This window comes from Rana temporaria, chromosome 1 (genome assembly GCF_905171775.1).
Source record: "Rana temporaria chromosome 1, aRanTem1.1, whole genome shotgun sequence".
In the NCBI taxonomy this organism is placed as follows: Eukaryota; Metazoa; Chordata; class Amphibia; order Anura; family Ranidae; genus Rana; species Rana temporaria.
In genome coordinates, this window is record NC_053489.1 from 58,805,908 (window position 1) to 58,950,086 (window position 144,179).

Here is a 144,179-nt window from a genome sequence, read left to right on the forward strand (position 1 = left end):
TCCTGCTATACGAATTGAATGTGGGGAAACACGCATTGAATTCGCATAGGTGTGAACCCGGCCTCAGAGACACAAGCAGTTGTCTTCTGCTTCATGATAAAACACAGGTGGAGGGGAATAATGCAATGTTCAATCAGGTAAAGCTAAAGGCCAAATCGTTTATGCTTATTAGATGAATCTAGGATTTTATTTTATAAAACGTTTTGTTTTTCTGTATAACTTTCGGGGTCCTGTTCTCTTCAGTGCCATCGCCCAGAATTCAGATCTGGTAAGACTGAACCTTGGTGGTTGTTTCGGCTTCTCGTCAGAATCGCTATCGCACATGCTGAACAGCTGCTCTAGGTAAGACTTTCTTCTTCTCTCGGGCAATGTGTAAAATTAAGATCTTGTCAGAGAAATGTAGAAACCAGAAGGAGTTTTGGACAACCAATTGAAAGTCCTTTTACCAAAGACAATACAAAAAGATCAATATATTTATTCAACTAAGAACTGAAATGGAATTGGTTAATTATTTCTATTTGTTTTTTTAAAATACATTTAAAATAGATTTTTTTCAGACTTGAAGCGTATGATGCCTAAATACATGAGCGTAGACTATTTTCAATAAAATTGTCACTGTTGTAGATTTAGATAGAGGGATGCAAATGTATATTTAAATATTGACTTATTGTAAATGTCAGCCTAGCCCTAGACCTTGGTGTTCCGACTCCCAATTGTTTCCATTGGTGATAGACTTGTGACCAGTAGGCTGGTAGCAAGGGTTGGGGTTAAAGCAATATTAAAGTATTTTTTATTTAAAAAAAATAAAATAAACTTGTTATACTTACCTAAAATGTCCCATGTAGTACAGCACCACAAAATTCCTTAAATCTTGTGCTAAAAATGCATCCTTATTAGTGCATAAATTATCTAAGAATATCAAAGTCCATAAAAAAAGGATTTTTGTACTCACCGTAAAATCCATTTCTCTGAGTTCATAGACGGACACAGCATCCTTTGACCTTAGGGTTATGCTTCTTCCTACCAGGAGATTTAGGCAGAATTCTACAGCACTTAAGGTGTTAAAAACTTTCCTTCATGCCGCTCCTCCCAGGGGGCGTGGCTCCCCCAGGCATAACCCCCACTCTGCTTTAGCAGCCTCAGTTCGTAACAAGCAGTACAAACAAAGGAGGGGTGGGTGCTGTGTCCGTCTATGAACTCAGAGAAATGGATTTTACGGTGAGTACAAAAATCCTTTTTTCTCTTTCGTTCATAGACGGACACAGCATCCTTTGACCTTAGGGACGTCCCCAAGCAGTGTCAAAAAAATTCGAGGGGTGGGAAAATAACACAGCAAAAACAGGTTACACCCCAAACAAAATCGGAGTTACTCAACGGAGGAACTCCAACCTTAAACTGCCGCCTGTAACACCCTGCGGCCGAAGGAGGCATCAGAAGATGCACTCACATCCACCTTACAAAACTTTGAAAAAGTGTGGAACGACGACCAGGTCGCTGCCTTACACACCTGTAACACAGAGGCTTGGTGTCGGAAGCCCAGGAGGCCCCGATCGCCCTGGTCGAATGCGCCATGACCCGAAAGGGAGGTGCCCGCCCCTTCAGGGCGTAGGCCTGAAGCACAACCTGTCGGATCCACCTGGAAATGGTGGCCGACGAGACTGCCAGGCCCTTACTGGGACCGGACACAGACACGAACAGCGAGTCCGACTTCCGGAACGGAGCTGTCGCCGACAAGTAAACTCGAAGGGCCCGAACCACATCCAGAGAATGTAAAGAGGCCTCCTTCGGGTTCTTCGGCTGAGGACATAATGATGGAACAACAATGTCCTCGTTAATGTGAAAGGCCGAAACGACCTTCGGAAGAAAAGAGGGCTGCGGGCGCAGCACCGCCTTATCCTGATGGATGACCAAGTAGGGGGCCTTGCAATACAAGGCCGCCAGTTCAGACACTCGTCTGATAGAGGTAATAGCTACCAGAAAGACCACCTTCTGCGACAAAGTCAGCAAGGGGATCTCCCGAATGTCCTCAAAGGGGGCACGCTGAAGCGCCGAGAGGACCAAGTTCAAGTCCCAAGAAGGTAGCGGAGGGCGCACCGGGGGGGCCACATGCCGGACCCCCTGCACAAACGTGCGAACCAAAGAATTCGCTGCCAAGGGACGCTGAAAATAAACAGCCTGAGCAGAAATCTGACTCTTGATCGTGCTCAAGGCAAGAGCCTGGTCCACTCCCCGCTGTAGGAACAGCAGGATCCGGGACACCACGTAAGTACGGGGGTGCCACTTCATCTCCTCACACATAGAGATGTATGCTTTCCATGTACGATGGTAAATTTTTCGAGAAGTGGACTTCCGTGCACGCAGCATGGTAGAGATTACCGGGCCCGACAGGCCCCGGTCCTTCAGTACCTGGTTTTCAACAGCCACGCCGTTAAAGCCAGTGACCGTAAAGCAGGATGGAAGATCGGGCCCTGAGACAGGAGATCTTCCCTCAGAGGCAGACGCCAGGGGGCGTCTGTCACCAGACGTACCAGGTCCGCGTACCAAGAGCGACGCGGCCAATCCGGGGCGATCAGGATCGTTGGAATACCTTCGGCTTCCACCCTGCGCAGCAGGCGGGGTAGGAGCCTTAGAGGAGGGAAGGCGTAAATCAGGTGATATTGACCCAGGGAGCCACTAACGCGTCTGACGCGTCTGCCCACGGGTCCCTTGACCTAGCCACAAACCGTGGTACCTTCCGATTGAGACGGGACGCCAGAAGGTCCACGTCTGGAGTGCCCCATTTTTGGCACAGGATCTGAAACACCTCCGGGTGGAGAGACCACTCCCCTTGATCCAGAGTCATGCGACTTAGGGAGTCGGCTTGCCAATTCAGAACTCCCGGAATGTATACCGCCGACAGGGCCGGAACGGACCTTTCGGCCCACCGAAGTATGTGAGCGACCTCCGTCGCCGCGGCCGAGCTCCTTGTGCCGCCCTGATGATTGATGTACGCCACGGCCGTGGCGTTGTCGGACTGGATCCTGACAGGACGGCCCTGTAGCTCCAGCGACCACCTGACAAGGCACAGCTTGATTGCTCGGAGCTCCAGGATATTGATCGGCAGGCGGGACTCCTCCCGAGTCCAGCGCCCCTGGGCTGACTGGGTGCCCCAGACGCCCCCCCCAGCCGAAGAGGCTGGCATCCGTCGTGACCACTGTCCAGCGGCACGGAAGAAAAGACTTCCCGGACCGAAGCACCGGAGACGTCAGCCACCATGCCAGGGAAGACTTGGCCAGATGGCTCAACCGAATCTGGTGATCCAGAGAAGATGGGACCCTGTCCCATCGTGACAGAATCTCCTTCTGTAGTACCCTGGTGTGGATTGGGCATACAGAACTGCCTCGAAGGAGGCCACCATCAGACCCAGAACCCGCATGCAGAAGCGAAGAGATGACCACTTCTGGGTCAACAACTGTCTCACTGCAGATTGCAGGGTCAGCAGGTTTTGCGATGGGAGGAACACTTTTGTCTCCCCCGAATCCAAAACCAGCCCCAGGGGTTCCAGCCTCTGGGACGGAACCAACACTGATTTTCTGAGATTCAGAAACCAGCCGAACTCCTGCAGAGTCCGACACGTGATGGACACGTCCTCCTCTAACTCTGAGCCTGAAGAAGCTCTCAGGAGAAGGTCGTCCAGGTATCCCACGATAGGGATCCCTCGCTGCCGTAGCAAGGCCAGGATCGGGGCGAGCACCTTGGTGAACACCCGTGGTGCCGACGCCAGCCCGAACGGGAGGGCCACGAATTGATAGTGGTCCTCCCCGATCGCAAAGCGCAGATACCTTTGGTGGCTTGTGCAAACGGGAACATGCAGGTATGCGTCCATGATGTCTAAGGACGCCATGAAGTCCCCCTGGTGGAGGGACGCCATGATAGAACGGACCGACTCCATCCTGAATCGCTGCACCTTGACAAAGGAGTTGAGGGCCTTTAGGTCCAGGATAGGGCGAACCCCTCCCTTCTTGGGGACCACGAACAGATTGGAGTAGAACCCCCGAAACCGTTCCAGCGAGGGGACCGGCACAACCACCCCCCTGTCCAGAAGATCCTGGACAGCCCCGGACAGGGCTAGCCGACGATCCGGAGGAAGCTGGAGGTTGGATGGAAAAAAATCTGTTTGGGGGACAAGAAAGGAACTCTATCTTGTACCCCGAGGCGACCACCTCGCAAACCCAACGGTCGGATAGAAGAGAATTCCACCGATCCACGAAGTCGTGAAGCCGTCCCCCCACCCGAGACCCGGGCGGGGGCAGACCTTCATGCGGAAGCAGGCTTGTCCGCAGGCTTGTTCGGTTTTTTGAACCAGGGGCGCTTACGCCCGGCAGCAAGGGCTTTTGCACCTTGCGGACCTTTTCCAGCCGCGCTGGCGCACGAAAAAAACCGTTTAGGGGGTAGTAAAAGTAGGACCTTGCTTGCGGCGAGGTTCCCTACCCTTCCCCGACTGAGGGAGCAAGGTGCTCTTACCTCCAGTGGCATCCTTAATGATGTCATCCAGGGATGCCCCCAAAAGCCGTCCGCCCTTAAAGGGCAAATCTACCAAGGCCTTTTTTGAGTACTGGTCAGCCGACCAGCACTTCAGCCATATAAGGCGGCGCAGAACCACTGCGTAGACAGAAGCCCTGGAAAGCAAAGGAATCTAATCCATATCCGCCTCGCAGAGAAACTTCTGACCCTGAATCAACTGTTCAGCCAGGTCCCTAGAGGACTCGGAAGCCCCCTGGACCTCCAGGTCCTGCAGCAGGAGCTTCGCCCTTTCAGTCAGCGTCTGAGCTACCAGGGCTCCGGCCAGAGCCGGCCTTACCACCGAACCCACCACCGAGAACAGGGAGCAGGCCACGGCCTCCACTCTCCTATTAGCGGGGTCCTTGAAAGCAGGAGCCCCCTCCACAGGCAACGTAGTAGCCTTACTCAGTCTGGACACAGGAGGGTCCACCGACGGAGGAGTGACCCACTTTTTTAAAAAAAAAGTCCTCCTCCAGGGGGTAACGGTAGCAAAGCTTTTAGGAACCGTAAAAGCCTTTTGCGGTGTATCCCATTCCTTATACAACATATTGTCTAAATAAGGAACACAGGGGAATACCTTAGCGGTACGCGGTGGTTTGCGGAATCCAAAAGGACTGACACCGCTGGTGTCTCCGCCAAATCCTCTAAATGAAGAGCCTCACGCACCGCAGTAATAAGAGCTCCAACAAATTCCTTATCAGCAGACTCCGCAGCAGAGTCATCCTCGCTGTCCATGTGGGTTAAGCCCGCATCCTCTGACATGACAGAACCAGAAGCATCAGATTCTGCGTCAGAGATATCCCCAGAAACAGCCTCCGGGGGGGGGCGCTTTTTTACCCCCCAACCGAGCACTGGCTGCTTCAAACCTGGTGAGAAAAGACTCCAGGACAGCCGACACCGATTCAACAGATGTGGCAGGGGGAGGGGCGCTTAAGGGTTAATTCCGGCATTGTAAGAAATGAGGGGCCTGATTCAGGCTCCATATTGCCGTTGCCATTTCACCCCTACTGCCAAGGGCAGGAAAAAAGTCCCCCACAGGTCACCTCCCGGCCGCTAGAGCACAGTATGGGGCCCCCTGAGACTCACCACCCCCTGGTACAGCGCGGTCTGTGAAGGCAAGTGTGTGCTGAGGAGAAGCTGCAGCGCTGCGTCTGTCCCCTCAGATGATTCGCGGTCTTTTTTCCCCGCCGAAACGGCCACTAGAGGCCGAACTAGTGCTGAAAATGGCGCCGGCCACAAGAAAATGGCCGCCGAATAATACAAGCGCGGCTCCGGCAAAATGGCCGCCGTTGCGCAGTTTTAAAAAGACAGTGTACCCAAAAATGACAGTACACCAAAACAGCACACAGCACACACAAAAATGCCCAGAATGTCCACCACAGTCCCCTGCAGTGACACAGAACAGCCCCAGCCATACCCGAGTGAAAAAAATATGAGCCCCAGGGAAAAAACCCCCTGCACAGCCGTCACCCAAAGGGGGAAGGAGGGAGAGGAATAAGGGAGAGAGGAAAGCAGGGGAAAACCCTCAGTCGACCTCCCAAGGGAAAACATTCCAGCCAGACCACTTACCTGAGTAAGGGGCCACTACTTACCTGTCCTGCGACTACCCGGCTGGAGGTATCCCAGACAGAACCAACGTCCGCGAACGGCATGGTTGTCAGCCAGACACACTGTGACAAGGCCATAGAGACCGGTCATATGTGTGCCCTAGAACCGAAGTTCCCCGGCCGCCCCTGGAGCAATGGGGCCTGTCGTGGACGTCCCAAAGCGGAGCTGAGGGCCGGCACACGCTCGAAGGCCGAACCTGGGGGGACTACAAGGGTCGAGGACCCAGCCTGTCACCCAGTCGGCTGTTGATAGAAGAATCGCAGGATTCAAAAATAAAATAAAAAAGCGAGGAAAAAACTCGCAAAATGCAAAAAAAAATTTGCAAGAAAAAACTCCAGAGTCCAGGACTCCAGAGAGAGCCTGACTCTCCTGACGGTTAGGCAGAAACAAACTGAGGCTGCTAAAGCAGAGTGGGGGTTATGCCTGGGGGAGCCACGCCCCCTGGGAGGAGCGGCATGAAGGAAAGTTTTTAACACCTTAAGTGCTGTAGAATTCTGCCTAAATCTCCTGGTAGGAAGAAGCATAACCCTAAGGTCAAAGGATGCTGTGTCCGTCTATGAACGAAAGAGAAATATGTGGATTCCACCGCTGTGCTCTTCAATCCCCAAACAGGTTAATGACACCAAATCGTTCACCACACCACCACCAGATGAAAAACCTGCTCACCTTAAAGATGAGTTCAATGGGCACTGTGTATAATCACTCCTGTTGTGCTATATCTAACTGCGATTTCTCTCCTCCCTTCCTGGGAATCGACTCTGTACACGTCTCTCAATTCGGCAGTCCACATGCAATCAAAAAGCAGACTCCATAGTTCTCTCCATTTAAACAAATTTATTAAAATGCCCCCTTATTAAAAACACAGGATAACAATTAAAATGCACTAATAAGGATGTATTTTTAGCACAAGATTTAAGGGCGCTGCACTATATGGGACATTTTATGTATTTTTGGTGTTGTGAAATCACTAAGTGTACAGCAGCCACTGTGAATATTCATACACTATTTGCACAGTATCTAAAATTTATATTTTCACGTTATTGATTGTTGCACAAGATTTTGTTATATTTGAATGTATTAGTATATTTTTGGGTAGCGCTGATTGTTTTATACACCATTAATTTGTTATACTTACCTGCTTTGTGTAGTGGTTTTGCACAGAGCAGCCCAGATCCTCCTCTTCTTGGGTCCCACACCGGCGCTCCTGGCTCCTCACAGCAAGCAGCTTGCTATTGGGCCCCCAGGCTGAGCCGCTGCTCTGTGTGTCCATTCACACACTGAGCCTCAACTGGGCCCACCCCATCTGTCTCCTGACTGGCTCACTGGCTGTGATTGACAGCTACTGCCAAAAGCCAATCTGGTGTGCGAGTCCCTGGAGTCGCAAAGCTCTCTGGGACATTACTGGATCGAGGGGGGGCTGCTGCACACACAAGTTATTTATTTTTTATACCTTCATGCATGAAGGTAAACAACCTTGTGTCTTTACAACCACTTTAAGTTTTGTATTTCTAGTTCTTTAAAGGGGTTGTAAAGTCTCAATTTTTTTTTTTACCCTAATGCATTGAAGGTGAAAAAACCTCTGTGCTGCAGCAGCCCCCCAGAACCCTCTTTTTTTTTTTTTTTTTTGCCTGAACCCGATCGTTCCAGCGTCGAGGACGAGCCCAGCAGCTCCTGCCGCTGTCTCTGGTCTTCATTGGATAGATTGATAGCACCAGGAGCCATTGGCTCTCGCTGCTGTTGATCAAATCCAGTGACACAGGGGGCTAGGCTGAGTCCTACTGTCTGTGTCAATGGATGCAGCAGCAGGACTCGAGAGGGTGCCCCCATTGAAAACAGGTCTCCGAAGGGGCACCCAAAGAAGAGGAGCCAGGAGCGCCGCCACGGGACCCCAGAAAAGGAGGATCCTGGCCGCTTTTGCACAGAGGAGGCAAGTATGACATGTTTGTTATTTAAAAAAAAAAATACTTTTACAATCACTTTAGGCTGTCTATCTTCTCAGGGTTCTACTGAATGTTTTAACTCACGGAAATCTCTGCATTTGCATAGTTTAAATGCAAACTTTAGTCGACCAAAGGTGGAAGATGGTACCTGCCAAAACTAGGTACCGCCTCCCCCACACACACAAAATAAAGTGGCAAAATTAGAAGGGGGCGGTCATTAAATGAAATTTCCCCCTTTAGGGTAAAGTTCTGCTTTAAGCAAAATTTAACTACATTATTGGGGGGCACGATGGTACATAACGTTTTTTATTTGAATGATAATTCCCCTATAACTGTATTTAATGCAGGCTGGATGAATTGAACCTCTCCTGGTGTGACTTTACAACGAGCCATGTGAAGAGCGCGGTGGTTAACTTTCCTAGAGGCTTAACACAGCTGAATTTAAGTGGATATCGGCAGAACCTGGATTTAGCTGGTATATTAATTGAAACTAATTCCAGTTGTATAATTTTATTTTGTTGTCTGTTGCTGATGCGTATGAATCAGACTAATTTCAGCTAAATCCTATTTTTCTTGTAGATCTAGAGGCTTTAGTGCAAAGATGTCCTGAACTTACCAATTTAGATTTAAGGTAAGTAAAGATGATCATTGTACCCCTTACCCATATAACACACAGGAAACCGTCTTTGTGGGCTCGGTCAAAGTTTTTTCTATCAATTTAGCAGGTGGCATCACTGTGACTGTTGGGGCACTTTTACCCTGAGCAGCGCCGGGTGTCGGCAGTAAAGCACCACCAAAGTCTCCTATAGAGACTTGTTCCAATCAAATCATTGGTCCACCCTTACAATACATTTACAAAGGGTGTTGAAATAAGGATTGTGAACATATTGTGCTGATAGCATGCGCTATTGGCATAGAATAGACCTGCTTTGCCATTCCAAAAGTCTGTAAATGAACAGTTAAAAGCAGTTTGGAAACTGAAACCAAGGAAGCCTTGATGATCTTTAGGCTGCATTCACACCTATGCATTTTTAGTACTTTTTGCAGATTTGCACTACAGAACATGTTCCATAGGAAACCATGTTAAATGGACTGTAGTGCAAATCTGCAAAAAGCACCAAAAATGCATTGGTGTGAATCCAGCCTAAACCATCGGGACACCGGATACTGAAAAGACACAGAAAAAGAGCGCACTGAGTCCTAGTTCAGTAATCTTTATTAAAAGTAAAAAAACAAGAGTAAAGCTGCACTCACAATTGTAGGTATGTGTCGGGCATGTCATCAAATGCAGGTTGTTGGTCTTCCCATCTGTGGAGTGCTGGGTACGGTGTTGGCTAGGTGCACTCTCCTGCCCTTTAGAGGGCCTGTGATGCAACGACCTTTGTGCACGCAGGTCCAGGGTGCAGTCGGCTGAGCCATCCATCCTTTGGCTGACAAGAGGACAGAGATGTCCACAGCATGATGACATGCCTGACCTATACCTACAATTGTGAGTGCAATTTTACTTGTGTTTTTTTACTCTTTTTAATAAAGGTTAATGCACTAGGAGCCGGTGGGCCTGTTTTTCTTTGTGTCTGTAGAAATAAGGATAGCTATGTTAATAAGAAATGTACACTAGTTGGCTTTTATGTTTTATTTACTATGTGTGTGTGTGTTTTTTTTTTTTTGTAAATTTCATATAGTACAGTGTATTGAAATAAAAAAACTATACAGTAAATCGAAGTCTTTAACCACAAAGGGCCGAAAGATTTTCCCCCTTAATAACCAGGCCATTTTTTGCGATACGGCACTGCGTCGCTTTAACTGACAATTGCACGGTCGCGCGACGTTGTACCCAACCACAATTGAATCCCCCCCCACAAATAGAACTGGCTTTTTGTGGTATTTGATCACCTCTACTGTTTTTATTTTTTGTGCTATAAACAAAAGAATGTGACAATTTTGAAAAAAAAAAAAAATTACTTTCTGCTATAATATCCAAGAACAACTGAACAATTTTCTTCACCGGTTTAGGCCAATATGTATTCTTCTACATATTTTTGGTAAAAAAAAGTCGCAAAAGTGTATATTTGTTTGCGTATACAAAATAGGGGATAGATTTATGGCATTTTTTTTTTTTTATAAATTTTGCTTTTTTACTAGTAATGGCGGTGATCAGCAATTTTGAGCAGGATAGACCGGACATCTTTGACACTTTTTTTTTTTTTTTTGGGACCAGTGACATTTATACAGCGATCAAAGCTAAAAATAGCCACTGATTACTGTATAAATGTCACTGGCAGGGAAGGGGTTTACGCTAGGGGGCGATCAAGGGGTTAATTGTACCCTAGGGAGGTGTTTATAACTGTGTGGGGGCAGTGTAGTGACTGGGAGTAGAGGGAGATCACTGTTCCTGATCACTAGGAACAGCAGATCTCTCTCTACTTCCCTTTTTAGAACTGGGATCTGTCTGTTTACATACACAGATCCTGTTTTGGCTCTCTAAGGAGCGATTGCGGGTGGCTGGCGGACATTGCGGCCGCCGGCAATGCGCATCGGCTCCAGGGTTGCGCAGCAGGCAAGTGCCCCCTATACCCCCTTAAAGCGGCACCGTACGGCTACGGGAGCCAACCTGCCGGTGGCTGGTCAGCGAGTATTTATATACATTATGATGGACGGTAGTTTCCCCGCACATGCTATGACAGATTCTTTTGATATTGTTACAAAATTGGATGGTACCTTTTAATGGAATCATGTATAGATCGATTTAGATTCCACTTCACTTTAAAGGGTTAGTTCACCTTTTACCAAAAAATTCCCATGCAGGTAAGAGGCACCTGTAGACGAAAACAAATGGTGCCGTTTTGCAGTTGGATAATGCCCTTGCTCTAGGTAAAAGCCACGTACATGAAAGACTCCCAGACATGGCACCACTAAATCATTATATTCAAAAGAAGGGCTCATCTGTGGGGTGGCTTCTGTTGGTAAGATTGTGTTCAATGCTTCTCTAGTTAAACTAGATGTTGATAGTAGCAATAGAAGAAATGGTTCCATGTGTCATGGGCGCTGTGTAATGATATCTTTTTTTTTTTTGTGCAGTGACAGTGTATTGCTGACCCCAGAATGCTTTCCAGTGCTCCACCAACTGCTTCACCTCCAGCATCTCGGCCTCAGCCGCTGCTATCAGATCTGTCCTGCATCCTTGCTGTAAGTATTTACCTTACCAGCACAGTAATTGGACGGAGAGTTCTTTGTCTAGACAAAAGATGTATTTTCTAAAAAGTAAGTCATATAAACACAAAGTACTGGTCATTACTTTCAGCTTTAGCTGCAGTATGAATCTCATTCACAATACAGTACATTACATTCAGCTTTAGCTGCAGTATGAATCTCATTTACAATAAAGTGGGACCGTGGATTGCAAGTAACGCGGTTTACGAGCGTTTCGCAATACGAGCTCCTTTATTAAAAAAAGAAATCCTGACTCGCTTTGCGAGCGTTGTCTCGCAAGACGAGCAGGATTCAAGCCGCTGGGGTGTGCCGTACCGCATTTAGCCGGGGGTGCTGGTGACGCTTGGAGACACTTGACACTCCGTTCCCGAGTGTCTCCGGCGCCCCCACACCTCTGGCCACATGCGGTACTGCATAGACCAGCAGTGGCTGTTGAACGGATTATCTGTGTTTCCATTATTTCCTATGGGGGACGTCACTTTGATATACGAGTGCTTTGGATTACCAGCATGCTTCAGGAACAAATTTTGCTCGTAATCCAAGGTATTACTGTAATCGATTGTTAAGGGCTTAATTTTTTAAAGCAGCAGTATGGCCCTCCCCATTCATTTGAGACCTTAGGCAAGCAGAGCATTACTGAAATTATTGAATGAAAAAAAAAAAAACCTGGGAGACCCGTTTTATGTAACCCGTCATGAACATTAAGCAGCCTGAATTTTATGAATGGGCCATAAAAATCTGTATTTATACAACATTGTAATGTTAGGCAGATAGTGAAAGCCTCTCTACCTTATTACATTATATTATGCCAACAATGTGGCCTGAGAACCTTCAGAGTAATGACAGCTTGTCCACAGATGAGGCCTCACATGTGATCTGTTATGGGTTTTTTAAGGGAGGAATTGAGCTTTTTTTCTGTCATGTCAATGATCTTTTTAAAAGTACATGGGAAGTACTCTAGTCCAGTAGTCATCAACCCTGTCCTGCAGGGCCCACTAACAGGCCAGGTTTGCAAGATAACTGAAATACATCACAGCTGATATCATTTGCTCCTCAGTGATTGCAGTATTCTAGACTGCATCTCCCCAAGGTAATACATAAAACCTGGCCTGTTAGTGGGCCCTGCAGGACAGGGTTGATGACCACTGCTCTAGTCTACCCAACCCATTTGTCTTTTATGATCATTATTTTTTTATTCCCAACAGTGTATCTCAACTCCAGTTCTAAGGAACCCCCAGCAGATCTAGTTTTTAGCCCACGTTCACACCGAATGCCGGGTTTGAAATTGTGCGACTTCAGCTGAACTCTTACGATTTTAAACTCGCATTCAGTCCGACTTCGGGGGCGATTTGAAAGACATCTGTGCGGGTTCATGCACAGATGTCTATTGAAATCACCCCCGAAGTTGCCAAAAGTATCGGAGGAACTACTTTTGAAAATCGGGACTGCGCCGCAAAGTTGGCGTTGCACCAATTGGGACAGTGCCGTTGCCGGGATTTGGCTGTGATTTGGCATGTCAAATTGTACCAATGTAAATGGGGGCTTAAGGCAGTTTAATCTGTTGCATGATCTGACATTTTTGCAGCGGTTTCTTCTGAGGAAACACATTGCACTGTATACATATTCTTGTAATCTGATGCAGAATTAAAAAGCCAATCAGTCCATTCTAGAAGGAGCTGTGGAGCACATGCTGTACTTCTATTACAGTGATACTGTGATTGGTTTTAGTTGGTTTATTGAACTCTCCCCCCCCCCCCTTAGTTTTCTGTCTGAAAACTGATGTAAATAACCATTTAACAAAGTGTTTTTATTTCACTCTGTCTGCAGAGGGTATTGGGTTTGCTAATAAGATGGCCCAGTAACATACCGTATATACTCAAGTATAAGCCGAGGTGCCTAATTTTACCACAAAAACTGGGAAAACTTATTGGCTCTAGTAATAAGCCTAGGGTGGGAAATGCAGCAGCTACTGGTACATTTCAAAAATAAAAATAGATACCAATAAAATTACAATAATTGAGGCATCAGTAGGTTAAATGTTTTCGAATATTTATTTCAAAGAAAAACCATAAACTAGCTCTGTAACTGGAAAAGAGGATCAACAATGCCCATCTACAGCCTCACTGTGCCCATCTGCAGTCTCATGTACCTTTGATTACAAACAGCGGGTGTCTCCCGCTGTGTCATGCAACTGCAGTCTTAACTGTTCGGCGGCCATCCACTGTAACAAAGCCCCGCCTCCTTCTCGTCCGTGATAGAAAAACCCTAATGAACACTGCTTGTAGAAATATCCTTAGTATTCTTTTTGTTTTTTAGAATGACGTCACTGGAGCATGCCCAGTTCTCCCCTGATTTACGGCACACACTCTGTTTGCTTGTCTGTCTGTTATCAGGACTTTCTACGGCACAACAGTGAAATCCCACGAGACAGCATAAAAGGACCTTGCCCCTTTTTGCGATTCAGCACTGCGTCGTTTTAACTGACAATTGCGCCGTGGCTCCCAAACAAAATTAGCGTCCTTTTTTTCCCACAAGTAGAGCTTTCTTTTGGTGGTATTTGATCATCTCTGCAGTTTTTATTTGTTGCGCTATAAACAAAAATAGAGTAACAATTTTAAAAAAAATCAATTTTTTGCGATAATAAATATCCCCCAAAAATATATGAAAAAAATGTTTTCATCAGTTTTAGGCCGATACGTATTCTTCTACATTTTTTTTCGTAAAAAAAATCGCAATAAGCGTTTGGTTTGCGCATAAGTTATAGCGTTTACAAAATAGGGGATAGTTTTATTGCATTTTTATTATTATTTTTTTTTTTTTTTTTTACTAGTAATGGCAGCGATCAGCAGAGTTTTTTTTTTTTGTGTGTGACTGCGACATTATGACGGACACATTGGACCCTTTTGACACTGTTTTGGGACCATTGTCATTTTCACAGCGAAAAGTGCTATAAAAAAGCACTGATTACTGTGAAAATGTCACTGGCAGTGAACGGGTTAAGTGTTTTCCGATGGAGTGTTCTTACTGGTGGGGGGGGGGGCGTGGCTGTGCATGTGACGTCACTGATCATCGTTTCCTAACACAGGGAACAGACGATCACTGACAGCCACACTAGGAAGAACGGGAAAGGTTTGTTTACACTCACCTCTCCCCGTTCTTCCTCTGTGACCCGATCGCGGGACACCGGTGGCAATCGGGTCCCGTAGATGCGGTCGTGGAGAACAGGACCAGGTCGCGAGCGTGCCACCGGTGGAGCGCTCGCTACCCATGGCTGGGCTCTTAAAGGCGACGTACAGGTACGTGCCTGTTCCCAGCCGACGTATATCGATGTGAAGGGGTCCTTAAGTGGTTAAAGTTTCTTTAAACAGTAAGTAATATGCAATTTGTGATGGATTACAGTGGCTATAGATTGATAATTAATTAATATAATGGACTAAATGAGAAGAAGCATCAGAGTGGGAGAGTTTACTTCCTCTTTAACCACTTAAGGACCGCCGCCCGTAGATATACGTCCACAGACTGGCACGGCTGGGCAGATGGACGTACCGGCACGTCCTGTACATCTACCCAGCCGTGGGTCCGAAGCTCCGGGACCCACGGACCCGATCGCCGCTGGTCCCACGATCGGTCCCCCGAACTGAAGAACGGGGAGAGCCGCGTGTAAACACGGCTTCCCCGTGCTTCACTGTGGCGGCTGCATCGATCGTGTGATCCCCTTTATAGGGAGACACAATCGATGATGTCAGACCTACAGCCACACCCCCTTACAGTTGTAAATACATACTAGGTGAAACATAACTCCTTCAGCGCCCCCTGTGGTTAACTCCCAAACTGCATCTGTCATTTCCACAGTAAAGAATGTATTTTAAATGCATTTTTTGCTGTGAAAATGACAATGGTCCCAAAAATGTGTCAAAATTGTGCAAAGTGTCCGCCATAATGTCGAAGTCACCAAAAAATGAGTAGTAAAAAAATAATTAATAAAAATGCAATAAAACTATCCCCAATTTTGTAAACGCTATACATTTTGCACAAACCAACTGATAAAACGCTTATTGCGATTTTTTTTTTTTTTTTTTTTTTTTTTTTTAACCAAAAATATGTAGAAGAATACATATCGGCCTAAACTGAGGGAAATTTTTTTTTTCTTTCTATATTTTTGGGGGATATTTATTATAGCAAAAAGTAAAAAATATTGAATTTTTTTAAAAAATTTCGCTCTATTTTTGTTTATAGCACAAAAACGAAAAACCGCAGAGGTGATCAAATACCACCAAAAGAAAGCTCTATTTGTGGGGGAAAAAAGGACGCTAATTTTGTTTGGGAGCCACGTCGCACGACCGCGCAATTGTCAGTTAAAGCGACGCAGTGCCGAATCGCAAAAAGGGGCCTGGTCCTTTACCTGCATTTTTGGTACGGGACTTAAGTGGTTAAGACTGCATGACACAGTGGGAGACCCTCACTCGAGTATAAGCCGGGGGGGGGGGGGGGGATTCAGCATAAAAAATGTGCTGAAAGAGTCAGCGTATATTACAGTACTTTCTGTGCTAGAGTGACAATGCTTCCTGTACTGTATATGCCAGAGCAGCGCTGTCACCCTAGGCTTCTCATTCCAGATTTGGTTTACAAGCTATCATCATGCATATTGTCCATAACATACTGCCATGTTGATAAGAAGGATTTGTATTACTGATGCACATATATATATATATTTTTACCTCCCACAGTGATCTGGGGAAGCACATACCCCTGAAGACGCTCAGTGTATACGGCATAGGGACTGATAGTTCCTTGGAGTTACTGAAAGAATCTCTGTCTCACATTAAGATAAACTTTTCTTTCTTCAGTACCATTGCCAGGCCCACCACAGGCCACAAGAGGAACCGGGACATATGGGGCATAAAATGCAAGTTGTCATTAAACCGCACAGACTGTTGACAGGAAAGGAATCTCTGTCCCAGATATCCAGAAACTTGAATTGACAGAATTGAACAAGACTTTCTACTTTTTACCCTATGAAGTACTGTGCGTAGCATTTCTAAACCAATCCTAACCGTATTTATGGACAGGGATCTACTGAACATTCCCGGGATGGTGCTGATGTGTCACGTCACACACTGCCAGATTAATTTTTACAATATCGGTCTAGTCTATTGCCCAGAGCAGCTAACCAAACATCTACTGCCATTATCACATTGCAACCTGGTTGCTGTGGGCAGCACTCGATACATAGAGACTGGCTGTTTCTGAATTTGCTGCCGACACAACACAGCACATATCCTATTTTTTTTATATTTTTACCCTTAATGATTTTATAGAAGAGAGCATTGAAGGACTTCATGGAAGCTGGTTTTAAGCAATGCAATACAAATTGAGATCTCTGATGTTTTGTAGGGCTGAAAACATGGAAACTAAACATCGTTCTTAAATTGCCTCTAATACATGATTCCTGCCCTAATCCAGTGCTGGAAAAATGTATAGCAAAGACAACGCCGAATTTCAGGAAAACCACTAAATACACAAACACACATAAAGGGAGCTATTTTAACACCAAAGGATTTGTTTCTGTCCATTCAGGTGTGAGATTTATACAGCTCGGCCACATAGCACAGCCCCGTCTGGTGGAACAAGAGACCCGATTTCTCTCTGCTGCAGTTAAGTAACTCGGGTCTTTTCCTTTCCCCCACCTTGTGACTGGACAGTGAAAAGAGAAGCAGCAGACTGATGACTCTGTGTCTCTGCTCTCATTCCATCTGTATGTCTGTTGTTGGCACATGAGCACTGAAGCACACCTGACTGGCTTCCTTTGATGCTTTCCCCCCTCCAAGTCTGATCTCTGTGTACAAAGCTGATTCAAAGTAAAATTAAGGAACTTTCACTATTTGCATTGCAAATACATTTAATGATGTGTTACTGATTAGGCCCCATTTACACAGACATACAACGTGTGAGGGCAGTATTTGCCTGCATGAGGATGAGGCGTTCAGTCTCACTTGTGTCAGTTGAGATGTAGTGGCTGCACAGACACAGCCGCTGCTCCCAATTTGACAGCCGCGTGGGTGCACGACTCTTGAATAGGGATGGGCTCAGGCGTGTTCGGCTCCTAGTCCCAACCCACCTGAGCAATCCCGCCAGGTCACTGCACACCACCAATCGCGAGCAGCCTAGTCAGAGCATCTGTATGTGCGCCCCCACTGCCTGTGATTGGCGTTGCGTAGTGACGGCTTCCTGTCGGGATTGCTCAGGTGGGTCGGGACTAGGAAACCCGAACATGCCTGAGCCCATTCCTACTCCTGAATGCAGAGAGTGCGCATTCAGAGCCATGCATAGGCACAATTATCAAATTGGGACCAGCCGCTGAAATTAATGGGACTGCCTGCATGTGGAAGCACAGAACACCTAAGCATCTCCAATGCAAGGAAACGCAGTCCTCACATGGGTGTATGCTGTAGTACACTCGTGTGAACCAGACCTTTCAGACCTGCATTATTATGTATCTTTGAGATCTGCCTGAAGTTCAGCATTAAAATACTGTGCGTTTTTTAGTTTGCGTCCGTGAAACCAAAATCCGTCTCTTACTGCCTTTCTCCCCGATCACACAAGCATTATAGGGGCTTCAGTTCAATCTGCTGTGCTTTTGGGGAGAGCAATTCACATACAAAGTTGTTCCAGGTTGACGTCCTCTTCATATGCTCAGTGCAGAAAAACACGAGGAAGTTTTTAATGAGACTTCTCCTTACCTGGATTATTTTTAACATTCGTTTTAACCCAATCTACATAGACGTCACATCTGAGTCGGCCTACTTTTTAGTTGTTTATGTAGAAATTAGGCTTTGATCTTTTTATAATGTGCAAGGAAATCTTTCTTGTGAGAAGCATGGAGCCTGCCATTGCTGTCTTCTCATTCTACAAAGGACAGATAATTGGCTGTTTATGCTCCAGATGCAGGCGAGGAGTTCTGGCTTTGCTGATGATCAGAATACTTGTTGCAGGTCAGTGACTTAAAGTGTATGTAAACCCAAACAGCAATCTTCTCTTGGTCTGTTTTAAATATATTATTGAAAGAATATTTATATAATAAGTGCAAAATAATAAGGATGTACCGGTAACAAGCATTTTCAGGAGTATGCGCATTTGTGAAAATGCTCCGGACCCCGTTACTTTTCAGTGCGATTTGCATCAATACAAAATGAATGGGCACAAATCGCACTGCAATCAATCACATACGGTTTGAACAGGAATGCTGTGCGATTCATGTCTGAATCACATGCTATTTTCCCCACAGCTCATGTGTGTAGAAAGGGAAAACTGCCATCTAGTGGGCAGTTTATTAAACGTTTTAGAACTCGCAGTACATATCTGGCAAAATGCAAAGTTTTCATAGGTGTCCTTGTCCCGCCGATATTAGAAAATCACAGGGCTGGAGGAGATGTATTGATGGTCTGCCAACAAGCTTACATCCCTTCCTCCCTATACCCACGGGGTCCTGGAACTTCTCCAGCCCTGTGAGCACCTCCAGTGCCAGTCATTTTCTATCATATGTGGGACTGGGACACTGCAGATTTTGCCTTTGATCAGATATGTACTTATAATGTCCGTTCTAACATTTTTAATAAACTGTCCACTAGATGGTGCTTTTCCCTTTCGCATGCAATTCAGACAGGAATCGCACAGCATACCTGTTGAAATTGCTTGCAATTCTTTGCAGTGTGATTTGCGCCCATTTATTTTATATTGATGCAAATCCTCCGCAAAGTATGAGTACTCGACTGAAAGTATCGGTATTTGTGCTTGACGATAAAAAAAGGTAATCGGGCAACCCTACAAACAAATAACCTTCTCCTGTCAGAAAACGCATGCAGTCACCACATTTAAAGACTGGTAAGCTATATATTGCATTTTTAGATTTGGCTTATAATTGTGTGCGGATACTAGCACTACTCCATAAGTAGGAGGTTGGCAATGACAGTCCCCATGTTTCTCTTTAATACGAAGAGATGAGACTTGGGAAATATTTACTTCCTCCTAGTGTCAGTAAAGAGAACCCAACAGCCAGATGTAAAAATAATCACCACTTGTATAGAGGGGGGGGGGGGTACCTTTAGTTAGGAAAGCAGCATCTTGTGCTGTTTATCTTTTTTTTTTTTTTATTATATATTATTAGTTTTATACAAGAGACATCGAAAACAAAACGGCAGCCGGCCAGTATTTACTGAGCTGAACAAGGGCCAACATGGCCCATTACACAGGTACAAACAATGACCTCTATCTAACAGACAGAGCCTGACTAACAATTTAACAAAACAAGAACCCCCCCCCCCCCCCGCTCAGCACTCCCTCCCCAGCAATATTCGGAACCTTATGCACCCCACAACCCCTCCTGCTCGGATTCCGCAGTAGGACCTCTATGTGTCCAACTCATCTACACAACATAACGCAGTACATACAATCACCCCACAGTCAGCTTGTGCTGTTTATCTTGAAGTTTTATTGAAGTACAGAAGCAGTGAGCGCAGTTTCTATAAACCTCACCTGTCGTGCCTTATTTAATGACAAAAACACATTTCTAATTGCTCACTCCTCTAGGGAGGAACTTGGGTGGGGGGGTTTTAATATTTACTACTCCGGGGGAATCGAACGTTACTGTGACGTCCCTTCTTCTGGAGAATGTGACATTCCTGTGTCCTAGAGCAAGAATATACTATTGTTTCACAAACTTGATGTAAGGTGGGCCCTTTTAGATCCACTTTTTTTGTATTAATGAGCACGCTTTTTTTTTTTAATATATATAATTTGTGTTACCACCTGATATTCACTAACACTGCACATTTTTCTCCCCCCCCCCCCCCCGTCACTTGGAGCGTATACTGTAGTCCTCATTTAGAGCATTTGATGCCATGGGCTTGATTTATTAAAAGTAGGGTGCACAAAATCATCTGGTTCAGCTGTGCATGGTAGCCAATCAGCTTGTTCAATTAAGCTTTGACAATAAAACCTGGAAGCTGATTGGCTACCATGCAGAGCTGAACCAGATTATGCACTCTCCGGTTTTAGTAAACCAACCCTTATGTGTCAGACATGGTGCTAAGACCTCTTTCTGACCTTTACCAAAATTCACCTTTTCCAGCCCCTTTTACTGGATCTCAGGTACTGCTGTTTGGCTGAACAATGCCTTTAAAGGGGTGGTTCCCCCTAAAACAAATTTCTAACAATACATTCGGAAGACTGCTTACACTGCGGGTAGGCTGGCTTTTTTTTTTTCGTACATACCTCGATCATATCGCATATCGCCGTTTCATCCCTCGGCTTCCAGGTATGAGTCTTGCTGGACCTAGTTTATTGACGTTCCTCCGTACTGCGCATCACGACTTTCCGACAGAAGCCGAACGTCATTGCGCAGGCGCCGTATAGAGTCGGCTCTATACGGCGCCTGCGCAGCGACGTTCGGCTTCTGTCGGAAAGTCGTGACGTCAAGTATGCGTCGGTCGGAGGAACGTCAATCAACTAGGAACGCCCACCGCCACAAGACTCATACCCGGAAGTCGAGGGATGAAACGGCGATATCGAGGTATGTACAAAAAAAAAAAAAAAGCCAGCCTACCCGCAGTGTAAGCAGTCTTCCGAATGTATTGTTAGAAATTTGTTTTAAGGGGGAACCACCCCTTTAAGCCCCATACACGCTATTAGATTTTCGTCTTCATATTTATCATAACCATGTAATATGAGGTCAAACCTTAAGCGTTTCAATTTGTATGCAGTTGGGCAGGCCCTTACACTTTATGGTTTTGGTAAATCTGAAGACACAAATCTGCAGAAAATCTAATGGTGTGTATGGGGTCTTACACTTAATATGTACACAGGGCTGACAATCGCTGCCGCTGAATAACGTTCTTCAATTCTTGGCTCTAAAATATGTCTGAAGTTATAATTTTATCCTAACTAGCTAATGAGAACTCAATGGCTCACTCCTAGTGATTCCATGTAAAAAATACATTTTATGTATTGGAAGGTGACCTGTTTTACTTGTCAGTGCTGGTGATTGGACCAGTGATGTCACATGGGGGAGGGACAGTATTCTCAGCCAGCCTAAGCTTCCTTATCAACTTACACAGGGTGTTCTCTCTGCTTCTGGCAGCTAATGACTGGAAAGACTGGATCAAAGAGAAACATGGCCACCAATCGGCTTCTATTTTTTTTTTTTTTTTCAAAGCTTAAGGGCACTTTCACATTGGCAGCGCCCAGGCGTCGGCGGTAAAGCGCTGCTTTTTATAGTGGCGCTTTTACCCCCCCACGTGCTAGTACCCGAAAAAGCGTTAAATACGACAGTTTGGCGGCGCTGCACATTGATTTCAATGGGCAAGGGCGCTTTAGGAGCGGTGTATTCTCCACTCCTAAAGCACCGCAAAGAAGTTGCTTTCAGGACTTTTTTAGACGTCCTGCCAGCGCAGCGCCCCTGTGTGAAAGCCAGAAGGCTTTCACACTGGCACTGCAGGGGAAGGTGTTTTTTTAGGCATTTTACTGGACCATGTTACGCCAATATTTAGGGTGTATGATGGTGCAAATGGGACCCTCCTAAAGTTCTTTCCCTGTGACCACAGTGTCATTCAGAGAGCTATGAAGGAAGGACATGTCCTGTCAAAGCAGCCCATAGATTATGCAACTTTTTGTTTCCCCTAGTAATGCAGTCAGTGTTGATGGGGGGGAATCCCTCCTGCAGCGCAGGCAGAACACAATGATCGCTGCTGGCGGCAAAAGCTGCTGGCAGTGATTGCATGAAAGAAAATCCAACAGGCTGGTAGTCCTGAAGTCGATTGATAGAGCGACTTCAGGACAACCAGCCTTGCCCATAGATAGAATAAATCTTGGCCTGTTCAGCAGGGACAGATTTGAACAATCTATGGCCAGTTTTAGTATTTAATTTTTGTGTATCCTTTAGAAACCAAAACCTGAAAACCTAGGGGAAAATTGACCAAAACTGGAGAATATGTGCAAAGTAACCAATCGACTTCTAACCTCGGCTTGTTAAGCTTTGAAAATGAAAGCTAGAAGTTGATTGGCTGCTGTGCACAGCTTTTCAGGTCTTAGTAAATTCCTCCCATAGTACATGGGAAGGGTTAGAAACCACAACTTTGATAGCTGCTGGAAGTAGAAAAAGCGGCATGTTTGCCCTGCTCTTTCTCACAGTAAAATTTTACGTCTCCTACGAAAAATTGCGGATATTTCACTTTGACAGAATGATGAAATCAGGCTTGCAGGTGGGCGTGCCTGTATTCTGCAAGTCAATGGGAGGGGGAGGTATGTCTATAGAGTGGAGGAATATTACCAGTATGGGGAAGGCCATTTAAAATGAGCAGACTGTCACTCTCATAGTTTGCAGCCATATACACTATATAGACAACTGACTATCACACCTATATGAGCTTGTTGGGTATCTCATTCCAAGGCCACTAATATAGACACCCAATTTGTGCCCCCGCATGAGGCCTGTGGGAATTTGTACCCATACAGCCAACTAATAGAGGTTTTGTGAGGCCCATGTCCTGGTGTTGGATGAGGACCTGGCTGACATTCTAATTCATCTCAAAGGGTGGAGGTCAAGGCTCTGTAGGCCACTTGTGTCCCCTCCTTACATACTCCTCAAACCCTATATTTATGGACCTGGCTTTGTATACCGGAATGCTATCATTTTGGAGGGGTGTCCGCACACTTTTATCTATATAGTGTAGTATGAAACGGCCAGGATGGTGGACTGAAAGAACTACTGTATGTGCTTTGCTTTCAAAATATGGCATATTAAGTCAATTATGTACGTCTTTCTCAGCTTTGTATATAAGCGATCTACCCAGGTGAGCTTATTTAAAATGTTAAAGTCTGTGTATAGCAAGCTCTAATCTGTCTACAGGTTGTTTTTGTCTTTTTATTTTTCATTATTTTTTTTATAAATCCTTGATTGTTGTCTTTTGCAAGCCTGGAACAAATGTAAAACAGTTGACATTGTGAGCTCATATTTGAAACGTATAAAATAATTTTTTTCAACACGACCTTTTATTTTCATGATGAAACATTCAGTAGAATTAATTTGTTGAGAAAAAGAACTGTATACACAGCAAGGATTGCAGCCAATTTTATTAAAAATATGAAAGAATGTGGTGTGCTGTTGTTTTTAACCAGTTATAAAAATATTAATAAAATTGCATACAGGTTCAAGTGGGAATATATATATATATATATAAATTTAACATAGTATCTCACAAAAGTAAGTAACCCCCTCACATTTTTGTAAATATTTTATATCTTTTCATGTGACAACACTGAAGAAATGACACTTTGCTACAATTTTATGTAGTGAGTGTACGGCTTGTATAACAGTGTACATTTGCTGTCCCCTCAAAATAACTCAACACACAGCCATTAATGTCTAAACCGCTGGCAACAAAAGTGAGTACACCCCCTAAGCGAAAATGTTTCAAATTGGGCCCGATTAGCCATTTCCCCTCCCTGGTGACATGTGACTCGTTGGTGTTACAAGATATCAGGAGTGAATGGGGAGCAGGTGTGTTAAATTTGGTGTTATCGCTCTCACTCTCTCATACTGGTCACTGGAAGTTCAATATGGCACCTCATGGCAAAGAACTCTCTGAGGATCTGAAAAAAAAGAATTGTTGCTCTACATAAAGATGGCATAGGCCAGTGGTCATCAACCCTGTCCTGCAGGGCCCACTAACAGGCCAGGTATTACCTTGGGGAGATGCAGTCTAGAATACTGCAATCACTGAGGAGCAAATGATATCAGCTGTGATGTATTTCAGTTATCTTGCAAACCTGGCCTATTAGTGGGCCCTGCAGGACAAGGTTGATGACCACTGGCCTAGGCCATATGAAGATTGCCAAGACCCTAAAACTGAGCTGCAGCACGGTAACAGACCATACAGCGGTTTAACAGGACAGGTTCCACTCAGAACAGGTCTCACCATGGCCGACCAAAGAAGTTGAGTGCACGTGCTCAATGTCATATCCAGAGGTTGTCTTTGGAAAAATGGACATATGAGTGCTGCCAGCATTGCTGCAGAGGTTGTGGGGGGGGCAGCCTGTCAGTGCTCAGACCATACGCTGCACACTGCATCAAATTGTTCTGCATGGCTGTCGTTCCAGAAGGAAGCCTCTTCTAAAGATGATGCACAAGAAAGCCTGCAAACAGTTTGCTGAAGACAAGCAGACTAAGGATATGGATTACTGGAACCATGTCCTGTGGTCTGATGAGACCAAGATAAACTTATTTGGTTCAGATTGTGTCGTGTGTGTGTGTGTGTGGCGGCAAAAAGGTGAGCAGTATAAAGACAAGTTTGTCTTGCCTACAGTTAAGCATGGTGGTGGGAGTGTCATGGTCTGGGGCTGCATGAGTGCTGCCATCACTGGGGAGCTACAGTTCATTGAGGGAACCACGAATGCTGTAAAATCGTGGTAAAAACACATGACTTTCTGCCTAAAAATTCTATACTCAGGTGTGAATGCAGCCTAAGACCTCCTGGGGAGGTGTGAATTAAAATGACTGATTTCCTGCCTCACAGCAACATTAAAGGCCAGCTTTTATACTGTAAATGAACCTGTGTCAAGGCAGGTGTTCACCGGCTAATGCTGCCCCCTTGTGGAAGAGAATAATAAACTTCCTGGAAAATGTTTGGGGGAATAACATACTTCCTGGTGATTAGGAAGAATGGCCCCTTATAGCTTCTCATTGAGCAGAGGACTATATGGGCGGGCAGAGAGTGTGTGTGTGTGTGTATGTGTGTGTTTTTTTTTTTAAAAGGGTAATGTTCAGCGAGGGTTCTTCTCTTTGTTCTGGAGCCCAGCCACCATACAGAACACGAAAGGAAGGACTTGCGGTATCGTATCACCCCTGCTCTTTCTTTGATCTGCTCTGTATTATTCTTTTAGTGTTTATTAGCATTTCTACTTTCCTTAGATAAATGAGACCTTTTGCTTAATTGAGCATTGTGTTTATTTCTTTAGCCAACATTGTTATATCCTCACCATTAACAGCTTTGATAAAATAGCTAACTATAGAAATTAGGGGTGCAACGGATCAAAAAACTCACGGATCGGATCGATCCTCGGATCAGGAGTCACGGATCGGATCATTTTCGGATCAGCAAAAAAAAAAAAAAAAGAAGAAAAATCTTGTTACACCCACCAGAGTTTTAGATTTCACAGTGCTTCTCAACACAAAACGGAGCTTATGTGCTTAAATACAGTGTTTGGAAATCCGACGGACTGTTTATTGCTAATGTGACAGAACACCTCTGATTTTCACATTTAAACAGTCCGTCAGATTTACAAATACTGTATTTAAGCGTATAAGCTCTGTTTTGTGTTGAAATAACTGCATCTCGCAATACTTATATGTGCAGCCAAGTGGAAGTTGAAGCCCCATGTACGAAAGTGGTGTCACCAGTTCCCTACTGTGACCTGAACTATCCCAATCATCAGATCCCTTTAGTGTCATTGATCGGCGGGCTGAGTGTCTAGTGAAAATCCCCCCTAAGTGCTCATTCCATACAGATCGCCTCCTCTCTCTTCTCTGGCAAGCAGCAGGACGCCCGGTGCGGCAGCGGCTCCCCGTGTGGATTCCTCAAGGTGCAGCATGGAGCTCATCGCTGGGCTGTTAGGAGTCAATGACATATTGAGCTCAAGTGCCCACAAACTTCAGAGGAGCAGCCTGCATCCCCCGCGCCGGGTGGACCTCGATGGCCGCCGCTTCGATAGCTAGGCCGAAGCCGCGGCCTTTCCTATGGACCGGGAGGCCCGTGGATCGCCGTGTGTCCCGACCCGAAGGTGCTGATCCGTACGAATCAGTTGCACAATACTTGATGTGTTCCCACTGTCATATGGCATTCTTGTGCCACAGTGCCTGCACACCGTCACGGTTTTATCCACTAACCGCTTTCCTTCATCATTATATTTGACAGGGAAGCCAAAATGCTCCCATACAGGGGATTTAAATGACGCGGGGCATTCAAGCTCCTCCGTTTTTTTTGTTTGTTTTTAGAAAACAATCCTCGGATCACGTGTGTGCGGTTCGGATCAATCTTTTTCGGTTCGGATCACGGATCAATGACGATCCGTTGCACCCCTAATAGAAATAGACAAGATAATACATATTTGTGATATAGGGGAATCCAAAACCGACCCAGATTTATTTATTTGCACCGAATAGGTAAAAATCAGCTAAGGGAGTTTACCCCCACTTTATGAGGGCTAAATCTTTGTAAATTCTGGCTATTTTTAGGGTGTTTGTAAAAAAAAAAGAATGCTGGGCACTGCAATGTGGGACACGTACTAATAATCAATAAATAAAAAAAACACTATGATTTTTCAAATATACAGGGTGGGCCATTTATATGGATACACCTTAATAAAATGGGAATGGTTGGTGATATTAACTTCCTATTTGTGGCACATTAGTATATGTAAGGGAGGAAACTTTTCAAGATGGGTGGTGGCCATTTTGAAGTCGACCATTTTGAATCCAACTTTTGTTGTATTCATATAAATGGCCCACCCTGTAGTATGAATTGATTGATTTTAATATTTCTTTACAGCGCCACATACACCCTGCAGGGTGTGTCTAAGCGCTGGAAGGAGGTCCGCTGGTCTATTCTGGACCAAAAAGAAAGGAAAAAAGACTTCATAGACGAACTGATAGCTCGTGTACATAAAAGAAAAGAGAAACCATGTAAAATATCAACAATAAAAACCAACGGTAGCAAGGGGGTTTGGAGTGAGGGGGACATAGGACAAGGGGAGGCGGGGCCAGGTCAGTTTAATTAGGCGTGATCATAATCAACTTGCCCCAAAGAGGAACGTTTTCAGAGCCTTTCTGAAGGTAATAAGAACAGTAGACTTCCTCAAAGGCAACGGGAGAAGGTTCCAAAGCGAGGCGGCTCTGGCTCTGAAGGATCGGCCACCGAACTAAATCAACCTTACCATATTTGACTGTGAAATAATTGATTTTACTCTCTTTAAAACAGCTTGGCTAACATAGAGCAGCAGCACCACCTAATCTGATTTCAGTTTGGGGAAAAAAATAATGTTTTTAGCTTTAGCAGCGATGCATGCTTTTTCATTAATCTATAATAGGCCCCCTCAACCCAACAGACAGAAATTAGATAGCTTGTGGCTGTCCATATTTTTGTTGATGCATAACTGTCCTGCCACTGACCAATTTCTATCAAGTTCTCATTAAGAAAAAGACTGTAGAAGGCTAGCAGCAGGACAGTTTCAGGGATAATAGGCCTAACTGGTGTATGCCTAACTTTTCATTTCCTTTCTCATCTGTTGCAGGACACAGGAAATTGGGATATTGGCAAACAAATGTACCTGGACCCCACTTGACTAGATGTTGCGGGGTTAACCTGGAAGTTGCCTTCATGCAATGGGTTCTGCATTAGGTGCTTGAATGTTTTTAAGGGTGTTGGCCAGGGCCGGCGCTAGCGCAAGGTAACATGGACACTTGCCTTACGGCGCCGGCCCTGGGTGGGCGCCAAAAAAAAAAAGCTCCCTGCTCGTGAAAAATTAAAACCCGTCCTACGGCCGCCTCCCACACTATAGCCCCGGCTACACGGCACTTCACTAGGGCTCCTGTTTTTTTCCGCCTGGTGGTCTGTCTCCCGGCCTCTCTACTTGGCGCCGCCGTGCTGTAAACACAGCATCATTTCCCATACGGCCAATCACCACAGAGGCACAGCGCCTTCCACTCCGCCGCCCGCCAATCGCGCACAAACGAGCCTAGGAAAAAAATAACGATTCCCCACCCACCCGGCGAGGAAACTTTTTTTTCTAGGCTTGATGCAGCACCAAATTTGGTTCTCTACATCTGAAGCATCCAGCAGGGTAAGCAGGGGAGAGGGAGACAGTATCGCAGGGGAGAGGGAGACAGTGAGCAGTGCTGAGTAGAGAGCTGCTGAAGCTAACGTAAGAAAACCAGCAGGTGATTGCCCGCTGTTCACTGTCTCTCCATCTGCATGATTAATCTAGGAAGGGACAGAGCTGGGGGAGTGTCTGTGTAAATCTAAAGGGGTCTAGGGGTGCAAAGTGTTGCTGTGTAATGTAAAAGTGATCTAGAGGTGCAGTGCTGTGTAATATAAAGGGGCCCAGAGGTGCGGTGCTGTGTATTGTAAAGGGGCCCAGAGGTGCAGTGCTGTATAATGCAAAAGGGGTCCAGAAGTGCGGTGCTGTATAATGCAAAAGGGGTCCAGAGGTGCGGTGCTGTGTAATGTAAAAGGGGTCCAGAGGTGCGGTGCTGTGTAATGTAAAGGGGCCCAGAGGTGCAGGGTGCTGTATAATGCAAAAGGGGTCCAGAGGTGCGGTGCTGTGTAATATAAAATGAGGTGAAGTTTCTGTGGAGGACAAGACAGAGAGGAGACTTGCAATTAGGGGAACCCCAAAGCCAGGCAGCGCAGCAGCACACTGGGGCATTGCGCCGTCGGCAGTAAAGCACCGCTGACGTTTTTGCGGCAAAATGCACCTTCGTCTGAGTTGGCAAAAATCCTTGCACCGGCCCTGGTGTTGGCTCTGGGGTTTTCATGGCATCCTCATTGTGGGACACTCAGAGACCTCCTGTTGAGAACACAATTCTGGATGAACCCTACTGCACACTGCTATACACTCATTTCCAGCAAACTATGCAATGAAAAACAGGGATTTTTAGTTCACACATATTGCAATACATGTGTAAGCTACCCAACTGCGTCAAAGTAATCCCTCTTATGGCAAGTTCTACTCTGCTGCTTGATTATATAAATGTACAAGCTTTGGGATTTGAGTACAGGTATGTCTTGTCTCCTGTAGAGAACAGTTGCAGTGGGTCCTGTTGGGACTGTCTGTGTGTTCCTCTTCTCAGAATACCTCAGCCCTTTCTTCTGCTGCTATGGATCTAGTTTTTGAGCAGACTAACTCATCTGTCCCTGAGGCTCAGGTGGTTCCGATCCCAGTGTTAATCTTCCAGTTCTAGGGCTGACAGGGCCTTTCTTCCCCACCTTCACGTAGGTCCCGTCGCTGAAGAACATTTATCTCCTGAGCTACATTCTAGAGTTTCAGAAGAGGTGGTTCCTTCTACATTATAGGACCATTCCCTAGTCATGTCTCCTTATTTGGATACCGTTGGGAAAACCTTCAGGTACTGGCAAAAAAAGGTAGTTTTGATGCCGACTTGGATAAAACTTTGTGTTCTAGGCCTGTCTGCTTTGCCCCTTTTAAGTGCGATCCTGTGGAGGATTGTCTTTCTGCTACCTATTGCTTCTGGAAATGAGGGAGTAGGCAAATAACCAAGATACATTTCTTATTGTGATTTGCAATTCTAAGATACCTGTTGCTCCACAGACTCTCATGCATGGTTACATTTAGGAAGCCAAGAGCATCTCTTTCTGTGACTGCGAAGCTTCAGAAGAGGAATGTTATTTTCAGTCAAGTTCTTGCTTAGGGTAGGCCCCAGAGACACCATATTATTCTTCCACAGAATGCAAAACTGTAGTCCTCCTTTGCAAATCCTTCTACCCCCTGCCTAATCTGTGTATAGGAAGCTCCCTAGTCATCTTGATGCTGCAGGATGACGGCTTTTTTTTTGTCAAGGGGGTTCAGGGACCATTGTCTCTCTTTCCTTGGAGACACTTTTGAACAAAGTCATCCTCATCCCATTATCAAATACACTAAACAGCAGCTGCAGATCAAGAAACAATTCCCAGCATGTCCCTCCAACAGAAGTCAAGTGGGGACTGCTGCATACTGATCGAAATTCAGCTTGTACCTGCTGAACCAGACACATTTAGATCAATGTATGGCCAGCTTTAGAGCCTTCTCTAGTCCAGGATGGGTCTAGTCACTCCTTGTTGGAAAATTGTTTGTTCTTTACTCCTGTTGGGTGCATTCTTAAATAGCTGAAGTCTGGGCTATGTCTTTGTTATGAGTAAGCACTCGTGTTAAACGCATTAACCTTTCCCTGTGTTGGTGTCTGGCAAGGTGACAATAAAGGACTTCTAAAAAGTTGACTTTGTTTGTGGTGTGCCACCAGCTTCTTTTCTCTATCTGCATTTGCGCTGGTGAGCCGGGGAGAGCACCTGCAGTTGTCAATCTACTGATTGCCTGAGCAGTGTATACTATGTAGTTGGATTGTCATTCTTTAGAGTTGGATCAGGTTGACCAATTTATATGGTATGGTCTATGATTGAGGGTCTCCCCAACGTGTTGTGGCTTCTTCACGATTACGAGTATTCTCACTAATCTGGCTTCAGGCTAAGTTTCTGCACCAAGTTAACACCTGATCTTGCCCTTTTCCAACCAGGTGGGGGGTAAAGTGAGTTATATCTAGTGCCATCTTCAGGCATTGGTCCTTCAGGTGGCTCTTGGTTGGTATCATGTTGGGACCTCAGTGGTTGTTGTCCACCACTCAATTGGGCATTTTTAATATACAATTTCCTGAGTCACTCAATGGACAAGAAATAATTTCCCCCCCCCCTCACCTTCCAGGGCAGCTACTTGAGAGATGATCGGCTCAGCCCTACAGGAAACACAAATCAGATACAATTTAACCACTTAACACCCGCCCGCCATCAAATGACGGTGGGCGGAATGCTATATTCTTCTGACAGGACGTCATTTAATGCTTCTAGGGCGCGCGCCACGCACCAGTCGTGTCACTGGGAACACAGTGGGCGTGCCCGGCGGCCGCCGAGCACCCGCGATTGCCCAGTAACTGAGCAGGGACGTGGAGCTCTGGGTGTAAACACAGAGCTCCACGTCCTGTCAGGGAGAGAGGAGACCGATCTGTGTCCCTTGTACATAGGGACACAGATCGGTCACCTCCCCCAGTCACCCCCCTCCCCCTACAGTTAGAACACACCCAGGATACACATTTAACCCCTTCCCTGCCAGTCACATTTATACAGTAATCAATGCATATTTATAGCACCGTTCACTGTATAAATGTGAATGGTCCCAAAAATGTGTCAAGTGTCCGATGTGTCCGCTATGTCGCAGTCCCGAAAAAAAAAAAAAACGCAAATCGCTGCCATTCCTAGTAAAAAATAAATCATTATGTCCCCTATTTTGTAGGCAATATAACTTTTGCGCAAACCAGGTTATAGCGATTTTTTTTTTTTTACAAAAATATGTAGAATAATACGTATCGGCCTAAACTGAGAAAAACATAAAAAAAAAAATGGGATATTTATTATAGCAAAAAGTAAAAAAGTGTTTTTTTTTCAAAATCAACGCTCTTTTTTTGTTTATAGCCCAAAAAATAAAAACCACACAGGCGAGCAAATACCACCAAAAGAAAGCTCTATTTGTGGGGGGAAAAAAGGAACGTCAATTTTGTTTGGGAGCCACGTCGCACGACCGCGCAATTGTCAGTTAAAGCGACGCAGTGCCGGAAGCTAAAATCTCGTCTGGGCAGGAAGGGGGTGTATGTGCACAGTGGGCAAGTGGTTAAAAGGCACCTCCCTTTTCTCTGACCCTCAGTTGTTTTGCTTTTCCAGACCCTCCAGGAGCACTGACACGTTTTTTGTTTTTCTTGGGTCTGGTAACTGTGGTTGGTGGACCCCCCTTTCTCTGGCATCATCCAGTACTGGTTGTGAGCAAGTCCTGGGTGTTTAGTCCCTGTACTTTCTGTCCAGAAGGGATCCCTATTAGGAGGTACTTGGTGGTGAAAGTGGTGGCAACTTCAGTTTTTTTTCCCCCCCCAGCTCTGCCTGTGTGGAACCTTGTCCTCCTCGTGTTTATAAGGAACACGGCGTGATACACTGAAGACATGCTGCCTGGGGGGGGGGGGGGGAACAGTCTGCTGAAATGCCGGACAGGCGCATTTTAGCAGGACGACAGCAGCCGATCTCTCCGGCGGATTTCCAATCGCCTTATGGAGCTTGAGGACAGGTCTGAGGATGGAGCACCCACTCGGATTGAACCAGCGGCAGCCTCCGGGTCCCATACTGCCCCCAAGGTAAGCCCTGGTCTGTAGTTCTACAGCAGGGGACCTTTTTGTATGGATCTTCTTTGTTTATGGTTCTTTTTTCTGCTTTTTTGTCCTAGGCCAAACCGGTGAAGAAGAAATGTGTGAACTGTAGATCCATTATTGGTGTTAAATGCTCTAAGAAAAAGAAAATAAGGTAACAGAGGGGTTGGTTGCCCAAAGAGCTAGGAACTGACCCTAATCTCTCCCCATGCGGCTTGCAACAGCATCCAATCCACTGACAATATGGCTGCTTTTTGCTGCCAACCCCTCGGTTTAGTGAGGGTGCCAACTCCAAATCCCCCTTCCAAGCCTGTTGGCCATAGTTCAAAGTCTATGCAGTTCCTTATGGTATAAAAGAAAACAAGGACCCAAGAAAATCTGCACAAACATTCGCTGGGACCCCGAATCTCCAGCCTTTAAGCAACCCTCAACCCATGGCAATGGGCAAAACAGAACCTTGTCCTTATTTATTTCACACCGATGGCCCATCCACTAATGACTTCATTTGTGAAGTTAACCACAAATTGCTCCTTTAGTGCATTACAGTAAGTACTCAAGACTACAAAAAGTTCAAACAATGTATATATTTTATATATAGGAACAATTTTTATCAAAAGGCTGTAATTAGGAGGCAGCAGAATTCAGTTGGTACGTGGCCCCAGTGTCCAATGATTGTTTCTACTAGAAAAACAAAACAAAAAACAGCTAAAAATAGCTTGACGCAAAAGGCAGACAAGCCATCAAAATTGCATTAGAAGTGGCAAAAGTATATATCTCTTTTTACAAATCTACAACAGTTCAAACGACAGCTCGGCATCAGTGTGGGTGGATAGTATGTGGTGCAGCTGAGGGTATATCTAGATTCACAGCTTGAACAGCATTGTAGACGTCCACACAAGTAATCAGATCTGCAGAGGCGTTCAGTCTGCAGGGTGTGATTAACTTGCAGAGCTGAACTATTAAGCGATTCCGGTCAGTAATGCTGAACTGATAACCAAGTTGAATTTTAGTGTCCTGAGATGAGGGTTATCACCAGTGACAGGGATACATGGCAGAATTGAGTGCTCTCCTGCTGCTGAAGCTCTAGATGTCCTCTATGTGCTGGTTAGTCGTCCAGCAGTACTGTGCACAGTGCGTCATCCTTGTCCATGGTTATGGATACTATAGCGCCATCGTTGAACTCAAAAGATGTTCCTCCGTCGACCACCATGCATGCATCCCAGCATCGTGATCGCACACACACCCTATGGGATATAAATATAGAAGGTTAGGTTCCACAGCATACAATAATACATTTTCTAACAATACATTTCTTGTATTTACTGCCTTTGGGTTTCTTAAAATGGACCATTGAAAAGCATAATAATATCATCTGATAAATGCAAAAAAATAAATTAAAAAAAAACAGAAAAAAAAACAGCCTACCAGAAACCTAGATCTGTCCTGGGCATTGTTATTTCAAAGAACACATATCATTCAATAAGAGGGAAAGGGGGGCAACAGGAATTTACTTTGTATGGTATCAACTAAAATCCCATTGTCCCCATTTCCCCTCCTTCTTGTTTAAATCTTATTATGTTTTAGGATGCAGGTACCTTACTATACCCTTGTACATTGAGCACCTGCCTTTGCAACACACTGATAAAAAATACTTCCTGGTAACAGTTATAGGTGCTTGTGCTCTCATCTGAACGGTCAAGTCAAGTGCTGCACTATGGCAACTGCGGATCAGAGGCCAAGATGGCAGCTTCCTTGAATGTAAAACAATAGGAAGGTTTAGTTCTGCTTTAAGCTGGCTGGCTTGCCATCATGCTGCTTCTCCATCTCGAAGCACAAATTTTCATTTTTAAATTCAGAGGCTACAATTGCCAACCTCTCCTGTAGATGCCAATTTCCTGGCTGTCAACTATTCTAATGGCTTCAGTATTGGTAAGGAACAAGTGAGCAGGTCAAGAGTTCAGACATGACCAATTTAATTTTCTGCATGCTACCCCCCCAGTAAGAGCAATTTTTATAAGGTGTTTAGCAATGGTAGTGTAAAACATGCACAGGGTTTCTTTAAAACTTTTAACCCCTGAAGCCATTATGTCAGCTGGACAATGGCAAAGTGCCAACAGGGATAATGGTAGAAAATCGCAGGGACAATGGACATTGTCTCATACACCTGGTGTACCTTACTACAGCCGTAAACAAAAGTCTTGAGAATGACAAATATTACATTTTCACAGTCTGCTGCTTCAGTGTTTTCAGATTTTTGTCAGATGTTACTATGGTATAATCACAAGCATTTCATAAGTGTCAAAGGCTTTTATTGACAATGACATTAAGTCCATATAAAATTTTGACATTTGAAATAACATTTTGGCATAAAGTCAATATTTGCAGTGTCGACCCTTCTTTTTGAAGACCTCTGCAATTCTCCCCGTCATGCTGTCATCAACTTCTGGGCCACATCCTGACTGATGGCAGCCATTCTTGCACAATCAATGTTGGAGTTTGTCAGAATTTGTGGGGTTTTATTTTGTTCACCTGCCTCTTGAGAAATGACTACAAATTCTCAATGGGATTAAGGTCTGGGGAGTTTCTTCGCCATGGACCCAAAATGTTGATGCGTTATTCCCCAAGCCACCTACTTATCACTCTAGCCTTATGGCAAAATGCTCCATCATGCTGGAAAAGGCATTTTTCAGCAAAGTGTTCTTGGATGGTTGAAAGAAGTTGCTCTCAGAGGATGTCTTTGTACCATTCTTTATTCATGGCTGTTTTCTTAGGCAGAATTGTGAGTGAGCCCAATCCCTTGGCTGAGAAGCAACCCCACACATGAATGGTCCCAGGATGCTTTACTGTTGGCATGACACAGGACTAATGGCAATGCTCACCTTTTCTTCTCTGGACAAGGTTTTTGCCGGATGCCCCAAACAATTAGAAAGGGGGTTCCACCTGAGAAAATTACTTTACCCCAGTCCTTCAGCAGTTTAATTCCTGTACCCTTTGCAGAATAGCAGTCAGTCCCCGATGTTTTTCCTGGGAGAGAAGTGGCTTCTTTGCTGGCATACTTGATACCAGGCGATCCTCCAAAAGTCTTCTCACACCTGCCTGCTGCCATTCCTGAGCAAGCTCTGCACTGATGGTGCCCCAATCACGCAGCTGAATCAACTGTAGTAGATGGTCCTGGCGCTTGCTGGACTTTCTTGGGTGCCCTAAAGCCTTTTTTCACAGCAATTGAACCTCTCTCCTTGAAGATCTTGATGATCCGATAAATGGTTGATTTAGGTGCAATCTTAGTAGCAGCAGCAGCAATATCCTTGTCCGTGAATTCCTTTTTGTGCAAAGCAATAATGACTGCATGTGTTTCCTTGCAAGTAACCATGGTTAACAGAGGAAGAACAATGATTTCAAGCACCACCCTCCTTGGAATAACAGACTAGAAGCTTTCAAACTCAATCAGCATTACAGAGTGATTTCCAGCCTTGTCCACACTGACACCTCTGTTAATGAGAGAACCACTGAAAATGTCAGCTGGTCCTTTTGAGGCAAGGCTAAAATGCAGTGGAAATGATTTTCATGGCAAAAGGGGACTTTGCAATTAATTGTAATTCATCCGATCACTCTTCATAACATTCTACAGTATATGCAAATTGCCATCATAACAACTGAGGCAGCAGACTTTGTGAAAATTAATTTTGTGCATTTCTCAAAACTTTTGGCCATGGCTGTAATAATCCTACTTGGTATTGGGAAATGTTAGTCTTATCTGAACCAGAAGCCACCTCCCCGAATACCCAAAATATAAATAATGCAGATCAGTCAGTATTTTAGTCCGTACAGTAGTGTCTAAAAAGGGACACTAAAAGAGCAACACTTACTTGGAGGTAAATCCACACTGCTGGCCACTAGAGAAAACTCTGTTGGCAATCGGCTCCCGAACACTGAAAAACATCTTCTGCTCCTCTGGGTTGAATATCAAAGAGTCGTTATATTCATTGGTAACTGGAGAAAAAAAAAAAAATTAAAAAGTCAAAACCAACATTATAGTAGAACACAAATTATCACACCCTTTGTTTTTAGACAACGTACACACGGTTGCAATTAGGCATAAAACATGCTAATTTCCTGTGCGCTGGGGAAACAAGTATGGCTATTTATTTCTATTTAATGCTCAATTATATTAGCGTAATTGAAGCCTTGTTGCATCAATATATTTTAATGGATTCTCTTTGGAAAGGTCTTTCTCCAAGTGGAAATGCTTTTTTGCTCTCCCAGTCTAATGCTTAATGCGGGGGGGGGGGGGGGGGGGAATGCGTCTGACCAGATCAGTTAAAGTGGTAGTAAACTCAGCTTTTTAACTTGCACCCACAGGTTAGTCCAACATAAGGCTTACCTGTAAGTAGAGTGAATATCCCCTAAATGTGCACCGTATTAGGAGAAAGTCACATTTGTAGCTGCCAGTAAAGTCACCGGCATATGCGCACTGCGCTCTGAATTGGGCACGCTGGAGTACGCAACCATTTCAGAGCGCTGTGTCACAATCGTGATGTCATCCCGGCTTGGCCCTTCAAACAGCTGGAATGAGCAAACTAAACTGAAAGGAAGACCAGGTGAAGATGGAAGCCTTGTCAGCGGTGACAGCGTGTTGCTGGAGGGATCTGCTTTACAGGTATCATAATGTGATAGTATGCAGTATAATATTAACTTAGCATTTTTTTTTTTTGTAACAAGATTTTACTACCATTTTAACACTCCAACTGGTGCTTCCCGAAATTTTCTTTTTATTCGTTATCAATTTTCAATATACAAAGGACAAAATGAAATAAAATAAACAAGCTTGGTTAAAAACTTCAGGTACAAAAAGAAACCTTAAGTGGTGCAGCTGTACAAAGTAAATCCAATTCAAACTACATGGCCTTCCGAAAATAGGTTTAGGTTGATGTGACATAAATTTGCGAATGGGTGGGTGCCATGCAACTAAACGATGTGAACCTTGAAGATACTTACAGGGAGATTCAAAAACAAAGGGGTATGCTCTAAATTTGGGAATTTTGAGCAGCCTGCATCTCTGGCTTTATATATATATATATATATATATATATATATATATATATATATATATATATATATATATATATATATATATATATATATATAAAAAGGGGGAAAAAAACAAAAAAAACAAAACATAACTGTCCCCTCTGTAAAAACTTACCTCTCTCTATGAAGTCGCTGTCCAATGTCAGATTCAAATTCTTGTGGCTTTTAACTGATGAACAATAAAATAACTGATCAGCTATACAAAAGTGTTAGCAGTGATACAAACGCGACATAAAACAAAGTCGAAGATTTGCTCATTCTCCCCCATGTGTACTTCAGGGTCCTCTGGGTGGCTCTGATCTTACAGGAAATTAGCAGACTTTAGCACTAAACTGGTTCCATATTAATATAACAGAGGTTGTTATGGTAATCACATTGACACGTTGACATTAGTTGAGTATTGCTAAATGAGATTTTGTTTCTTGATGGCGAGTGCCTTATCTGCTAAAATAAAGGAACACTTTTTAATCAGAACTTCTGGGATATTGATCAGTTTCAGCTGCTTTGCTGTTAATTGAAATTAACAACAGGTGCACTAGACGGGCAACAATGAGACGACCTCCGAAACAGGAATGGTTTTTCAGGTTGAGGTGTGACATTTTTTTCCCTACTCATCTTTTCTGACTGTTTTTCACTAGTTTTGCATTTGGCTAGGGTCAGTGTCACTACTGGTAGCACAAGGCGATACTTGGACCCTATGAAGGTTGCATAGGCAGTCCAACTCCTCCAGGATGGCACATCAATACGTGTCATTGCCAGAAGGTTTGCCGTGTCTCCCAGCACAGTATCAAGAGCATGGAGGAGATTCCAGGAGACAGGCAGTTACTCTAGAAATGCTGGACAGAGCCATAGAAGGTCCTTACCCCATCAGCAGGTATTATATAAAGGCATAAACCTTGCTATATTGTAAGAAATTACCCATTATCTAGAATATCAGTATTCTAAAAAGTACAAACTGGCTTGGCTATATTGTAACACAATTGTTTTATAATAATTGTTAAATTAATTTACCAATCTGAAGTATTTCTTCCACAGTCTGTGGCGCCATCTTGTTTATATTGTAAGACCTGAAAACATAAAGAAGCTGTAATCAGACGACAAACAGTGATCAGTAAGTTCTCAGAGCCAAGGATGCATGTTGAGTGATTCCGATTTGTTGCTCAATTACAAAGAGTGTAGGATCATTTCATTGTCCAGATATAATCAGCATTAATTTCCAGTCTTTAGCTGTACAGAAGGGAAACATACCAAGGAGCACTATTAGGTTTGGTGGATAAAATAGAGGTCAGGTATCAGGAATCTTCAGGATATCCCTAAAAGTAGACAGACACTGCGTTTCAACTTTAACTGGTCAAATCATTTTTATGCACCTGTATCGTTATATTACAGAACTTTGGAGGCTGTGCCAAAAAAAAAAGGCAAGCCGAGGATAAAGGGCTAGTTATCGGTATTGCTTGTGGCCTCCCTAAAGCTGATCTTTCCCCATAAGGACTTGTTTACGCAGGGCGTGCTACAGCGTATGCCCGTCTGAGGGCTGCATTAACCCGCACAGGGGTTTCATGCATTCCTGTGCAGGCAGTTAACCCATTGATGTAAATTGGGATGCAGCTTCTGCTCCCAGTGTGACACCTGTGCAGATGCATGGCCCCAAATGTAGACAGTGCAAAATTGGAGACACGCACCCACGTGGCTGTCATCAATAGGCCATGGCATCCCCATTCAGGTAAACGTGGCTTTGCATGGGCATATGTGCCATGCCACGGGTCAGCACTATAGCAGGCCCCATGTGAACAAGACCTTGCTTACTCACCATGTCTTGTTCTGTGTAGAGGCTGCCATCTTGGTAGAGGTAGTGTACATCACCATATCTCCGACTAGTAGTCAGAGACAGCAATGCCTTGGATCTCACACTGCAGATATACACCTATGTGGCTGTAGGCACAGGTGTACCTAGGTACCCTTACAAGAAGATACGTTTTTGTTTTGTTTTGTTTTTTCCCCCGGGCACTGCTTAGCATAATTAACATTTCCAAAATGTTCTTAGTCACTCGGGCAAGAAATTGTGGAGAAAATAAAAATAAAAATCACTACACAAAATTTAATGCAGCCACCCAATTAAAAGGGTTGTAAAGGGAAAAATGTTTTCCCTAAATGGCTCCCTTTACCTTAGTGTAGTCCTCCTTCACTTACCTTATCCTTCCATTTTGCTTTTAAATGTTCTTATTTCTTCTCCACACAGTAATGCAAGGCTTTCTCCCTGGTGTAGAGAAAGCCTCTTGAGGGGGGAGGGGGCGAGCAGGAGTGTCAGGACGCCCACTAACACAGCTCCTTTCTCTATCTGCAAAGTAGAGTGTCGGCTGCCGAGCCTTTAGCCAAAGATCCCCCCCCCCCCCCCTGCGAATGTGCGGGGAATATCTCCTAAACCGTACAGGTTTAGGAGATATTCTTTATACTTACAGGTAAGCCTTATTATAGGCTTACCTGTAAGTGAAAGTGGTAGTAAAGAGTTTACCACCACTTTAAGTGTCTTTAACCCCAAAAGTGTAAAATATTGCAGCTTACTAGTTCTTTAAAGGGGTTGTTAAAGGTAAAAAAAAAATCCCTAAATATCTTCCTTTACCTTAGTGCAGTCCTCCTTCACTTTCGCTTTTAAATGTCCTTATTTCTTCTGAGAAATCCTCACTTCCTGTTCTTCTGTCTAACTTCACACAGTAATGCGAGGCTTTCTCCCTGGTGTGGAGAAAGCCTCTTGAGGGGGGAGGTGGCGAGCAGGAGTGTCAGGACACTCTACTTTGCAGATAGAGAAAGGAGCTGTGTTAGTGGGCGTCCTGACACTCCTGCTCGCCACCTCCCCCCTCAAGAGGCTTTCTCCACACCAGGGAGAAAGCCTCGCATTACTGTGTGAAGTTAGACAGAAGAACAGGTAGTGAGGATTTCTCAGAAGAAATAAGGACATTTAAAAGCACAGGACTTTAAGCCCAGGTTCACACTGGGCTGCGGGAATGAAGCCCTGCGAGTTCCGCTAAACTCGCACAATTTCACTCCCGCATGTCAGTCCCGATTTTGGCCACAATTACAGGTTTCTGCACAGATGTCAATGTAAATCGCGGCCCGAAATAGCAAAAAGTAGTACATAAACTACCGTATTTATTGGCGTACACAGCGCACTTTTTTCCCCTTAAAATAAGGGGAAAATCGTTGGTGCGCGATATACGCCGATACCCGCGCCTAGTTTGAATGCCTGCGCCAACATATACTGAGCGCAGTACACTCGGGTACATTCGGCCAGCCTCGGCTTCGCCCGTGCTCACGCATAAACGTCACAGAGCGTGAGCACGAGCGATGCCGAGCCTGGCCGAATATAGCCGAGTGTACTGCGCTCAGTATATGTCGGCGCAGGCATTCAAACTGAGCGCGGGAAGTAGCGATTCGACGGGGAGACAGCGCGGGAGAAGCCGGGAGGACACCACCGAAGCCGCAGACGGACCCGACAAGACCGCCGATGGACGCCGCGCAAGACACCAAAACTATAAGTACTAAAATGTTTTTTTTTTACAGGAATTGCGGATCCACATTAGGGGTGCGCGCTATACTCCGGAGCACGCAATACCCCGATAAATAAGGTACTTTTTGAAATTGGTGCAGTGCCGCAGATGTGGCGTTGCACCGATTAGGATCGTGCAAATGGTCAAAGCTATTCCTCATGACTGCAATTCTATTTTGTGTCCCCACTCTAATAATTTGGGTAGATAAAAAAAGAAACATATCAATCTTGAACCACAAGTCTCAGATAAAGTTGCCATATTTTTAGTATAAAAAAAAAAAAAAAAAAAAAACAAATTCTGAAAAAAATACCAGTCATATGATCTCCTTTCTTATAAACAAGCCTTATTTTTAGCAACCGTAGTTTTAGAGGAATTCAACTTTTTTGAAATATAAATGTAAACATTTAAAGGGGTAGCCTTCAAAATAAACCCCCCCCCCCCCCCCCCCCAGGATTTAGATGTCATGTCAATTGCAATTACTGCTATATATCATAACTGAAAATAAGGTGCAAGTGCACCATAGGCTCCTGACAGCTGAGTGCTTGTTTTTAATTACAGCAATTTGTGAAGGGATTAATAACCGTTTTGCAATTAGTGGTTCCCCATGAATTAATCCATCTCTTGTCTACAATATCCTAAATTATAACTAAAGGCAAAACTTTTTAGTTTTGGATAGGGTGGAGAGGTATTAGAACACCCATTAGGTTTTTATTGCCGTCTGTGCCCCTGTTAGGGAGGTTCACCCTCTCTATTTGTCCCGTTTACCATTATTAATTGAAAGTAAAAGAAAATCCCAAATTTTTTGGTAGTCCCCAGAAAAGCAAAAGAGGAGAAATCTTCCAATGGGAATACTGGTTCTGGTGACCTGAGGGGCTCCAAGGGATTCCCCTAACTTCCTGTTTGGCTATGGGACAGGCAGTGAAGGGAAATCTCCCTAATGGGACACAGATGGCAAAAAAAATATATGAATGTCTGGGTGACATGCCCATTACTTTCATATTCATATAACATTACCAGGCTTTGGATCCAGTCCCTGTGCACACATTCAGTCCGGAGCTCTTTTGCTTCTCCCAGGGGCCGTCATCCACAGAGATCTCATAGTAGGAGGCCCTATGAAGCGAGAAGGTAAAACGTGGTTTGCAGAATTTATAGTTCCCCCTGAATGGGACAGAACATAAAAGTGTGCATCAGGTGTGCCAACCTTACAGCAGTGTATACGGATATCAGACTACACCCACAATTGCAGCCAAAGCCTTAAGAGTATATATACAGTGAGGAAAAAAATGATTTGATCCCCTGCTGATTTTGTACATTTGCCCACTGACAAAGAAATGATCAGTCTATTATTTTAATGGTAGGTTTATTATAACAGGGAGACAAAATAACAAAACAAATATCCAGAAAAAATGCATTTAATTTTTATTTTTTTTATATAAAAATAGATTTGCATTTTAATGAGTGAAATAAGTATTTGATCCCCCATCAAGATTTTTGGCTCTGGTGTGTGTTATATGCAGGTAACATGCTGAGATTAGGAACACTCCCTTTAAGAGGGTGCTCCCAATCTCAGCATGTTACCTGTATATATATATAAAAAAAAAAAAAAAAAAAAAAAAAACACAAACAAACAAACAAACAAACAAACAAACAAACAAACAAACACACACACACACACAAATCGATCACTCAGATTCCAATCTTTCCACTATGGCCAAGACCAAAGAGCTCTCCAAGGATGTCAGGGACAAGATTGTGGACCTACACAAGGCTGGAATGGGCTACAAAGACCATTGCCAAGCATCTTGGTGAGAGGGTGACAACAGTTGGTGCGATTATTTGCAAATGGAAGAAACACAAAACAACTCAATCTCTCTCGGTCTGGAGCTCCATGCAAGAAATCACCTCATGGAGTTTCAATGATCATGAGAACGGTGAGGAATCAGCCCAGAACTACACGGGAGATTCTTGTCAATGATCTCAAGGCAGCTGGGACCATCGTCACCAAGAAAACAATTGGTAACACTACACTGTGAAGGACTGAAATCCTGCAGCTCCCCCAAGGTCCCCCTGCTGAAGAAAGCACATGTAGAGGCCCATCTGAAGTTTGCTAATGAACATCTGAATGATTCAGAGGAGAACTGGGTGAAAGTATTGTGGTCAAATGAGACCAAACACGGCGAGTTGAGTTGATGTCAAAAGAACTCGATTTTGGAGGAGAAATGCTGCCTAAGACCCCAAGAACACCATCCCCACCGTCAAACATGGAGGTGGAAACATTATCCGTCGGACCAGTTTCCGCGGACATGTCCGACCGTGTGTAGGGCCTACCGGACAGTTTTCCGGCCTAGCGGACAGGTTTCCAGCGGACAAAAGTTTCTTAGCATGCTAAGAAACTTGTCCGCTGGAAGCCTGTCCGTCGGACATGTCCGATGGTTAGTACAACTCATCGGACATGTCCGCTGGCCCGAAATCCCGCGCATGCGTCGAATTGATTCGATGCATGCGTGAAAGCATTGACCTTCCGTGTCAGAGAACGTCTGTGTCGTCTACGTCACCGCGTTCTCTGTCCGCGGGGATTTTGGTCTGATGGTGTGTACACACAGACCAAAACCTCCCAGCAGACATGTCCAATGAAAACGGTCCGCGGACCGTTTTCATCGGACATGTTCGCTTGTCTGTACAAGGCCTAAGGGGCAAGGAAAACTTTACTGCATGAAAGGGACGATGGACGGGGCCCATGTACCATCAAATCATGGGTGAGAAACGCCTTCCCTCAGCCAGGGCCATCATGGATGGGTATTCCAGCATGACAATGAACCAAAACACACGGCCAAGGAAACAAAGGGGTGGTGCAAGAAGCACATTAAGGTCCTGGAGTGGCCCAGCCAGTCTCCAGACCCTAATCCTATAGAAAATATGTGGAGGGAGCAGAGGGTTTGAGCTACCAAGCATTACCCTCGAAACCTTAATGACTTGAAGAGGATCTGCAAACAGGAGTGGGACAAAATCCCTCCTGAGATGTGTGCAAACCTGGTGGCCAACTACAAGAAAGAGTTTTGCCACCGAGAACTAAGTAATGTTTTACGAAGGGATCAAATACTTATTCCACTCATTGAAATGCAAATCAATTTAGAACTTTTTTTGAAATTCCTTTTTCTGGATATTTTTGTTATTCTATTTCTCACTTAAAATAAACCCAACATTAAAATTAGACGGATTATTTCTTGGTCAGCGGGCAAACGTACAAAATCAGCAGGGGATCAAATACCTTTTCCCCTCACTGTACTGTGCAGCCTTATAACAAGGGATTACGTAGCGGACTTTTTAATTACATGTTGACTGCACTGCCAGTTGCTTCATCTTGATATTTCTGCATTCCAGGAAAAGCACATGGCTCAACTCAGCCTGATCTACAGAATTTTCACATTTATATCCCCAGTATCTTAAAGAGGTACTGGGGCAGATCCACAAAGAGAGTACGCCGGCGTACTTTCAAATTTCCCGCGTCGTATCTTTGGTTTGAATCCTCAAACCAAGATACGACGGCATCTGGGTTAGATCCGACAGGCGTATGGCTTCGTACGCCTTCGGATTGTAGATGCACTACTTCGGCGTCCGCTGGGTGGAGTTCGCGTCGTTTTCCGCGTCGAGGATGCAAATTAGCTTTTTCCGACAATCCACGAACGTACGCGCGGCCGTCGCATTCTCTTACGTCGTCTCTAGTCGGCTTTTTCCAACGTATAGTTAAAGCTGCTGTTTTGCGGTGTATAGTTAGACTTGCCATGTTAAGTATGGCCGTCGTTCCCGCGTTTATTTAGAATTTTTTTTTTGTGCAAGTCGTCTGAATCGGGATGGACATAATTCACGTCCATGTTAAAAAATATGACGTCCTTGCTACGTCATTTAGCGCAATGCACGGCGGGAAATTTAGGGACGGCGCATGCGCAGTTCATTCGGCGCAGGGACGCGCTTCATTTAAATGAAACACGCCCCCTACTCGCCGATTTGAATTAGGCGCCCTTACGCAGCCAGAGATAGACTACGCCGCCGTAACTTACGGCGCAAAATCGTTGAGGATTCAAACTAAAGCCAGGTAAGGTACGGCGGCGTAGCGTATCTCTGATACGCTGCGCGGGTGCAGATCTATGTGGATCTGCCCCACTCTATCTGCTTAAAGTGACCCTGTCTCTAGGTGAACAAACCTAAACCAGCAGCCCACCATAATAGAAAAGCAATACTTGCCTATCAGGCAGGCGTTTAAGAGGACAGTCTGTCCATGTTCACCCGATCCGAAGACTGATGGAAAAATAGGGTTTTCCTCCATCTGCAGAATCAGAGGATTGCACCGGGAGAGATCGGGTGTCAGCAGATGTTAATCCACCAACACCCGCGATCTCATAGGGACCAATGTATGTCCTTCTTTCATCCGTACACGGATGGATGAAAAAGCAGACATACGGTCCGCCCGTGTGAAAGAGCCCTAACTGGCATCTGTTTACCTCTATGATTGGACACAGCTGATCATGTGGTAAAGAGCTGCCGATTGGAGGACACAGTGATCACAGAGCGTACCGCCTGCAGCATCCCAGGATCGCACGCCCGCACTGTAGCGGTCAGAGATAGAATATAGATAGAGATAGATCGTACATTCATATCAGTCTCTGCCCTCCAGCAGCTTACAATCGAAGGTTGTTTTAGGCCCACCTAGGAGTTTCCATCCCTCCCTAATAGCCTCTAGAGCAGGGGTCTCAAACTGGTGGCCCTTCGGCTGTTGCGAAACTACAAGTCCCATGAGGCATTGCAGGTTTGACAGTTACAAGCATGACTTCCTCAGGCAGAGGCATGATGGGACTTGTAGTTCCACAACAGCTGGAGGGCCACCAGCTTGAGACCCCTGCTCTAGAGCAGTTGATATACAAACCTAACCCCAGCTTTCATTGGTATGTAGCAATGTCATAATTTCCATAAATTACAGCAACTGAAATATTTTACTGCAATCCAAAGAATGCAAATGAACAAAAAGATATTTCATATCATAGAGTTCAGTCCAAATTCTGGCTGTATTGAGCCACGCCCCCCTCTGTACACAGGAATGCTGAGAGATCAAGACACTGGGGCCAGGTGGTAATGAAGAGTGGCAATTGATAAGGTCTTACATGACCTATTCTATGTAGATATGTAGTGATGTGAAAAGCAGACTACCACCTGAAGCTACAAGGCAGAGAAAAAGTACAATTCAGCAATCAAGAGTAGTTCAGTTCCAAACTGACCTCTAAGAAGATGAATACTATAAAACAGAAAACTTTAAAAGAAAACTTTTAGATGGCATGGAAAGAACTTTGTGTCTCTATAATATATTTTATGTATACAACCAGAAGATTATAGAGGCTGAAAAGAGCATTCCTAGCACAAGCCAAGCGTCACGTTAGTAAGCAGACCGCATACACTAAAGAATTAAACAGGAATCATAAGGCCCATTGTTAAAATAAAAAATAAATGAAAAAAAAACACAACATACACCACAATTTTATTCCGAATCAGTGTCTAACTTGCAAAGAAAAAATTCAGATATTATATATTTCATACATCAGGGGGTCTCCAAACTTTCTAAAGAAAAGGGACAGTTTACTGTCCTTAAGACTTTAGGGGGGGGGGGGGTCGGACTGTGCCCAGTGGGGGTATACAATGCCCAATATTTAATATTAGGGGGAGAAATAGTTGGTGTCAGTGGGAGGAATAGTACCCCCATCATTGGTGTCAGTGGTAGGAATTATGCGCCATTGTCGGGGTCAGTGGGAGGAATAGTGCCCCATCGTTGGTGTCAGCAGCAGAAATTATGCCCCATTGTCAGTGGGAGGAATAGTACCCCATCATCGGTGTCAGTGGCACAAATTATGCACCAATGTCAGTGGGAGGAATAGTACCCCATCATTGGTGTCAGCGCCAGGAATTATGCACCATTGTCAGTGGGAGGAATAGTACCCCATCATTGGTGTCCGTGGCAGAAATTATGCCCTATTGTCAGTGGGAGGAATAGTACCCCATCATTGGTGTCAGCGGCACAAATTATGCACCAATGTCGGGATCATTGGGAGGAATAATGCCTCAAGGGCCACAACGGACCCCAAAGACGCAGTTTGGAGACCACTGGTATAGAGCAAAACAAAAAACGGAGCTTCCCTCTCTAGCAGGGACCAGACGAATTTCGATCAGTGTGTGGCAGTTTGACAGAAATCGATCACTAGATCGACTTGTCGAAAGTGAACACTGGAAAACTGTTACCGATCAGTGTTTACGGGCAATCCTGTGTGAATGAAGGAATATGTTTAATTTCTCATGTACAGCCTCACATGGCTTAAAGCGGAGTTCCACCCAGAAATTGAACTTTCACTGAAATGATTTCCCCCCCTCCGGTGCCACATTTTAGGGGGGGGGGGGGGGGATACCTGTCAAATCCAGGTATCCGCTGCCACTTCTGGGCATAAATCCATGCACTGTGTGGCGAACTACGAAATGTCTGGCCCCTCCTCCACCCTCGCTTTCTGGGAGACACATCGGTCCCATTCAGAAAGTGCAGCGTGTCTCGCACATGCGCAGTAGGCTTCACTTCCCCTTAGCAAGGATGGGTCGGCTTTGGGTGAGGACATTGCTGGCTTCCTGGACAAGCAAGTGCCTCCATATTGAATTTGCAGCTGCTGACTTTATCCCCCCCCAGGCGAAAATCGGCTTTAAAATCTTAAAAAAAAAATAATTTTAAATTAAATAAATTCTACTTTATAAAAAAAATGTATTCTAAAAATAATAATAATAATAATATTATATGCATGGTTTATAACTGGGCATTTGAAGTAACATTAAAATTACCTGGAGGACAGAGACTCTCCAATAAATACCTCGTTCAGCGCTCTTACAGGTAACAAGTGAGGTCCAGAAACGTCTGGGGATGCTGCGTGATAGGAATAAAACAAGATTAAGATGATCTTCTCAAGCGCAATGTCAACTCATCATAAAAGTACATAATATAAGATCTTGTCACAAATCTCAATGAGTGTTAAATTTAAGGTGGTGTTAAACCCAAAAGCAATTATGCAGCTTGCCAAAGCTAAGATATGATGGCCGCATTAGTTGTCATTTTTAGGCTTTTATTTTCAGCTGGAAATCCTGACAGTTTTTCAACAGAACAAGCTGTCCTGCAGTTGTAGCAGAGGAGACAAACCATTTACCACCGACAGGGGTGATAACTTACAATGATCAGCTTTTAATGGGTTTAATACCACTTTAAGGGCCGGTTCACACATGAATCACAGCACAGCAGTTCAGATTTCTGTGCGATTCCGTGTGATTTTAAGCCCATTCATTTGAATGAGCTGAAATCACATCGGATCCCACCAAAAGTAGTGCAAGCGCTACTTTTAAAAATACACTGCACTGGATCATGTGGTACTGCCATCTGGTGCAGGCAAAAGCACTGTTTACAATCTGCATTTGGAGAGCCGTTAGGATAAAATTTACACACGCAGCAGATCGCAAACTCAATGCATTTCTGGAAACACGCACAAAACGCAGGTTTTCTGCACCACACCTAAAAGGGGGACCCTTGCATCGTTATAAGCATTACCAACTTATACATTGAGACAAGCAAAACTTTAAACTCCTTACACTGGGCATATTTCAAAATGTACAAAGTATAAAAGCTACAAAAAAATAAATACAACTATATATCTTTCATATATATCTACAACACACACCTCAGTGATATCATTGTGCTACACATACTCTGTGCAAAGGTCACAGCTGTGGGAGGGACCCAATAGCACCTCCCACTTCTAGTGTTTTGTTAGATTAGGCAACCTGTCAGACCAACGATACAGTGAGAAGGAGGCAAGTGGACATCTGGTCACACCCACTGAAGTTTTGCTTTTCGCACTTCTTTTTAACAGTAAACTCAGCTTCTATAGTGAAATACAGTATTTTTATTCAGTCACTGTTTTGATGTTGATTTTTCAAAGCTGCAGTGTTATGTCATATTACCAAAGTTGCCAGATCAGCAGGCTTGCCCCCGCTTTAGAAATTCAACATCTAAACAGTCAGACAGATTTTTTTATATTGTATTTCTCTATACAAGTTCAGTTTACTGGTAAAAATAAGTGTGAAATGCAAGACTCCGGTGAGTGCAACAAGATGGCCGCTTGCTGCTTTTTCACTGCATCGTTCCGCTGCAAAATCTGATGGGTCGCCTAATCCGACGAAACACCGACACAAAACTATAGGAGGGGGGCGGAGACAAGACCAGTCACCCTGCACAAGGTGGGAGCAGTAGTGAGCAGTCTTTATTACAGGAAGTTCCTGCACAGAGGTAAAGGTTCACACTGGAATTATGCACAGATCTGGAAGAAATACACAAAGCACACCAAGATTCAAGGACAAAAATACACAGGACTCTTGTACTCAGGGCCGGACTCCAGACAAGGCCACCAAGGCCAGGCCTCGGGCGCCAGTGGGTGCAGGGGCGGCGCCGCAGCAACAGGGGGCAGGTATGGACTGGCCATCAGGACTGTAACGGACCTATGAACTATTCTGCCTGGACATCGATAATCCTCATGCAGGGAGGCCTACAAAGAACTGCATGACTTGTTACAATTGGATTTACCACATTATATTCTGAGTTTAAAGGGTTAATTATAGAAGGGACGCTTTCACTGCTAAATGCTAATATTCCCTTTGCATAGCTAATGGACTCTCCTTTGTGTAGTTAACAGCCTCCTGTCAGGTGTATGCTGATGGGATTATGTGTGAGTGTGTAATTGTTTTAAAGGTTAATTGAATTCTATTGATAAAGGAAGGTGTCTGATCAAATCATGTTAAATGTAAGCTTGGAGCCAAACCGTCTAGAGACTGATTGGCTCAAGGGAATGTCATTATTTCAAAGTATCTGTATTGAAGCCCCCCCTGTGTGAGGGGGGGGGGCGGAGATTGTCATTGTTCCTGTACAGTTTGTAACCACATATAAGCTAGGTGAAATGTGCCATTAAACAGTCTACTTGACCCTTCAAACGTAGCCTTGTCTCGTTCTTGGAAGGGCGTTCGATGGGATATACCGGCTGTACCTGCATATCACAACTTGCCCAGGGAAAAAGGACGTCTCCAACGGCTGATACCCCCTCACTACCAGTGGGTAGCCGTTACAAGGACTACAGGGAGTTTCCTGGTGGGCCGCTTACAGCAGCCGCCTAATCTGCATCGGAGGTCCGCAGCGATCTACCCATCAATCGAGATTTAGCCAGCATGCAGAGTAGCGCAGGAAGCGTGTGCAACAAGTTCTCTCATGTCACTCCCCGGCGGCCCCTCCTCTCTTCTCGTCCATCCCCATTTGCTTGTGACATCATCTGGGATGGACGAGAAGAGAGGAGGGGCCGCCGGGGGAGCATAGTGACATGAGAAAGAACTTATTACACATGCTTCCTGCGCTACTCTGCATGCTGGCTGGTAAACAATGCGCCCTGTACGTGGTGGTGCCCCGATTTGCTGTGCCCTGAACCCTGATGTGTTGTGCCCTGGGCCGGTCTGGATGAAGGCCCCCTATGTGTGTGTGTGTGTGTGTGCGCGTTTGTGTGTGTGTCATTGAAGGACCCAGCCTTGGGGCGGCAAAGGGAGTAAATCCGGGCCTGCTTGTACTTGGACAATACTTGCTTAGCAAATATACATCATACATTATAAAATTAAGCATTGCTATAGAGAGTTGGATCTTCACCTTACTTTGCTCTTGATGACCTCCAGTATTGAGGGCCTTGCTATGCTGCTCCAGGCTTATCTGCTGTTCATGCAAGTCTACAGGTGTGAAGTTGATCCCGGTGCCTTCAAGGTACAGTCTAATTCGCTGTCTCCACTGCCACCTAGTGGGGAAACCATAATCTTTGTGGTGACCTTGACCAGAGTAAATTGAATTCAACAGACCTTTTACTACAAACTCCACTATGAAATGCTGCCATGTTAAAAAGGACTTTTACACATCATGGCAAAGCATTGTGAATTTTACATCAGATGGCCCTTCAGCTAGTAAGCAAATAGAAAAGCAATATTAAATATGCTAAACGTTCACCAGGAAGCACTAATAGTCAAAATAGAATGCACAGGAGATACTGCAGATTCTTAAAGCAGACTTCAAACACAAAATCTCAAGTGGAGATCTTATTCAGCTAAATACATATTTAACCCTCTCGTGACCAGGGGTCATTAAGGCCTTCATCAGACCAAACTAGCCGTTTCCGTATGCAAATCAGTGGAAGTGGAACTAAAATCCAGATTTCAAAAACTGGAAAGTAAGCAGACTTATTGCAGACGTGAAATGCAAGGTCTTCTGCAGAAAGGGAAACGTATGGGCCCGCTCGCAGCTTTCTTCAGAATGTACACCGAGCTGTGCAAGCTTAGATTTACATTCCAGAACAGCGCCTTTTTTAACGGAAATGATTTGCTTTACATCCTGTAATGATTTCCAGCGTTTCGACAGATATGGCAACCTGTCAGAATTGGTAACGGAAGTGACGTTCCGTCGCCGCCATGTTTCTACACCCTGCACTCCTCCATAGTAAGGATACACAGAGAATGCACAGGGGGAAGGGGGGGAAGCGGACATCTTGTTACACCCACTGTGCGTTTGCATTTGCCACATATATATATAAAGCAGTAAAAGTGAGTTTATATACTGAAATCCAGTATTTAGCACTCCAGACTGTTCTAATGTTGAATTTTAAAAGCAGCGGCAAGCCTGCTCATCTTACAGGCTTACTAATCTGACAGAAGTTTGCTGCTTTTAAAATTCAACATCCAACCAGTCACACGGAGCTAGAAGTACTGTATATCACTATATAAACTCAATTTCCTGTTAAAAATAAGTGTAAAATGCAAAACTCCGCTGGGTGTAACATGTCCGCCTTCCCCCTTCTCAGTGTATCCTTACTATGAAGGGGTGTAGAAAAATGGCGGCGACAAAACGTCACTTCCGTTACACATTCTGACAGTTTGCAGAATCTGACGAAACACCCGCACTATACTACTTTCTCTCTGCACAGAAAGTGCACATTGCTATTGGAGGGGATTGTATACAAAGATGACCAGCCTGCATTCGATTACTGTAATTGGCCGTTCTGATTGTTGGCCCCAAGAAATGTCAGTGACTTAGGAATCCATAGAAAACGATGGAGAATTCAGCTCAGCCAATCACGCAGGGCCAGATTCTCGTAGATTCGGCGTATCTCTGTGGCGGCGTAACGTATGTCATTTACGTTACGCCGCCGCAAGTTTTACAGGCAAGTGCTTTATTGACAAAGCACTTGCCTGTAAAGTTGTGGCGGCATAGCGTAAATCACCCGGCGCAAGCCCGCCTAATTCAAATTAGCCGGGTAGGGAGCGTGGAGCATTTAAATTAAGCGCGTTCCCGCGCCGAACGCCCTGCGCATGCGCCGTCCGGAAAATATCCCAGGGTGCATTGCTCCAAATGACGTCGCAAGGACGTCATTGGTTTCGACGTGAACGTAAATGGCGTCCAGCCCCATTCACGGACGACTTACGCAAACAACGTAAATTTTTAAATTTCGAAGCGGGAACGACGGCCATATTTAACATTGGTTGCCCCTCATATAGCAGGGGCAACTTTATGCCGCACAAACCTAACGTAAACGTCGTAACTTCACTGCGTCGACCGCGCATACGTTTGGGAATTCACATATCTAGCTAATTTGCATACTCAACATGGAAAACGACGGAGGCAACACCTAGCGGCGAAAAAAAAAAATGCATTTAAGATCCGACAGCGTAAGAGCCTTGCGCCTGTCGGATCTAATGGATATCTATGCGTAACTGATTCCAAGAATCAGTCGCATAGATACGACGGCCCAGATTAGGACTTACGACGGCGTACATGGCGTTGCGCCGTCGTAAGCCCTTTGAGAATCTGGGCCTCAGAGTTCTGCCAGTTAACCTTGGGCAGACAGCTGGCTTGATTTACAATGGACAGACTTCTGTAATGTTAGGCTTTACATTGAGCGCAAAGACTGGCTTCTGACCTTCGCCAATGTGCAGCAAGAAAAAATAAATAAAATACATTGAAGGACATTTAAAACCAGGGCAGTGAGACCTCATCATGGGACAGATTTATTAGAGCAGCCAAAGGAGGAATTTATAAATCTGGCTGTAACCTTGTAATAAATCTGTCCCATGAAATGTCTCGCTGCTCTTGTTCAGCATTGCTTTGCCTTGTAACAGGATAGATAAATGTCCCCAGTGATTTGCTCTAACCCCAGTGCCCAATTTGCAGAACGTTGGCACTTGTGCAGGTCGGCAGTGCCTGACCATCTCTTGCATCATATGTCTACACAATGAACCAAAACTTTGTCAGCTATACCAGACAGACAAAATTATTTGGTGTTTGATGGCCGAGCTATAAGATCAGGGGCAGTCTGTAGAAGCCATGTTGTGTTGTCTTGACCTCCAGGAAATTTACCCCCCTTCATGACCAGGCCATATTTTGCAATACGGCACTGTGTTACTTTAACTGACAACTGCACAGTCATGCAACCATGTGCCAAAAAAAAAAAACTATATAAAAAAAAAAAAAAAAACGCCACATTTGAAAAAATAAATGTATGCATGTATACCAACATTACAATTCAATTATATACATTAGAAAGAAAATAAAATGTCTTCATCAATTCAGGCCAATATGTATTCCACTGCATATTTTTGTTAGAATTTTCCGGATATATCCCATAGTTTGTAGAAGCTATAAATTTTGTGCAAAACAATCAATATACTGGGATTTTTATTTTACTAGTAATGGCGGCGATCATCGACATTGCAGCAGACAATCAGACACCAACTGAACATTTTTGGGAACCAGTGACACCAATACAGTGATCAGTGCTAAAGAAGTACACAGTCACTGTACTAATCACTAGGCAAGAGGTTATCATCAGGAGCAATCAAAAGGGTTAGAGTTGATGTAAACATGATTTATGAAATGTGAGCTGGGCACATACATCTGCAGTGTTTTTCCATCTCTCTCAAACCCCTTTGTATTGTAGCCGTCTCCTGCGCCGTTCTTCTGTTATCAGCATGATAACGTCTGACAAGTTCTCCATAAACTGTGATTTCTAGATTGTAAGCTCCAACGAGCAGGGCCCTCTGATCCTTCCTGTCCTGAATTGTATTGTAACTATAATGTCTTCCCTGATGTTGTAAAGCGCTGCGTAAACTGTTGGCGCTATATAAATCCTGTATAATAATAATAATAATAATAATAATAAAACAAGCCTGAATTATGTGTCAGGGTGGGTGCTATAAATAGATTAGTAGATAGCTGATCTATTCACAGAACAGCTCTGAAAGTCTCTGCCTATGAGGAGAGGGGGTGTGTGTGCCTTTCCTCCAATCAGCTGTCTTGGCTGCATGCCCAGACTTCACTGCAGTACTGGACAGGAAGATAAAATCACACAATCTGGACTTTCTAAAGAATATATAAAGCTGAAGACAGCAGATATACATGTAAAAACTTTAGTAGGGAGATTTGTTTGATTTCTTGCTGTTCACTTCACTGGTATCTGTGAGGGTTTACATCCACTTTAACTGTGTGCCTAGCCAGTGTTTTGGTGTACTGTATGTGTGGTGCCTTTATCACAAGTGATGGATTTTATTCCCCGCTTTTCAGAGAAAGAAATCCATTACTTTCCCGACAGGACAGAGCTCTGCCTTGTTTACATAGACAGAGCCCTGTTCTGTGTCTTCCTGATGATCAACAGGTGCTGGCCTTCATCCATTGGCCGGCATCCACTGATCGGCATCTGCTGTGTATACTCACAGCACAGCCGGGCCCCAGGGAATGTGCGCCCCCCCCCCATCCGTTAGTGCCGGTGACTTGTCCTTAAGGTTCCACTAACGGGAAAGTTCCTTTAAGGACTGTGCAGGCGCAAACTTGCCGACGGAAAACGCCGAACCTCGCCCGGCATCCAGGCTCATTCTTTAACATCCCAGTGGATTGGAGGATGTTAAAAAAAAGAGCCAGAAGGCCGAGCGAAAGGAGCGAGCCGTCCGAGCGAAGCGAGTACGCGAGACCGACTGGCCACTTTTATCGAAATCCACGTCGCGCTGGATGCCGGCCGAGGTTCGGAGATTTCCGTCGGCAAGTTTGCCCCTACGCAGTCCTTAAAGGAACTTTCTCGTTAGCCGGAACCATATCGGCAGATCAGATTGTGCCTGCGCAGGAACTTTCACGTTAGCCGGAACCATATCGGCAGATCACCGGATCACGTATCTGGCACAGGAGAGCCACCATATATGCAAGTTATATGGTCGGCAAGCGGTTGAAGTTACACAGAGCCCATATATTGTGTTTTTCTGCAAATATGATTTTCCAAAGACATTTGTACGAACGTACATAGTAGGAGAGGTGGAATAAAGACACCAGTCTATCCAGTTCAACCTGTGTGTATTTATTTCACTACCACTTCCCTGGATAGATCTAGATGTAAATACATTTAGAGGTGTGAGTTTTATAAATAAGGCCTTACAATGTGGGTTTAGATACAATCTGGATTTCAGTGATCTGGTTTCATTATTACAAACACTAGAGAGAAATGTTTTCCTTTCAAGTACCTGAAGGTCATGGAAAGTTACAGCCACACCAGGAATCCTACCTGAACTCACCGCGATAAAGCTTGTGCAGGGCGTCTGGGAAGGAATGGGTGTAATGCATTGGCAGACAGAGGTGCCCTTCAGACCTTGGAGAAAAATCATACACAGACAATGAAGTGGAAAGCGTAGACATTAATATGAAATATAACCTATATAATGAAAAGCTACGTACATAAACAAGACCATTTTAAAGCACAAATTAGGAGTATAAATATGTAGTCTAGTATGCTGCGTTAGGGCCGGTTCACACTGCTGCGATGTCAGAGATCAGATGAGATTCGCACTGCACTGAAAAATTACATGCGATCTCTGTGCCATGCGATTTCAGCCATAAAGATCGCATGGCCGAATTTGCATCAAACTCGCACCTATGCGATCCGATTACTGTCCGAGTTTGCAGATCGCACTGCGATTTGCAAAGCGATTTGGGGGCGTCATTAACTTAACTGACACTCCTAGCAGTCCGCATAGAGCAGTGTGAACTGCCGCTGGGAAACATGCGATGCAGGAACCTGCAGTGGATTCGCAGGGTTCCTGCATCGCAGCAGTGTGAACCTAATGTGTCTTATGCATGTCATTCATTCATTGGAATGGTTTGGAAAAGCCAAAAAAGCGCATGTAACATTTTTGGCAACATGGCACACGATAACACTAACTAGGGAGTCACAATACAGGTGTGCTGCTGCATATGCCAATGGGTGTTGACTGTTACATCACTGAAATTACAGGATGTTCCACTGGCTTAGGAGAAGTTTAAAGTGACTGATTGTAGGGGCGGGGGGGGACGCAACTACTTTTTTTTTTAAGTGACCTCATTCCCTCTAATCTCTAATCTCAGCTGCATAAGAGCTGGGGGGTATCCGGGCAAGTCTGATCATTGGAGGACAGCAGGCTGAGTTTCCAGCACAGCTAGAGAACGGTCATTTTTGCATGTATGCGCAGTAATCTGTTTTGTATTGTCTTTGGTCTTATAGCAGCACCATCTTGGATGTAAAGCATTTTTTTTTCACAGGATCTGACTGACAACAGCAAGAGCCAATGGCTCTCACTGCTTTCAGTGTAGCCTGTTTGACCAGGAAGAGGGAAGAGAAGAGCCGCAGCCAAGCACAGTGCTGGATCAATTGTTGACTCCAGCCCATGTCTTACAATAAGAGAAAGGTGAAGCTTCCATTAATCTACATGCAACATCCACCTGATTGTGTTTAGCTGCTAACGAGCATGGAAGAGGGAGGAGGCTGTCATTTACCACTGTGTATACACCCACTTGTGTGACTCTGTAGTCACATGGGCTGCTCAGATGTGATAGGGAGGAAATGCTCAGCTTAGAAACGCACTAAAAACTGAGGGCTGGATTCACAAAGAGTTACGCTGGCGTATCAGTAGATACGCCGACGCAACTCGGAATCTAAGCCTGTCGTAAGTTTAAGTGTATGCTCAAACTAAGATACACTTAAACCTAGCCAAGATACGACGGCCTGCGCCGTCATCTTAGGGTGCAATTTTTCTGCTGGCCGCTAGGTGTCGCTTCCGTTGATTTCGGTGTAGAATATGTAAATGACTAGATACGCCGATTCACGAACGTACGCTTGCCCGTCGCAGTAAAGATACGCCGTTTCCGTAAGAGGTTCGCCACGTAAAGATAAAGAGATTTTTAATACAGCTTACCTGTAAAATCTTTTTCTTGGAGTACATCACGGGACACAGAGCGGCATTCATTACTATATGGGTTATATGGAGTACCTTCAGGTGTAGACACTGGCAATCTTCAAACAGGAAATGCCCCTCCCTATATAACCCCCTCCCATAGGAGGAGTACCTCAGTTTTGTAGCAAGCAGTATGCCTCCCAAAATGGTCCTCAAAAGAGGGGTGGGAGCTCTGTGTCCCGTGATGTACTCCAAGAAAAAGATTTTACAGGTAAGCTGTATTAAAAATCTCTTTTTCTTTATCGTTACATCACGGGACACAGAGCGGCATTCATTACTATATGGGATGTCCCAAAGCAATGCTTACAATGAGGGGAGGGAGAACATCTCCAAGACAAAAGGATTTAATTTAGAGATATACTCAAATCATAATAAATCCAACTTATTTGAGAAAAATAATCTTAAATTTTAAATTTAACTCAAAAAAAGAGGAGCCCCCGGAATCCGAGGGTCTCAAACTGCAGCCTGCAGCACTGCCTGCCCGAAGGCAGTATCAGTATTCCTTCTTACGTCCAACTTGTAGAATTTTGTAAACGTGTGGACAGAAGACCAGGTTGCCGCCTTGCAAACTTGAGCCATAGAGATCTGGTGGTGTGCTGCCCAGGAGGCGCCCATGGCTCTAGTAGAATGAGCCTTTAATGATACTGGAGGAGGCAACCCTTTCAAGCCGTAGGCCTGAGTGATTAATTGCTTAATCCACCTAGAAATGGTGGACTTTGCAGCTGCCTGCCCCTTCTTGGGCCCATCCGGTAGAATGAACAGCACATCTGTCTTCCGGATCTTCTTTGTAGCTTTAAGATAGGCCTTCATGGCCCTGACAATATCCAAGGTATGCAGCAACCCTTCCTTTCTGGAAGTAGGTTTAGGGAAGAAGGATGGTAATACCAAATCCTGGTTCAAATGAAAACTGGATATGACCTTCGGAAGGAAGGAAGGATGAGGGCGGAGAACGACCCTGTCCTTATGAAAAACAAGATATGGTTCCTTACAGGATAAGGCTGCCAGCTCCGAAACTCTTCTTGCGGAAACTATGGCAACCAAAAATACTAACTTCCTTGTCAGTAGAACCAAAGGAATATCAGCCAACGGCTCAAACGGTTGTTTCTGTAAACTTGACAGAACAAGATTTAAATCCCACGGACAAAGCGGGGATTTAACTGGAGGTCTAATACGTAAGACCCCTTGAAGGAAGGTTTTAACCAGCGAGTGGGTGGCCAGCGGCCGCTGAAACCACACTGACAGAGCAGAAATCTGTCCTTTGATTGTGCTTAATGCCAATCCTTTATCCACTCCTAGCTGGAGAAAACTTAATACTCTATCGATGGTAAATTTGCGAGAAAGCCATCGCTTGGACTCACACCAGCCTACATAGGCCTTCCAGACCCTGTAATAAATCACCCTAGAGACCGGTTTCCTGGCTCTGATTAGGGTAGAGATTACTTTCTGAGACAGACCTCTACCCCTGAGAATCAGGGATTCAGCTTCCAGGCCGTCAAATTTAGATGCCGTAAGGCAGGGTGGAGGATCGGACCTTGCGATAGCAGGTCTGGCCGTAGAGGAAGAGTCCAAGGGTCTCCCACTACCATCCTTAAGATTAGTGAGTACCATGCCCTTCTGGGCCATGCTGGAGCTACCAGGATGACTGGTATGTGCTCCACCCGGATCCTGCGCAGCAGGCGGGGTAGTAACTGGAGCGGGGGAAACGCATAAAGAAGTTTGAACTGATGCCAAGGGCAAACCAACGCATCGGTTCCGCAGGCCATCGGATCCCTTGAGCGGGACATGAACCTGTCTAGTTTCTTGTTGAGTCTCGATGCCATGATATCCACGTCCGGCACTCCCCATCTTTGGCAGAGTGCTTGAAAGACTTGTGGATGCAGAGACCATTCCCCCGGCCATAGAGTCTGGCGGCTTAAGAAGTCCGCCTGAAAGTTGTCCACTCCGGGAATGAATATTGCCGATATGCAGGGCACATGAGCCTCTGCCCATAGGAGAATCAAGCTCACTTCTCTCTGAGTGGCCTGACTCCTGGTCCCCCCTTGGTGATTTATGTATGCCACTGCCGTGGCATTGTCTGATTGAATTCTCACCGGGAGCCCCTGCAATTTCGACGTCCAAGCCCTGAGGGCTAGTCGAACAGCTCTGAGCTCCAAGATGTTGATGGGTAAAAGCTTCTCTGGCTTTGTCCAAATACCTTGGCGAGTGGAACCATCCACAATCGCTCCCCAGCCCGTCAGGCTGGCGTCTGTGGTCACTATCTTCCAAGCCACTGGGCTGAAAGACCTCCCCTTCAGTAGATTCTGAGGGTCTAACCACCAACACAGACTTTGTCGGACTCTTGATGAGAGAGGCAACGGGATATCCAAGGCCTGTGGCCTTCTGCTCCATGCTGACAGGATGGCTGCCTGCAGGATGCGAGTGTGGCTCTGGGCGTATGGCACCGCCTCGAAAGTAGCCACCATCTTGCCTAGTAATCTCATACATAGGCGAATAGTCGGTTCTTTCTTGCTTAGAACCAGTAGGATTAATTCCTTGATGGCTTTGACCTTCCTCAGAGGTAGGAACACCCCTTGTTGTTCTGTGTCTAATCTCATGCCGAGATATTCCAACTGCCTTGTGGGCTGGAATGCTGACTTCTCTCGATTTAGGACCCAGCCGAACCTCTCGAGGTATTGGACCGTGAGGGCCACTGCTCGTTCCAAGCCGGGAGACGAGTGGTCTATGACTAGGAGGTCGTCCAGGTATGCTAGGATCGTGACCCCTTGGATCCTTAGCTTGGCTAGGATTGGAGCTAGAACCTTCGTGAACACCCGGGGGGCCGTAGCCAACCCAAAGGGAAGTGTCACGAATTGGAAATGACGCGAAGCCACCATAAAGCGTAGATATCTTTGATGTGGCTGATAAATTGGAACATGAAGGTAGGCATCCTTTATGTCTATGGACGCCATGAAGTCGTCCTTTTGGAGTGTGGCAGCTGCTGACCGCACGGATTCCATCCGAAATGAGCGGATTTTTAAGTATGCATTTACCATCTTTAGGTCCAAAATTGGCCTGACATCTCCATTGGGCTTTGGGATGATGAATAGGTTGGAGTAGAAACCCAGCCCCTGTTCCAGGACTGGTACCTCCACTATCACTTCCTGGGAAAGTAGATGATCTAGAGCCGACTTTAATGCGGCTCCTTTCTCCAGATCGTTTGGAATCCTCGACTCCTGGAAATGAGGAGGAGGAAACCTTAGGAATTCTAGCTTGTAGCCTGTGGCCACGGAAGACCGTACCCACTCGTCGGGAATGCTGGCTTCCCAAATCTCCGAAAAGAGTCGCAGCCTTCCCCCCACCTTCGTGGGTGGGGGCGCCCCTTCATGAGGTAGACTTGGGGGCTGGTTTTGCCGGCTTGCGAAACCACTGCCTCTTGCCCCTAACAGCCTGTCCTCTTGATCTGCTGTTGAAGCCGAAGTTTGTTCTTGCAGGAGGCCGTCGATACTGCTTGGCATTAGAGGGCCCCTGCCCAGGGGAGGACTGTCGTTTAAACGCAGGCCCCTGAACCCTCTTCTTAGTTGGCAAGAGAGTACTCTTGCCGTTTGAAATGGTCTGAATGTATTTATCTAAGTCCTCTCCGAAGAGCCGTCCTCCATGGAAGGGAAACCCTGCCAGGAGCTTCTTGCATGGGGGCTCAGCCTCCCAGCTTTTTAACCATAAGAGTCTTCTCATATGGATAAGGGATAATGATAAACGTGACGCTTGTTGGATAGAATCCTTGATTGCGTCTACCGTAAAACATATGGCTTTAGGGACATCCGAAAATTCTTCTGCCTGCTCGGCAGGAATAAGTTCAAGCATTTGTTTAAATTGATCCGATAAAGCTTGAGCGACTCCAATCGCAGCCACGGCTGGCTGTACTACTGCCCCTGCAGAAGTGAAGGAGTTCTTAAGTAGGGCTTCCAAGCGTCTATCAACTGGATCTTTGAAAACCTGTACGTTTTCTACAGGACATGTTAACGATTTGTTAACACATGAGATGGCTGCGTCTACTGCAGGAGAAGCCCATTTCTTGGAAAACTTTTCTTCCATAGGATATAAGACAGAAAATTTCTTAGGTGGAAAGAAAACCTTGTCTGGTTTGTTCCACTCTTGGAACAAGACTCCCTCTAAGAGAGGATGGATCGGAAACACAGCCCTGCTTTGAGGCGCCCTCAGTGAGCCCAAAGCTGAAACCGTCGATACCTGGAGATCTGGTACAGGCAGGTTGAATGCCTTATGGACCAAGTCCGTCAAGCCCTGAATCCACCAGCTCTCCCTCAGGGAGACTGCCCCAGACTCCTCTGTATCCGGATCTTCGATCCCTGAACCTACTTGGTCTCTGTCCAAGAGGTCGTCCAATTCCCCAGAGGAAAGGACCTCCTCTTCCGAGGGTCCGCGCACGGGTGACGGAGATCTATTCCGCTTACTACCCCGCATGGCTGCGGCTATCATTTCTCCCATGCTTCTCCGCATCTCATTTAAAGAGGCGAGTAACACCTCTTCCGTGACCACCTTAGGGTTGGGTTGACTCGCGTCAGCTCTAGCCCCAGACCCCGATGGCCCAACGGCTCCCTGTGGGGAAAGCAGCGGCATAGCTCTATCCGAGACCTCAGACTCTGCGGGGGAATCCCCACCTTTTGTACCCTCTGATCTTGATGCCATAGTACAATACCGAGGTACACCTGCTACTTATTGGTACCTGGGACTTATAATAGTTAAATGCCCAAACACCTGTTTGGGGAATAAAAAATGTTTCCTCTACCCTAGATGACACCTTTTTTTTTTTTTTTTTTTTTCAAAGAAAAACTTTTCTTCTTTTTTTTTTTTTTTTTTTTTCAATCTAGGCAAGAAAAAACATTCTATCCCCCTGAGTAGTATTGCCAAAGAAAAGACTATGAGATGGAAAAGAAAACCAGCCTATTCCTAGGCTAAACCACAATCTTCTGAAGACTGTAGTATTCTTTCTGGCCACTGTGTGTCCTCAGCGCCCGTGCTTCCCTCCAGTCCTTCCTCCCTTAAGCCAGAGAAATGAATGAGCTGTGGCATCTAAGGAAGGGCCGCCCCTTCCTTTAAACCACTGACCCGCCCTTCCCCCCCAGCTAAAACGGCGCCAAATGCGTCTATAACACGTGCACGCGCACCGCGCGCGCGCCCGCGACGGGGGGTTGGGAGGAAGGGCCTCTCTGTTCCTGCAGCCGCAGGCCTGTGAACACACGAGGAGGTCAGCGTTTTGCCTGCCTTGCAGGCATGAGGGAGAGGACTGGATAGAGCATCGCCTGGAGGCTTGCAGGTAAGCATAGCTCTCTGACACACACATACACTTGTACATAAAAGGCCCCACTCACAGCTTTTACAACACTACCAGGGAGGTCACTTTTTATGGGGAACTATAACATATAGAGCCATCCTATCTTCATGATATGTGACTGGTTTGCCAGATGCAATGCATAACCTTTAGGCATGTCCCCTGTGACCTCCCAGAAAAAACTTGCTAAGAGCCAAGCCCCGCAGGTTTTTCCCCTTACTTACCTGCTCCATGCCGCAGGACTTTGCCAAGCAAGAGGTCCAATCTTCCCCCATCTCCGTGGGGATGTCTAGACCTTCAGGCCCTGGGAACCTTCTTCTTCCATGAAGGATCCACTGTCCTGGGCCCATACAGCACCCTGGCAAACAGAAAACATTAGGCGCCCCAAAGGTTTCTAAGTTCTGGGCCCAGGGTCCAGCTCTCTTAAAAAGAAAGCATTATGGGCTATACCCCAAGGGTTTGGGGTCCGGTTACTGACCACTTTAGCGCGCAGGCTTTTTTGGACAGAACCGGTAGCTCACCTAATCCCAAGGATGCGGAGGCAAGCTAAACCATGACTAACACCTAAGACACTGGCGTAAAAACTGAGGTACTCCTCCTATGGGAGGGGGTTATATAGGGAGGGGCATTTCCTGTTTGAAGATTGCCAGTGTCTACACCTGAAGGTACTCCATATAACCCATATAGTAATGAATGCCGCTCTGTGTCCCGTGATGTAACGATAAAGAAAAAGCTGCCCCCTAGGTGGCGTAGCCAATGTTAAGTATGGCCGTCGTTCCCGCGTCGAAATTTAAAAATTTTACGTCGTTTGTGCAAGTCGTCCGTGAATGGGGCTGGACGTAATTTACGTTCACGTCGAAACCAATACGTCCTTGCGGCGTACTTTGGAGCAATGCACACTGGGATATGTCCACAGACGGCGCATGCGCTGTTCGTAAAAAATGTCAATCACGTCGGGTCACCAATCATTTACATAAAACACGCCCCCCGCATCCTCATTTGAATTAGGCGCGCTTACGCCGGCCCCATTTACGCTACGCCGCCGTAAGTTAGGAGGCAAGTGCTTTGTGAATACAGCACTTGCCTCTGACTAAATACAATACGCCGCTGTAAAAATGCGCGGATCTACGTGAATCCAGCCCTGAGTATGTGCAGAGTTGCCACCGCAGCTGCAAAATCCCTAGCTGAACTGGGGACATGAACAGAAGGTGGCGATAGAGATCAGCAGGATCAACTAGAATTTTTGCAGAATACAGAAAATGAATTTGAACAGCATGTAATACACTTTGATAGTTTTTTTTTTATGACGTGGGTTTAGTGACACCAAGTGTAAGAATTATATGAAAACGTAAAGGATTGCAACTGGATTGAGGTTATGGGTTAGGATTAGAGGGATACATTGATGTGAAGAATGTTTTTTTTTTGTCATAGGTAAATGGTAAACATGTCAAAAGCAGTTCCAGAATGTACAACGCTGAAATTCCTGAGCCAAAACCAACAGAATGACAACTTCTATAGCCAAAAATAAAAAATAAAAATATACCTCCATCCAAAATACAATGGATATAAAAAGTCTACACACCCCTGTTAAAAGGTCAGGTTTCTGTGATAAAAAAAAAAAAAAAAAAAAAAGAGACAAAAATAATTTCAGAACTCATTCCACCTTTAATGTGAACTATAAACTGTACAACTCAAATTGAAAAACAAACTGAAATCTCTTTTTTTGGGGGGGGGTTTAAAGTGGGGAAAAACATCCAAGGCCGGCTAAATTTAGCAAAAACACATCTGAAGTCTCCCAAAAGCATGTGGGGAAAGGGTGTTCTGGTCTGGTGAAAACAAGATTGATCTTTTTGGTCATAATTCCAAAAGTTATGTTTGGTGCAAATACAACACTGCACATCATCAAAAGAACAATATACCCACCGTGAAGCATGGTGGTGGCAGCATCATGCTTTCGGGCTGTTTTTTTTTCTGCTGGAACAGGGGCCTTAGTCAAGGTAGGGTGAATAATCAACAGTTTCAAATACCAGTCAATATTGGCACAAAACCTATAAAGCTAAACACAAAAAATAACTTCATCTTTCAGCATGACAACGACCCAAAGTATACATCCAAATCAACAAAGGAATGGCTTCACCAGAAGATTACAATTTTGGAATGGCCCAGCCAGAGCCCAGACCTGAATCTGATTGAAAATCTGGGGTGATCTGAAGAGGGCTGTGCACAGGAAATGCCTTCACAATCTGACAGATTTGGAGTGTTTTTGCATAGAAGAGTGGACAAATATTGCCAAGTCAAGATGTTCCATGCTGATAGACTCATACCCCCCAAAAAAACGAGTGCTGTAATACCATCAAAAAGGTGCTTCAACAAAGTATTAGGTTTAAGGGTGTGCAAACTTATGCAACCATATTTTTTACATTTTTACTTCTCTCCACCTAAAAGATTTCAGTTTGTTGTTCAAAGTTGTACAGTTTATAGGTCACATTAAAAGTGGAAAAAGTTCTGAAATGATTAATCTTTGTCTCTTTTTTTACACATGACAAAAACCTTTTAACGGGGTGTGTAGACTTTTTATATCCACTGTACGGGTTTTCTAAAAGGTCAGGTCGAGGGAGAATGCGGACAATGGTTACCTCTCTGGATCAGTATTTACTCCGATGACGGGTTTGAACCTGTCCAGCACCTTGCTAGCAGCGAGAAGCATCGTCCCATCACCTAGAAGAAACAGTTTTATACAATAAATACCCAATTCATACTCCAACAGGACAAATCTCTAGCTTAACCACTTAAGCCCTGGACCTTTAGGCAGCTAAATGCCCAGGCCAGGTTTTGCGATTCGGCACTGCGTCGTTTTAACAGACAATTGCGAGGTCGTGCGACGTGGCTCCCAAACAAAATTGGCGCCCTTTTTTTCCCACAAATAGAGCTTTATTTTGGTGGTATTTGATCATCTCTGCGGTTTTTATTTTTTGCGCTATAAACAAAAATAGAGTGACAATTTTGAAAAAAAAGGCAATATTTTTTACTATAATAAATATCCCCCAAAAACATATATAACATTTTTTTTCCCTCAGTTTAGGCCGATACGTATTCTACCAATTTTTGGTAAAAAATAAATAAATAAAAAATAGTAATCGCAATAAGCGTTTATCGATTGGTTTGCGCAAAATGTATAGTGTTTACAAAATAGGGGATAGTTTTATTTATTTTACTACTAATGGCGGCGATCAGCGATTATTATTTTTATTATTATCATATTGATTAGTGGTACAACTACTACGGACAGAAAAAAAAGATAAAATTCAGCAATATGAGGATAGGAGTTTGTCTCTTTGGCTGTCTAAGCATATGGAGGCTCCAGGTAAAAAGGTAAAGCAGTGCTGTTTGTAGCTTCTCCAGAACTTCATTGTGAAATAAGCAGGCTACCATTGCTGACCACCCTAAAATGCAGCTTGCCTAACTGTTATCTACGATTGCCAATTCCAAGACATCAATACCAAAGATTGGTATTTTCTTGTGAAAAAAAAAACTAAGATAGTTTAGTTGGAAGATTACCATAGGCGCTGAAGATGGTCAGCAACAGCAGCCCTCATAATGCTCTCCTACAGGATTCCGTCAAAAGTATGTTATTTTTATTAAAGATTTATACTTACCTAGGTGGATGCAGCATCAGACCAATGCTGCAGCTGTCCCCCGGTGTCCGAGAACCGAGAGACTGAGCATCGTTGATGGCTCGGTTCTCTCCCCTCCGTATCTCTCCTGCTCTGTTCCTCCACACTCACTGGAGCGCCGAGCTGTGGAGGGGCGGTGGAGCGGCCGTCTTCAGCGGCTCGCTGAGACTGCCAGCAGTGAATGCAGCTGGCGGATCCAGACTTCTGAAGTCGGGATGACGCGGTGCCTCAACTGATGTCAGCAGAGAGCGGACTTCAGACCGCTCTCCGATGAAAACGGGTCACAGGAGTGCAAAACGAATTGCACTCCTGTGACCCAGAGGAGAAGCCCAGCCTAAAAAGCTCAGGCTTGACTTCTCCTTTAAAGGGTCAACTTGTGCCAGATCCAGAGGTTCTTTTATTCCCCCAGTTAGTTTGGATAATCAGAACAGTGCTATAATAAAGATCCTTAAAGCAGAGTTCCACCCAAAAGTGGAACTTCCGCTTAATCCACTCCTCGCCCCCTTACATGCCACATTTGGCATGTCATTTTTTTTTGGGGGGGGGGGGGGGGGAGTGGGGGCTTCAGGAGGAGTGGGACTTCCTGTCCCACTTCCTCCTTCCGCCGAGGGGCTACCAAGGCGATACGTCATATTGCCTTTTGGCAGCACCTCCCTGAAGGCGATCGCCTGGGACACGCGACAGGTCCCAGACGATCGCCTGTCCAATCGGATGGTGCAGCGCCGCTCGCGCAGTGGGTGCCCGGCCGTGAAGCCGAAAGCTGTCGCGGCCGGGTGCCCACACTTAGAATGAAGACGCCGGCCGGAGAGGGGGGGTGGGTAGGAGCGGAGCCCCGGCGCGTCGCTGGAACGTGGAGCAAGTGAGTGTCTGTTTATTAAAAGCCAGCAGCTACACTTTTTGTAACTGCTGACATTTAACAAACATTAAAAAATGACTGGAAAACCCCTTTAATACAAATGCAAAGAGAGGTAATGGAGGTTTAGAAAAACAAACCAGATTTCAGCCTTAATCGGTGCAGTGTAGTCCGGTATGAATCATTCTTCCTGACTAATAGCTGTGGGTTTGTGTGATGTCTTAGGAAGTGAAAGGCTGAATTGTGCCAAACCAGGAGGCAATGCAGGACAACTTCAGGGACAAATGTTCTGTGACTTTTGCAACTCAGGAGAGGTGAGCACAGGAGGCAATGCAATAGAATGGAATGTCCAAGATTTCCAGAAAACGTTGAAATGGCATGTCAGGTCTTCTAACTAAACCTTATAATTAAAAATTTCACAGCGTAATCAAAACAATCCAATAATACTTTAAAGCGGTTTTCTGTAAAAAAATAAAATAAAAAAGTCAGCAGCTATACATACTGCCGCAGTTGTCTTTTAATATTAGGACACTTACCTGTCCAGGAGTCCCTCGATGTCATAACCACAGCTGATGTTTCTACCAGCTGTCAGGTGCTGCCGCCACTTCGGGTGAGGGAACCCAGCAGTGTAGCCTCTCGGCTTCACACCGGGAGGCCTACTGTGCATGCACGAGGCCCCGCTCCTCTATACTAAGGCCGCAAGTATATAACTTCGGGCTCATTCATAGCCAATACACCACAACACTGCGTACTCTAATCTATGCACAACGATGCACCATTTAGCATTTTCAGTTATTTCTACTGTATGTATGTATGTATGTATGTATGTATGTATGTATGTATGTATGTATGTATGTATATATATATATATATATATATATATACACACATATACACACACACACACACACACATTTTAGAATGGAACAATTGTGATGCATTTAATGAATAATGAAACATGCTGGCACATCCAAAAAAATGTGAAGAACCCCCCCCCCCCCCCCCCCCAAAAAAAAAATTTTTACACTAACGTGGTAATTTATTTTATACACTGAACTAAAAATGCACAGGTAAGCCACTTTCTTCAAAATAAAAATATCTAATCCAGCTTCTTTGCCTACTGCATTTGCATGTTGTGGCCCCCATTCATTGCTTTGGATGATATGTACTCATGGTGGCCCCCAGCCATCCATCGCATTATGGCCCATCCACAGAAATGAATGGGGCCTCCGCATGCGTGCGCTAGACACAGGATCTGGCCTGAATGTTGCCAGTATATGCAACATCATTTCTTTCAAGCCCCATGACAACAATGAAGATTTGGGAAATGCTGTAGATTTCAGCCATTTCTGTTAGTAACGTTCCACGTGTGAGCCCAGGTTAACGCTGGGCTGCGGGAATGAAGGGGTGCGGGTTCAGCTGAACTCCCACAACTTCACTCCCGCTTGTCAGTCTCTCTTTCAGAGACATCTGTGTAGGTTTCTGCACAGACGTCAATGTAAATCGCGGCCCAAAAATCGCAAACAGTAGTACAGAAACAACTTTTTTAAATCAGTGCAGTGACGCAGACGCGGCGTCGCACTTAAGACAGTACAATTTCTGCCGATTTGACATGTCAAATCGCATTTCAAAACGTACCAGTGTGAACCAGGGCTTACACATTCCGCAAGACTGGAAGTGTTATCAAGAAATGAATTACCTCCAGCCGAGACGATGGCGTCGGCCCATCGCACCGTAGCTTCATCATAATCTCTTCTTTTCACTACTTGCACTTCAATTCCTTCTTTCCTGCAAGAGAAAGTTGGCACACAAAAAAATAATTAATCAGCAAATCCTACATATCATGTAAAGTAAAAGTGGTCATGGACCTCACATGGCAATCAGGGGCGCAGGAATGAGCCTCCTGTAGAACATTTTTTAGAGTGTACATCGAACCATTATTTTTAGTATAGAAGGGTCACAACCAATATCCGTTTCATTTTTGCTGCCTGTACCAGATGGGAAATATCCCTTCACCTCCTGCCACAGAGACAACAGGAAGTTGGAGGAAAACTCCCAAAGTGAGAGAAATCCCGCTCTTCAATTTCTGGATCGGATGCCCCCACTGGAAGATTATTATTTGCTCCCCAATGAACATGTAATGCATTGCACCTGTGATCAGTTGTGGTGCTGGAGCCCTAAATACAGGTATATACAGTACAGACCAAAAGTTTGGACACCTTCTCATTCAAAGAGTTTTCTTTATTTTCATGACTATGAAAATTGTAGATTCACACTGAAGGCATCAAAACTATGAAGTAACACATGTGGAAATATACATAACAAAAAAGTGTGAAACAACTGAAAATATATTTCATATTCTAGGTTCTTCAAAGTAGCCACCTTTTGCAGCAGACACATCTCTAGAACTGGTAAGAGGAGACTGTGTGAATCAGACCTTCATGGTAGAATATCTGCTAGGAAACCACTGCTAAAGAAAGGCAACAAGCAGAAGAGACTTGTTTGGGCTAAAGAACACAAGGAATGGACATTAGACCAGTGGAAATCTGTGCTTTGGTCTGATGAGTCCAAACTTGAGATCTTTGGTTCCAACCCCCGTGTCTTTGTGCGACGCAGAAAAGGTGAACGGATGGACTCTACATGCCTGGTTCCCACCGTGAAGCATGGAGGAGGAGGTGTGATGGTGTGGGGGTGCTTTGCTGGTGACACTGTTGGGGATTTAATCAAAATTGAAGGCATACTGAACCAGCATGGCTACCACAGCATCTTGCAGCGGCATGCTATTCCATCCGGTTTGCGTTTAGTTGGACCATCATTTATTTTTCAACAGGACAATGACCCCAAACACACCTCCAGGCTGTGTAAGGGCTATGTGACCAAGAAGGAGAGTGATGGGGTGCTGCGCCAGGTGACTACTTCTTGAAGCTCATCAAGAGAAAAGCAAAAGCAAAAAGCAAAAGGTGGCTACTTTGAAGAACCTAGAATATGAAATATATTTTCAGTTGTTTCACACTTTTTTGTTATGTATAATTCCACATGTGTTCATTCATAGTTTTGATGCCTTCAGTGTGAATCTACAATTTTCATAGTCATGAAAATAAAGAAAACTCTTTGAATGAGAAGGTGTGTCCAAACTTTTGGTCTGTACTGTACATATGTATATATGTTAAATCGGATATGACAACAGCAAATGTTTTTATCTATACATCTTACTATTACACAATGTCTGATTGATGTGCTTTATTATAGATAGCGAGACCTGTTCTTTCCAACAACCCCTGAGAGACCTGACGAAGCAAAACAGCGAAATGCGTTGACGCCCAGGGGCTCGCTGCTGTCTATATGGTGTCACGCCATACATTTATGTCTGTTTGTGTTTTTTGTTTGTTTTTAACAGTTGCTGTGTGTGCGATTGTTATCAATAAAATATATTTTTACTATACTCTCGCCTATTTTGCCTCTAAAGTCCAATCTAGGGCCATTTTCTAATGTTGATCATTTTTAGTAACGCAATTGACTCATGCTGATCCAATGGTTTTCTGATTAAAAAACAAAAAAAAAAAAAAAAAAAACACCAGTAGATTGGAAGTAAAGCCTGCCTTTAGTTCAATTCTTGTAGAACTGAAGCATCCAACATCAATGTGGAAGCAAATTCCAGCAGTTCTGTACCCGGCTCATCCAACTGATAAAATAGCCGGAAGGCCAAGGCAAATTCTGAAAAACTCTGGTAAGCGCCAGCTATGGCTGCAGAAATTTCCACTGAGATTATCCCCGTCATTTACAGTAGATATTTGGTTTGTATTACTGCCAAATAAGCCTAGGACAAGAAGATTGCCAATTCTAGAGGTGTTAAAGGGGGTTGTAAAGGAATTTTTTTTCTTCATAATAATCATCATCCTTTACCTGCAGACATTCCTCTTTTCACTTCCTCATTATTCGTTTTTGCTCAGAAGTTGCTCCATTTCTTCTCTGTTCTGTTCACTTCCTGCTCGTCTGATTTTACTGACCACCGTGAAGGGAGGCTTTACTGCGGTGGTCAGTGACGTGCTCGCCCCCTCCTGGGAACTACATCTGTGCGGCAGGATGCTCTCTACGTGTTAGAGACTTCAAAGAGGTGTGAACTACTGGGCGTGCCTCAATTCATACTGGGAAATGTAGTTCTTGCATGAACGAGCGCCGCAAACCAGGAAGTGAATGACAGAACAGAAACTAGAACGCCGGAGGTGATATAGATGAAGGAATTTTATAGGTATTCACTCGTTTTTTAACAGAATCATTACACTATTCTGTCTGTCTACCTTGCACATTCATTTTAGGCAAAAATCTTTTTTCCTTTACAACTCCTTTAAAGCGGTGTTTCACCCTAAAACAAATTTCTAGCATGCCATCAAGCATACTAGCGCGAGCTACAGTATTCCTTTCTTTTATTTTTTGGCGCCGTACTTACAGTTTACTGCTGTAGTGAAGTTTCAGACTCCCCGCGGGGAATGGGCGTTCCTATGCAGAGGGAGGGAAGATGATTGACGGCCGGCTATGGCGCGTCACGCTTCCCGAAGATAGCCGAAATAGGACTTGCCTCTTCACGTATTTGTAGGTACAGTTGGCGTTGCCCCCATTCCCAGCATGGCAGCAATACAAGCATGCTGCCAGCAGAGTATTATTGAAAATCCCCCCCCAGAGTGTATTTAAGGACAAAGAGCAGACTGGGGGGGTTTCTCAGACTTTAGGACACAGACTGACTCTCTGCTGTGTATTGGAGTGCAGAGGCCTCGCTCCTGTTTGTACTGTAAAGTTATATTCATGCCATGGAACTTGTTTCCGGCTAAAGTTAGCAACCTATATAGAATTACACACTGAATGGATATGTAGCCTGCTATACAGATAGGAATCACTACTTAAAAGGCTGTTATGTCTTCTGCTACTAAATACAAATGAGAAAGTAGAATTCAGGCAAAAAAAAATTTAACAACCTCTTGTATTTTGATTTATAGGAAATTCTTGAATGAATGAACAGAATGACTAGATCAAGCACCTGAGATATTCCCAACTCAGGGCTCTACTGATCACTAGTTTGGGAAGGGGATTAAAAGGATACGTTCTCCTTTTAACAAAAATTAAATGTACTTTTTTTGTTTTAGGAGCCTGGAAAGCACTGCACAAGCAATCGGCAGATCACTGGCGCCATGCAAGTCTTCTGCAGACCTGTCAGTGTAAGCAATCTGCCCGTACATCATATGGGCAGGCAGTTTTACATGGATTCTCCCTGTCAATTTACTACTACAGCGCTAAACTGCACCGTGGTAGTTCATTGAGAACTAGAAGCCGACAGCCGCAAAGGTGGTTGGTACTTGTAGTTCATCGATTCACAGGGATCATCGATTTGCATGACCGCACTCTTTGAAATATGGCAGCAAATGCCAGAAGAAGATCCCTGCCTCGCTGCCACAAAGAAGGGGGAGGATGTTATGCTGAACAGGTTACGCCCTAGGGCCCCTTTCACACTACCGCGTCTTCAAAGTCGCGCGATTTTAGGCAGACTTTAGGTCTATGAACCTGAACTCACATCAAAGTCGGACCAAAGTAGTGCGGGGACTACTTTGATGTCATACTAATATGAATGGTTGTCATTGGAAATCATAGGGAACGACTTGTCATGCGACTTTGCAGTCCCAAGTTGCACAAGTGTGAAAGGGGCCTAAATAAAGTTGTAAACGCAACATGCTCAGAAAGGTGAACTTAGGCTTAAGACCCCTTTCTCACTGGGTCGCTTTGCAGGCGCTATAATGCTAAAAATAGCGCCTGCAAAGCGACCTGAAAGAGCCGCTGCTGTCTCTCCAGTGCGAAAGCCCTGAGGGCTTTCACACTGAAGCGGTGCGCTAGCAGGACGGTAAAAAAAAAATCCTGCTGGCAGCATCTTTGGAGAGGTGTGTATACCGCTCCTGCCCTCTGCATTTGCGGTGGTTTTTATCCCTTTCTCCGCTGCTAGGGGGGTAAAAACGCTCCGCTAGCAGCCGAATAGCGCCACGGAATTGACAGTAAATCGCTGCTAAAAATAGCGACACTTTACTGCCGACTCCGCCCCCGCGTGAAAGGGGCCTTAATTGTACTTTGTGTTATAGAGTGTTCGCAGGAATAGAGCTTGAACCATAAAAAAGCAGCAGTATCATTGTAGCAAAAATACCAATCCAGCCACCTTTTATGACAACGTAAACTGCCATTTCTGGCGTTATTTAAAAGATATTTTTAATTCTGTGTTTTATTTCAGCACAATACTACAAAAAATTAAAAAAAGGAAATATAAAAATAAAAATCAATAAACTTGACATGTTTTACTCCCCCACTGTTTTCAGGCTGCATTTACATAAGAGGCACTGCTGCAGCACCGGAGACCCCCCTGTGTATTGCTGACCAGAGTAGTCCTGATGGGGAAGGAGGCCAATGTATGGTCCCAGTTACTTCGATCATTATTTTGGGGCAGATCATATATGCCCACCAGATATCAGCTCCATTTTGGCTTGTCCCAAAGACACTACTGTGCATGCGAAGCAAGACCGACATTGAATACAGACCTTCCTCAACCGTACCCTGCAGGAAGCGCATCCAGAACTCCCTGCAGTAGGAGAGTCTGTGCGGCAACGGGACACCACCTTCTCATTTTTTGTCCCATCAGCTCCCACCATCTCACTACTCCGGCTCACACAGGCTTTGTAAAATGAGATTAAAGTGGTTGTAAACGCACTGTTAACACTTGCACCTACAGGTAAGCCTAGATCAGATATATGCAATTAGCGGACCTCCAGCTGTTGCAGAACTACAAGTCCCATGAGGCATAGCAAGACTGACAGCCACAAGCATGACACCCAGAGGCAGATGCATGATGGGACTTGTAGTTTTGCAACAGCTGGAGGTCCGCTAATTGCATATCCCTGGCCTAGATTAAGGCTTACCTGTAGGTGCAAGAAATATCTCCCAAACCCACACGGTTAAGGAGATATTTTCACAGAAACGGGTACCGCTGTCTACGGCGCACTGCGCGGTGTCGTTTTTGTGAATGGCATTAACGGGGTTAATGCCGTGCTTTCGCGCATGCGACCAATCACAGGAGCAGCGAAAACAGGAACTAGCGACGAGGGGACATGGCGGCAGCGGTGGACGGGACTGAAGCGGACTTCGATCTCAGGTAAGTGACACATATTGAGCCAGTATGCTGTGCATACTAGCTCATTATGTCTTTCTCTTACAGGTTATTTAAAAAAATAAAAAATCCAAGGGTTTACTTCCTTTTTAAAGCGGAGTTCCAACCACAATTAGCATTTTTTAAATGTATGTCCTTTCATCATGCGTTTTTATAATATAAATCTGGTCACTTACTATTTTACAATCCGCCGCCGCTCCGCATAGTTATTCAAAAAAAGATAGTTTATAAACTATGTCCACAGCGTTGTCATTTTGCTTGTGGGCATTGTGAAGCCCACAAGCACTTACTTCCTGGAAGTCTTGGATGGGGAGTGATAATTGGACAGCGCACTGCATCCTGGGAAATGGCGGCACACATTTTCCAGGAGCATTAGAGGGAGATGTCAGAATCCTAGGCGATTCCAAAGGCAGATTTCGTGGGACCGCATAGCAACAGGCATTTCCAGATGAGTAAAACATTATTTTTTTTTTTCTTTAGGTCTAATGAATGAGCACAAAAATAAAAAATAAAATTTTTGGGATGGAAACTGCACTTTAAGCTAAGGCTCACACTAAATGCCGGTTTCAGCTGAACTTGCATGATTTCAAACCGCCATTTTAGTCCGACTTCGGGAGTGCCTTGAGAGACATCTGCGCGGTTTCATACACAGATGTTTATTGAAATCGCCCCCAAAGTCACCAAAATTAGTACAGGAACTACTTTTGAGAATCGTTGCGGCACTACAAAGTTGGCATTGCCCCGATTCGGACAGGTCCGTTTCCAGCAATAGGCTCTGATTTAGCAAGTAAAATCAGACCGATGTGAACGGGGCTAAAGCTCCTAAATGAGACGGACATCAATAAAAACCTGACAGAGGCTCTTCCCTCGTACACAGAAAACATGTCCGTGATGGAAAAGGACAGGACAGCTTACCGTAAACTTTCCACAATATGTTCAACATTTTCTGAGTGGATGTTATGTCGCTGTAACAGACCATTGTAACTCGATCCTTTCAAAGCAAGCTGGGAAACAAAGGAAAAAAAGTATTAATGCCGGGAATAAGTTGTCAAAAAGCGCAGTTTACATCGCCATGACAGATTATTGTAATCTACACTTCAAAGTCTTACAGGTTCCCTCCTCACTTCACTGGTGACCCACTATGAAGACCATTTTCTGACCTTCTATGACGCAGAAAATGACGCAGCGCCCACTTTACAAAATGGCAGGTGAACTTAGGCCTGGATTGCAATCCTGGAGTTCTAGTTCCTAAACAGCCAGAGGGGTTTAAAGTTGTTCATCTTTTCAAATACAGGATTAAAAAAAAGATACAGAAGATACAACGTGACAGATCCTCAAATCCAACCGCATTCTGCCAACCTGGTCAGACAGTCTTGAGCCTCGTACACGCGATCGGATTTCCATCGGACAAATCCGTGGAATTTTGTGCGAAGGGCGTTGGCCGTGAACTTGTTCTGCATACAGCCGGCAGAACTTTTTCAGCCAACATACACGAAACGACATGGTTTTTCAGCTCTTTAGCGCTACCCTTTGGGCAACTTCTGATAATGTTGTCTTATGGTTAGCATTGGTTTCGGAGCATGCGTGTTTGTACTTTGGATTTTTTTTCGATGGACTTGTGTACACACGATCAAATAATCCGACAACAATTGTCCGATGGAGCGTACAAATGGTCCGATTATCCGACAAAACCCTGCCATCACACATTTGTTGTTGGAAAATCCGATCGTGTGTACAAGGCTTTAGGAAAATGTGATTACTTATGTAGGATTTTCAGCTGCCAATTACAATCCAGCCCCCCCTCCCCCAAGCAGATGTTGGAGCTTGTCTGGTTTTACTACCCCCTGTTCCGTGATTAAAATAATCGTGCATGAAAAAAAAAAAAAAAAAAATGGTGGTTAGATAATACCTATACGTCCATCTGCAACCAAAGAAGACCGTTGTTTATGGGAGAAAGAATCTACAGCACAGGTTAGTCTTAAAGGGGTTGTAAAGGTAAGAAAAAAAAATCCTAAATAGCTTCCTTTACCTTAGTGCAGTCCTCCTTCACTTACCATACTTATCAGTGTATACCGCGCACTTTTTTGCCCTAAAAAATCAGGGCAAAATCGTGGGTGCGCGATATACGCTGATACCCGCGCTGAGTTTGAACACTGCGCCGGCATATACCGAGCGCAGTACACTCGTGTATAGTCGGGCAGGCTCGGCTCCTCTCGCGCTCACGTGCTAGACATACAGGACGTCCAGGACGTGAGCGCGAGAGGAGCCGAGCCTGCCCGACTATACACGAGTGTACTGTGCTCGGTATATGCCGGCGCAGTATTCAAACTCTGCGCGGGAAAGCGGGGATCGAGCGGGGAGGACACCGCAGGACGCCGGACCCGACGAAGAGGACACCCGAAGCCGCAGACGGACGCCGCACAAGACACCAAAACTAAGTACTAAAATGTTTTTTTGTTTTTTTTTTACAGGAATGCGGGTCCACTTTAGGGGTGCGCGCTATACGCCAGAGCGCGCAATACCCCGATAAATACGGTACCTCATCCTTCAATTTTGCTTTTAAATGTCCTTATTTCTTCTGAGAAATTCTCACTTCCTGTTCTTCTGTCTGTAACTACACACCGTAATGCAAGGCTTTCTCCCTGGTGTGGAGTGTCGTGCTTGCCCCCTCCCTTGGACTACAGGAGAGTCAGGACGCCCACTAACACACAGCTCCTTTCTCTATCTGCAACGTAGAGAGCGTCCTGACTCTCCTGTAGTCCAAGGGAGGGGGCGAGTATGACACTCCACCCCAGGGAGAAAGCCTTGCATTACTGTGTGGAGTTACAGACAGAAGAACAGGAAGTGAGGATTTCTCAGAAGAAATAAGGACATTTAAAAGCAAAATGGAAGGATAAGGAGGTCTGCACTAAGGTAAAAGGAAACTATTTAGGGGGAAAAAATAAAAATACCTTTACAACCCCTTTAAGCCAGCCATACATGGATCTTTATCCAGCTGGCTCAGTAGGGACCAACCAAGATTCAGTTCATGTATGGGCAGGCTGGTTGTAAAAAAATCTGATCGACTTGGGTACAACCAACCTGTCGGATTGGTTACATGCAATTACTTCTGGCAGTAATCATCCTGTTCTGCCAGCCAGGAAGGCTGTCAATAAACTATTAGATAAGCACCTGAACGACCACAACATACAGGGATATACAAGGTAATCTTTTTATGTACATTTGTCATTTAAAAAAGGGAACAGAGCTATTTTTTTTGCAGCAAAGAGTTAAAAAAAGTCACCTTGAGAGTGGTCCGCCGATGTACTATGCTACGAAACGCGTCGGCAGGACTCCACTGTTGCCAAAAGTACTTTGAAAAGCGCCATTTGTCTTCCATAATGCAAGTGTTCCTACTACATTAAAGTTCCTTACTTATACAGTATTACGCTATGTAACCTCTTCTTCCTTTGATTTACATCCTGCTCTATCACTTTGGGAACATCTGGACCACCGCTCTTTATGAACATTCTACGAGGAGAGCCTCCCCTCAGCGGTTTGAACCATTGGTCATCGCTTGGAGCGCAACTGATTCAGTTCCCAGTGCTCATTTCACACAAAGCCTGTTTGACCCACTGAACGTACATTCTTTTGGGTGCAAACTAGCGCTGCACGATTAATCGCGGAGAGAATCGCAATCTCGATTCTCCCCGCCCCCAATATCCACGTGGGATGACCCGCGATTCTTCTGTGTTCACCGCTGGTTCCACGTAACCAGCGTGGAATGCAAATGCCGCCGATATCGAAACCGACGTAAGCAGCCTGCGCCGCTGGATAGATGCCCGAGCTTCTACCACAACAGTAGTTTGTATCCATGCGCCACCCAGTGGTTGCCGGCAGTACTGCGGTACTGCTTCTGATGTATTAAACCTTCTCACAGTTCTGTACAACTGTGTGTATCCATGCGCCACCCAATGGTTGCTGGCAGTACTGCTTCTGATGCATGAACAAAAAAAAAAAAAAAAAAAAAGGACCAGTGATATGTCTATAATGTTAAAGACCATATAACTCCTATGAAAAAATCAGAATCAAAGTTATTTATTAATTTTTTTTGGGGGGGGGGGGGGGGTTCTGGCATTAAATTTTTGAGAATCGTGATCTTTTGTCTAAGAAAAAAAATCGTGATTCTCATTTTGACCAGAATCGTGCAGCCCTAGTGCAAACACTTCGGTAAGCCTTCTACCTACTGGTGGCGGTTTTTCTTCACCTCATCGTGTTTTCACTTCATTATTTATATTTGAAATTATCACCATTTTGAACTTTCACTTACCACTTTATAGACATTCAGTTTTCCATTGGTGCACCATCTCCTGGCTTATTTACGGACTGTTTGTTTTTGTTCCATTTGTGCACCATTACATCTATTGTTATTTTATCATAATATTTGGCACCATGTTTATTCATGATCATGTGCACCATATCACTTGATTAGCGCTTCACTTGTTTCTGCTATTTGCTTGTGTGAGCTGCTTACCATTAGGGCAGCGGGGAATTATTCCCCATACCAACCTTGAGTGGTAACCGGTTAAGACCCGGACCAATATGCAGGTTAAGGACCTTGCCCCTTTTTGCGATTCGGCACTGCGTCGCTTTAACTGACAATTGTGCTGCCGTGCGACGTGGCTCCCAAACAAAATTGGCGTCTTTTTTTTTCCCACAACAAATAGAACTTTCCTTTGATCACCTCTGCGGTTTTTATTTTTTGCGCTTTAGACAAAAAAAGAGCGACAATTTTTTTTTTACTATAATAAGCCCCCCCCCCCCAAAAAAAGAAAAAAAATTTCCTCAGTTTAGGCCGATACGTATACTTCTACCTATTTTTGGTAAAAAAAAACAAAAAAAAAAAAACGCATTAAGCGTTTATCGATTGGCTTGCGCAAAATCTATAGCGTTTACAAAATTGGGGATAGTTTTATGGCTTTTTTTTTTACTACTAATGGCGGCGATCAGCGATTTTTTTCGTGATTGCGCTATTATGGCAGACACATCGGACAGTTTTGACACATTTTTGGGATCATTGTCATTTTCACAGCGATCAGTGCTATAAAAATGCACTGCTTACTGTGAAAATGGTAATGGTAGTGAAGGGGTTAACCACTAGGGGGCGCTGTAGGGGTCAAGTGTGACTTCATGTGCGTTTCTAACTGTAGGGGGGCGGGCCTGGACATGTGACGTCAGTAATCGTCGTTCCCTATATCAGGGATTGTTACATTGTTACAGAGAAGAACGGGGAAGGTGTGTTTACACTCACCTCTCCCCGTTCTTCAGCTCCTGTGACCCAATCGCGGCGATCGGTTTCGCGGGTGCCGCGCTCGCGACCCACTCTTACACGTCCATGTGCCCAGCCGTGCCATTCTGCCAACATATATCGTCATGCGGCAGTCCTTAAGTGTTAAGACAGGGCTTGACAAATTTGTTCGGAATCTAGGAGCTAGTTAAAAAAGTTAGGAGCCAGGAACGCGTCCGTGCCGCCGAGCTTGCGTGCAGAAGCAAACGCACACGTGAGTAGCGCCCGCATATGAAAGTGTGTTCAAACCACACATGTGAGTTATCGCCGCGATTGGTAGAGCGAGAGCAATAATTCTAGCCATAGAACATGACGTTGGGTATCTATTTACTCGCCGTAATATTATCTTTCACAATATAGAAAAAAAATTGTGCTAACTTTACTGGGGTCTTATTTTTTTTTATTAAAAAAAGTGTATTTTTTCCCAAAAAAGTGCGCTTGTAAGACCACTGCGCAAATACGGTGTGACAGAAAGTATGGCAACGACAATCATTTTATTCTCTAGGGGATAGAGATATATATATATATATATATATATATATATATAAAAATCAGGGGTTGACAAATTTGCTTGGAATCTAGGAGCCAGCTAAAAAAGTTAGGAGCCAGAAAACGCACCCCGTCCCGACGAGCTTGCGCGCAGAAGCGAACAAATACGTGAGCAGCGACCGCATATGTAAACGGTGTTCAAACCACACATGTAAGGTATCGCCGCGATTGGTAGAGCGAGAGCAATAATTCTAGCCCTAGACCTCCTCTGTAACTCAAAACATGCAACCTGTAGAGTTTTTTAAAATCTCCATAGGCAACGTTTAAAGGGTAAAAGTTTGACGCCATTCCACGAGCGGACGTAATTTTGAAGCGTGACATGTTGGGTATCAATTTACTCGGCGTAACATTATCTTTCATAATATAAAAAAAAAAATGGGGATAACTTTACTGTTGTCTTATTTTTTAACTAAAACAAGTGTATTTTTTTCCCCAAAAAAGTGTGCTTGCAAGACCGCTGCGCAAATACGGCGTGACAGAAAGTATTGCAACGATCGCCATTTTATTCTCTAGGGTGTTAGGATAAAAAATATATATAATGTTTGGGGGTTCTAATTAGAGGGAAGAAGATGGCAGTGAAAATAGTGAAAAATTACATTAGAATTGCTGTTTAACTTGTAATGCTTAACTTGTAATACCAACGGCCACCACCAGATGGCGCCAGCTCACATCTGGTGGTAATAACTTGTAATACCAACGGCTCACCACCAGATGGTGCCAGCTCACAAAAAAAAAAAAAAAAATTTTTGCCCCCCCTTCCAAGCCTATTTCTAGTCGCCATGGCGACCGGGAGATTATATATATATATATATATATATATATATATATATATATATATATATATATATATATATATATATATATATATATATATATTATATATATATATATATATATATATATATATATATATATATATAAATAATATTAGAGGGAAGGAGATGGCAGTGAAAACAGACAGGGGAAGCTCCATTAGCATTGCTGGTTGTCTTGTCATACCAACGGCCACCACAAGATGGCGCCAGATCACAGAAGGAAGCATAGGCCTGCAGAAGGCCGCGGCCTCAATTGCCAGTGCGGTGGGGGGCGCACAGAGACACATAATGCCCCAGGTCGCTAATTCTAGTCGCAATGGCGACCGGGGTTTGTCGAACCCTGAATTAAGACGAATGTTGTTAATAATAATAATAATAATAATATTATTATTATTATTATTATTATTATTATTAGGTACAAGTGGGCGTTTCAAGCTTGGGATGACGGCAGTACACACAGTACCGACATGCTGGGGTGTAAATCGGTCCTCACATTGGACATTTACAATCCAAAACGTTTTATAAAAAAAAAAAAGAAAAAATGAAAGTCTATCCCTGTGTACTAAAGAGCCAGCGAACCCTGGCAGCACTACAAGGCCACCGTGCCAGGCACTATGTCACCACTTCAAAAGCATTTAACGCTTCAACAACTGGGCCAGCACTGGAGAAAGACGGTCGAGGCCTGGATGGATGATCACTGTACTAGCAGTGTGTTATACAGGGAGAGATCTGTGTGCTGGCAAAAGTGTCTAACCCTACCATCTCATTTTAAATCACATTAAAAACACACACACACACACACACACACACACACACACACACACACACACACACACACACACACACACACACACACACACTGTGCTTACTGTGTATAAAGCACCGAGCACAATACAGCCGTGGGACCAGCAAATCCACATGAACTGCAGGTTACACACAGATGACAAGGACATAAGCCCTCACAGTGATAAGTCCGGGTCACCAATGAGCTTCTACAGGATTAGCAGGTAAATCAGGCATTTGCTTCTAATGAACATGATGAACAGTGCAAAGTTAACAGAGAAGGTCAATGCCTTACAAAAAGGACGACATTATTAGGAGTCTATGAATATTATCACACAAGACTCAACTTTCACTCAGGATTCACACAATTTTGCAAATTAATCGAATTAGAAAAATGTAAATATCTTGAATGAAAAGATTTAAAATCAGATCCCTTACAGAATAGAAAAATAGCTGGGGGTTGCCTTTTTGTTAGGACACAGGTGGCTAGGCCCCACAGAGTCAACGGTTGTTAATACGCAGGCGCTGCTGGGTCACACAGTTTCTAGGATGCAGGCGCAACACACCAGAATCCCAGTGACCGGTTAAAAGATAGGAGGCGGTGAAACAGGAGAACTGGGTGGAAGCCGACACATCCTATTCTGGGTATGCTCCCTGAACAAGGGGTGGTGGCAACTAAGCACTAAAGTCAATGGGCCAGATTCACAAAAGAGATACGACGGCGTATCTCCTGATACGCCGTCGTATCTCTGCGTTAGGGCCGTCCTAACTATGCGACTGATTAGTAGAATCAGTTACGCATAGCTAGCCCTAAGATCCAACAGGTGTAATTGAATTACACCGTCGGATCTTAGGCTGCAATTCTAGGACGGCCGCTAGGTGGAGAGGCCATTGCGGTCAGCGTAGAATATGCAAATGAATACTTACGGCGATCCCTGAACGTCCGAGCTGCCCGTCGATCTAACTTTACGTCGTTTCCGTCGAGTTACGTCGCGTAAAATTAGGGCTGCCTCCTAGGTGTCCTAAGCCATGTTAAGTATGGCCGTCGTTCCCACGTCGAAATTTAAAAAACAACGTCGTTTGCGCAAGTCGTCCGTGAATGGCGCTGGACGCCATTTACGTTAACGTCTAAGCAAATGACGTCGGTGCGACGTCATTTAGCGCAATGCACGTCGGGTAATTTACCCGACGGAGCATGCGCAGTACGTTTGGCGCGGGAACGCGCCTAATTTAAATGGTGCCCGCCCCATTTGAATTGGGCGGGCTTGCGCCGAGCGCATTTACGATACACCGCCGCAAGTTTACAGGTAAGAGTTCTGAGAATCAGGCACTTACGCTGTAAACCTGCAGCGGTGTAACGTAAATCACATACGTTACGCTGCCCAGGAGCAACGTAGTTCTATGTGAATCTGGCCCAATGTTAGTAAAGCCCACAAATTGGGCTTCTATCAGGGGAGGAGCAGAAAGCAAAAACACACACACACACACACACACACACACACACACACACACACACTAAAGAAGGGGTTTCCGTCACATTTCAATAATGTTTAATTGAGAGGCCAACACAGATACTTAGACATGAATACATGGACCTGTATTTAACGCTCATAAGTGCTACTTTAATATAAAAATTAAACACAACTATTGCGGTTATATTCGCACAGGACATGTTTTCATTGGGACGGGATGCAAGGAGAAATCCTGAACTATTCTAAACTGCCAAGAAGGGGTTTTTCTCCAAGAAGAGGGAAAAAATAAAAATAGAGCTTTGTATCTGGTTCGGGTCTTAAGAGGGCCATCGGAATGGTTAAACACTTAAAGCGGGGGTTCACCCGTATATATTACTTTTTCCCCTTAGATGAATGCTCGTTTTGTCTAGGGGAATCGGCTAGTTGTTTTAAAATATGAGCAGTACTTACTGTTTACGAGATGCATCTTCTCCGTCGCTTCCGGGTATGGGCGGCGGGACTGTGCGTTCCTATGTTGATTGACAGTCTTCCGAGAGGCTTCCGACGGTCGCATCCATCGCGTCACGATTTTCCGAAAGAAGCCGAACGTCGGTGCGCAGGCGCAGTATAGAGCCGCACCGACGTTCGGCTTCTTTCGGCTACTAGTGACGCGATGGATGCGACCGTCGGAAGCCTCTCGGAAGACTGTCAATCAAGAAGGAACGCCCGCTCCCGAAGACCCATACCCGGAAGCGACGGAGAAGATGCATCTCGAAAACGGGTAAGTACGGATCATATTTTAAAACAACTAGCCGATTCCCCTAGACAAAACGAGCATCCATCTAAGGGGAAAAGGTCAAAAAATAAATAAATGGGTGAACTCCCGCTTTAAATCAGACCTGTGAAAAAGAATGTTTTAATTCATCATACGTAGCCACTGTTCTGTCCCCCCCCCCCCCTCCCCCAATGGCCTAACATTACACAACAGCCCAAGAATGCCCATATCCCAAGATAATAGCTGCCTGCAACCAGAAAGGTTGCATGAACGGCTGGCAGGATAGAAAAACAGAATTCTGCAAGTTGTGCAATGAAACGCCTTTGTCATGTCCAGCCAAGAGCAGAGAGAGTGAAATGTCAAACCATCAGCACACATGACCCAACAGAGTACACAAGCCAGAATCCACCGGGTCATACTTCTCTAAATCTAGAAAGAGAAAATACCGCTTTTTATCACTTCATTCGGGAACGCTCTTCCATAATCGCTGGCTCTAAGAGCCTACCTCTGCCATCGAGACTCCCTCCTAATGCTGCATTCTCCATAAGGCTGGCCATACATTATACAATTTTCCTTTAGATTTACCAAAACCACACAATTGGAGATCGAACCTAAACCATTTCAATTTGTATGCAGGCAGACCCTTACACTACAGTTGAAGGTAACAAATATATCTTAAAATTCAGTGTCTCGATCTGCTGTGTAATCTGAGATCTTGCCTAGGCAACCCAAACAATCAGCATATTTCTCTGGCTTTATATAGATTCATAGTCCGCTGCTGGGAGGCATTACTCAGATGTGATAGATGTGTATCTGCTATGAAGAATTACATTCCTTGTGGAAATATTGGCTGGACAGGAGCCAACTAATGCAGTCTAGGAACCTGCAGGCACTCGAGCCAAGCCATATTTTGCACACATCGCCACTAAAATGCACGCAAAGGCAAAACCTTTTATGAACAGAGTAGGGAAGTGTCAGACCCTTCAGGTATTTATTGCTGTCTGCGCCCCTGAAGGGGAGATGTAACCCTCGATTTGCCCCAGTGACCATTGTACCCAAGACAAGAAATGATAGGAAATCAACTTTGGTGTGGCTACAGGACGTGACGAGGAATCTCACCAAAAAGGCAGAAAGCAAAAAATAACCTGATAAGGTTTTAATCAAAAATAAAACATTTACTAAAGTTAGAGGGCAAAAGGAGTCACAATTCTGCAGAGAAACCAATCAGCTTCTAATCTCAGCTTGTTTAACCACCCTGGCGGTATGATTCTTTCAGAAAAAATGTGCTGAAAGCGGTACCATTATTTGCAAGGAAATTTGGCGTTTTATATTGTAGGCCTGTAATTCTTAGGAATAACTCACTTAAATCTGACCAAACAAGAGTCTAGTAGGCATCCCGGGTATGACATTTTTTTAAAAACAAAATTATAAATTATAATATAATAAATAATTATAACAAATAATAATATAATTATAATAAAAATTATTCAATAATGTAATCAACTCAAAATCACTGAAATTTGCTCAGTTGCAGAATTGTTGCTGTCATTACTTTTATTTTTTTATGACGAATTTCCCCACAAATCGCTATCGCACAATTCTGCAAGTGATTATAATTTATTATCGCTGTTTTCTAGCTGATCTAAAACCATTTTTGACATAAAGGGACACTTCTGGTTGCTATGGACAATCTACAGTTTGCAGGGAGAAAGAACAGTTTTTATTATATAAAAGAACATGTAGGACACTGGGCAGACCACTAGAGACAAGGGGGTGTGTATTTTTTACATACAGTACTGTAATCTATAAGATTACAGTATACTGTATGTATTGTGTTTGTTTACGTTTTTGAATTTGGCGCCGTTCTCCGCTCCCGTGCGTGGTAACGTCGCAGGGAACGGAGATCGGCGACACAGGAGGACGCTGTGTGAATCGAGCGAGGTCCCACTCGCTCACACAGCGCGGTGGCATCGCTGGATCCAGGACAAGGTAAGTAAACACTGTCTGTGGATGCTGCGAGGCGAGCCCGTGTCTGACTCGGGGTTACCGATCGCAGCACAGAAATCTAACCCCGAGTCAGACTCGGGAACACCGCCAGGAGGGTTAAGCTTTAGCAATACAACCTGAAGCCGATTGGTTTCTCTGCAGAATTGTGACTAATTTTGCCCTCTCTAACTTTAGTAAATAAACCCCATTGTGTCTATACACACTCCAATAACAAGAGCGACATCTCGCGAGTCTCACCGACACCTGGAATGTCCCCAAGTACACGCCTACTAGAGGTGCCCATCTTCACCCGTCTCACGATTCGATTAAAGTGATGTAAACCCCAAAAATGTATAATATAGTTTAATATACAATGAACTGTGGATCACCTCATATTATGATAAACATAACATAACATAACATATGATAAACATGTCCAAGCTAGATATGTAAATAACCTGTCACTCAAGCAAAGAGAGAGGAATGGACTGTTTTATTTAGCCTAGGTTCACACTGCTGCGAATTCAATTTTACCGCGATTTCGCGGCTGCGATTTTGCCGCGATTTCGGCCGCAATTTAATGTAAATCGCGGCCCGAAATCGCAAAAAGTAGTACAGGAACTACTTTTTGAAATCGCAGATGCAGCGTCGCACTGATTAGGACAGTGCCATTGCCGACAATTGCCGCCGATTTGAGATGCGATTTAACATGTCAAATCGCATCTCAAATCGTTCCAAATCGTACCCAGTGTGAACCAGGGCTGAGACAGGTTTTTATCTGGAAGTCTTAATTTTCACTGAACAATAAAAGAGGATTGCTCAGAGCTGGATTAACTCTGTGTGGTAAGACTGGGCACAGATGATAGGAAATCTTATTCTCTACATTGTGACATCAAAATTTTTTTTAAAATTTGGGGTTTACATTCACTTTAAGTCAACGATTCAATTCCGCAATGCATTACGATACATCACAATTACTGCCCATGGTTTTCATCTAGCGCAGCGTCGCCCGTGCCCTATCGTCAACACAGCGTCGCCCGAGCCTGGATCATACACAGAGGCCATCTTACTGAACTGATCAAAAGCCCATCAGGGCAGACGCTTACCAGCGCCTGGATGGATCATACACAGGGGTCATCTCCCACTTTCTCATGGAGCTTCGACTTGAATATCCCGGCACGCCTGTCCTCCTCTTCCTAGAGCAGCTGTAACAAAGTCCCACCACCTAGACAGCCGGTCCTGTGATAGACAGAACATTGATCTAATTTCTTGGCATTAGATCAGTGTGCCGTCTATCACAGGACCCGGTCTAAGAGGCAGGACTCTGTTACAGCTGCCCTAGGAAGAGGAGGACAGGCGTGCCGGGATATCCAGATCAAAGCTTCTGTTACAAAGTGAGAGATGCCCGACGTGTACGATCCATCCAGGCGCTGGTGAGCAGCTGCCCTGGGCATCTCAGATGCAAATTCAGTGAGATAAAAGTTTGAGAGGAGGGAAGAAAGGGAGAACTCTGACAGAGGCCCGTTGTGATGACGTCATCGGTGCAACCGCAATTCAGCTGCTCTCCGCATCAATGCGGATTTGTTTAAGGCTGAATCGTGATGCATCACTTAAATCAGGGCTCGACAAATCCCGGGCGCCAGGTCGCCATGGCGACTAGAAATAGGGTCCTGGCGACTTGGCTTGGAGGGGGGGGGCAAAAAAAAAAAAATTTGGTGGCGATGGTATTACAAGTTAAGCATTACAAGTTAAACAGCAATTCTAATGTAATTTTTCACTGCCATCTTCTTCCCTCTAATTAGAACCCCCAAACATTATATATATTTTTTATCCTAACACCCTAGAGAATAAAATGGCGATTGTTGTAATACTTTGTCACGCCGTATTTGCGCAGCGGTCTTGCAAGCGCACTTTTTTGGGGAAAGAATTACACTTTTTTAAATTAAAAAATAAGACAACAGTAAAGTTATCCCCATTTTTTTTAATATTATGAAAGATAATGTTACGCCGAGTAAATTGATACCCAACATGTCACGCTTCAAAATTACATCCGCTCGTGGAATGGCGTCAAACTTTTACCCTTTAAAATCTCCATAGGCGACGTTTAAAAAAATCTACAGGTTGCATGTTTTGTGTTACAGAGGAGGTCTAGGGCTAGAATTATTGCTCTCACTCTACCAATCGCGGCGATACCTCACATGTGTGGTTTGAACACCGTTTACATATGTGGACGCTGCTCACGTATGTGTTCGCTTCTGCGCGCAAGCTCGTCGGGACGGGGCGCGTTTTCTGGCTCCTAACTTTTTTAGCTGGCTCCTAGATTCCAAGCAAATTTGTCAACCCCTGACTTAAAATGATCATTTTCAAACACCTCTACCACCTACCTGGCATTTGTCAAAGCAAAGGATGAAGGGCAGATTTACACCTACACCAGTGGTTGTAAAGCTCAGACATGAAATAAGTCTATCCTTCTATAGTGTGTACTTGTCTCAATCCAGAGCACCAAAAGGGTTAGGGGGAGAAATATCCAGCACACAGCCTGTGATCGACAGCCTCAGCTCTGTTCCTGTGTGTAAAGGGGGGGGTGTCCCTTCCCTCCAATCAGCTCTCCTCACTGCGTGTAATTTCAGCTCCTGGCCCTCTGCTTTCTGAAATCTCAGACAAGCTGTATAAATTCTGCACTTAGAATGGATGTAGAGGATATGGGGTCTAGAGCAGGGTTTGACAAATTTGCTTGGAATCTTGGAGCCAGCTAAAAAAGTTAGGAGCCAGAAAACGCACCCTGTCCCGACGAGCTTGCGCGCAGAAGCGAACACATACGTGAGCAGCGCCCGCATATGTAAACGGTTTTCAAACCACACGTGAGGTATCGCCGTGATTGGTAGAGCGAGAGCAATAATTCTAGCCCTAGACCTCCTCTGTAACTCAAAACATGCAACCTGTAGATATTTTTTAAACGTCGCCTATGAAGATTTTAAAGGGTAAAAGTTTGTCGGCATTCCACGAGCGTACGCAATTTTGAAGCGCGACATGTTGAGTATGAATTTACTCGGCGTAACATTATCTTTCATAATATAAAAAAAAAAAAAAAATGGGGATAACTTTACTGTTGTCTTATTTTTTAATTAAAAAAAGTGTAATTTGTTCCCAAAAAAATGCGCTTGTAAGACCGCTACGCAAATACGGCGTGACAGAAAGTATTGCAACGATCGCCATTTTATTCTCTAGGGTGTTAGGATAAAAAATATATATAATGTTTGGGGGTTCTAATTAGAGGGAAGAAGATGGCAGTGAAAATAGTGAAAAATTACATTAGAATTGCTGCTTGACTTGTAATACCAACGGCTCACCACCAGATGGCGCCAGCTCACAAAAAAAGCCAAGTCGCCAGGACCCCATTTCTAGTCGCCATGGCAGGATAGATAGATAGATAGGGACCATGGATGACAGCTGAACGTTTCTCTATACAATATGAGTGGAATTAAAGCATGGTGCAAGCACAAGCCAGGACCACTCTAAAGCCTCGTACACACGATCGCATTTTCATCGGACAAATGTGTGGATTTTTGCCCAAATGGCCGTGAACTTTTTCTGCATACAGACAACAAAACTTTTTCAGCCAACATGCACGAAACGACATGGTTTTCAGCTCTTTAGCGCCACCCTTTGGGCAACTTCTGCCAACGTCTGATGGTTAGCATTGGTACGGAGCATGCGCGCTTGTACTTTGGATTTTAGTCTGACGGACTTGTGTATACACGATCGGATAATCCGACGAAAAACATTTGTTGTCGGACAATTTGAGAGCATGCTATCCAACATTTGTTGTCAGAAATTCCGACAACAATTGTCTGATGGAGCATACAGACGGTCGATTATCCGACAAAACCTTTCCATCACACAATTGTTGGAATATCCGATCGTGTGTACGAACCTTCATGAGCATAAAACACAAAGCAGATTCTGCACCCAACAAGGAGGCGGTCCCTTTTATTTATGAGGAGTGATCAGTTTTCTGTTCTGTGACAGATACAGCAAGGAGAACAGGAGAGCTGCACCAATCTCTTTGCCCGTCCTCTGCCCAGATCAGAGGGAGGCAGTACAGTAATCTCTGAAGGCTCTGCTCATGTAGTGTAATCACTGCACAGGCAGAGAGGGATATGAGCCGTCTACGGACATCTTGTACACCAACTCCATGCTGGAGGGGATCTGCGGCAGTTTTCTATATGGGAATTGCCGCATTCCCTCTGGTAATTAGGTGCACACCCTCTGCTAGTTTGTTTTACTCTGAAATAGAAACTGAAAACAGATCCATCTGCTTAGTTTATGCGGAGCGCGCCACTTCTGACAGCTAAGCTTAGATAACTCCCCAGAATGTATGGAGGGACCCCTGAATTGGAAGATGTAACATATTTCCTGTGTAAGGGCCCCAGAACTGGAGGCGGAAGCTTCTCTGTGCAGAGGGGGCCTCCCCTGGACTGAAGGGGGTGCTCTCCCCATGGAGGAGTGGAGGGATCTCTCCACAGAGGGGTCCTCCCCCCAGGATTTGGGTTGTGGCGGTCTCTCCGCAGAGGGGCCATCCCCCAGGATTTGGGGGCAGCGGTATCTCCACAGAGGGGCCCTCCCCCCAGGATTTGGGTTGTGGCGGTCTCTCCGCAGAGGGGCCCTCCCCCCAGGATTTGGGTTGTGGCGGTCTCTCCGCAGAGGGGCCCTCCCCCCAGGATTTGGGTTGTGGCGGTCTCTCCGCAGAGGGACCCTCCCCCCAGGATTTGGGTTGTGGCGGTCTCTCCGCAGAGGGGCCCTCCCCCCAGGATTTGGGTTGTGGCGGTCTCTCCGCAGAGGGACCCTCCCCCCAGGATTTGGGGGCAGCGGCATCTCCGCAGAGGGGCCCTTCCCCATTCCAGGAATGGGGGTGCAGCGGTCTCTCCGCGGAGGGGCCTGACCCAGGAATGGGGGGGGGCTGCGGTCTCTCCGCAGAGGGGCCGGACCCAGGAATGGGGGGGGGGGCTGCGGTCTCTCCGCAGAGGGGCCAGACCCAGGAATGGGGGGGGGGGCTGCGGTCTCTCCGCAGAGGGGCCAGACCCAGGAATGGGGGGGGGGGCTGCGGTCTCTCCGCAGAGGGGCCGGACCCAGGAATGGGGGGGGGGGGGCTGCGGTCTCTCCGCAGAGGGGCCGGACCCAGGAATGGGGGGGGGGGCTGCGGTCTCTCCGCAGAGGGGCCGGACCCAGGAATGGGGGGGGGGGGCTGCGGTCTCTCCGCAGAGGGGCCGGACCCAGGAATGGGGGGGGGGCTGCGGTCTCTCCGCAGAGGGGCCGGACCCAGGAATGGGGGGGGGGGCTGCGGTCTCTCCGCAGAGGGGCCAGACCCAGGAATGGGGGTGCGGCGGTCTCTCCGCAGAGGGGCCGGACCCAGGAATGGGGGGGCTGCGGTCTCTCCGGAGGGGCCGGACCCAGGAATGGGGGGGCTGCGGTCTCTCCGGAGGGGCCGGACCCAGGAATGGGGGGGCTGCGGTCTCTCCGGAGGGGCCGGACCCAGGAATGGGGGGGCTGCGGTCTCTCCGGAGGGGCCGGACCCAGGAATGGGGGGGCTGCGGTCTCTCCGGAGGGGCCGGACCCAGGAATGGGGGGGCTGCGGTCTCTCCGGAGGGGCCGGACCCAGGAATGGGGGGGCTGCGGTCTCTCCGGAGGGGCCGGACCCAGGAATGGGGGGGCTGCGGTCTCTCCGGAGGGGCCGGACCCAGGAATGGGGGGCTGCGGTGTCTCCGCAGAGGGGCTGGACCCAGGAATGGGGGGGCGGCGGTCTCTCCACAGAGGAGACCCCCAGAACTGGGAGGCGGCAGTCTCTCCGGAGGGGCCCCCAGTACTGGATCCAGGTGGTGGTCTCCCTATATAGGGGGTGAGGATTATGCAGACAGTATCCCCGGACTGTGGCCCCACACTCACCAGCTCTTTCAGCTCCTGCTCGGACAGGCCGGCGTTCCGGAACCGCTGCTGCTCGAACTCATAGCGGGTGGTTTTGGTCACCACGGCCACCCTCTCCGGGCGGAACCCCCCGGGTTTGTCGGTTCCATGGGAAGGTCGGGTGGACACGTGCCTCGGGGCAAGGAAGCGGACGGCGGGGGCCCTGGGCCCCAGACTCCCAGCACGTGCGGAGCACCACGTGCACAGCAGCGCCCGGCACCAGACCATGACCGGAGCGGCGGGAGAGACACACCTCCTCCCGGGGGGGGGTCACCGGAAAGGAGCGGACACCAAGATCCACTAACGCAAAGCGCTCTTCCGGCCTGCGCTCGTCACTGAGGATGACAGGAGGGAGGAGCCACTGCGGACAGATCGGTCTCATTCGCTGTGACGGCGGAGGATGGGCAGAGGGAGTTGGCATAAGCCCCACCCTTTCCCCACCTCTCTGTTTAGACTATCGCCATCTTTGCTGAGACCTTTTCATATGTTGGGTCCCGAGACTCCAACAAAATGGCTTCCCCCTCCAAAAAAAAGAAACATAAACAAAGTTGCAAAAACTAAATGAGTCTGAAAAACGAAAAAGTTAAAAGAATGTATTTTATATATATGGTTTATCAGTTTAAAGTAAAAGTGAACACAAAACCTTTGTTCTTTTTCGATAGAGTAAAAGCCATTCACACCAAGGGGCGTTGCTAAGTCTGCAAAAGATCTGGGGCTAGAGCTTCCGGGTATGGGCTGCGGGACTGGGCGTTCCTATTTGATTGACAGACTTCTGACAGGCTTCCGATGGTCGCATACATCGCGTCACGATTTTCCGAAAGTAGCCGAACGTCGGTGCGCAGGGCGTCACTCGGAACCACTGAGAAGGAACAAGTCTCTGCCACCGACTTGGCTCTATTAGATTTTAGGTTAGTAAAGGGTCTCTGCCACAGGCCCAGTACTTAGGAACATGAAGGTAGAGCGAATCCTCCCAGTCAATAATTTGGGGGCCACCGACTGACAGTTTGCGTCATACAACCTGCCAGTATTCGGTCACCCAGATCCCCGATGGTTTTGTCCAAGCCCTATTGGATCACCTGCCTCTGGGCTCACCTCAGACCGACTCCCCACCGTACAGCACAGCCAGCTTGGGATCTTTCTCTCAAAGTGTGAGGACCCAGTAAGTCACTGGGGCCCCATTACAGCTTCTGTTGCTCTGAGCCCCGAGGGCCCAGAATCAGGAACTCTGCATAGCACGTGCGCCCCGGCCTGGTAGGCCATATCGCCAGGGCCCGTGATGTGCGCACACCCTAAAGATGGGTGCTGCACCTGGAACCAGGAACCCGCGAATAACCCTGAGTCATGGCCTTCGCCACAGAAATACCCCTCCCCAGCATTCCCCGCGAGGGAAACGCTCCTCTAATTGGCTGCTGGGGAAGAGCGGCTCCGCCCGAACCTCTCTGGCGCCACCTGCCATCCAGAGATGGAACTACATCACTGGAGCACAGAATGACCCACAGGTCGGTTCAGGGCTGGCGACAGCCAAAATTTAAACAGATTAACCCCGATGAAAGCAAATAACTCTCTCATCCTACTAAATTTAACATAGCACCTGTACTGAAAAGTACACAGGCGCTACACAGGTTTAGGGGAGTATAATCCACACTTGAAGCCACACACTGGTGATGATTTCACAGGCAAAACTTTAATCATTCGACAAGCTTTAGCACATGGTCACGCCCCCAAAACCCCCCCCCCCCTCAAAAGTTTTCAATCGGCTTAATTATAAACTGGTGTGCGGCTTTTCTTTTTGATTATACTGAGCTATTGGTAGAGGAGTGACGCCAATACCTGATTTCAGTATATGAGAGGAACGTTTGTAGTGTTGAAGTTGTGCACTCCTTGGATCTTTAGGTGGACTGATCTATTGTTCAGTTTGATAACATACACAAGTTTGAGATCATGCTTTAAACCCCAGTCAACATCATTCCTTACAAAGGTGCTGGATGCCTTTTTACATACATTGGGGCAGATCCACATACCTCCGCTGTGCCCGGCGCAGATGTGAGATACGCTACGCCGATGTAACTTACCTGGCTTTGGTTTGAATCCTCAATGAATTTGCGCCGATACGGCGGCGTAGTGTATCTCTCGCGGCGGATTTCAAATTGGGCGGGTAGGGGGCGTGTTTCATTTAAATGAAGCGTGTCCCCGCGCCGAACGAACTGCGCATGCGCCGTCCGTAAAAACTCCCAGGGTGCATTGCTCCAAATGACGTTGCAAGGACGTCATTGTTTTCAACGTGAACGTAAATGGCGTCCAGCCCCATTCACGGACGACTTACGCAAACGACGTAAAATTTTCAAAATTAGATGCGGGAACGACGGCCATACTTAACATTGAGTACGCCACCATATAGCAGCTTTAACTATACACCGGAAAAAGGCGAACGGAAACAACGTAAAAAAATGCGACGGCCGCTCGTACATTCGTGGATCGTCGGAAATAGCTAATTTGCATACTCAACGCGGATTACGACGTGAACGGCACCTAGCGGACGCCGGAAAATTGCATCTAAGATCCGACGGCGTACGAAGACGTACGCCTGTCGGATCTAACACAGATGCTGTCGTATCTTGTTCTGGGGATACCAAAACAAAGATACGACGCGCAAAATTTTAAATTACGCGGCGTATCAAGAGATACGCCGCGTAATTTCTTTGAGGATCTGCCCCATTATCTCCATAGAGCAGGCATTCTCAACCAGGGCAGGGGTCTATGGAACCCTATAGTAGGGTGACCAGACATCCCCGGTTTCCGGGGACAGTCCCTGGATTTAGAACACTGTCCCCGGACCAAGTCTGTCCCCGTTTTTTTTCCCCGGATTTGATTTGAGCAGGGACTTGGACAATTTCAAAGACAGTCAGTGCAGAATAAAAAAAAAAAAATCTGAATTTATTTTCATTATTTGTGCCTCTTTCTGGTTGGAGCAGAGGGAATATTTCTTCAGTTTTGGGTGCATGCCCGTTCCGCTCCCGCGTGCATGTTCTTCTGCTCTGGCTTAAGCCTACCTATCTCCTTGCCTTCCCTGGCTGTGTGATCTTCCTCCGCTTCCCATACAGTAGTAGCCGGGGCCCGAAGTGTAAGACTTGACAGGCTGTGAGGTGGGTGGTGACAGAGACGGGCAGAGAGTCGCTGATTGCTGCCATTACTATTAAAAAAAAAAATATGTCCCTGGATTTCATTTTCATTTCATTTAAAAAATCTGGTCATCTTACCCTAGAGTCCTCCACAGATGTCCAGATGTTCTTTGAGCTGTGATTGATTGACCTCCCCCATCTAAATGTGCCTGCATAGATTCGGGGCCAACACCACTTGGCAGAGCCAGCAGCTTGACACCAATGACCGTTTTTTAGCTGTCAGTAAGGATGGCATTCTAATCACCACTGAAGAGGGGCCACTCTTTCTACTGGCCATCAATTTAAGAGGCATTTTCCCCAATGACATCGGATGAATTGATTTTATAAATGCCAAGACCTGAAAAATTATTTAGGAGTTCCTCTGGGGAGCAAAGCCTGCCATATATTGAGAATAACAATGCTGACCTGGATAACAAGCATGCCAAGTTCTGACGTAAAGGGATATTTGGTTCTCTTTATCTCTTCTGATTTGTGGATGTTGAAATACATCTGTACAGTACTTTCAGTCCTGTGGTTTCATCAACTGGCAAAGCCAACATATGTTGCAATAGCTCTTCCCTTCCTGTGTGGGATTTCTGGTCTCCTCCCTAGAGAGTATACTGTAGAGAAAAACATCTAAATTCCATTCCTACGTATCAAAAACACCAACGTATTCAAGGCTCTGAAAATAAAATAAAAACATGAGTGGTAGTTATTTACGAAATTGCAAATCCACTTTGCACTACAAGTGCAAAATGCACTTGAAATTGCACTTGGAATTGCAGTTGCTGTAGATCCGAGGGGCACATGAAAGGAAAATAGAAAAGAGCATTTTAGCTTGCACATGATTGGATGATAAAATCAGCAGAGCTTCCCCTCATTTCAGATCTACCCCTCAGATTTACAATGACTGCACTTCCAAATGCACTTTCAATGCAATTTCAAGTGGACTTTGCAGTTGTAGTTTGTACTTGTAGTGCAAAGTGGATTTGCCTTTCGTAAATAGCCCCCGGTGTTATATTGCATTATATTGCTGTACTATGGTTTAATGAAGAACTATTGCAATATCTTTAACCACTTGCTTACTGGGCACATAGGTATACCCCCCTCCTGCCCAGGTGAAATTTCAGCTTCCGGCACTGCGTCGCTTTAACTGACAATTGCGTGGTCGTGCGACGTGGTTCCCAAACAAAATTGACGTCCTTTTTTCCCCACAAGTAGAGCTTTCTTTCGGTGGTATTTGATCGCCTGTGCGGTTTTTATTTTTTGCGCTATAAACAAAAAAGGGTCACAATTTTGAAAAAAAATACAATATTTTTTTACTTGTTGCTATAATAAATAGTCCAATTTAAAAAAAATAAATAAAAATTCTCAGTTTAGGCCGATACGTATTCTACATATTTTTGGTAAAAAAAAAAAAAAAAATCGCAATAAGCGACTGGTTTGCGCAAAAGTTATAGCGCCTACAAAATAGGGGACAGAATTGTTTTTTTTTTATTTTATTTTTTTTACTAGTAATGGCGGCGATCTGCGATTTTTATTGGGACAGCGACATTATGGCGGACACATCGGACACATTTTTGGCGCCATTCACATTTATACTGTGATCAGTGCTGTATAAATGTCACTGGCATTGAAGGGGTTAACACTAGGGGCAGAGGAAGGGGTTAAATATGTTCCCTATATAGTGTTCTAACTGTAGGTGGGGGGGGTGACCGATCTGTGTCCCTATGTACAAGGGACACAGATCGGTCTCCTCTCCAGAGACAGGACACTGTCTCTGTGTGAGCCGGCAATGAGAGATGATCTCATATGTTTACATTTGAGATCATCTCTCATTGGCCACACAGATCGCATAGCAAACGGCCACTCTGATTGGCCGTTCGCCGCGATCTGTGATTGGCTGTGTCCAAGGGACACGGCCAACACAGAGTTTCCCCGCTGCGTGCTCGGGAGCGCGTGCCGGGAACGCCAAAAGGGGCGGACGTCAATTGACGTCCACTTGGATTTTCAGGTCCGCGCTGTAGCCGTCATTCGGCTATAGCGCGGGCCCCAGGTGGTTAAGTGTAACTAAAGGCAAAAATCTTTGGAGAGCAAATTGTCTCTCACCAAACTTCTACTAACACGACCGGTTTTGTTGTCGGAATTTCCGATCATCTGTACGCGGCATTACAAGCATGCCTGACCCTACTGATATACACTTACTGGCCACTTATTTTCAGGTACACCTGTTCAATTGTTTGGTAACACAAATTGGTAAGCAGCCGATCACATGGCAGAAACTAAATGCATTTAGCCATCTAGATGTGGTAAAGACGACTTGCCGAAACTCAAATCAAACATCAGAATGGGAAAGAAAGGGGATTTAAGTGTCTTTGAACATGGCATGGTTGTTGGTGCCAGATGGGCTGATCTGAGTATTTCAAAAACTGCTGATCTACTGGGATTTCACACACAACCATCTCTGGGGTTTACAGAGAATGGTCCAAAAAAGAGAAAATATCCAGTTTGGCAGTTGTGTGGAGGAAAATGCCTTTTTGATGTCATAGAATAGGCAGACTGGTTTGAGATGATAGAAAGGCAACAGTAACTCAAATAACCATTTGTTACAACCAAGGTATGCAGAATACCATCTCCACCTCCAACCAACACATCGAACCTTGAAGCAGATGGGCTACAGCAACAGAAGACCACACTGGGTGCCACTCCCATCAGCTAAGAACAGGAAACTGAGGCTACAATTTGCATTGGCTCACCAAAATTGGACAATAGCAGGATAGAAAAATGTTGCCTAGTCTGATGAGTCTTGATTTCAGCTGCGGCATTCAGATGGTTGGGTCAGAGTTTGGCGTAAACAACATGAAAGCATGGATCCATCCTGCCTTGTATCACCGGTTCAGGCTGATGGTGTAATGGTGTGGGGGATATTTTCTTGGCACACTTTGGGCACCTTCGTACCAATTGAGCATCGTTAATACGCCACGGCCTACCTGAGTGTTGTTGCTCACCATGTCCATCCCTTTATGACTACAGTCAGGGCCGATCCGCCCTATAGGCTCACTATGCAAGCCGCTTAGGGCCCCGCAAAGCTGCGAAGGGCCCCCCAAATTACTCGAGGCCCCGCCTGGTGAGAAGTAATTTTCGGCCCCTCAACTTGCTGGCTGCATGGGAGAAGAGGCAAGAAGTCAGCACCCCCCGCTTCTCACTTTAATGTGACATGTCATCTTCGGCAGCCCCACCCCCCCTGCTTCTCAACTTAAATGTGACATGTCATTTTGCTTAGGGCCCCAGGGAGGTCAGGATCGGCACTGACTGCAGTGTCCCCATCTTCTGATGGCTCCTTCCAGCAGGATAATACACCATGTCACAGAGATCCAATCATCTCACCACTGTTTTCTTGAACATGACAATGAGGTCACTGTACTCCAATGGCCTCCACAGTCATCTGATCTCATCCAATAGAGCGCCTTTGGGATGTTGCGGAACGGGAGATTCGCATCATGGATGTGCAGCCAACAAATCTGCAGCAACTGCATGATGTTATCATGTCAATATGGACCAAAATCTCTGAGGAATGTTTCCAACACCTTGTTGAATCTATTCCATGAAGAATTAGGGCAATTCAGAAGGCAAAAGGGGTCCAAACAGGGACCAGCAAGGTGTACCCAATAAAGTAGCCAGAGAGTGTATATTCATAAAAGTCAAGGCTGAAAGATGGGTGCGATTCTGATGGGATCATCATTGAGTTCACATTGATGGGTTTCAGGGGCGTACCAATAGGGGGGCAGGGGGGTGCTCCGCCCCAGGTACCACACATTGGGGGGTGCCAGTGGCGAGTGACTTCACTATATGGGGTGCGCTCCGCCCCCGAGTCGGGTGACACCGTCTGATAATCCCAGGGGCATCCCTGCTGCCTCTGGCTGCTCCCTTTCCCTTTAGGTGTTTTTTTAGAACACCCCTAGCCGCAATGGACTGGTCTAGACAGTCCACACGTTCAGTGACTAGGGTGACCACGTGTCCCGGATTGCCCGGGAAAGTCCCGCATTTTGACTGTCTGTCCCGGGCACATTCATTCCAGGACAATACAGTGTCCCTGAATGAAACTGACACAGCCACCCCCCTGGGCCAATCTGATACCCCAAAAAAGGCCGCCACATCACCACTTTACTCACTGACAGTCTTGTCCTGGCCGGGAATGTCTGGAGGAGCACAGTCCCGGCCTCTGCTTGTGATTGGAGAAATCATAAATCCCGCCTCTTGTGTCCAATCACTGTGATGTCATTCGTTATAGCACAAGCTGATTTTTGGGAAGGGAGGGTGTCCCTGAATGGTAGTTTGGAAATGTGGTCACCCTATCAGTGACTGAATTCCCTCCTGCTAGCTCCGCCTACACCCACCACTGCGGCCTTAGCCTGTGTCTGTCAGCTCTCTCCGCTGGGGCGGCTCAGCTGATGCTACCACACACAGACACAGGCAGGAATCAAATCCGGACCTCCCAAGTGACTCCCTAGATGAGTCTGAGAGCCAGGGGACAGTGGGGGCCTCTGGGGGGTGTTGTAAGAAGAAGAGCCTGGAGGAGTGTGTGTGTTTGTCTGCTCTGCCACCATGTGCTGACCTGATTTGGGGGGGGGGGGGTGATTGCTGTGTCCACCACCCCTGCTGCCATGTGTACTAGCACTGTAAGTAGCTGACCTGATTTGGGGGGGGGGGGGGTGATTGCTGTGTCCACCACCCCTTGCCATGTGCACAAGCACTGTAAGAAGCTGACCTGATTTGGGGGGGGGGGTGATTGCTGTGTCCACCACCCCTGCTGCCATGTGTACTAGCACTGTAAGTAGCTGACCTGATTGGGGGGGGGGGTGATTGCTGTGTCCACCACCCCCTGCCATGTGTACTAGTACTGTAAGTAGCTGACCTGATTGGGGGGGGGGGGGGTTGCTGTGTCCAGCACCCCCTGCCATGTGTACTAGCACTGTAAGTAGCTGACATGATTTGGGGGGGGTGTGATTGCTGTGTCCACCCCCTGCTGCCATGTGTACTAGCACTGTAAGTAGCTGACCTGATTGGGGGGGGGGGGGGTGATTGCTGTGTCCACCACCCCCTGCCATGTGTACTAGCACTGCCATAACGCTGGTCTGCTGCCAGTTGCCATGGGAGATGGATCACTAGGGGGGAGCCAGAGAACACTGACCCCCTTGCTACCAGAAGGACCCGTCACCTTACGAGGTACCACGCCTTACGACTGGTTGCTTGTAGGTTGTTCCTTCACTTGGTTACTCATAGTAACTATACTCTTCTTGTCCTTACCAAGTTAAACCTTTATAGCAGTGTTAGGTTATACCCCATAGTGCAAATACAGACCCAGATTCTTTGGAAGACACCAGAACCAACATGCACCCCTTTGAATAAATTCAAACCAGGCTAATGCTCTGTACACACCTTGGATGTTTTCCGACGGAATTCCGCTCAAGCTTGGCTTGCATACACACGGTCACACAAAAGTTCTCTGAACTTTCGATAGTCAAGAACGCGGTTATGTACAACACTACGACAAGCCGAGAAAATGAAGTTCAATGCTTCCGAGCATGCGTTTGAATTTTGCGCGTCGGCTACAGACGATCGGCTTTTCTGATAGGATTTTTTTTCCGTCTGAAAAATTGAAAACCAGCTCTCAATCTTTTGTTGGCGGAAATTCCGACAGCCAAAGTCAGATGGAGCATACACACGGTCAGAATTTCCGTTCAAAAGCTCACACTTTTGCTGTCGGAAAATTCGATCGTGTGTACGGGGCATTAGAACAGTTCATTTAACTTTTACTGTTAAAATGCAGCATGGCAATACAACACAAAATAATGTTTTGTCCTTGATCCTGACTAACGTGACATAGTTGCCCAGGCATACCTCTGTGAGGTTAGAGGCCATGGCTTGGATGCTGCCCGTTCCTTCAGCACCACGCTCGCAGACGGGTCTACATTCCACCTATACCCCTGCCTTGTTCGCCAGCATTCCCAATCTTAAAGCGGAGGTTCACCCAAAAGTGAACCTCCGCTTTTCGGAACCCTTCCCCCCTTCCGGTGTCACATTTGACAACTTTCAGGGGGGAGGGGGTGCAGATACCTGTATAAAACAGGTATTTGCACCACTTCCAGGTATAGACTCCCTCGGGAGTCCGGCCCCTCTGCATCACCCCCCCCCCCCAGGGCCAGATTAAGAACATCATGGGCCTGGTGCTGAGGATTTTGGTGGGGCCTTTTAGGCTGCATTCACACCTCCGCGACAAGTAACGCCGCGTACGTGGCGTATTTTGCCGCGAATAGTGTAACTTTTTTTTTACAAATCCTTCCTATTGCTTTGTATGGCCGAACGCCAATGCCGCCTGAAAAAAAGGGTCCGGGACTTTTTTTCATGCCGCAGGTGTACGGCGTCTATGAGATGTGAACCATCTCATAGACAGCAATGGGAATTCTCCCCTCCAGCGGCACGAGCGGCCGGGGACGGGCGTTTTGTCGCGGAGGTGTGAATGGGGTGTAATAAATAATAAATAAATGCGTGGGAATGACATGAACGCAGCCCAGCCAAGGCAAGTGACCAAAGGCACAGAACCCAGAAGGAAGACCGGGTGAAGATGGAAGTGTCCAGGCCCCGCCTGATTCATCGCAGCACTGGAGGGCTCAGTCTGAAAATTGAAGTGTACACTAATGTGCTAATATGCTGTGCATATTTGTACGTTGTGGCATAACCTACCCCAGGGCCTCTAAAAAGTAGTAATGTCAGGAAAGTTTACTACCGCTTTATTATCACAGGATCCCAGGAGCCTCTCATGGGGCCCCCTACTGACCCAGTGGACGGTGGCCCTTGGGCAGTGCCTAAGTGCACAGTTGCCAACATTTAAAGAATATTTTCAGGGCCACTTTTTTATATAAGTGTTATATTTAGAGTAGCTGAGATCCCCGATGTTCCTCTATACATCATAGTAGTAATCACAAAATTAAAGGAGTACTAATAATGGGGCAGAAAAAATATGAGAACTGATATTTCCTTTAGTTGAACTAACAAAAGTGTGTCCATTCTAGAGCTGGTAACATTGAGGATATTCAGTATAATTTTAAAGAACTGTTAAGCGACATAGGGGAGGAGTATGGACGGTATATAAGTGGGAAGTATGTGCAGGTGAGGGAGAGGAATGTGGAGGGTCTAACAGTGGGCACTATGTACAGGAGAGGAGTACAAAGGGTACGGAAAAAAGCACTATGTACAGGAGAGGAGTGTGAAGGGTATGACAATGGGCAGTATGTACAGGAAGAGTGAGGGGGTATGACAGAGGGTAGTACGTACCAGAGAGAATTGTGGAGGGTATGATGGGGCAGTATGTACAGGAGAGGAGTGTGGAGGGTATGACAGTGGGCAGTATGTACAGGAGAGGAATGTAGACGGTATGATAGTGGGCTCTATGTATAGGAGAGGAGTGTGGAGGGTATGACAGTGAACACTATGTATAGGAGAGGAGTGTGGAGGGTATGACAGTGGGCACTATGTATAGGAGAGGAGTGTGGAGGGTATGACAGTGAGCAGTATGTACAGGAGAGGAGTGTGGAGGGTGCGACAGTGGGCACTAAGTACAGGAGAGAAGTGTATGACAGCAGGCACTATGTACAGGAGAGGAGTGTGAAGGGTATGACAGTGGGCGCTATGTATAGGAGAGGAGTGTGGAGGGTATGACAGTGGGCACTATGTACAGGAGAGGAGTGTGTAGGGTATGACAGTGGGTACTATGTATAGGAGAGAAGTGTGGAGAGTATGACAGTGGGCACTATGTACAGGAGAGGAGTGTGGAGAGTATGACAGTGAGCACTATGTACAGGAGTGGAAGGATATTTAGGGACTGAGTAGTGGTTAAGCGGGTCATACATGGATTGAAATTACGCCAATTATGCAGAGACCAGCCATAGTCAATCTATGTATGGGCTAGCTGGTTTTACACAAGTCAATCTATTGATCAACTTGAGTACAACCAGCCTGTTTTTTTTCTTCTTAAAACAATCAGTGCTGCCAGCTAAAGTTAGCAACACTGATCATTGTACTCACTGGCAGAACACAATAACACTGCAGGAGTGATTCCCCCATCCACAGGTCAGCAGGTGAGAGGGTGTGTGGGGACAGGCTGGGGAGAGATACTAGTCAGTGGCTGGGTAGGCACTGGTAGTATCAGAGCCAGATACACACAGGTTACATACGCCACGATCGTTAGAGCGAGAACAATAATTCTAGTACTAGACCTCCTCTGTAACTCTAAACATGTAACCTAAAAAAATGTAAAGCATCGCTTAGGATACCAAAAAAAATTGTGCTAACTTAACTAACTAACTGTTTTTTTAATGAATGAAACATTTTTTTCCAAAAAAACATGTTTGAAAAATTGCTGCGCAAATACCGTGCTAGAATTGCACAATTAATCGTTAAAAAAATCGTGATCTCGATTCAACCCCCCTGACGATCTCCAATGCAGAGTTTGCTGATTCTTTCATATAACAAGTGGAGAGACTTTCAGCTGTCAAAAGAAAATATCTGGGCAGTCTGCCAAGTTTTTAACAGGAAACATTGTAACTGACACTTCCTTCTTGGATCAAAGGGATATACTTCTGTGTGTAAAGAACAAATCTGGGCAGTCTGCGAAGTTTGTAAACAAAATGAAACATTGTAACTAACTAACATTGTAACTAAATTTAACCACCGCTGTATCTCCTAATTTGCATACCCGATGCTGGTTTACGACGCGAACTCCCCCCAGCGGCGGCCGCGGTACTGCATCCTAAGATCCGACAGTGTAAAACTATTACACCTGTCGGATCTTAGGGATATCTATGCGTAACCGATTCTATGAATCAGTCGCATAGATAGAAACAGGGATACGACGGCGTATCAGGAGATACGCCGTCGTATCCCTTTTGTGAATCAGGCCCAATGTTCTCTGGCTAATTGATCTCCCATTTGATGTTACCTTCAGAGTTCCAGGTCGATCGCCACTTGGCAAAGCCAATAGAATGGCACCAATTATCTATGTACTGTCGCCTGAAAAAGCTAGCGCCAGGTGCAGGTCATCCAAATAACTCATCCAGTAGTAGTAACATGCTGTACAAGTGGCCCGAGTTACAAACATCCAATTTACATACGACTCCTACTAACAAATGGAGGAAGACAACAGGAAGTGAGAGAAAATCTCCCCCTAGGAAGGGAAAATCACTCCTGTAAGTTCTCATGGGATAAAGGTGTCTTAAAGATTTATCACAAATCCTCGTTTCCTCCACAATCCAACATTTTCAAAATCCAATTGTCACAGGGACAGAAAGTGAGGTAAAATCTTCTGATCAGGGGCAGACAGCAAAACAAATGTTACAGGGGTGCTAACCCTTCCCTATGCCATCCAAAATAATTACAAATTATATTTTTTTTGGCTGGAGTTGCAGTTAAAAAAAAAAAATTACCTGTTCCAACTAACATACAAATTCAACTTACGAACAAACCTACATATCCTATCTTGTTTGTAATCCAGGGACTGCCTGTATCCAGGATGCTGCTCTTCCAACCGGACCAGTATACAGTGTCAAGAGGCCTCAGCCAGCACTACTCCATTAACACCATGACTCTCTACTCCATTAACACTACGCCATTAACCATGTCCCTCTATTACTAAGCCCCACTACTCCATTAACCATGTCCCTCTATGACTAAGCCCCACTACTCCATTAACCACGTCCCTCTATGACTAAGCCCCACTACTCCATTAACCACGTCCCTCTATGACTAAGCCCCACTACTCCATTAACCACGTCCCTCTATGACTAAGCCCCACTACTCCATTAACCACGTCCCTCTATGACTAAGCCCCACTATTCCATTACCATGACCCTCTATGACTAAGCCCCACTACTCCATTAACCACGTCCCTCTATGACTAAGCCCCACTACTCCATTAACCACGTCCCTCTATGACTAAGCCCCACTACGCCATTAACCATGTCCCTCTATGATTATGCCTTACTACTCCATTAACCACGTCCCTCTATGACTAAGCCCCACTACGCCATTAATCATGTCCCTCTATGACCAAGCCCCACTACTCCATTAATCACGTCCCTCTATGACTAAGCCCCACTACTCCATTAACCACGTCCCTCTATGACTAAGCCCCACTACTCCATTAAACCACGTCCCTCTAGGACTAAGCTCCACTACTTCATTAACCACGTCCCTCTATGACTAAGCCCCACTACACCATTAACCACGTCCCTCTATGACTAAGCCCCACTACGCCATTAACCATGTCCCTCTATGATTATGCCCCACTACGCCATTAACCATGTCCCTCTATGATTATGCCCCACTACTCCATTAACCACATCCCTCTATGACTAAGCCCCACTACTCCATTAACCACGTCCCTCTATGACCAAGCCCCACTACTCCATTAACCACGTCCCTCTAGGACTAAGCCCCACTACTTCATTAACCACGTCCCTCTATGACTAAGCCCCACTACTCCATTAACAACGTCCCTCTAGGACTAAGCCCCACTACTCCATCTACCACGTCCCTCTAGGACCAAGCTCCACTACTCCATTAACCAAGTCACTCTATGACTAAGCCCCACTTCTCCATTTACCACCTCCCTCTAGGACCAAGCTCCACTACTCCATTAACCACGTCCCTCTATGACTAAGCTCCATTAACCACGTCCCTCTATGACTAAGCCCCACTACTCCATTAACAACATCCCTCTAGGACTAAGCCCCACTTCTCCATTAACCACATCCCTCTAGGACTAAGCCCCACTACTCCATTAACCACATCCCTCTATGACCAAGCCCTGGTGGGCAGGGCGAAACATATAACAGGGTCGTGGTTAGTGGAGTATTGCTGGCTGAGGCCACTTAACACTGTATACTGGTCTGGTTGGGAGTGCAGCGTCCTGGATACTACACTTATTTAGTAGTGGTGTTTTTTCTAATGACTACCCAATGTACCAATCTTAGCTGGAGTCCCCCGAGGCGTGAAAATTATTTTAAAGGTTCCTCTGGGGTAAAATGTTTTTAAAAGGCTGTAGGTACATGTAGAGCTGCACGATTCCAGGTACATGTAGAGCTGCACGATTCTGGATAAAATGAGAATAGTGATTTTGATTCTTGGCGTAACGTCATCTTATACATTACACCTAAAAAATTGGGCTAACTGTACTGTTTCGTTTTTTTAAATTAGTTTAAGTGTATTTTATCCTAAAAAATTGCATTTGAAAGACCGCTGCACAAATACAATGCAACATAAAACATTGCAACAATCCTAATTTCTTTCCTGAGGGTCTTGGCTAAAAAAATAATAAATATATATATATATACATATATATTTGGGGGTTCTAAGTAATTTTCAAAATACAGATTTTAACTTGTAAGCAATAAGTCTCAAAAAAGGTTTGGTAAGTGGTTAAGCTGACCCCATTTAGAGACTGAAGTTCATTCCTTTGATCTAAAAAGAATGAGATACATGGTTTTTCTATCGCTGTCTATCAATGTTGTTTTTTTTCTTTTGACAGAACGGCTCTGCACTTGTTTAACATGAACTAGGGGAATGCTGGATTAAGATCGTGAGGGGGGGGGGGGGGTTTTCCACATCCAATTCGCATGACAGGAGACTGTAACCGGCTTGCAATGGAGCCAGTTCTCACAGCTCCAGTGCGGCCGTAGAGCGCATTGCACAAGGGTCCTGTGCATCTTTGGCTCTGTTTCAGGTCCGAATTCAGGCCCGATTTGTCCTTGAAATAGAGAAAAGGGATGCACCAGACGCCTTCTGTGAGTCGCATCCGCACACAGTGTAAACCCAGGCTAATGCCGCGTACACACGATCGGACATTCTGACAACAAAACCGTGGATTTTTTTTTTCCGACGGATGCTGGCTCAGACTTGTCTTGCATACACACACATTTTGTTGGAAATTCCAAACGCCAAGAACGCGGTGACGTACAACACTATGACAAGCCGAGAAAAATTAAGTTCAATGATACAGAGCATGTGTAGAATTTTTGTGCGTTGAATTGTGTACACATGGTCGGAATTTCCGACCACAACTTTTGAGGTCAGAAAATTGGAGAACTGGCTCTCAATTTTTTGTTTTAGGAAGTTCCGACAGCAAATGTCTGATGGAGCCTACACACGGTCGGATTTCTCGACAACAAGCTCCCATCGAACATTTATTGTCGCAAATACGGAAAGGTTTCTTCACAGTAAGAGCTGTGAAAATGTGGAACAGACTCCCTCCAGAGGTGGTTCTGGCCAGCTCAGTAGATTGCTTTCAGAAAGGCCTGGATTCTTTCCTAAATGTACAGAATATAACTGAGTACTAAGATTTGTAGGTAAAGTTGATCCAGGGTAAATCCGATTGCCTCTCGGGGGATCAGGAAGGAATTTTTTCCCCTGCTGTAGCAAATTGGATCATGCTCTGCTGGGGTTTTTTGCCTTCCTCTGGATCAACTGTGGGTATGGAGTTGGGTGTATGGGATTGTATTGTGTTTTTTATTTTGTTTTTTTATTTTTTGTGGTTGAACTGGATGGACTTGTGTCTTTTTTCAACCTGACTAACTATGTAACTATGTAAATTCCGACCGTGTGTACGTGGCATCAGTCTGGGTTCACACTTGTGCAGCGTGGGACATCGCATGCGATTTGGATAGGAATCGCATTGCATTCCATTTTCAAATCACATGCAATTCTTTGCAGTGCGATTTAAGCCCAGCCATTTTGTATGGGCTCAATTTGCACATTACCGCACAAAAATGCAGACATCTTTTTTTTGCCACACCGGAAGTGGATGCATGGGTGTTCACACCCACAAGATCCAATGCTTACAATTGCACCGCTTGCAATGTTTTGGGGTGTCATTAATTTAACATTGACACCAGTGGCAGATCGCATTAACAGAGTGCAATGCAGGAAACTTTTAGGAATCGCTGCGTTGCCCACACTGCATATATGTGAACAGGGGCTTAGACCAGATATCAAAAAGATAATCTTCATCCGTTTGTGTGTCTTTACACATTGAATAACCAATGGTACTTGAGAAATAGTTGAATGGGGGCCCCAAAGATTCTTCTTGCACAGGGGCCCTTTGGTGTCTATGTCTGCCACTGAATACTGCTGTAATATACATTTTCAGACCATGCAGCTCATCGCTCATACAGGCATAGTCATCTGCCTTCACCAATCCTTCCAAGCAGGGGTCAAGTCCTGGGGAAAAAGTGTGGGAACTCCCACCCAAGATCCACTCCCCCACCAAAAAGAAAAAAAATGATACGCTCAAATGCATAATTACTAAAGCGCATGTTTTTTTTTTAAGCAAGTTCTTTCTAAATCCTGCGATAACTCGCGGCAGACCTCCGCAATGTCTCCTGGGAACAATGACAAAAGCTCCCAGGAGACATTGCGGCATCGAGGAAGTGTGGACACTACCCGATGAATCCATATTCAGGAAGCAGCCAGTAACATAAAAGATTACTAAGGTTCGCCTGCCCCTGACAGTGACTCGAGCTGGGCATTGCCGCTCAGTGAAGGATTGGCTCGGCTGCTCTAGTCCTGCAAAGGGAACTGCGTTCCTGCTGTAAAAAAAGTGCAGAAACTCCGTTCCCACGCGTTCCCGCAGGACTTGAGCCCTGCTTCCAAGTAACCGAAGAAGGGAACTCCCGTCACATCATCAGAAATGAAAACTTAACGCAAAATTCAATTTACATGTAAACAGAGTAACGGTTTATAAACGTGCCAAGCAAACCCTGTTAAATAGATTTTCTCTAAAATTTATATATATATTACACTACCATAAACAACCTTTAATAAAATATAAATATATATATATGTATATAGAATGAAAATTTTAAATACACAATAGATTAGATATATTTTACAAAATTAGCAGAAAAAAAAACACACTAGCCCTCTAAAGTTTCAGCCACCGTGACCAAAAAATAAAACAAAAAAATGATAAAACATGTCAAATAGGATGTAAAAGACTGCAACGGTGTGCAATACGAATATGGCAATGCATATACAAAGTAAGCTTGATCATTGCCATCAATATGATGCACAGTATTGTAACCAAGTTATACCTTTTTCTTTTTTTAATTCACACACATACAGGCTTTGACTTGCTGGTATGATGCATGATCACGGATCTCCAAATAAATGAATATTAAATAACAAGGAGAGGAGAGAAGTTGTTGATATTGGGAATGTTTGTCTCAAGATCCTTTGGCTAAATATTAAGGTGCACTCAGTCATCATTCTTGAGGTATATATATATATATTTATATCTCTTAAAGTGTCCCAATTAATGATCCTGTCCAATAAGTCTTTAGTAGATACTGGATTCCAAAACATGTCGCAGAGACAGGAAAGTCTATCCAATTGGTTAATTTGACACTCCTTGTCTGTGTAGTACTTTTTAATAGGAGTATGATTTTGCTCAATGCAATTCCTTCTCCCAATCAGATTCCAGTTTGATATTGGCGATCTTGCGGATGATGTTGTACAAAGACGCATGACTGAGAGAAGACGGATGGAAAGCAACTGTCAGGAGTACAGGACAGGGCGCTGACGGATCAACTGGAGATGATCTGCAAAAGGGAGAAAAGTTTTATTCCGAGTCATTTTGATACAGTGTAATGCAAAACCAGAATGAAACTTTTTATTTTTTTTAACCAATTCTGAAGATTTACCCCCCTTCATGACCAGGCCATTTTTTGCGATACGGCACTGCATTACTTTAACTGAAAATTGCACAGTCAAGCGACGCTGTACCCACATAAAATGTATGGGCCAGATTTTTCTCGTAGATCGGCGTATCTTTGTTCTGGCGTAGCATATCCTATTTAGGCTACGCCTCCGCAACTTAGACGGGCAAGTGCTGTATTCTCAAAGCACTTGCTCCGTAAATTGCCGTAGCGTAGCGTAAATAGGCCGGCGTAAGCCCGCCTAATTCAAATGTGGAACAGGGGGGCGTGTTTTATGTAAATGTTATGTGACCCAACGTGAATATCCCAGTGTGCATTGCTCCAAAGTACGGCGCAAGGACGTATTGGTTTCGATGTGAACGTAAATGATGTCCAGCCCCATTCATGGACGACTTACGCAAACAACGTAAAATTTTCACATTTCGTTGCGGGAACGACGGCCATACTTTACATTGGTACGCCGCATGTACGCCACCATATAGCAGGGGTAAATTTATGCCGGGAAAAGCCTAACGTAAACGGCGTATCTGTACTGCGTCAGCCGGGCGTACGTTCGTGAATTCGCGTATTTTTGCACATGAGTGGGTAATGGAAGTCAGCAGAGTTTCCCCTCGTTTACCCAGCCCTGGAGCAACTGCACTTGCGCAGTCTATTTGCCTTTAGTAAATCAACCCAATAGAGTCTGCCTTTTCATATTGGATAGTGCAACAGAAGGTTATAACCCCCCTAATGCCCTGTACACACGATCGGTCCATCCGATGAGAACGGTCTGATGGACGATCGTTTTAGAACGAAACGACGTGCTGAAAAAAAAAAACGAAGTTCAATGCTTCCAAGCATGTGTCGACTTGATTCTGAGCATGCATGGATTTTTGACCGATGGTTGTGCCTACTAACGATCGTTTTTTTTCTATCGGTTAGGTATCCATCGGTTAAATTAAAAAAAAGATTGCTTTTTTTTAACCTATGGATAAATAACCGATGGGGCCCACACACGATCGGTTTGGTCCGATGAAAAAACGGTCCATCAGACCGTTCTCATCGGTTTGACCGATCGTGTGTACGCGGCATAACAGTTTTTCCTTGTCATCCATGTACAATTGAGGCGATTTCCCTTCACTTCCTGTCCCATAGCCACAACAGGAAGAGAGCGTAAAGTTGTAAAGTTGACACTAGTGTCCCAATTGGAAGATTCCTTTCTCTATTCCTACTGAGATCAATCAGAATTTTTGATTTCTTTCCCTCTCAGTGTAAAATGGTCACCAGGATAACTAGAGGTGAGAGGGGAAACCCGACAGGTGTTCTGGTCTTCCACCACTGCATTCTATGGCCATCTTATGTAGAACGTCTGTTATGATAGTTCATCCATTTTGCTCATCTACTGGTAATCATACCTGACATCTTGCTAGAACAGAATTTCATCTCATCATCTTCTTCATCCTCAGAATCGCTGTTGAGAAGCTGCGAATTGGAGCTGCTTTCATCCTCACCGATGGGCATGCTCTGCTCCTGCTTGGCCCGGAAGCTGCTCATTGCAATGAGCCGATGATGGATTGCAGCATGAAGGCGTGCAGCATCTTTCACACTTGCCTGAAAAATAAAGAGGGGTAAGGAAAATGTAAAACACTTATGAGTGAACCTGTGAAGAATTAATAAAATTAGCATTGAAGATGATATTGAAGATGATTAGAAGCTTATTTTTTTGTTTAAATTCATGCCTCTGTTGAGTAATCAGCAGAGAAAAGACAGACGAGTTGCAGATTACCACTAAACCTTTCACCGAAATGAAGAAAGCTGTGTAGTGTCAACAGTGTGACTCTGCCTAATACTGTAATTGTCAGATATAATTACAGTATTAAGAAAAAAAAATGAATTTAATAATAAAAATGTTCTAGCTTCGTAGACTTCGAAAGTGAACAGCCTATTTGACTTTAGTAAAATCAACCACATTGCCACACAAGGGTCAGTCCATCTAAACCTGATATCTTAGATATACAGTAGTTGAAGCCAGAGGGCAAAATAAGCACCTGGCTGCTTATGAGTCTTGGGTGGAAAGGAATTTGTTATTATAACAGGGAGATCTTACGGTAACAGAGTTTTGGGCAGGGGCGGACTGGGCCGGGATGCAAAGTGGACATTTCCCCCCAGGCCGTCCCGATTCATATGCAAAACGGCCGCGGCTCTCGCTGCCCAAGTTTTTATTTTTTTTCCTTTGATGAAGTCGGCCAGATGCTGGGACTTAAACAAACACAGTAGGCGGCAGCCATACAAAAGCCCTGCGATTAGCCGGACAGGGTCATGTCCGGCCAGGGTCCACGCTGTGGAATTCTGGGACATGTAGTCATGATGTGAGGCTCGCATCATGACTACATCTCCCAGAATTCCACAGCGTACGGCCGTACATGACCCTGTTCGGCCAATCACAGGGCATTTGTGTTGCGAGCGCCCTGCAAATCATCGGCAGAGGCGGAGCTGCTCACGTGTGGATGCGGCCAAGCTCGGCTGGTCGTGACCACTTGCTAGAGTCCCGCCTCTCGGCCTAGGGCGCTTTGTATTTCTGAGGTCTCTGTCTCATCTACCCCCCCCCCCCCCGTTTCAGCCATTCTCCTCTGTCACACCACCTCCTCTATGTCAGCTCAACCCCCCTCTGTCAACCCACCTCCCCTCTGTCAGCCCAACCATCCTCTGTCAGCCCACCCTCCTCTGTCAGCCCACAGCCCACCCCCTCTGTCAGCCCACCCCTCCTCTATCAGCCCACCCCACCCCTCTGTCAGCCCCCACCCCCTCTCAGCCCACTCCTCCTCTGCCAACCCATCTCCCATCTGTCAGCCCACTCCTCCTCTGTCAGCCCACTCCTCCTCTGTCAGCCCACCCCTCCTCTGTCAGCCCACCCCTCCTCTGTCAGCCCACCCCTCCTCTGTCAGCCCACCCCTCCTCTGTCAGCCCACCCCTCCTCTGTCAGCTCCCCTTTGTCAGCCCACCCCCCCCCCTCTGTCAGCCCCCACCCCCTCTAAGCCCACTCCTCCTCTCTCAGCCCACCCCCCTCTGTCAGCCCACTCTCCCTGCCAGCCAGCCACCAACCCACCCACAGCAGGGAGCCAGGCCAGCCACCCACCCACAGCAGGGAGCACCGTGCAAGCCAGCCACTGACCCACAGCAGGGAGCCAGACCAGCCACCCACAGCAGGGTGCACCGTGCAAGCCAGCCACTGACCCACAGCAGGGAGCCAGGCCAACACCCCCCCCAAAGCAGGGAGCACCGTGCAAGCCAGCCACTGACCCACAGCAGGGAGCCAGGCCAGCCACCCACAGCAGGGTGCACCGTGCAAGCCAGCCACTGACCCACCCACTGACCCACAGCAGGGAGCCAGGCCAGTCACCCACAGTAGGCTGAACCGTGTCAGACAGCCACCGACCCACCCACTGACCCACGACAGAGAGCCAGGCCAGCCACCAACAGCAGGGTGCCAGGCAGCTACCCACAGAAGCCAGCCACCCACGGTGACCCACCCACAGCAGGGCCAGGGTGCCAGCCACCCATGGTGACTCATCCACAGCAGGGCCAGGGTGCCAGCCAGCCACCCACGGTGACCCACCCACACTAGGAAACCAGCCAGCCACAACAGGGTGCCAGCCAACCATCCACAGGAGCCAACCAGCCACAGTGACCCACTCACAGCAGGAAGCCAGCCAGCCACCCACAGGAGCAAACCAGCCACAGTGACTATCCACAGCAGGATGTCAGCCACCCACGGTGACCCACCCACACCAGGGATCCAGCCAGCCACAGCAGGGTGCCGGCCAGCCACCAACAGGTGCCAGCTAGCCACCCACAGGAACCAGCCACAAAGGATGCGGGAGCCAGCCAGCCACAGAGGATGTGGGAGCCAGCCACAGCTACAGCACCCACAGTTAAGGTAAGAGTAGCGCTACAATTTTATTTCTACTTTGTGATAGGTTGGGCAGGGGACCTCACAATCTACTGTGTTATGTTATGTGCTTATGTAGATTCAGAGTTTGCAGGAAGGGTTCCCTGTGGCTGCAGGACTTATGGAAAGCCTCTGGAGTGGTTGGCTTCTTAATACTTTATCACATGTATTATTAAAGTAGGTAGGTCTGCACTGAATGTAGGCAATTCAAAAGCAGCAAAATCCCCCAAAAAGGGGGAAAACCCCATATGTGCCGGCTGTATATTCACATGTTTTTACCAATTATTAATCATACAGGATTTATATAGCGCCAACAGTTTGCGCAGTGCTTTACAACATGAGGGCAGACAGTACAGTTACAATAAAATTATAATGACTTCATAGCTGAAAGTTTGGGGCCATTGACTTACCTGCACGAGGAATACTTTGAGGCTGCTGTCGGTCAGATCAGTGGCGGTGATACGCAGACTCCTCCTATTCGCTCTCTCCAGCTTCATCCCACTGAAGATTTTACTGTTCAGGATCAGCTTCAAATTTCCGTGATTCCGCATCACTGAAATAAAACAACATGCACGGCTCTGCTTAGTCTGTACATACAACCCTAGGAGTAAACTCTAAAGTGAACGTGCTACCCATACTTTACAATAGAAAGGAGTTGCAGAAGCTCAGCCGGGTTTCTACTGAATAATTTCCCTCAATTCCTTTTCCAGTGAAGATCATCACTGAGACAGAATATACCAGGGGTCTGCAACCTCGGCACTCCGGCTGTGGTTAAACTACAAATCCCATCATGCCTCTGCCTCTAGGAGTCAAGCCTGTGATTGTCTGGGTCTTGCAATGTCTCATGGGACTTGTAGTTTCACCACAGCTGGATGGCCGAGGTTGCCTACCTCTGGAACATACTGTACCTCCAATAGGGGCACAAAGTAATAAAACCACTGAATAGGGAAAGGTGAGAACCTCCATGTTTTCACTAGATGTATGAGGTTTTGCTTCACACATTGCACTGAAGTTAATAGTTCACAATTTTACAAGGTAATAGCTGGCAATCACCCGTAGCAAGAAAAAAAAAAAAAAAGTTTTATTCGGTATAATTTAAATGTAACCACTTGCCTACTGAGCACTTTTACCCCCTTCCTGCCCAAACCAATTTTCAGCTTTCAGCACTGTTGCACTTTGAATGACAATTGCGTAGTCATGCAACACTGTACCCATATGAAATTCTATATCATTTTTTTCACACAAATAGAACTTTCTTTTGGTGGTATTTAATCAACACTGTGTTATTTATTTTATGCTAAACAAAGGGGAAAAAAAGACAGAAAATTTTGAACAAACGTTTTTTTTCTTAGTTTCTGTTCTAAAATTTTGCAAACGTGATCCTTCACTGATTTGCGCTGATGAGGCTGCACTGATGAGGCTGCACTGATGGGCACTGATGAGGCTGCACTGATGGGCACCGATGAGGCAGCACTGATGAGGCAGCACTGATGGGCACCGATGAGGCAGCACTGATGGGCACCGATGAGGCAGCACTGATATGCGGCATGGATGGGCACCGGTTGTGCCCCGATTATCAGTGCAGATGTCCCCTTTTACAATAGACGGTTACCGGCTCTCTCCTTTCCTCTCGCTGTGACAGTGAGAGGAATGAATGCCGACACAGCTGATCACGTGGTAAAGAGCCGCTGATTGGTTCTTTACCCCGATTTGTGATCAGCAGTGTTCAGAGGACACACTGATCACAGAGCACTTCGCAGCGGCCGCGATAACAGGAGGACGTCATATGATGCCCTCCCAGAACTGGCCGACTGCGCTGTAGCGGTCATTTTGCTATAACGCAGTTGGCAAGTGGTTAATATAGGTTTTTGTTAAGATAAGGTGACCAGATTTTTAAAATGAAATCCGGGGACATTTTTTTTTATTATACTAGTAATGGCGGCAATCAGAGACTCTCTGCCAAAAAAATTTGCCCCTGCTGGCCACAATTCCGGCCCTCCAAAAATCTAAAGGACAATAAACTGGCCCTTTGTTTAAAAAGTTTGGAGACCCCTGATCTAGAGGCATGGGGGTTCATTGTATTATATTTAGTATACAGATCCAGGTTTGCTTTCCTTAAGGGGAATCTCCCCTCGCTTACTGTACCAGTGACAGAGGTCATCTTGAGGGGACAACTTCACAAAGGCAAGTAAATAGGCAATGCAATCTTTTTTTATCAGTGAAGTGTATGTAGAAGCAGAGGGAGGGAGGGAAGGGAATGGAGGAAGGGAAGAAGGAAGGAAGGGAGGGAGGGAGGGAGGGAGGGAGGGAAGGGAAGAAGGAGGGAAGGAAGGGAAGAAGGAGGGAAGGAAGGGCAGAAGGAAGGGAGGGAAGGGAAGGGAAGGGAAGAAGGAAGGGAAGAAGGAAGGGAAGAAGGAAGGGAAGAAGGAAGGGAGGGAGGGAGGGAGGGAGGGAGGGAGGGAGGGAGGAAGGAAGGAAGGAAGGAAGGAAGGAAGGAAGGAAGGGAAGGGAAGGGAGGGAAGGGAAGGGAAGGGAAGGGAAGAAGGGAGGGAGGGAAGAAGGAAGGAAAGAAAGAAAGAAAGAAAGAAAGAAAGAAAGAAAGAAAGAAAGAAAGAAAGAAAGAAAGAAAGAAAGAAAGCATATATCTGTAATACATGCACATTTCTGTGTGTTTTATCCCCTTAAAAATGCAACTATAGAAACAAATGCCTATAACAAATATATGACACCTGCACTGTTGTGGGTAATTTATATAAAATAGACTTCAAATTATGAATAAGGCTGCTGTCATCAAGAAATACGGGGGTTGATTTACTAAAACTGCAGAGTGCAAAATCCTGTGTAGCTCTGCATGGTAGCCAATCCGCTTCTAACTTCAGCGTGTACATTGAGGTTTGACAAATAAAAACCTGGAAGCTGATTGGTTTCTATGCAGAGCTGCACCAGATTTTGCACGTTCCAGTGTTAGTAAATCAGCCCCATATGTAAATAAAAAGGAAACAATGAGCATTCAGCAATAAAAAATATTATCAATCAAAGAGCAGCTAGTACTAAATAGTTGACCACCCTATCAAACAATGAATCAAAAAAATAAAAAAATAAAAGAAGTGCAGCAGCGCTAAAACAGTATCTCAAAGATATTACTTGTAAAAACATGTGTATCAAAATACTGGAAATGTGTATCACACCCAATCACGAAAGGGATAAAATATATATCACTAAATGAACGTTAAACGTGTTCAAATAAAACATCAAAACGTGCTAGTCCATTGTTATAGTCCAAAACTGTAGTAATCCCATGAAAGCGGCAAATAATCCCAGCCATCAACCACAAAGTGCATCAGTGCAAAATTAAAATAAATAAATAAATAAATAAAGAAGAAGAAGGGGCAAGGTGCATATCCACCTTCTTCGGGACTCAAAGTGCTTCCTGGCATCCGTCCTATTAAGGAAATGCTCAGGAACGATCCTAGGCAGGGTGCATTGCACCCAGGCGCCTGCAGAGGTGGGGGCGCCGAAGTGGCAGAGTTCTCCCCTCCCTTCTCTCCTTGTTTGTGTCCGTCCATAACTAGTGTTCTGAGCATAGGTGTGTGTCCGTCCAGAACTGATGTGTCTCTGACCATCTCCTTTTCTATGTCTGCAGTCTCTGATCATCTCCTTTTCTATGTCTGCAGTCTCTGATCATCTCCTTTTCTATGTCTGCAGTCTCTGATCATCTCCTGTATTATATCTGCAGTCTCTGACCGTCTCCTGTACTAAGTCTGCAGTCTCTGACCGTCTCCTGTACTAAGTCTGCAGTCTCTGACCGTCTCCTGTACTAAGTCTGCAGTCTCTGACCGTCTCCTGTACTAAGTCTGCAGTCTCTGACCGTCTCCTTTACTAAGTCTGCAGTCTCTGACCGTCTCCTGTACTAAGTCTGCAGTCTCTGACCGTCTCCTGTACTAAGTCTGCAGTCTCTGACCATCTCCTGTACTAAGTCTGCAGTCTCTGACCATCTCCTGTACTAAGTCTGCAGTCTCTGACCATCTCCTGTACTATGTCTGCAGTCTCTGACCATCTCCTGTATCATGTCTGTAGTATGTCTGGGGGTCTTTCTAACAGACTCTCTAACAGAAGCCCTCTCTGTGTCCATTAGAGAGGCCCAACTCCAGGTCCCAATAAAGTACTCTGCTTCTCTTCCTGTATTTTGTTTATTGTTAAGAGATCATGTAAGGATCCCAGGGTAATGAAGACTTTGTGGGGGAGCATCTCTGTGGTTGAGTCATTGCCATAGAAACATTTGTAAAGGGGAGGAGTTAGTAAAATGACCACGCCCATGTGGGGGTGCCAGAAATATTTCTGCACCCAGGCGCCTGTGACCCTAGGATCGGCCCTGGAAATGCTCATCACCCAGAGCCAGAAATGTGGTATATGGTGTGTAGTAGGTATTGGAAGTCATAAAACAATAAAAATCCACATGGATACTGAACAAAAAAAAATGCGGCCAAAACTTACTCCAATGGCCGCCGCTCCGAGACAGAGCCGGCGGCGTGACGTCAGCATATATAACGCATGCACGTCCTCAGGGGCTCCGCCTACCCCATAGTCTCTCTTAAACAAAATAAATACGTCTCTTTACCTAAGAAAAGACAGTGCTTACAACCAAAGTGTAACAAATAAATTATACAACTTATAAACACATGTTCAAAAATCCACAATAAGTTGTGTTATACTGTATACTAGGTAGTCCCAAGAGTTAATTTGTCTAAAAGGGATGCAGACACTGCAACTGTTCTCAACAGGTAAATATAATGAACCAGACTCTCTCATTCAGAATCAGTCTTATGAAACAAACCGCTCTTTTCTCAGGAGAAACAAACTGTAGGAATCTGCTACAAAGTTTGTTAAAATCCTTGCAATGTACATAGATCACCCAGAGGGAATTTGTTTTGACAAAAGTCAAGTTAACCCACTTTACACAATCGTCCTTATTTCCTAATGACAGCTGCTCTGGTCTGTGTGTTTTATAAAAAAAAAAAAAGCCTTATTCACCATATTTTACTGTGGTTTCCCGCAATCACGTGACCCACCCACTCTCTCTTCTGCCCGGCTAACAGATGCAGCGGGTGGGGCCCAAGATCCCAAAGAAAGAACAGGAGTCGGCTGGTCACCTGATCGCGTGTAGCCGCTCTGAAATTTAGTAAAAGGAGTTTTTTTTAATAAAAACACACAGACAGGCGCAACTGTCATTAGAAAAGAAGGAAGATTGTGTGTACGATTTTAAGGTGTTCTGAGAGCAGCAGGAGTTGCGGGGGGCAGGCACCATGACAGGCTCCGACAGGCAGGGAGGGAGGGGGGAGAGAGCACAGAGGAGGACTACTGATGACGAGGGCGCCTAAACTGACCACGGTGTCAGGGCTCAGCAGCCCTGATGAACCGTGGTCAGTTTACAGAGGGGGAGGGCAGAAACTGGCAGGATCAGCCAGGTATTTCAGGTGTTACAGGGGGCCAAATGACACAGTACAAGCACTGTGCTGTATAAAAAGTCTTTAAAGGAGCAGGATCCATTTATTTTAATTTTTTCGGGTTAACAAGCACTTTAAAGGGGTTGTAAAGGTAAAAAAAAAATCCCTAAATAGCTTCCTTTACCTTAGTGCAGTCCTCCTTCACTTACCTCATCCTTCCATTTTGATTTTAAATGTCCTTATTTCTTCTGAGAAATCCTCACTTCCTGTTCTTCTGTCTGTAACTACACACAGTAATGCAAGGCTTTCTCCCTGGTGTGGAGAAAGCCTCTTGAGGGGGGAGGGGGCGAGCAGGTGGGTCAGGACACTCTCTACTTTGCAGATAGAGAAAGGAGCTGTGGGTTAGTGAACGTCCTGACACTCCTGCTCACCCCTTCAAGAGGCTTTCTCCACACCAGGGAGAAAACCCTACCATTACTGTGTGGAGTTACAGACAGAAGAACAGGAAGTGAGGATTTCTCTGAAGAAATAAGGACATTTAAAAGCAAAATGGAAGGATGAGGTAAGTGAAGGAGAACTGCACTAAAGTAAAGGAAGCTATTTAGGGGGAAACAATTTACCTTTACAGCCCCTTTAAGGCTGTCTCATCTATGGGACGTGTTTTAGATAAGGTAATTTGTCAATTGATTGGGAAGCTGCCTACACGTTGCGTCTTGCATTGTTTAGAAAAATGCATCCAAAAGAATGGAGCATTTCAGCTGATAACAAGGCTAAATCGGCCAACTAAAGCCAGTATTCATTTTCTTCCTATGAACGCAATGTAGAAGGTGTTGGAATGTGCAAACAATTGATAACAAACCAGAGGGAGAAGATGGTAAACCAAAGAACAAGAAAGTCTGCGGACTGTGGTATCAGCTAGAGCAGAAAACGCCTGAGCATTCAATCGCTTGTTTATAAATATGAACGCGACCTTTCCCCTATATTCTGCGCTGTATGAATGAGAAACACAAAGAGGAAGTGATAGCAAGAAGCAGAATCATGACTATCCCTCTATGTTCTCTGCAGACACCATGTCTACCGGGAGGATCTCTGCTGATATTATTGTTAATTATTAACACACTATTTCCGACTTTATTTCTTTATACACCCATACAACTTTGTTAGATAGGATTTAATATGTGATGTTAAAGTAGTGGGTGGAAAAAGAATATTCACTCAAAAATAAATACTCAGCTCTCCATTGCAAACATGAAATTCATTATAGCATAAAATGCCTCCCCTGCCCCTCTCAGTAAGGATGAGCTCCGACGTGGTCGCACAGTCCACTTGTAGAGCCCGCCAGGAAGTCAGCACCGCGCTGCGCTAATCACAGGCAGGGAGACATTTCCCGATCTCTGCAGCCCAGCATCCGAACAACGTCTCCCTGCCTGTGATTAGCGCAGCGCGGTGCCGACTTCCTAGCGGGCTCTGCACATGGACTGTGCGACCACGCCGGAGCTCATCCTTAATTCTCAGGATATCAAAAACTAAATTTGCTGCGGTCAAAATTCAGTCTAAAGCCTAGTACACACCTGACAGCTGATGTTAGTACAGCGATCTTCGATGCGGTTCTATTATGTTCTGACAGGGGGACAGCCCCCCCACCAGAACACTCCGGCAGCGTTTCCAGCCATTGGCCTTTGAGCGCTGACCAGGAACCGGTCGGAAGACCTTTTCTGGTCATGAACCTTCGATAGAAGCTGGCTGAATGGACCAGCTGCCATACACACGAGCCAAAAGTCGGACAGTTTCTAATGAACCCGGCTGACATTTGGCCAGTGTGTACTAGGCTTAATGGGGAGATTTACTAAAACTGTTGAATGCAGAATCTAGTGCAGCCGTGCAAAGTAACCAATCAGCGCCTAGGTTTTATTGTCAAAGTTTAATTGAAAAAGCTGAAGTTAGAAGCTGATTGGTTACTATGCACAGTTGCGGCAGATTCAGTGTGCACCAGTTAAATCTACCCCCGTATGTAACTTCATCACCAACGGCTAGGCTGCTGCAGCTGGACAGTGTACATAAGCATAGGACTGGCTGATTAAAAATCTGAATGTTAATTTTGCCACAGCAGCAAAGAAACATATATAGGACCCATAATATGTTAAACATGAGGCAAACTTAATTTTTTGGGGGGAGGGGATTAGAGTATGTTTTTATTTCTGTGTCTCACTGGGGAGATTTCTCCTCACTTCCTGTCCTTATTGTCACTTAAGGACCCGTACACACGGTCGGTTTGGTCCGTTGAGAATGAACCGAAGTTCATTTTCATCAGACCAAACCGACCGTGTGTATAGGCTATCGGTCTGGTTTCCTTCGGTCCAAAATTTCTAAACATGCTTCAAAACCGAACCGATGGACCGCTGTCCCATCGGACCAAACCGATGGTTAGTACAGAAAAGCATCGGTTCAAAACCCTCGCATGCTCAGAATCAAGTCGACGGATGCTTGGAAACATTGAACTTCGTTTTATTCAAAACATCTTGTGTTTTACGTCACCGCGTTTTGACCTGATCGGATTTTGAACTGATGGTGTGTACACACATCAGGCCGTCAGGCCACTTCAGAGGTGAACCGCTGAAAACGGTCCGACGGGCCAGTCTCATCGGTTTGGTCCGACCGTGTGTACGGGGCCTCAGGCCCGTACACACGATCGGATATTCCAGCAACAATTGTGTGATGGACAGGTTTTGTCGCTCCATCAGACAATTGTTGTCAGGATTTCCGACAACAAATGTTGGACAGCATTCTCTCAAATTGTCCGACAACAAATGTGTTCCGTCGAATTATCCGATCATCTGTACAGAAATCCGTCTGAGTAAAATCCAAAGTACAAACACGCATGCTCTGAACCAATGCTAACCATCAGACAACATTAGCAGAAGTTGCCCAAAGGCTGGTTGCTAAAGAGCTGAAAAACAACGTAGTTTCACATATGTTGGCTGAAAAAGTTCTGCCGTCTGAAAGCAGAACAAGTTCATGGCCAATGCCCTTCGGACAAAAATCCATGGATTTGTCCGATGGAAATCCGATCGTGTGTATGAGGCTTAAAGCGGGAGTTCACCCATTGAACTATTTTTTCAAACAATCCCCTTAGATTAATGCTCGTTTTGTCTAGGGGAATCGGCTAGTTGTTTTAAAATATGATCCGTACTTACCGTTTTCGAGATGCATCTTCTCTGTCGCTTCCGGGTATGGGTCTTCGGGAGCGGGCGTTCCTTCTTGATTGACAGTCTTCCGACAGGCTTCCGACGGTCGCATCCATCGCGTCACTAGTAGCCGAAAGAAGCCGAACGTCGGTGCGGCTCTATACTGCGCCTGCGCACCGACGTTCGGCTTCTTTCGGTAAATCGTGACGCGATGGATGCGACCGTCGGAAGCCTCTCGGAAGACTGTCAATCAAAATAGGAACGCCCAGTCCCGCAGCCCATACCCGGAAGCGACGGAGAGGATGCATCTCGTAAACGGTAAGTACGGCTCATATTTTAAAACAACTAGCCGATTCCCCTAGACAAAACGAGCATCCATCTAAGGGGAAAATGTGTTATGTACGGGTGAACCCCCCCTTTAAGACAGCAAGTGACAGAACTAAATGGGGATGCAGATAGAAAATAAAAAAACCTTGACAAATGTTCTAGCCCCTACCCATTCTAATACTCCTGTTATTGTTATACATATTGGAGATCCCCCCCCTCTCAATGGCAGCTGGGGAAGTGTCACATGAACCAGCCAGCATACAAAAAACACCCTCTAGTGGCAGCTTGCAATTGATGATGAGGTCACACTCCGACAGGTTCTCACCCTTCCCCTCTGCATTGAAAGTTTTAAACAAAAAGCTTCAGCTGGAATTACACTTTATACCTTCACCTTACCTATACGAGATCGGAATGGTCCATCATCATTGTCAGCCAAGTCATTGAGCCTCAGGTAGCCCCGGCCTCGTTCTGTCCACACCTGGCTTTCTTTGTTAAACACAAAGAGTTTGCAGCTAATCTGTGGAAAGAAAAATGCAGCATTCAGTTATAAAGTAGCGCAAGTCATTATCCACGACTTAAAGCGGAGCTCCACCCTAAAGTGGAACTCTCGCTGATCGGAACCCTCCCCCCTCCGGTGTCACATTTGACACCTTTCAGGAGGGAGGGGGGTGCAGATATCTGTCTAAGACAGGTATTTGCACCCACTTCCTGCCACAGTCTGCGGGCAGGACGTCATCGACCCCCCCCCCCGTTGTGTGCTGGGAACACTCAGCTCCCAGAGCACAGCTGGAGCCAGTCAGCAGGCGCAGCGCGACTCGCGCATGCACCGTAGGGAACCGGGCAGTGAAGCCGGAGCGCTTCACTTCCTGGTTCCCTCACCGTGGATGGAGCGGGGAGCAGCAGGGTGACGAGCGATCGCTCGTGCTCTGCTGCGGACGGCGCTGGACTCCTGGACAGGTAAGTGTCCTTATATTAAAAGTCAGCAGCTGCAGTATTTGTAGCTGCTGGCTTTTAATATTTTTTTTTCAGCGGAGCTCCGCTTTAAAGGGGTTGTAAAGCTTTGTGTTCTTTCACCTTAATGCATCCTATGCATCAAGGTAAAAAAAAACACCATGCAGTCACCAGCCCCCGTTTTACTTACCCAAAAATCCATTGGTCCGTTTTCATCAGACAAACCGATCGTGTGTACAGGGCATTCGACCCCAGACACACTATTAGATTTTCTGCAGATTTTTGTCTTCAGATTTACCAAAACCATATAATATGAGGTCAATGCTTAGAAGTTTCAATTCGTATGCAATCAGGCTTGCACTACATGGTTTTGGTAAATCTGAAGACAAAAATCTGCAGAAAGTCTAATAGTGTGTATGGGGCCTTACAGGAAAAAATTGTGTTGGAGATGAAGGGAAGGTTAGTAAATAGGCAGGAAGGGAAGGTTTGTACTAAGCTGGGTACACACTAGATGAAAACCAGCTGATTCAGCAGAAACCGACTGACTTTTGGTAAGTGTGTACAGGAAATCCCTGAGTTACGAACATCCGACTTGCGAACAACTCCCACTTTTCGACAATGGGCACATTCGACGGGACCTTTTCGACGGCAGGCATATTCGACGGCACATCAGAAAACTACACTATCTGCTGTTCTGTGCATGCACGGCCACTTTTCGACGGTAGGCACATTCGACGGAACATCGGAAAACGACGTATCTGCCATTATGCGCATGATGTTCCGACTTACGAACATATTCGACTTAAGAACAAGCCTACAGTCCCTAACCTGTTCGTAACTCTGGGACTGCCTGTACAGCCGTCTGTCCAACGACTGGCTTTTCTTGACGGGACATGATGGAAAACCAGCATCTGATGAGGGCTTGAGCCTCCCCGCTGTCAGAATTCTATAGAACAGCAGGGGATATTGCAGTACCAACACTGCTGGTTGAAAAAAAAAAAAAAAAAAAAAAAAACAACACCAGTGTGTACTCAGCTGTAGTGTTACAGGAAAGATAACTGCAAGGATTACAGGGTTTAAAGGAAGGCTAAAAAAACAAAACACCCAGGTAATCTATTGGTTAAAAACTGAGCATTTGCAGAGTGGTCTGCGCAAGCAAAAGGACTGTAGAGCCACATGTACAATGCACTCCCCCACCTGTAGCACATTGCGCTCGGACTCCTCTCCAGTGATAACCTTCACTTGGTCCAGTTCATATTTTATTCTTGGCCTGGAGGTGTATGCTGCAGCTGACTCTATAAGGCTCGTATGCAATCTGTGCTCTAGAAAAAAAGAAAGAAAAAAAAGAATAAAATTAGATTCACTGCCAATTTTTATTCAGAGGTATACTAAAGGCCATTACATGCAACACAAAAGTCTAATTGCCTTACTGCCAAAAGCAATGCCAAATTGTGGGGCAGAGCAGTGAAGAGCCAATATGGGAGGTTTCCCCCCAGAAAGGAGCTTTCTAGGCAGCAATGGTGGAATAATTATCAGAGTAATAGTCTTTATTGGCAATGAACATATAATATACAAATGACAGTTAAAATATGAGCTCTGGTACAAGGGGTATGTACTCCAATACAAGAATGCAAACACAAATTTGTACACAACATATGTCAAAAATGCTTATTTGTATACACAGGTGACGTGTTTCGACTTGTACAAAAAGGGTCTTCTTCAGGAGGATTGGTTTGCTGTAAAGAGATTGCATTTAACAATTCATTCAGCAGTGAAAAGCCTTCTTTCCAAAGAGCACCAAGGCAGGCAAGGGCAGCCTCCAATCCGGGATGGTAATCCTAAACTGTGACAGGGAACAGCCATCACGACAGGCTCTCTTCTTAGAATCTGTGGACTATTAACCAACTTGTGGATTGGCTGACGGAGGTGAAACGAGGTCACGCAGGTCACCACACATGGTGTGAAATAAGAAGCAAACCAGCAGGATCATGTGACCCGATTTCATAGATTTTTTTTTTGCCCCCTAATTTAGTAAATTAAGGATTATTATAAAAGCCAGGGGTTTCTTTACTGCACAATATATTTATTATGGAGTCATGATTTCTGCTTTTAAATGTATCCCCTTAGTGACTGAAGGTAAAACAAATGTTAATGCCCAAGCACAATTTTGCAACTTTGACATGTGTTAACCACTTGCTTACTGGGCACTTAAACCCCCCTCCTGCCCAGACCAATTTTCAGCGCTGACGCACTTTGAATGACAATTGCGCGGTCATAAATAATGTTATTTGGGTATACAGTGTTGTATCATTTTTTTCCCCACAAATAGAGCTTTCTATTGGTGGTATTTGATCACCTCTGTGGTTTTTATTTTTTGTTAAAAAAAATTTTTAAATACAGAATAAAAAAAATAAAAATAATATACTTTAGATTTTGTTATAAAAACGGGTAATTTTTCTACTTCATTGATGTACGCTGATGAGGCTGCACTGATGGGCACCGATAAGGCGGCACTGGTGGGCACAGAGGTGACACAGAGGTGGCACTGCTAGGTGGCACTGATGAGGCTTTGATAGGTGGCACTAGCAGGGGGTACTGGCAGGTGGTAATTGTGGGCACAGAGGAGGCAGATGTGCCTCCTTCCTCTTCGGGACCGATGTCCCTTTCATAAGCTGATGATCGGCTTTTTTTTCCTCTCCTCACGCGGTCAGCGTGAGGAGAAAGAAAAAAACGATTACCGGCTTTTTTTTACATCACGTGATCAGCTGTCATTGGCTGACAGCTAATCACGTGGTAAGGGGCCGGGACCAGCCCTATACTTGGATCCACGATCAACCGAGTCTCAGTGACTCGGGTGATCACAGTGCGCGCCCTGCAGGGGCGCGCGGGGAAGAACGTCCATTGACGTCCTCCCGCCATTTGGGGTCCGCGCTGTAGCCGTCATTCGGCTATAGCGCGGGCGCCAAGTGGTTAAAGCGGGGGTTCACCCGAAATTTTTTTTTTAACATTAGATTGAGGCTAATTACGGGAAGCAGAATTGGGTGTTTTTTTTTAAATTAATGCAGTACTTACCGTTTTAGAGATAGATGTTCTCCGCCGCTTCCGGGTATGGTCTTCGGGACTGGGCGTTCCTATTTGATTGACAGGCTTCCGACAGGCTTCTGACGGTCGCATACAGCGCGTCACGAGTTGCCGAACGTCGGTGCGGCTCTATACGGCGCCTGCGCACCAACGTTCGGCTACTTTTGGAAACTCGTGACGCGCTGTATGTGACGGTCGGAAGGCTGTCAATCAAATAGGAACGCCCAGTCCCGCAGCCCATACCCGGAAGCCACGGAGGACATCCATCTCTAAAACGGTATGTACTGCATTGATTTAAAAAAAAACATCCGATTCTGCTTCCCGTAATTAGCCTCAATCTAATGTTAAAATTGATTTTTTGGGTAAACCTCCACTTTAAAGTTGAGTAAATCCACACATATCATCACAACTACTTTGTGTATCCAGGTGGATTATACCTGGGGGTTTTTTTTTTCAGGACAAATTGCACTTTCATTTGGTGGTAAATCGTAATGAATATCAGATTTTTTTTACATTATTTATTAAAGGAAAACTGGCCCAAAATGGTAAAAAATGTAGATGTAGATTTCTTGCTGTTATCATAACTTACTACCAAAGAACAACCCAAAATAAAAATGCTTCTGCGCCTAACGATCTCAGCGATACCGCATGGGTTTATGCTAGGTGTTTGTACCGTAGTACAGGCCAGAAACAATGCTGCACATTTTTCTTTTTTCTTTTTTATCCTGTCTACAGCACACTGATACAAATAAAAAAAACATTTTCATTACGGAATAATAATATATAGAGAAAGCACATCTTACTCTGATAAGGCCAGTTCCTGTTATATGATAATCTAGATGACGCGGATTCCCGCCTGCACAGCGGTACTCTGGTCTGAGATGGTGTCGGCCTCTTGGGACTCTGAAAATAGAATGGATAGTTTATCTTACACTTTGCTATTAATAAATGTTTGTGGCTTGTATGTTGTAGATCGTTCCAAATTTTTTTTTTCTGTTGCATAAATCCAGTGCAAAATCAATGCAAAAAGAACATATTATTATACAGGATTTATATAGCGCCAATAGTTTGCGCATCGCTTTACAAAAATGACATGTTCAGGCCTATTAAATATGGCAGTGCAAAGTGAAACTCCATCTTCAAGGAGCAGTGTTCCAAGGTAACCAATCAGATTTCATATTTTTTCCTCCTTTATAAACTAAAAGAACATTGGGGTAGATTCAGAAAGCAATTACGCCTGCGTATCCATAGATACGAAGCGTAATTGCTAAGTAGCGCCAGCGTATCTACTTTCTGTATTCAGAAAGCTAGATACGCCGACTGTAGCCTAAGATACGACTGGCATAAGTCTCTTATGCCGTCGTATCTTAGGGTGCATTCTGCCGCTGGCCGCTAGGTGGCGCACCCGGAGTTGTCAGCGTAGAGTATGCAAATTACATACTTATGCCAATTCACAAACGTACGCCAGGCCGGCGCTCGTTTTTACGTCGTTTGCGTATGTCGTTTTCGCCGTAAGGCTGCTCCTGCTATTAGGAGGCGCAGCCATGGGTAAGTATGGACGTCATTCCAGCGTCGCGATTTTCACATTTTGCGCCGTATGCGTAACTCGTTCGTGAATGTCGCTGGACGCCATTTACGTTCACGTCAAAGCCAATGGACGTCCTTGCAACGTCATTTACCGCAATGCACGTCGGGAAATTTTCCCATTGGAGCATGCGCAGTACGTTCGGCGCGGGAACGCGCCTAATTTAAATGATCCACGCCCCCTACGGGATCTAAATTACGCACGTTTACGCCGCCCCCTTTTACGAAACGCCGCCCAAATTACAGAGCAAATGCTTCGTGAATGCAGCGTAGCTCCAGTAATTTACGGAGGCGTAGCGTAAAAACGATACGCTGCGCCGCCGTATCAGTGCGCGCCCCTACCTGAATCTGGGCCATTGACTGCTGGTAAAGTTAATACATTCTGCCCATAGTCACTGCACTTCACATCATCCTTCAAATGAGAGAGCAGAACACAGCACAATACTTTCAATGACCTGTAGGTTGCATTTAACTTTTTAAAGAGCGTGTAAAATGCTTGTTCTGCAATAAAAACACTTACAGAACTTTGTACAGTAATAACAGTTTCCATTAGGAACAGTTTCTTGGCTGCTGCAAATAGCCGCAGTTCCATATTAAGAGCTCTGTGGGAGCTTATTTCTGCAGATGACCCGTCTCCACTCGCTGGCACATATAGGATTATACTGTCATCCTAACTCACAGGCAACTACGGTCACTTGACTTGGGATTCACATTACAGAGCACTCTAGGCCAAATCCAAGATCCATAAACACAAACTGAGAAGATCCATTCTTTAAATGTAATCCCTGATCTTCCCAAATCCCAACCATATACAGCTGCCATTAAAAGTGGATGCAAAGCGGATTTTAAAACAAATAGCTGATAGGTAGGGTATTAATAACAGAAGAGACGCTATTGGGTCTCTTCTGCCATAAATGCATCCTTCTGTCATTTAGCTGTCATGTTCACTGTGCCGCGCATTGCGCAAGTTCAGCGAACATTTACGGCCCCGATCTGTGCGCATTCGCGGGAGTGACATCATTGGGGCCTGGCCTAGACTTGGAAGGAAGACTGGATAAAGGTGGAAGCGCCGGGGTCCCGGCGGATCGATCCCAATGCAGTGCTGGAGGACACCATATGACAGGTAAGTCTGCCACAATGTACCAATATATTTTACATACTAGCACATTATGGCATAACCCACCTGGGGGGCCCTACATTTTTTTATCTTGATGCATTCTATTTTTTAATATAAAAACCCTTCTGCATAGCCCCCCCCCCCATACTTACATGAGCCCCCTCTCGATCCAGCAATGTTGAACGAGCGTCTGGGAAGAGTGAGGGAGAGAGAGAGAGAGGGAGAGAGAGACAGGGCTGTGGACACAAGGAGCTGTGGCTCGGCTGCCCCCATTACAAGCTCTTGACTGGGTGAGGGGGGGGGGGGAAGAGAGAGAGAGAGAGAGACTGGGCCGTGGACAAAAAGGAGCTGTGGCTCGGCTGCCCCCATTACAAGCTGCTGGCTGGGGGGGGGGGGGAGAGACTGGGCCATGGACACAAGGAGCTGTGGCTAGGCTGCCCCCATTACAAGCTAATGGCTGTGGGGGCACTCACGAGGAGGGAGGGGCCAGGCACACTGAAGAGGGACCAGAGAAGAGGAGGATCTTAAAAATAATAAACACAAGACTTTAGTATCAATTTAAAGTTGTTGTATACCCCACTTTTTTACTTTTACCTACAGGTAAGCCTATAATAAGGCTTACCTGTAGGTATAAAGAATATCTCCTAAACCTGTATGGTTTAGGATATATTCCCCCCGCAATGCGCCGCTGATTGCAGCGGCGCATTCGCAGCAGAGATCCTCGGCTAAAGGGCCGGCAGCCGCCGGACCTTGCCGGTTTGAAGTCTCCCGCGCGCATGCCGCTCCAGGCAATCACAGCGCTGGAGCGGCGATACCCGGAAGACACGCCGGAGCAAGATGACATCGCACTCGGCGTGGACCAGGTAAGTTCTCTTCACCTCGTTTTAAGGTAAGTATTTCATAATGAACTAGTATACAGTGCATACTAGCTCATTATGGCTTTTCCTTTACAGGTGTAAAAAAAAAAAAAAAAAAAAAAAAACAGGGTATACAACCGCTTTAAGTCTCAGCAGCTCCGTTGTTCTTCTCACTTCCAGAGTTCCTGTGTTGGGTTTACATTTGAGATTGGAAGACTGAATGGTGTGGAGTTGCTGGAAAGGGGGGAGCTGAGCAGGTTTGGATTCTTCTGCTGTGGGCGGCTTTGATCCTAAATTGCTCCGCAGTGCCTGCAGAAGTCACTGAGCGCTTGTTAGGAATGTGGAGTAATAAAGGAACTACTAGTCTCACCATTCTAAAGAAGCCAATTAAAAAACTACACGCCCAGACTCGTGCCAGCTGCTCTTACCATGACTCTCCTTTCCATGTTCTCACCAAAGACAAAATCTGTTGTATATTTAGGTGGCATCTGATCAAACGGCTGCATCCTAAATCTGGAACAAGAAAAGAATAGATTTTTTTTTTTAGCAGTCAGCAACATGAAAAAAAAACGTTACATTCCCCCAACCCCCGCACCTCCAATTCTCCCCCCACCATTTACCTAAATTACAGGGTGCTTCTCTCTGCAGAATCAGTTTATTTTTTAGGTTTAGTGGACACACAGCCTCTGTCTGTTCAAAGGGATCAGTGAATGGAGGACTACAAGTCCCATCTGCCATCACAGCAGAGGGACTCACCAATTGCACAGGTAGCAAGGCAGTGACATCACCACACATGTTGTGCATTGTTTACTTCCTATGTACTTTGTATGGACCTGGGAGTAACCAATGCAGGAGCCTGTGCATTACACTGATTTATTTTGTAATGCTTTGCAAGCCTGAATGTAATAAATGCACGTTTGTTTGTTTATTTAATGTGAGAGCATTTATTTATTTAAATCATAGGACTTTTTTTTTTTCATTATCGAAAAGTTTTTGTTGTTTTACAAAACCGAAATAAACAAAAACATTTCAAACGCCATAAGAGCCGGTTCACACAGGGGCGGCACGACTTTGGGGGCGACTCGGCCAGGCGACCTTAAGACGACTTCCAAGGCGACTTCTGTATAGAAGTCAATGCAAATCGCCCCGAGTCGCCCCCGAAGTCGTACAAGAACCTTTTTCTAAGTCGGAGCGACTTGCGTCGCTCCTATTAGAACGGGTCTATTGACTACAATGGGACGCGACTTGTCAGGCGGCTGTGTCGCCTGACGAGTCGCCCCAGTGTGAACCGGCTCTAAGAAAAGCAAAGGCCTCCATAAATGATACATGCATGTATTGTACAGCATTAAAAGTGATAGTAAAATCTTGTTAAAAAAAAAAAAACACAAAAACAAACATGTTATACTTGCCTTCTCTGTACAGTTGGTTTTGCACAGAGCAGCCCAGATCCTCCTCGTCTCAGGTCCCCCTTTGCTGCTCCTTTCCACTCCCTCCTATTGAGTGCCCCCACAGTCAGCAGCTCTCTATAAGGGGGCAGTCGAGCCAAGTCAGAGCTCAGTGTGTCCATTCAGACATGGCGTCCCGCCCCCTCTCTCCCCTGATTGGCGGACTGACTTTGATTGACAGCCGCGGGAGCCAATGGCACCGCTGCTGTGTCTCAGCCAATCAGTAGGAGAGTCCCGGACAGCTTAGACCAGCCATTCTCAACCAGGGTGCTGTGGAACCCTGGGGTTCCTCCAGAGGTTGGTAGGGGTTCCTTGAGCTGTGGCTGATGAACCACCTTTTTGATGGTGCCTACAGAGTTCAAGGTTCAACATCACTTAGCAAAGCCAGCAGCATGACACCAAATGTCTTTTTAGCTGTCTTTAGGGGGAACATTCCTCCTATTGACCACCAGTATAAGGGGCATTGTTCCTATTGACCCCTAATGAAATGGTTTTAGTAAGGGTTCCTCGAGACCTAAACATTTTTTGGGGTTCCTCTAGGGTTAAAAGGTTGAGAAAGACTGGCTTAGACACTTGTGGACATCGCTGGAGAGAGATGGGGCTCAGGTGAGTAATTTGGGGGTGCTGGGGAGGCTGCTACACGCAGAAAGTTTTTTTATCTTAATGCATAGCCTTTATTAAGATAAAAAACCTTCTGCCTTTACAACCCCTTTAATCCCATATGGCTTTGCCTTTAAATGTGAAGGTTCCAGAGTAATGATCACCGAGCCTTCGCTACCTAGAGAGTCACTCACCTGGATACATGCATACAGTCATTCAAGTGTACAAGGTCTAAACTTCTATACCACATGGTTGTTCCAGTTTAGTGACTCACTAGGTAGTGAAGCCAGGATCGGCATAACTGCCCTGGAACCTACAGCTTTAAAAGCAAGTCAGCAATGGCAGCTTCCAGCCTAGCAGATCTGCTTTGATCAACCTAGAAAGGCTTCTTTAGAGTTTCTAACTGATTAGGGTTGTTGCATATTCATATTAGCAGGTCCAGATGAAGCAAAGAGAATGCAATATGGCACACGAAGATTTAAAGTGGTTGTAAACCCTTTACTACCACTTTTACCTACAGGTAAGCCTATAATAAGGCTTTCCTGTAGGCAGGCCCGTACTGGCCATAGGGCAAATGCCCGGTGGGCCGCGGTGGCCCGCATGTCACATCTCCCCCCAGTGTAACATGCAGGGGGTCCAGAACTGTGTCTGTGTAACAAACTATGGGGGGCTGTGTAATGTGAAGGGGTCCAGAGGTTCCCGGGTGCTGTGTAATGTAAAAGGGTCCAGAGGTGCAGGGTGCTGTATAATGTAAAGGGATCCAGAGGTGCAGGGTGCTGTATAATGTAAAAGGGTCCAGAGGTGCAGGGTGCTGTGTAATGTAAAAGGGTCCAGAGGTGCAGGGTGCTGTATAATGTAAAGGGTTCCAGTGATGCAGGGTGCTGTGTAATGTAAAAGGGTCCAGAGGTGCAGGGTGCTGTGTAATGTAAAAGGGTCCAGAGGTGCAGGGTGCTGTGTAATGTAAAAGGGTCCAGAGGTGCGGTGCTGTGTAATGTAAAGGGGTCCAGAGGTGCAGGGTGCTGTGTAATGTAAAAGGGTCCAGAGGTGCAGGGTGCTGTGTAATGTAAAAGGGTCCAGAGGTGCAGGGTGCTGTATAATGTAAAGGGTTCCAGTGATGCAGGGTGCTGTGTAATGTAAAAGGGTCCAGAGGTGCAGGGTGCTGTGTAATGTAAAAGGGTCCAGAGGTGCAGGGTGCTGTGTAATGTAAAAGGGTCCAGAGGTGCGGTGCTGTGTAATGTAAAGGGGTCCAGAGGTGCAGGGTGCTGTGTAATGTAAAAGGGTCCAGAGGTGCAGGGTGCTGTGTAATGTAAAAGGGTCCAGAGGTGCAGGGTGCTGTGTAATGTAAAAGGGTCCAGAGGTGCAGGGTGCTGTGTAATGTAAAAGGGTCCAGAGGTGCGGTGCTGTGTAATGTAAAGGGGTCCAGGGTGCTGTGTAAAGTAAAGGGGTACAGGGGACTGGAACCCCACATCCCATCATTAACCGCTGCTCAGTCTAAAATGCCCGGGCCTATTTTTTGTCCCAGTCCAGGCCTGCCTGTAGGTACCGTGAATATCTCATAAACTTGCACAGTTTAGGAGATATACACTGTATCCGCATGTGCCAATGTCGATCGGCAAGTGCCCGTGCCCTTTCTTCACTAGCCGTGCTGTCATCGCGTCTCCGGCCAATCACAGCGCCAGAGCCCACAAACCCAGAAATAACTCCGGGAGACATGTCCCCGGTCACAGCTGCAACAGCTTCATCCAAGGTAAGCATTTCATAATGAGCTAGTATGAGATGCATACTAGCTCATTATGCCTTTGTCTTGCATGTGTTATTTTTTTTTTTTTTTTTTTAGTATCCGATGAGATCCTGGAGAATTCATTGAGAATGGCTACTCCATCCATCCAACCAGATATAGATGCCTTCGTTTATCAACAACAGTGTCAAATATCGCACTATTTTTATGTTGTCCTCTTAAGATGGCCATACACCATACAATTTTCTTATTCAATTTCCTTTAGATTTACCTTCAACTGTGTAGTAGAAAGGCTTGCCTGATTGCATACAAATTGAAAGTGTTTGGATTTGACCTCATAAAAAAAAATCATTATCTTCGTTCTTCTCAAGACCTCCTGCTCTCTCATCACCTCCTCCCATGCTCGTCTCCAGGACTTTTCCAGAGCCTCTCCAAGCCTATGGAACTCCTTACTCCAATCTGTCCATCTATCTCCATCTCTATTAGCTTTTAGAGGATCCCTGAAAACCCTCCTCTTCAGAGAAGCCTATGCTACCCACACCTAACAACTGTATTTTCATTTTGTCCATCTGATCATCCCCCACAGCTACTAACCCTTTGTTTCACTTGACCCTCCCTTTTAGACTGTAAGCTCTAATGATCAGGGCCCTCTGATTCCTCCTGTATTGAATTGTATGGTAACTGTACTGTCTTCCCTGATGTTGTAAAGCGCTGCACAAACTGTTGGCGCTATATAAATCCTGTATAATACTAATAATATTATATAGTTTTGGTAATTCTAAAGGAAATCTATAGAAGAAAATTGTATAAATGTATCGCCAGCCTTACTTTTATAATACATTTTGGGCTAGATTCACGTAGCTGCGCCCCTTCTTACGGCGGCGCAGCGTATCGTATTTACGCTACGCCGCCGCAACTTACAGGAGCAAGTGCTGTATTCACAAAGCACTTGCTCCGTAAGTTGCGGCGGCGTAGCGTAAATGGGGTCGGCGTAAGCCCTCGTAATTCAAATGTGGAAGGGGGGGCGTGTTTTATGCTAATATGTGATGACCTGACGTGATTGACGTGATTTATGAACGGCGCATGCGCCGTCCGTGTACATTTCCCAGTGTGCATTGCTTCAAATGACGTCGCAAGGTAGTCATTGGTTTCGACGTGAACGTAAACTACGTCCAGCCCTATTCGCGAACGACTTACGCAAACGACGCAAAAAATTCAAATTTCGAAGCGGGAACGACGTCCGATTCTTAACATTGGCTGCGCCACCTAATAGCAGGAGCAACGTTACGCCGAAAAAGCCTTACGCAAACGACGTAAAAAACTACCGCCGGGCGCACGTACGTTTGTGAATCGGCATAACTAGGTAATTTGCATACTCTACGCCGAAAACGACGGGAGCGCCACCTAGCGGCCAGCGTGAGAATGCACCCTAAGATACGACGGCGTAAGAGACTTATGCCAGTCGTATCTTAGGCTAATGTCGGCGTATCTTGCTTTCTGAATACAGAAAGAAGATACGCTGGCGCAGATTTGAATTTACGTGGCGTATCTATAGATACGCCGTCGTAAATTCTCTCTGAATCTAGCCCCATATTTTTATTTTACTCAGATGGATCCATTATCTATAGCAGTGATCGTCAACTTGTGTGACTTTTTCTACTCATCAGCTATCCTTATTGTGATTGTATTCATGTGCGGCCCAAGACAATTCCTCATCTTCCAATATGACCCAGGAATGTCAAAAATTTGGACACCCTTACTCTAAAACTATAGGAAATTTTTTTTTGGCCGGAGCGGGTCTATAAATAATCTCTCACTTAGTTTTAGGCATCTAATAAATCAGGACGGAGATAATGGTGACAGCACAATGGTAGCAGACTCAGGGTGACCCTCCATTGACAGAGGCAGCGCTGTGTCTCCAGACACTATTCAGGTTTCCACTGGTCAGAACTGGGCATTGACCGTCTGCTGTAAACATAGTAATTCAGGATGAAAGAAATCAATAATCAGAAGCTACGCCTGCGATTAGATCCTCACACAGCATTAGTCGCACTCCATAGTAAGGAACACTTGCCTCTTTTAGCTACTAGAACAGCTTTTATATTCTGTCTCCTCACCTCGTTTCCGTCCCCAGGATGCAGGTGGATCCATGAGCAGACTTTGGCTGTCCTGCATTATTCACCAGAGCTTTGCTCTCTTCTTCTAGGATCTGCTAATGACGAAAGTAACAATTATACAGGATTTCTAGAAATCCAACAGATTGCACAGTGTTTTCCAAAATTAAAGGGCAGTACAGTTACATTATAATTAATTACAGGAGGATTAGGTAGTCCTTGGCTCATTAGAGCTTACAATCTAAAAAAGGGGATGGGCAAGTGATACTCAAGGTAAGAACTGTGGGATGAGCTGATGGAGAAAGTAAAAAGTACAGTTTATTAGGTGGAGGCGGGGTAGGCTTCCCTGAGGGTCAGTTCACACCAGACGCAGTTTCGTGTGCATTTTTTTTTGCACTAAAAACGCATGCACAGTGTTTTTCATGTATTCCAATGGCTCTAGTTCACACCATGCAGTCAGTTTCCGGTGCAGAAACGGACTGCATGGTGTGAACTAGAGCCATTGGAATGCATGGAAAACACTGTGCATGCATTTTGTGCAGAAAAAAAGCACCTGGAACTGAACGGAACTGCGTCTGGTGTGAACTGGCCCTGATGCCGCGTACACACGATCATTTTTCGGCATGAAAAAAACTTTGTTTTTCAAAAACGTCATTTAAAATGATCGTGTGTGGGCTAAACATCATTTTTCAGGTTCTGAAAAACGACAAAAAAAAAAAATCCGAGCATGCTGCATTTTTTAACGTCGTTTTAAACTATGTCGTTTTTCGGGTTGTAAAAAATGATCGTTTGTGGGCTAAAACGACGTAAAAAACCCTGCGCATGCTCAGAAGCAAGTGATGAGACGGGAGCGCTCATTCTGGTAAAACTACCGTTCGTAATGGAGTAAGCACATTCATCACGCTGTAACAGACAGAAAAGCGCAAATCGTCTTTTACTGACACGGAATCAGCTAAAGCAGCCCAAAGGAGAATGGAACTTCCCCTTTTTAGTGCCGTCGTACGTGTTGTACGTCACCGCGCTTTGCTAGATCATTTTTTTAAAACGATGGTGTGTGGGCAACGTCGTTTTAGTGATGAAGTTGGGAAAACGTTGTTTTTTTTTCATGCTGAAAAATTATCGTGTGTACGCGGCATTAGAATAGTTTTCAGGGATCAGCTATAGGCAGACAGAGTAGGAGATAGCCAGACAGGTTGGGGTAGGGGGTTCCAGAGGATGGGAGAGGCTCTGGAGAAGTCCTGGAGGCGAGCATGAGAGGAGATGACAAGAGAGCTAGAGAGCAGGAGGTCTTCGGAGGAGAGGAGTAGATGGTTTGGCTGGCATTTTGAGACAGGGTTGCTGGTGTATATTGGGGTAGAGTTGGGCAATAAAAATAATTAAAAAAAATGGAATACTGATAGTAACATGCTGAAAAAATTTATAAAGACTCTAGAAATCATTCAGTAAGAGATGGCTAGCAATGGCTGCTACTACTCGCCATTTCTTTCATTTGAGACCAACAAGAATGGGAAGTTCTCACCTATAGAGGTCCCAAAAGATATAAGAAATTGGCAGGTGACCCAACTCTGCAGTATCCACCAAAATGTAAGTATCAGTTTTGGGTATATTGACCCCTTTTTTTTTTTTATTGATTTGGGCTCTTCTTGGTAGTTGCAAGAAACATTACACTTTTCCTTTTTTCATATTATGCCACAGACTGCCAACACCCACCGTACAAATACAGAGATATAGGAGCTACCTTCTCTTCAGTCCCGGTCTGTGAACTCTCGATGTCAGAAGACACAGTTACTTGTGGAGGCTGTAATGTCGCTGGTTTTATGACTGTCCAGGTATGCAACGTTTCCTCTGAAAAAGAAGTTATTTTACAGATGTAAAAGTAGAAAATAAACATTTTTTTAGCCTACTTGAAAATATGAGGTTTCCTATTAACAGCCCACCATAACATCTTATTGTAAGGGCTGTTTGTGATGACCGGGCTGTTTTCGAGCACTTAGGTAGCTTAGGTAGTTATTCCTTCTTTTATAAAGCAAAATAAAGGATCAAGGTAGCCACATGCTTGCAAACACCACAACAGGTCTTGGTGTTCCAACATCTTTCAAGGGTGAGCATCTCGCTTAGGCCCCATGCACACAAGAAGCAAATGCAAACACATGTAAACTCAAGTTCAACTCGGCGTTTTACCACGTTTGCGGCTATCAACGTTCATAACAAAGACATTGTAGACCCTCCCAAAGCTTTGAAACGCAAAAACGTTTGCGTCTGAACCCAAAATTTTGGGTCTGAAAAAACGAGCCTAAACCCAACTGCTTTAAAACGCAAAAAAACGTGAATGTGTGCATGGACACATAGGATAACATTAAATGTGTTCAGGGGCAGTTGAAAAAAATGCCCAAATGCCTCTGAACTCGAGTTTACCAGCGTCTTGTGTGCATGGGGCCTTAACCATTGTTCTTGGGGAGTTACCTGCAAGTCTATAGGCAATGCTAAACTACCCAAAGTTTGGATAAAGAGAGCAATGGCGTGTCATGCCGAACATCAACCAATCAGAAATCCAGTTGCAGCAGCTACTTTCCATTGTTCTAGAACAGGGTTCTCCAAACTTTCTAAGCAAGGGCCAGTTTACTGTCCATCAGACTTTGGGGGGCCAGACTGTGCGCCGAGAAAAAAAAAATCCCCATCGTTGGTGTTAGTGGAAGGAATAGTGCCCCATCGTTGGTGTCAGTGGAAGGAATAGTGCTCTATCGTTGGTGTCAGTGGAAGGAATAGTGCTCTATCGTTGGTGTCAGTGGAAGGAATAGTGCCCCATCATTGGTGTCCGTGGAAGGAATAGTGGTCCATCATTGGTGTCAGTGGAAGGAATAATACCTCAAGGGCAAGATAAAGGAACGTAATGGGCCGAATCCAGCCCCAGGGCCACAGGTTGAAGACCACTTTTCTAGAACAAGGTCTGTGGCTCATTTTTAGAAAGTGGGGTAAATAAAAGTTATCTGAATTGGCTAGCCAGAAAAAAATTTAAGTGGCTGTTCTTAGTGCAGGTCATGGCTCAGAAGAGCAATGCAAATACTACTTTTGCCACTATTTTCAATCAGCCCACTATCCCAAGACTTGTAGGGCCTTGTAAGTCATATGACATGGGCTTACAAACACTATTATTTATTGAATGAGTTTAGCTATTTTTATCAACATTTATTTTGTTAACCACTTCCATACAGGGCACTTACGCACCTTCCCGCCCAAGCCAATTTTCAGCTTTCAGCCATGTCGCACTTTGAATGACAATTGCGCGGTCATGCTACACTGTACCCAAACAAAATTGGTGTCCCTTTTTCCCCACAAATAAAGCTTTCTTTTGGTGGTATTTGATCACCTCAGCGATTTTTTTTTTTTGCGCAACAACTAAAAAAAGACTGAAAATTTTGAAAAAAAAATAAAGTTTTTATTTTTTTCTGTTAATTTTTTTGTAAATAAGTAAGTTTTCTCTTTCAATTACGGGCACTGATATGGCGGCACTGATGGGCACCGATGAGGTGGCACTGATAAGGTAGTACTGATGGGCACCGATGAGGTGCCACTGATAGGCGGCGCTGGTATGCGGCACTGATGGGCACTCATAGGCGGCACTGATGGGCACTGATGGGCGGCACTGAAGGGCACTGATGGGCGGCACTGGGCACTCATGGGCAGCACAGATGGGTACTTATGGGTGGCACAGATGGGCACTGATAGGTGGGCACTGGGCATGGATTGGCACTGTGGGGTGGCACTGATGGACACTGTGGGGTGGCACTGATGGATCCATGTTGCTTTTTTTTTTTATTTAAATTTTTTTTACTATTTTTTTTTTTGCCCATTTTTTTTTTTTTTTTTTAATTCCCTGGTGGTCCAGTGTGGCGATCCGAGGGGGGGCTGCGCTGATAAACAATCAGCGCGAACCCCCCCCTGTCAGGAGAGCCGCCGATCGGCTCTCCTCTACTGGCGTCTGTCAGACGCGAGTGAGGAAGAGCCATCAACGGCTCTTCCTGTTTACATCGTGATCAGCCGTGATTGCACACGGCTGATCACGTGGTAAAGTGTCTCTCTCCGTGAGAGACACTTTACCTAGATCGGTGTTGCGGGGTGTCAGACTGACACCCCCGCTTCAACGATCGCCGCGATGCACGCCCCCGGGTCAATATCCTGAGGACGTCATATGACGTCCAGTCATGATTAAGCAACCACTTTGCTGACTTTTAATAAACTTAAAAAAAGGCTGGAACACCCCTTTAATCTAAAAAATAAATTGCTGAATTTTGAAACAATCACTTAGCCCTGGTTCACACCTATGCATTTTGTTTGTGCATTTTCAGTTTTGCAGAAACACACTACAGTTAATTTAACATGGTTTCCTATGGGTCACGTTCACATCTATGTATTTTCTGGAAAGGGCCAGGGACTTTTTTCTGGTTCCATAGACTTCAATGGATCAAAAACATGTATTGAAAATCGCAAAATGCACCTGGAATATGCAAACTGCATAGGTGTGAATCAGGCCTAATGCCGCGTACACACGATCAGGCTTTTGCCCGACCAAAAGCTCATCGGAATTCCGACGAATTCCATCGGAGTAAAATAAAACATGTTTTACATTTAAACGCCGATGGAATTCATTTGAATTTCCGATGGAATTTCTCCGATGGGGCATACACACGGTCGGAATTTCTTATGGAAAAAGTCCGTCTGACTTTTTCCATCGGAAATTCCGATCGTGTGTATGCGGCATTAGGCCTGATTCACACCTATGCATTTTTAGTGCTTTTTGCAGATTTGCCCTACAGTCCATTTAACATGGTTTCCTATGGAACATGTTCTGTAGTGCAAATCTACAAAAAAGGCTCATCTGCCTCATCTTTCAATCATATTAAGGGGACCTGGTGTACCCAACTTTAAGGTCATATCATAAGCAGTTAATACAGAAACAAGACAGGGTCACAGAAAAACCACACCAACCCTTTCCTGCACTTACCTGAGTCATTATTGTGCCTATGTGTTCGCTCTGGCAGGAGAGTGGAAGGCATGAACACATTGTTTTTCAATGCTGTAAAGAAATTTATGGAAGAATTTTACTACAAACCTTTTGTATCATAAAACTATAAATACTGCATATGCAAGTCAAAACTTTTTTTTTGCAATTTTGGTGGAGTAAGAATTACGGTAGTTACAATCCCTGTAGTGGGGAGGGAGACCAACGAACCTCCGTTCAATGATCTCCCCAAGCTGGAAGGAACAATCAATGTTCATCCCATCACTTCCAGGTGCGTCTGTCACTTTCCCTGGCCCCTGTGGCCAGGCAGAAGATACTAAAGCACATTTGCATTTTTTGGTACTCTGAGATAAAAACAAAGTTTAATGCACAGAAAATTAAAGTTATACTTAAGCCTTTAGGCACTTGCCTACTGCCCCCCCCCTGCCCAGGCCAATTTTCAGTTTTTAGAGTGGTCACACTTTGAATGACAATTGCGTGGTCATGCAACACTGTACCGAAATGTCCTTATTTCTTCTGAGAAATCCTCACTTCCTGTTCTTCTGTCTGTAACTCCACACAGTAATGCAAGGCTTTCTCCCTGGTGTGGAGTGTCATGCTCGCCCCCTCCCTTGGACTACAGGAGAGTCAGGACGCCCACTAACACACTGCTCCTTTCTCTATCTGCAACATAGAGAGCGTCCTGACTCTCCTGTAGTCCAAGGGAGAGGAAGAGCACGACACTCCACACCAGGGAGAAAGCCTTGCATTACGGTGTGTAGTTACAGACAGAAGAACAGGAAGTGAGGATTTCTCAGAAGAAATAAGGACATTTAAAAGCAAAATGGAAGGATGAGGTAAGTGAGGGAGGACTGCACTAAGGTAAAGGAAGCTATTTAGGGAGAAAAAATTTAAGGCTACCTACTGCACTGAGTTTGTGGTCCCCCCGCCTCATTCAATGCAAATCTATTGAAACAGATCCTTCTAAAAACGCAGTGTAATGCAATTTGGATGTGTGATCGAGGAAAAGTTTCCAAAAACGTCCCACATTTGATCGACTTCAGTCAAGCGGGGATGGCCACATAGTGTACGAAATTTGGAATTTTGATCAGCGCACGGCCAGCTTAAACCGGTCTGCGCTATAATGTTTTCCTCCATTGTTTGCAGGTGAAGAAAGAAAGAATGCTGTAATTATGTGACATCTGTCCTTCCCACCGGCAATGTGAAAAGATAAGAAGTGGCGACCAGTGACAGGTAAATAGAGTTCAGTCTCTGCATTGCCTCTGGGCTCTTCCATGGTTCACATAGAAGGACTGCGGTTACCTGGCTGATTTGGAGGGAAGGCGGTCAGAAGGCTGAAGGAAGAGGAGCGCACTCTTTTCTCACTTGGGCCTGAAAAAGAAATGGCAAAAAAAATACATGAGAGGCAACATGACCCAAAGAACAGAGGAGGAGGTCTTGTCCAGGGTTAAAAATATATAAAAATTATGACAGATTCTTCAGCTGGTCATTCCCAATAGATTTGTGAATAAACATTCATATGAAAACTCTCAGTACATTCAATGCGCTTTAAAAACATTTTGTTTGCTTTTAACAATTTGGGATTTTGGAACAATTTTGGAACCAATTTCCCTTTGCGGAACAATCCACATACACCGTTAGAAAATGTCCATCATGCTCCTTCACATTTTCTCGTCACTTTGGTCAAACTCAAATGACCACGTGACCCCACTAATGATTAGAAAATTGTACAAATGTTCTTAAAACAAAACATTTTAAACAAAATTCTACATGTAAACAAATAAAATAGTTATCGGCATTTTCTTTGCTCAGCGCTGTCACTGTTTGAGGAAAGGAAAGCTGATAAAATCGCTTTACTGTGACAAGGGACATTAGGGCCCATCTGCGCAGCGCAGCCCCATCAGGGCCCCAATGAACAGCTCAGCCTCATCAGGGCTCATAATGGCCCCAATGATCAGCGCAGGCCCATAATGATCAGCGCAGGCCCATCGGGGCTCATAATGGCCCCAATGATCAGCGCAGGCCCAACAGGGCTCATAATGGCCCCAATGATCAGCGCAGGCCCATCAGGGCTCATAATGGCCCCAATGATCAGCGGAGGCCCATCAGGGCTCCTAATGGCCCCAATGATCAGCGCAGGCCCATCAGGGCTCATAATGGCCCCAATGATCAGCGCAGGCCCATCAGGGCTCATAATGGCCCCAATGATCAGCACAGGCCCATCAGGGCTCATAATGGCCCCATAGATCAGCGCAGGGCCCATCTGCGCAGCCCCATCAGGGCCCATCTGCGCAGCCCCATCAGGGCCCCAATGATCAGCTCAGCCTCATCAGGGCTCATAATGGCCCCAATGATCAGCGCAACCCCATCAGGGCCAATCTGCGCAGCCCCATCAGGGCCCATCTGCGCAGCTCCATCAGGGCCCCAATGATCAGCTCAGCCTCATCAGGGCTCATAATGGCCCCAATGATCAGCGCAGCCCCATCAGGGCCAATCTGCGCAGCCCCATCAGGGCCCATCTGCGCAGCTCCATCAGGGCCCCAATGATCAGCTCAGCCTCATCAGGGCTCATAATGGCCCCAATGATCAGCGCAGCCCCATCAGGGCCCATCTGCGCAGAAGAAGAAGAAAAGAAAATTACTCGTACGCAAAATTTTATACCAGAAACAAAGAATGTTTTTTTCTTACATTGGTTTAGCAAAGAATACAACAAAAACAGTGGCGATTTAAATACTACCAAAAGAAAGCTATATTTGTATAAAAAAAAAAATCCCCTTTCATAATGGTACAGTGTTGCATGACCGTGCAATTGTCATTCAAAGTACAACAGCTGAAAATTGGC

At 45.5% G+C, this 144,179-nt stretch overlaps 3 protein-coding genes across 7 annotated transcripts in view; 1 reads left to right on the plus strand and 2 right to left on the minus strand.

Moving 5' to 3' along the window:
- SKP2 (S-phase kinase associated protein 2) overlaps positions 1-16,729 on the plus strand; it is a 34,291-nt gene extending 17,562 nt beyond the window's left edge. The window contains exons 6-10 of the mRNA XM_040338373.1: positions 244-342; positions 8,438-8,565; positions 8,670-8,721; positions 11,169-11,276; positions 16,028-16,729. Coding sequence (XP_040194307.1) covers positions 244-342; positions 8,438-8,565; positions 8,670-8,721; positions 11,169-11,276; positions 16,028-16,238 — 598 coding nt within the window. The 3' untranslated portion in view covers positions 16,239-16,729. The remainder of the gene's footprint in view (positions 1-243; positions 343-8,437; positions 8,566-8,669; positions 8,722-11,168; positions 11,277-16,027) is intronic.
- A 16,144-nt stretch (positions 16,730-32,873) lies between these two features.
- Positions 32,874-92,381, minus strand: NADK2 (NAD kinase 2, mitochondrial). 2 transcript variants are annotated; one of them, XM_040338384.1, is made up of 12 exons: positions 92,003-92,381; positions 75,290-75,378; positions 68,879-68,967; positions 65,289-65,370; positions 55,625-55,708; positions 50,694-50,830; positions 47,802-47,883; positions 41,952-42,095; positions 38,404-38,459; positions 37,508-37,561; positions 36,171-36,294; positions 32,874-33,548 (listed from the first exon to the last, which is right to left on the minus strand). In XM_040338384.1, the coding sequence occupies exons 1-12, from the start codon at positions 92,246-92,248 to the stop codon at positions 33,410-33,412; spliced, it is 1,326 nt and encodes a 441-aa protein (XP_040194318.1). In that variant the 5' UTR covers positions 92,249-92,381; the 3' UTR covers positions 32,874-33,409. The 2 variants fall into 2 exon arrangements, with proteins under 2 accessions (XP_040194318.1, XP_040194326.1); XM_040338392.1 differs by having other exon boundaries at positions 41,952-42,047; positions 92,003-92,380.
- Positions 92,382-108,938: 16,557 nt separating this feature from the next.
- Positions 108,939-144,179, minus strand: part of RANBP3L (RAN binding protein 3 like) — an 84,430-nt gene continuing 49,189 nt past the window's right edge. The window contains exons 5-15 of one of the 4 annotated variants that reach the window (XM_040338413.1): positions 142,640-142,708; positions 141,320-141,391; positions 138,056-138,162; positions 136,321-136,412; positions 130,849-130,933; positions 127,666-127,765; positions 124,979-125,103; positions 123,227-123,347; positions 114,285-114,427; positions 111,341-111,536; positions 108,939-109,829 (exon numbers count right to left, since the gene is read on the minus strand). In XM_040338413.1, coding sequence (XP_040194347.1) covers positions 109,786-109,829; positions 111,341-111,536; positions 114,285-114,427; positions 123,227-123,347; positions 124,979-125,103; positions 127,666-127,765; positions 130,849-130,933; positions 136,321-136,412; positions 138,056-138,162; positions 141,320-141,391; positions 142,640-142,708 — 1,154 coding nt within the window. In that variant the 3' untranslated portion in view covers positions 108,939-109,785. Of the gene's footprint in view, positions 109,830-111,340; positions 111,537-114,284; positions 114,428-118,368; positions 118,493-123,226; positions 123,348-124,978; positions 125,104-127,665; positions 127,766-130,848; positions 130,934-136,320; positions 136,416-138,055; positions 138,163-141,319; positions 141,392-142,639; positions 142,709-144,179 lie in introns of those variants that run through there. The other 3 variants (XM_040338405.1, XM_040338422.1, XR_005747102.1) reach the window with 3 other exon arrangements.

Excerpts from the sequence above, each read along its gene's own strand:
- NADK2 (XM_040338384.1), bottom strand. The coding sequence starts at position 92,248 with ATGGTCTGGTGCCGGGCGCTGCTGTGCACGTGGTGCTCCGCACGTGCT. Across the intron at positions 37,562-38,403 it reads GGAAGAAATACTTCAGATTG|TTAAAAGCCACAAGAATTTG; the intron begins GTAAATTAATTT and ends ATTGTTCATCAG. Across the intron at positions 33,549-36,170 it reads CAGTGTGGATTTACCTCCAA|GGTGTGTGTGCGATCACGAT; the intron begins GTAAGTGTTGCT and ends TATATCCCATAG.